Genomic DNA, 144,179 nt, shown 5'->3' on the forward strand with positions numbered 1-144,179 from the left:
TTGAAACTAGTAGCCGACAAATGTCCAGGCTGCCGATTATAGCAGCGTTATGCAGAGGTGTAGATCGCTCGTAATTGCCTTCATTTCGGTTGGCTCCATTTTATAAATGAAATTAAGTCACACTTATTTGACATGCATCGACTGCTAAATGTAAAGGCATAGAATCCCCTTCGGCGTCTATTATGGCTCCCTTTGAAACTAGTAGCCGACAAATGTCCAGGCTGCCGATTCTAGCAGAGTTATGCAGAGGTGTAGATCGCTCGTAATTGCCTTCATTTCGGTTGGCTCCATTTTATAAATGAAATTAAGTCACACTTATTTGACATGCATCGACTGCTAAATGTAAAGGCATAGAATCACCTTCGGCATCTATTCTGGCTCCTTTTGAAACTAGCAGCAGACAAATGTCCAGGCTGCCGATTATAGCAGTGTTATGCAGAGGTGTAGATCGCTCATCATTGTCTACATTTCGGTTGGCTCCATTTTATAAATGAAATTAAGTCACACTTATTTGACATGCATCGACTGCTAAATGTAAAGGCATAGAATCCCCTTCGGCGTCTATTATGGCTCCCTTTGAAACTAGTAGCCGACAAATGTCCAGGCTGCCGATTATAGCAGCGTTATGCAGAGGTGTAGATCGCTCGTAATTGCCTACATTTCGGTTGGCTCCATTTTATAAATGAAATTAAGTCACACTTATTTGACATGCATCGACTGCTAAATGTAAAGGCATAGAATCCCCTTCGGCGTCTATTATGGCTCCCTTTGAAACTAGTAGCCGACAAATGTCCAGGCTGCCGATTATAGCAGTGTTATGCAGAGGTGTAGATCGCTCATAATTGCCTACATTTCGGTTGGCTCCATTTTATAAATGAAATTAAGTCACACTTATTTGACATGCATCGACTGCTAAATGTAAAGGCATAGAATCCCCTTCGGCGTCTATTATGGCTCCCTTTGAAACTAGTAGCCGACAAATGTCCAGGCTGCCGATTATAGCAGTGTTATGCAGAGGTGTAGATCGCTCATAATTGCCTACATTTCGGTTGGCTCCATTTTATAAATGAAATTAAGTCACACTTATTTGACATGCATCGACTGCTAAATGTAAAGGCATAGAATCACCTTCGGCGTCTATTATGGCTCCCTTTGAAACTAGTAGCCGACAAATGTCCAGGCTGCCGATTATAGCAGCGTTATGCAGAGGTGTAGATCGCTCGTAATTGCCTACATTTTGGTTGGCTCCATTTTATAAATGAAATTAAGTCACACTTATTTGACATGCATCGACTGCTAAATGTAAAGGCATAGAATCACCTTCGGCATCTATTCTGGCTCCTTTTGAAACTAGTAGCAGACAAATGTCCAGGCTGCCGATTATAGCAGTGTTATGCAGAGGTGTAGATCGCTCGTAATTGCCTACATTTCGGTTGGCTCCATTTTATAAATGAAATTAAGTCACACTTATTTGACATGCATCGACTGCTAAATGTAAAGGCATAGAATCCCCTTCGGCGTCTATTATGGCTCCCTTTGAAACTAGTAGCCGACAAATGTCCAGGCTGCCGATTATAGCAGTGTTATGCAGAGGTGTAGATCTCTCGTTATTGCCTACATTTCGGTTGGCTCCATTTTATAAATGAAATTAAGTCACACTTATTTGACATGCATCGACTGCTAAATGTAAAGGCATAGAATCCCCTTCGGCGTCTATTATGGCTCCCTTTGAAACTAGTAGCCGACAAATGTCCAGGCTGCCGATTATAGCAGGGTTATGCAGAGGTGTAGATCGCTCGTAATTGCCTACATTTCGGTTGGCTCCATTTTATAAATGAAATTAAGTCACACTTATTTGACATGCATCGACTGCTAAATGTAAAGGCATAGAATCCCCTTCGGCGTCTATTATGGCTCCATTTGAAACTAGTAGCAGACAAATGTCCAGGCTGCCGATTATAGCAGTGTTATGCAGAGGTGTAGATCGCTCGTAATTGCCTACATTTCGTTTGGCTCCATTTTATAAATGAAATTAAGTCACACTTATTTGACATGCATCGACTGCTAAATGTAAAGGCATAGAATCCCCTTCGGCGTCTATTATGGCTCCCTTTGAAACTAGTAGCCGACAAATGTCCAGGCTGCCGATTATAGCAGCGTTATGCAGAGGTGTAGATCGCTCATAATTGCTTACATTTCGGTTGGCTCCATTTTATAAATGAAATTAAGTCACACTTATTTGACATGCATCGACTGCTAAATGTAAAGGCATAGAATCACCTTCGGCATCTATTCTGGCTCCATTTGAAACTAGTAGCAGACAAATGTCCAGGCTGCCGATTATAGCAGTGTTATGCAGAGGTGTAGATCGCTCGTAATTGCCTACATTTCGGTTGGCTCCATTTTATAAATGAAATTAAGTCACACTTATTTGACATGCATCGACTGCTAAATGTAAAGGCATAGAATCCCCTTCGGCGTCTATTATGGCTCCCTTTGAAACTAGTAGCCGACAAATGTCCAGGCTGCCGATTATAGCAGCGTTATGCAGAGGTGTAGATCGCTCGTAATTGCCTATATTTCGGTTGGCTCCATTTTATAAATGAAATTAAGTCACACTTATTTGACATGCATCGACTGCTAAATGTAAAGGCATAGAATCACCTTCGGCGTCTATTCTGGCTCCCTTTGAAACTAGTAGCAGACAAATGTCCAGGCTGCCGATTATAGCAGTGTTATGCAGAGGTGTAGATCGCTCATATTTGCCTACATTTCGGTTGGCTCCATTTTATAAATGAAATTAAGTCACACTTATTTGACATGCGTCGACTGCTAAATGTAAAGGCATAGAATCCCCTTCGGCGTCTATTATGGCTCCCTTTGAAACTAGTAGCCGACAAATGTCCAGGCTGCCGATTATAGCAGCGTTATGCAGAGGTGTAGATCGCTCGTAATTGCCTAAATTTCGGTTGGCTCCATTTTATAAATGAAATTAAGTCACACTTATTTGACATGCATCGACTGCTAAATGTAAAGGCATAGAATCCCCTTCGGCGTCTATTATGGCTCCATTTGAAACTAGTAGCAGACAAATGTCCAGGCTGCCGATTATAGCAGTGTTATGCAGAGGTGTAGATCGCTCATAATTGCCTACATTTCGGTTGGCTCCATTTTATAAATGAAATTAAGTCACACTTATTTGACATGCATCGACTGCTAAATGTAAAGGCATAGAATCCCCTTCGGCGTCTATTATGGCTCCCTTTGAAACTAGTAGCCGACAAATGTCCAGGCTGCCGATTATAGCAGTGTTATGCAGAGGTGTAGATCGCTCGTAATTGCCTACATTTCGGTTGGCTCCATTTTATAAATGAAATTAAGTCACACTTATTTGACATGCATCGACTGCTAAATGTAAAGGCATAGAATCCCCTTCGGCGTCTATTATGGCTCCCTTTGAAACTAGTAGCCGACAAATGTCCAGGCTGCCGATTATAGCAGCGTTATGCAGAGGTGTAGATCGCTCTTAATTGCCTACATTTCGGTTGGCTCCATTTTATAAATGAAATTAAGTCACACTTATTTGACATGCATCGACTGCTAAATGTAAAGGCATAGAATCCCCTTCGGCTTCTATTATGGCTCCCTTTGAAACTAGTAGCCGACAAATGTCCAGGCTGCCGATTATAGCAGTGTTATGCAGAGGTGTAGATCGCTCGTAATTGCCTACATTTCGGTTGGCTCCATTTTATAAATGAAATTAAGTCACACTTATTTGACATGCATCGACTGCTAAATGTAAAGGCATAGAATCACCTTCGGCATCTATTCTGGCTCCTTTTGAAACTAGCAGCAGACAAATGTCCAGGCTGCCGATTATAGCAGTGTTATGCAGAGGTGTAGATCGCTCATAATTGCCTACATTTCGGTTGGCTCCATTTTATAAATGAAATTAAGTCACACTTATTTGACATGCTTCGACTGCTAAATGTAAAGGCATAGAATCACCTTCGGCATCTATTCTGGCTCCTTTTGAAACTAGTAGCAGACAAATGTCCAGGCTGCCGATTATAGCAGTGTTATGCAGAGGTGTAGATCGCTCATAATTGTCTACATTTCGGTTGGCTCCGTTTTAAAGATGAAATACAGTCACACTTATTTGACATGCGTCGACTGCCAAATGTAAAGGCATTCTAAAAGGATCACCTTTGGCATCTATTGTGGCTCCCTTTGAAACTAGTAGCCCACAAATGTTCTGACTACCGATTTTAGCAGTGCAGTGTAAAGCTGTTTCGGAATCAGCATGGTTTATATTGCTTATGTTTCAGGATTGGCTTTATTATTTAAAAATAATTCAGTTGTACTCAATTGACCTTTAGATATTGCTATACAAAAAGGGGTGTTACCGCTGTTATCTTTTGAATCTATGACGGCTCCCTCTCCAACTAGTAGCCAACAAATGTTCAGGCTTTTAATCTCAACTGCACAATTTAAAGGTGTGCCAACAGAATACCTCATATTCAGGTTGGTTCCTTTATTTAGAAGAAATTCAGTTACACTCAATTAACCTTTAGATATTGCCATACATAAAGAGTTCATTAGAAAAGAAAAATAACCCAACTTAATTTTGAACTGTATCTTCGAAAGTACTTGCAAGTAACAAGATGTAAGAACAACTGCCTAGCAATATTTTGTAAGCTGACACGCACAAATATATATATATATATATATATATATATATATATATATATATATATATATATATATATATATATATATATATATATATATATATATATATATATATATATATATATATATATATATATATATATATATATATATATATATATATATATATATATATATATATATATATATATATATATATATATATATATATATATATATATATATATATATATATATATATATATATATATATATATATATATATATATATATATATATATATATATATATATATATATATATATATATATATATATATATATATATCTGTTATATATATATATATATTGTACATATATAAAAGTCTTATATAAAAAAATGTAAATATACATATTTTTTTTCTGGTTGAGTTTTTTATTCAGTGTGATCTTTTTTCAAACTTTTGCTGAACTTGCCATACGAGTGGCATTTCCTTCCCTCAGAGTTAATTACTCAATTTTATAAATATTTCGATTTTGCTGGAATGTGCAAAGTCATAATTTTTGTCAAATATTGTAATATATAAAGTGTAGAATCACTTTTAAAAATTTTGGGAGAGAACTTTGGCACTTAAAAACATTTTTCATTGGTCAGTCAACATTGATGTTACTTCCCCCAGCCATGTCTGTAATCTCACTGATTAGTCCACCTCTTAATATAGGGAGAATCAGAACGATATGCCGTTGAAGAGGCACCCTATATGAGCAGCGTAATTACTTCTGCTTGCTTTCATCCAACTGAGCAACTAGTAATATTCTCAAGTGGAAATGTAATATATTTATGGGATTGGTATTCAAATCGTATTCTTGCAAAAATGGAGACAAGAAGCAATCGAGAAAGCATTAGGTACGTTTTTTATATACTTTCTGTTGGATGGGGGGGATGGAGTCAGACCTACTAGAGCTAAATTGTATTTGGCTCCCTAGACAAATTTGTCAGCTCCCTCTTAGCTTAGTGCCAAAATTCAGGCTAAGAGGAAATGAATCTACTGTTAAGAAAAAACAACATAGAAATGAGTATAAAGACGATAAACGGGTTCCCCTATTATGAAACATAACTTAGTTCGTACCGTAAATTTTATGAATTGGTTGTCTAGTTTTATTTTTATCTATGCTTAAGCTTAATTTTTTTTTTTTATATATTCAGTAATTGTAACACGCCATTTCTATTTTTTAAGATTTAATTTAAAAAAGTATTTAGAGTTAAAAGTAACCTAACAATTAATGGTGCACCGTTTCTCTGGGTGCGATTTGTTTTTATGCATAAGTTATGTCTTATTTTTTACCTATAGTACTATAAAGCGCTATGCCCATTTTTTTAAGCCGATGTTTTTGTAATAAAATCATAATATCAAAAAATTAAATATAAAGATTAACCAGTAAACTTTATTGTAAAGAGGGAAGGAGGAGTGTAACGGCTACTCATGTATAAGATAATGTCAGTTAATTTTTAGAGCTACTCTCAGTTTTTTTCGTTGATTTAAAAAGGAACCATAAAACGACTGGTAAGTGTTTAGGGTTTGCAGAGCATAAAATAACCCGATTTCATTGAGAAATAGAGCAGTTTCTTACGATGGCTTTAACGGTAGCCCTAGCTATCACATCATTGAAACACAATTCTATTTCTTAGAATTGTCCATTTATTATCAGAATTATATAACATTTATTATATCCAGAATTTGACATTTATTATCAAATAAATGTCCATTTTCTCCTACAGATAGATTTACCTATAATATAATTTTTATTTGCACGTTTAACTATTGTAGAGGTTAGCCTGTTTTCAAAGGTGGTTTAAAGGCAAATCTTATTCTGATTTGATTGCCAAAACTTGATTTTGAGTAGATAAGTTATGAGTTACTAGCACCGTTGATAAGTTCAGATGATGGGAGAAGACTGTCTACAACTCTAGAACAGATGTAGAATAGATGTAGAATATTATGTAGAATAGATGTAAAATATTGATCAGTATCGCTCATCAAATCATCTATAATCAAAAGTCCACCTTTAAGATGATTTTCAAAACTATCTAACCTTTGGAAAAATTTAATATAAGGGGTATACGCTTTAATGACGTCATAAGCCTTTTGCCAGGATTTAAAGCAGTAAATAATGCATTTAGGAGGTGATGTCATAATATATGATGTCATAATAGTGATCAAACAGTTCGTGGTAACGAACTGTAAGTAAGGAGCGACCCGGCTCAATGGTAACCGAAACTCTAAAAAAAGGAATTTTGATACCAGTAGATTCATAAACAGAATTAGATTTTATGCTGATTTCAGACATATAAATTTCATCAGGTTAGTCCTAGACATTATAATTTAAGAACCTGATAATACTTGGCTTATTTTCAAAAAAAGGGGAAGACCCTCTACAATCTGTAGAACCTTAATGAAAATCACACCATCATATTGATGGTATTAGAGAACCCTGCTCTAGAGATTTCAAGCACCTATCTACAAAAATGTGGAATTTTGCATTTTTTTGCCAGAAGAAAGATCACGGATGCGTGTTTATTTTTTTTTTTTTTTTTATTTCCCCAGGGGTGGTCGTATCGATCCAGTGGTCCTAGAATGTCTTGGGAGGGCTCATTGGAACGGAAATTAAAAGTTCTAGTGACCTTTTTAATTGACCAAAAAAAAATGGAGGGCAACTAGGCCCCCTCCCACGCTCATTTTTTTTCCCAAAGTCACCCGATCAAAATTTTAAGATAGCCATTTTGTTCAGCATGGTCAAAAATATGATAAAAATGTCTATTAGGATGACTTAATCCCCCGAAGTCCCCGGGGGGAGGGCTGAAAGTTATGAACTTTACCCAATGTCAACACATAGTATTGGTTATTGGGAAGTATACAGACGTTTTCAGGGGGGATTTCTTCTGGTAGGTAGGGGGGGGGGGGTCGGGGTTATATGGGAGGATCTTTCCATGAAGGAAGTTTTCATGCGGGAAGGGACATTGCTATGAAGGGGGCGCCGGATTTCCCAGCATTATTAAAGAAAAAGATCAGAAATTAAGTAAAAAAAACAACAAGTTTTTCAACTGATTTCAACTGGTCAACTGATTGATTAAGGGGTCATTTTTAAAGAATTGGAAAAAAAAGAACTTTAGCTTAAAGAGCAAGGTATTGACAAGGGGACGAGCTCACTGATATACAAAATAAATGTTAATTAAGATACAATATCATGGATTTGTTTAATTCTTTAGTCATGTATACCTATGATTAATAGAGAAATTTGCAAATAAAATATAATATCTTTTGAAGGAATCATTTAACGAAATAAAAGTAAAATTAGTAGGAAAATTTTGCTGTAATTGTTCATGCACGGTGAGCCAAAATCAAAACCTGCATTAATTCAAAAATGTTCAAAAAGTAAATAAAAAAAAACAAGTTTTTTTTAACTGAAAGTAAGGAACAACATTAAAACTTAAAACGAACAGAAATTATTCCGTATATGAAGGGGGCTGTCCCCTCCTCAACGCCTCGCTCTTTACGCTAAAGTTTGACTTTCTCACAACTCTATTTTTCTAAACAATAAAAAACTTTAGCGTAAAGAGCGAGGCGTTGAGGAGGGGACAAACCGTTTCATATACGGAATAATTTCTGTTCGTTTTAAGTTTTAACGTCGTTCCTTACTTTCAGTCAAAAAAATTTGTTTTTTTCATTTAATGTCATAATAGAGGCGGAATTTTCAATTATTTTTGCAAAGAGCTGCGTTTTCCCTGACGTGCCTGACCGGCAAACTAACATTCTAAAAGATTACATGGACAGCTAACTCAGACCTATTAGAGCTACATTGAAATTGGCTCCTTAGACAAATTTGTCACCTTCCTCTTATTCTAGTGCCAAAATTCAGGTTAAGAAGAAATAAATCTAGTAGGGTAAATTGTACACGTTATCTTTCAATGGGGGGGGGGGGGTCCTCAGGTTGTAGTCTAAGCGTTCCTCCTATTGAGAAATATAACTTTGTTCGTACCCTAAACTTTATAATTTGAATTATAGTATTATTTTTCTCCTTGTGTCAGTTTTTGTTTATATATATATATATATATATATATATATATATATATATATATATATATATATATATATATATATATATATATATATATATATATATATATATATATATATATATATCTAGTAATTGTAACACACTAATCCTGTTTCATAAAATGAAATTAAAAAAAGGTAAAAGAATTAAAAAAAGATTAAAAAATAATTTAACGACTAGTAGTGCACCGTTTCTCTGGGTATGGTTTAAATTTCATTTTGACTATTCGTCAGTTTTGACTTACTTTTTACTAATAGTATTATAAAATACTATATCTGTTTATTAAGCCGAATTTTTTTTAAAGAAAAACATTGTATTTAAAAAGTATAAAGATTAACCTGCAAACTTGATTGTAAAGAGGAGGGGAGGAGTGTATCGGCTACTTATGTATAATACAATGTCAGATAATTTCTAGAGCCAAAACCTGTTTTTTTTCGTTGATTTAAAAATGAACCATAAAATGACTGGTAATTGTTTAGTGTCTGCAGAGCATAAAACAACTGGATTTAATTGAGAAAGTTTCCAACGATGGCTTTAATGGTAGAACCAGCGAAGAGGCTACAAGATGTTTTTTTTTAATTATTGTTATTGAAAACTAACCAGAATTTAGGGGAAGAAATTTAGCTGAAATGGTTTGTTGTGTGTCGTATTTTTGCAAGCCAATCACATTATTCCACATTTCTAGAGAGATATATAACCCGTCTTTTAAAACTGAGTTAACTAAAGCTTTGGGCGAAATAAAAATGGTTAGATAAATAAAATAATTAGAAATAAAATAATTAATAAATTTAAATATTAAATATAAGTTATAATTTAGATAATAAATTCAAAAATTAAGTATAAATTATAATTTAAACAGTTAATATGAATTCATCAAAAATAGGCCTAAATATAAATAAATAATTGATAAAATAAATATAAAATTAAATAGTAAAATGTAAAATAATTAGAATAAAATAATTAGAAATATAAGTATTTTAGGAGAAATTTCAAGACTGTATTAAGAACGAATAGTTTTTAGTAATAACATTTTTTTATGAGTAGATGCTCTGTTTTCTGTAATTGCTATCTTATGCATAAGCTTAGCAATGCATAAATTTGTCCTCCCCCTAGATTTTTTCTAGAAAAAAAAATGAAAAAAAAGTCCCTTCTTGGGTTCTGAAAAATAAATTTTGCACACCCCCCAGTATTTCCGTGAAATGGTGCGACTGTGTTTTTCATTTAATTAATTATGCACAGGTAAACAGCTGGCGGACACAGGATTCGTCCTATCGCTAGCAAGTGCGATTTAAGGTAATTTAAGGTAATAAAACAGAGACTAAATTCGCCATAATTTGACAATACTCACTAACAAGTTAAAAATAATATAAGAGTCACAAAACATGTTGTTATCATCATATTGCTATTCGACGTTGTTGACATAGCCATTATTGAGATGAACGTTGCATAAACCATGCTATTTGTTTGATAATTTTGGAAAACCCGATAGCCTTGGCACGGTTATTTAGTTAGGCATGTTATTTTGTTTCAAACAAGGGCTAACAATCATATGTAGAGGCAAATTCATTTCAGATATAGAAGGAAATTCTATCTGTTCTTAATTTATCAGTCCTTGTTCCTTGACCATATTTCACTTTTCACTCACGCATTTTTACTTAACCATATTTCGTTTAACCAATGTCACATTACTTCACATTGCAAATAAATAGAGTGGTTGATAAGTGGTATAATCATTGTTGAGTCAACTTGCCGAGTCAAATCGACAACCTCAACTGTTTAACATTTATTTGAACGCAATACGTCAAGTACAGTCAGGGGCGTTGCTCCAACATTTTTATTGGGGAGGGGGCAAGAGGGGCTCACACCAGGATTGCCACTCAGCAGGTTTTTTTGGTGCCACTTTGGGTGGCAAAATAGTGTCAATTTTGTATAAAAAGTGTCATTTCCCAAAAATTTGCCGCTCGCGACGCTGCGCGTGGCTCGCGCTCATATCAACAAGCTTTTAAAATTGAAAATATTGGCCAATCCGCTTGGGATCACCCCCCGTGGTTTCCCGCATCTTTGAATTCTCCAACATGAAATGTCGGATCTAATGCCATTTATCAATTATAAAAAAGAAATTTTTATTTTACTTAGTCGGTGCTGATTTCGGGCTTTGCGCAGCACTTCCACTCTTGTCAACTTTCCAGCCCCCCTCCTAAAAATCCGCTAAAACGCAAATGGTGCTTACTGTACAGAATGAGAACTCGTCCCATAGAGTACTTTTTTCTCTTTTTTTGCTGAGCAGTCTTTGTTCATAGCGTAAAAAAGGATCGGAAAAGGGAAAGAGGAAAAACCGTCAGTTTTTTTCTTTTGAGAAAATGGAAAAATAGAGACATCAATACGCGTCTGCATTGAGAGTTTTTCATCCAGTTTTTCCACAAAATGGACCATCTTAATTATTACAGTGCATTCAGGTGCTTGAAACTTTTCTTTTCTCCAAAAATGCTAAAGAGAAAGCTATGAACATAGAACGCACTATTGATGACCCTATGATGAACACAACTAATAGTGGTTCAGATACTAACTCTTTTAAATAATTTATTTGGCAAAAACTAGGTAAAAAACAATAAGACAGCTATATCATCTAATCTGTTTATCACAATCTGAATAGAATAAGTTTCACGAGAACTCTCGCCAGTCCCAGTAAATTTTTCTTTATGATGTCTCCAGGGACTAAGGCAGAGGAACAGTCAACTAGGATTTTAAGTATCAATATGAAAACCCCTTTATAATAAAAACAAGCAGTTAGAGCATCAGCGTGATATTCCAAATACATCAAATTTACATTTACAATAAAAAATTAGTGGGAAGGAAATAACTAAAATGAGGAAGTTCGTCCAAATTCAATTATAATGATGTAACATAAATTTAAGTAAGAAAAAAAAAGTGAAATTAGATTGTGACTTTGCTAATAATTGCGTAGGTTTTAATTTAATGGAAGTTTTGGTATTAATTTTTTTTTTAATATGATGGTTATGTATTTCTATTTATTTTTCCATTGCCAACAGGTCAACGAAAAAATATGAAAAATATGAACGGAAATATTAGAGCGCATTTTTGCGTCACTGAAGAGGTCACTAGATATTCTTGTGGGACACCAGTGAGCTCAGTGGATGTTTTTGCGTTGCTGAGTCGTTGTGTGATGTCGCAAGTGAGCTTTTCAGTCACTGGGCTTCAAGATCTCCAGTCACGGAAATCGATGAAAAGAGGCGTAAAGTTAAGCATTCATTGACCCAATGACTGGTTAACACAGTAACAGCTATTAACATAGTGGCGCAAAAATGCGCTCTTAGCTTTTTTTGCTCTTTTCCTCTTTCAATTGTAGTCGACCCTAAACTAATAAAACATAAAAATTGGATTCGGACCCACTCAAGAATTGCAAACCGCTTGACTGACTTATCGTCTATGAGCCTACAAATTATTGCAACAACGCAAAATAGTTGAACTAAACAACTGAAAACAATTGAAGGCTTCTCCACCACATTGCAGTTAAATGTCTGTCTGTCCTCTTCATTGCCAAGTATTTCGTATCGAATATCTCTGGGTGATCTTCGCTTATCAGTGATAAGAATAAGAATATAAAAATTTCTCACACACAGATTGAGACAAACACGTTTACGTTTTTCACTGCACAGAAAGATTCTTGCATCCAATAATTGCCGCACGCGGAGTGAAGATAAGAATCTTAACTGACAGAAAAAGAATATCGATGCATATCTACATTGAGTTTCCCTTCTGGTTTTTTGTCTGAAAAAATTCTTTTTTTGTAAAATGCTACTTAGCAAAAAAAAGTGCCACTTCTGCTAAAAAGTGTCCTAATAGTGTCAGGGGCCCCGAAAAGTGCCATTAAAAAAAAAGTGTCAAAAGTGACACTAAAGTGTCACCGGTGGCAACCCTGATAGTCAATGGACATGTGCTATCTTTTAACTGCAAACTTACTGCCAACTACGGCCTCTACTTTATTTTAATAAAGATAAAATTTCAAAAACTACAAACTGATCATAAATGTTAGATTATTTATTTCAAATTTACGCTCCTGAAATTTATGCGCCCGTGGCGAGTGCCCCGTCAACGCCTGTCCTCTAAAACCCCCTGTGGGGAAAGAGTGCTAGGAAACTTGCGAAAGACACAAGCCTAAATGTGTTTTAAAGATATCTAAAAAATCTGATGATTCTGTTCCGAATTTTCTCCCGTTAGTCTATGGGAAATCAAGTCTCTTTGTTGAAAGGGGTATAAGCTGATATGAGCCAAAGCTGAGGCTGGACCATTAATTGGATCACGCTTGTTAATTAATTTGGTCAAATTTGTGCTCCTCTCACTTTCTGTTAATGTGTTACTATAAGAAGATGTATATGGGAATCAAATTTCTTTTCAATACCTTCTTCTTGTTCCAAAGTCTTGCTTTTTTAAAGTTGGTTCTAAGACAAAGAAAGAAAATAAGGAGCTCTGCCCTCTATTGGTTATATTAGCCTGTTATAACCAATTATACTTACAAATCATATTTTAATAACGTTATAAAACACATCAAAGTTGAGAGCTAGACAAATCTGGTTTGTACAGAACTGGTTTAGGAACCGAAAGTTTCGCCATCTTACATCGCTGAGCCTACGGACACGCTTTTTCTGAATTAATAATTTACAGAATATGTCCTGGGACCCCATAGCTGTCCTGATCCTGGGACCCCATGTGCACGCGCTCTTCCACCTGATGGGAGGGGATGTACCAAGCGGCTAAAAAGTAAAGATAGCCCGTTCCTTCCCTATGTCTTCAGTAGGAAATAGTAACTATTAAGCATAAAGTTACTATTAAGCAAAGATGTTAAGGTACTCGGATAAATTTAAAAATATACCAAAATACATAAATAAACAACACGCTTCAACCAAACATAAATTAAGTAATGGATTCAGCTTTTTACTTTTTAGCAATGCGTTGCTGCAGACGACAGTAGTGTACTGTAAATATGTTTTAGGGTGGGCGATGGTGATTTAAATAAGCTCGAACCTCCCCCTACTAGCTTCTGTGACTAAATTACAAACGATTTGACCTATCTAGCTATAGTAGGAATAATATTATAAATAGCACTATGTCTTATTTTCTTTTTCAATGATTTCTTTTCATATTTTTCAATGAGAAAATGTTTTGTTTTCAATGATTTTGTTTTTCAGTGATTCCATTTCTGTCCTATTTGCAGATGTAGAGGGTGTATTCATATCCATTTTTGAAAGTTTTAAAACAAGAAAATCTTATCATGAACTGTTGGATTTTAGGAAGAAAAATACCCTTACCTATCAGGGGAAACAATTGACCTGAGCAAACGTGACGACACGGGAAGTATAGTACATTTTCGCAATTTGCCATTATTTAGACTCACCGATTTACTTGATGATAAGGTTTTGAAGCCGGTATATTTGTATAGATATTAAGACGAAACATATTAGGAAGTGTAATGGATCACTGAATTTTTGTGTTTTTTTATATTAAAAACGAGGTTGGATTAATTGAAAATAAATTAAGTGCTCAAAGTAAAGAACAAAGTTGAAACTTAAAACGAGCGATAGTTTTAAAGCTACATAATTGTTTCTCCAAAATATTGAGGGGGGGGCAAATGCCTCCCCTTGTGCCCTCTCTCCTTAACGACGCCTCTGAGTAAAATGGAAATCGTAGACACATTGTTAGAAAAACAGAAAAAACAATCGATATTCCGGGAGAGAGTAGAGGCTGAGGGGAAGGGATAAAACCAACTTTTATTACAAATAAAATCAATCGCAATGATCAAATACCATAACAAGTAAAAATAGTAAAAAAGTTATAAATAAAACTAAAACACAAGATAGACTAAGGGAATAAAAAAAGAAAATAACCGAATATTGGTGGGAAAGCTTTTATTAAAGAATATTTAAAGTATTGAAATTGACCTTTTATTTTCCAATAGGTATGTAGAGTTTGATCCAACAGGAACACGGTTAATCACAGCAATCTGGAATCCGACCTCGCAGAGTAGAATTTCGACAGCACAGAGTGTGGGATCACAGAGACCTACAGTTGCTGCTGAAAATATAGAAGAAAATTCGGGTCAGTTGCGGGCCCGTTATCAAGATCTGCTTTCTCGCTATGTATCTCTGAGAAGTCGCTATAGGAATTTATTCCATTGGGCTACGTCAGTAAGTGGATTTTGTGCTTTTATCCTATATTTAAGGCACATTTCATGAAGGTCTATGGTGGTTTTATTTGAAGGCCAGGTCTTATTTGTTGTTTTTTTTAAACAATTTTTTTTTGGAACGATTCCGAAACAATTAAATTTTGAGCCTGAAGAAATTTCGACGTAACAGTTCAACTCGCTTTTCAGGGACAAATATTGGAACTGTTGAGTGCTTGAATGTACAAAACAGCCAAGCAAGTTCGAGTCCAGTGGAGGGGGGACTAGGGGGTTTGCAAAAGGCTAGTCTAAGCGAAAAAAATGCAAGAAATGTCAGTCGTACGATGGACAAAATTTGTTTTCCTGTTTTTAAAAATCTACTTGCCTTAAATTCAACCTCTGTCACTTCGAAAACGAAACCTTAAAGAAAAAAAAGTCATGTACTCAAAAAATGTTTTAGTAAGTTATAATATACTTTTCTTCAATAGGATGTTAATTTTTTTAATAGTTAGAAATCTACTGACCTTAAATTGATCTCGTGTCGTCACTTTTGACTTTGAGAAAGCCTACATTTTGTTGGCTGCAAAGCCTTTAAAATTCTTTTTGCCGAATGTGGATGCTCGATTTTTGCAGGGGCCTATCTCGCCCTATCTCGTTAATTTTTTAGTTCGGATGACCAAATTGTTTAGAATTGACTGGGCGATCTTGTCATAGCTTGGATAAGTGGTCCGAATAAACGACAGAAAACTAAAAGCCGATACCTAATTTCCCAGAAATCTTATAAAAACCATTTAACTTCTCCCGTTTTGTGCCAGAGAAATGATTTTCAGATTTAATTAAACCTACATCATTAGAAAGTGTGATTCTTTTTTCGACTGAACAGAGCAGAATTGTCTTTCTAAAGTTGAGGAAAAGAATGTCCCTAAAAATGTACTAGCTACTTGCTAGGAAAAATATGAAAATTAGCTTAATGGATTTATTATTTGAACAATTTGAGTGGTTCAGGGATTCCATGTGGAGCTTGGAAAATTCGCTAATGTGCCCTATGTCTTTGAGACGGTCAACCACGGCTGAGGCTTGCAAAATGATTTCCAAGTTATAGAATGTCTTTAAGAAGATATAGAATGGCTCAAATAACCCAAATGGCTCGAATGGAAAAAAGGAAAAATCAAAATGTGAATTTTCTTCTTAGTTTTCTTTTCTTTTAATTCTTAAAACTATACTAGATTGAATTGAACCTTTCTCCCACCAACGACGTGAAATAGAACCTAAAAAGCTTAAAAAAAAGTTGTTTTGCTCAATAAAATAATTTTTAGAATGAAAGAATATAAGATTTTAAATTGGCTGTATGTCCTTCCCTTGTAGCCGTGAAATAAAACCTAAAAGGGGCAAAGAAAAGTCTTAATCACAATAAAATTGTATTTAAATATTATAAAATATAAAATCTTATTTTGAATACATTTATTTCCTTGCGGCTTTGAAGAAGAACCTACAAAAAAAAACAACAAAAAAACAAAAAAACAAAACAAAAACAGAACTGAGCTTTATGCTCAGTCTTATGCTAGATTGAGCGTTTGTGTCTCTTTGCAGCTCAAAAAAAAGTGCAAAAAAATATTTCATATGCACAACAGTAATATTGTAGATGATTTAAATATGCGTATCTTTGATTGAAACTATTTTATTTTTAACAGCGCCTAAAAATAATAGAAAATAAAAGCAAAACAATGTTAGTTGTATACTCAGCAAATTTGCTTGAATAATAGGATAATTTTATTTTTTTAATATAAATCTGCGTATCTTTGTTTAAAATTATTTTATTCTTAGTGACACCGAAAAAAAAAGAGCAAAGCAATGTTACTTGCATACAAAAAAAAAAAAAAAAAAAAAAAAAAAAAAAAAAAACTTACACTGTCCTAAAATGTTTCATATAGGTTTCACCAAGGCCGTATCCAGAGGGTGGGGGGTTTTAGGGGGCATGTTTTATGCCCCCCCCCCCAGAAAAAAAAAGTTTTTTGTACCCTCTCCCCCTCCAAAAAAACCCTGGATACGACCCTTGGTGACACCGAACTGTAAAACACTTCAAGGTGTTACAAATTCCTGTATGCTCCATTGACGTTGATTTTATCCCCGCCTCCCTATCTCTTTATATGACCTAAGGTAATAGAGACCTTAGGAGTTTTCAAACTTACATGGGACATAAGCTGTTTGCTTCTGATAACCTTTAAGGAATCAAAATAATTCTCACACGTTGTCAGAAAATATGCTTAAAGCGAGATAATTAGAGCATTATTATCACCTCAATATATGCTACGGATTGTTCTGGGTACCTAGCTGACTGACCGTATTTCAAACAGTAGACTGTACGTAAAGTGCGGTTAAATCCCACTTTCTAGGGCTATAATGAGAGAAAGGTTGAGATGGCAAGGGTACGTTCTGCGGATGAAGGATGACAGATTGGCAGAGATTTTCCTTTTCGGCAAACCGTCTAGGGCTAAGCGTAAAGCAGGTCGTCTGCGGTTGGGGTGGAAGAATGTTATAAAGAAAGATTGAAAGAAAATTGGAAATTCCTAGGAGGGTGTGAAGAGGGAGGCTTAGAAGAGATTAGGATGGAGGGGAGCGTGCGTACCTGTGTTGGCCTCAGGCGGCTTGTTGCTACGGTGAGTTAATAGCAGTAGTAGTAGTATTATCACCTCACGTAAAAAAAATGATTGAACATATTGTCAATCTATTTCATCATGATGTCACTAAATCAAGATAGTCTAATTTATAGTTTTAATAAAAAAACATTTAAATATACTCCAATTGAACTTTTCCTCCTTATATCTCTCTTTGAAAAACATCCAACCCCCCTTCTTCCAAAAAATGTTTCTTTGTGGCTTAGAAAATGAACGAAAGAAGAAGTGTACTTGAATATTTTAAACATATAACCTAGATTTTAAGTTCTTTTGCCTAAGAAAAAGAAAGAAAGAAATATTGTGTCTTAAAAATGCACGCTGCCAGAAAAAATCTTTTGACCCCCCCTCCCCCAACTATTGAATTCACTTGTTCTTATTCAATGGTCTAACGCTTTTTAAGGTTGATGACTTGGAGTCTTCTGGCCCAACTGGAAACAACGAATCTCAACCCTCGGCTAACATTGAAGATGAAGCCCCTGAATCTTCTCGACAGCCAGAAAATCCAAGACAAAGGAGATATGAAGGTAATGGTTCATGTCTGGATAGTCATGGGGCATGGACTGTATAATTTTTTTCCAAATTATTGGGGGGGGGGGCAATATTGGGGGGATTGTAGCGTTGCGAGATTTTCGCAACGCTACAATCTGAGTATGCAAAACTAGGTCTTCAGTTCAATGCTGAAAAGTTCGAAGTTGTATTCTACAATTGCAAGCAAGCGTCGCCTGGGGATATTCCTCTCGGAAATAGTAGAATTAAGCCAGTAGATCATATCACCTACCTCGGTCTTCCCATTGGTTCGTCAGTAATGCACACGCGACAACTATTAATTTCTCACATTGAGCGTAGAGTTGGGTTATCATATGCTTCTTTTGTAACTAATAAGTTACGGTTCAACAGCAATCTTCTATCGAAACTTTCTAACTCTGTCACTCTACCAAATTGTCTGTACATATGGCCGTTTTAGAAAATACTAACAAATTCTGACACGTCAAAAATTCAGTCTGTTTCCTTCCGGCTCGCAAAATATCTTTTACGTTTTCGCTCTTGGACGCGCAATTCTTATCTGATTAGAAAATTCAGCATTGCTGACCCCATTATAGCTGTGGAAAAGCAAATTCGTGCTTATAATTCCCGTTTAATGAAGTTGAATCATCCCTGGTTGTCAGTATTGGCCCATTAGTTAAGATGTTTTTGTTGTGTTTTTTTATTTATTTTTTTTTTTTATTTTTTAAGTGTTTGTTTTCGCGCTTAGTATAGCCTAATTGTTGCAGTTTTTTAAACTGACTGATTATTTAGTATTTTCGTACGGGTCCATTCTGAGCGACAATGGTTATTCTCAAATTGATTTCAATTTTTTTGTTTTTGATAATATAGTTAATACATTACTAATAATAGAGTGTTTATTAGTTATCTATTCTTTCAATCACATTTATTCAATTAACGTGTTAAACTTATACATGTTTTAACGATTTCAGTGTTTCTGTTATTTATTTGTATCGGAGAAAATGAATCATTTTTTGAGAGTAATCTGAGTTCAAGACCAGCGGGCGCAAGTGTCGTTTAACTGTTTTTACCGTTTCTTGTCATATTTAGACTAGTTAATATGATTATCTACTGTATATCTTTTTTAATTCACTTTTGATAGTTTTTTTTTTTTTTTTTTTTTTTTTTTTTTTAATACCAATTACGGCTTGATGCAATGATGTTCATATTATTTATGTTGTTCAGTATTTAGGAGCCTAAAAAAAGAAAAGAAACATGTCGCGTACCTACAGAGCAGTGCATAATTATGTTTTTCTTTCTCGTTTTGTGTAATTTGTTCTAAGTGCTGATTTAGAGCTTAGCTCCAGCGTTCGTCACTAAAAACCACATGTATAACTCCTAAGTTTATGTGTATTGTTTTTTTTTTTTTTTTGCTTATTGCTCCGTCTTTTCCTTTTTTTGTATGACGGGTTTTCCAATAAATAATAATAATATATACATATACATACTATCTTTATATGTAAGCAATAATTGTGTATATATGTTTGTTCTCGAAAACGGTTCCATATTATTTCGGGAAAATTGGCATCTTGGGATATTCTCGCATAAAAAAAAAACGGTCTAGATAGGTCAAAAGTCTGAGAAAAATTGTTAAGAGCCTTAGTTTTGGTTTTTTACAAATGGCATCATGTACTATGTTAGTACATCATATAATAATAATAATAATAACTTAATTACCCACCATCTACAAAAAGATTATAGTGGAGCGCAACAAAAAATAAAAAGGAAACCAACTTAAAAAAAAATAAAAATAAAGATACGAAACTCAAACAAATGCAGGTGAAAAACGATGTCTCATCAATCTGACTTTGAACACTGAATTGTCCCGAATGGTCGACCATTGCTTGGACAGCTCCGGAAGTCCATATTTTTCCAGTTGAGAATTCCGGTATCGCTTGGATATATAAAGTAAAAATTTTGCATACTTATAGTAGCACTTTCGGATTTTTTCACAGTCTCTCACTGTCGGCACATGGGATGCACCGGCAAGGTAGATTACATGTGGCTGGCAAACTGAACGTTAAATTGAGGCTAGAGATTTCCTGGAGTAGCGTCCGCGATTCGGCACTGCAGACCCGTAAGCACGTTTAATGGCGGTGGATGTTTGCTTGACGATGGATTGCCTGGTTTTACCGATCGTTTCTGCAATCATGATACCCAGATATCGTGGCTCAGACACTGCAGGGACTGCATGATTGCCGGGGGTCACAGATTCACTTTTAGGTGCGTTGAAGGTTAAAAAACTCGCACTTCTCTATATTGATAGAGAGCCCGATAGAAAGAAAGTCACTGTGGAGTTGACTCAGGTTATTTTGTAAGTCAGCTTTCGATCAACTGAGCAGAAGGACGTCGTCAGCGTATGCAAGGTAAGACAGGTGGGTACCGTGAAGTACAAGAGAGGGCGAGATGCGGTCCAGAATCTTGGAAATCGCATGTTTGAAAATGAGAGGACTAAGAACGCTCTCTTGCCTCACGCCTCTTTTGATTTTGGCGGTATCTGATGTTCTATCTTTCCATTCGGCAGAAACTATTGAATTTCCGTACCAGAATTTCAATGTTTTCACTATGCTCGCACTTACACCACTCAGCAGTAGAGCATTCATTGCTTGCATGTGGTTGACGCTGTCGAACGCTTTTGAAATATCTATAGTACACATATAGAGATTCTAGCATTTCTTATGACATCATATAAGTATTTTCTTATATGATGTCATGTATAGCATAAAAAAGATTATCGAGTCTCCAACGCAACAGTTATTTATATAATATAATGTCTGTTGAAAGGCCCAAAAATCAATAATTTTCAGTTAAAGTTGCTATAAATGATGAATACTTGGAACCAAAATCTGAACCATCAAGTGTGATACGTCATGAGATTCTACAACCATGACCATGAATTGTGACGGAAACAATACGGGAAAGTATAGAAGAGGCCATTACTGATGTGTTTGAAGTAATCGAAACCAATTAACGCGTCAAAAATGAAAGTGAAGAGCAAAGACACGCGGTTGACATCGATAAGGTCATCAATACCTACCATACCTTTGAAAATCAAAATATAGACATGATAAATCGTTGGATACATGTGAAATCCATATCGCCAACCCTTTGTTTTTTTTAAAGAAAGGTATGGGGCACGCGGCAGGCTTCTACATATAGATTCTCAATATCGCTTGTCTTCTAAACACAGACAATTTGAGCCTTTTCTTGATGTCGTGACGTCCAAATGGATCTTAAATTGAAAGTGCTGCCTTTGTAAGACTACATTTTTTTTATTGGACCTTTAACTTTTGTCTCGGCTTGTCTTTTGTCATTATGAAAGACATATTGCTGAACCTTTGTTTCTTTTAATTGTTCAGGTGGCGGGACAAAAACTTGTTTTTCTTCCAACGATTTATCTAGCCCAGGTTTTAATTTTACAAGGTATGGAAGGCATTGAAGACCACCTTTTTTCTTTTGATTCTTCAGGTGGTGGGACAAAAACTTCTTCTTTTGCCCTGGCTTTTCTTTTGTCATTATGAAAGACATATTGCCGAACCTTTGTTTCTTTTAATTGTTCAGGTGGTGGGACAGAAACTTCTTTTTCTTCCAACGATTTATCTAGCCCAGGTTTTAATTTTACAAGGTATGGAAGGCATTGACGTCCACCTTTGTTTCTTTTAATTGTTGAGGTGGTGGGACAAAAACTTATTCTTTTGCCATGGCTTGTCTTTTGTCATTATGAAAGACATATCGCCAAACCTTTGTTTCTTTTAATTGTTTAGGTGGTGGGACAGAAACTTCTTTTTCTCCCAACGATTTATACAGTCCATATTTTGATTTTTAAAGGTATGGCAGGTATTGACCACCTTATGGCAAAATCCAAAACCCAGTCATCATCGCTATATTTTTCAATTTGTTTGCTTCGTTACACCTCGGCTTATCTTTCGTCATTATGAAATACATATCGCCAAAGCTTTGTCTTTTTAACAAAGGTATGGTAGGCATTGATCACCTAATCCATGTCAAAATCCCAAACCCAATCATCATTGCTATCATTTTCAATTTTGACACGTTTTTATTCTTGCTGTCCAGGTTGATTTTCATTGACTCACTGCTCTTCATTTTCATTTTTGATTCCCTCACTTGTTCGGTGTCGTATGTCTTCTAACCCCGTGTGTCTTTGCTCTTCATTTTCATTTTTGACTCGTTTTAATTGTTGTTTTCTTATGTCTTAGAGACGCCAATCTCTTTGCTTTTTATTGTCATTGCTTGCACGCTTTTGGATTTCGATTACCGCAGACAATTTTTGAATGGCTTTTGTTTCAACTGTCGGGATTGGTGTTCTCACAATTGATGGTCCAGGTTGTCGAATTTCGCATCTTATCACGTTTGATAGTTCAGGTGTTAGTTCCAAAAAATCATCATTTATAGTAACTTAAACTGCAAATTTTTGTTTTTTGGGCCTTCCGGTCGATGTTATATTATATTATTTACTATCGTATTGGAGATTTAATAAACACATATATGCTTCATGTGACATCCTAATTATAAGAAAATACTTATATGATGTGATATATAGTATCATAAGAAATGTTTATATGATGTACTAACATAGTACATGGCGTCATTTGCAAAAACCGAATTTAAGGCTCTCAACGATTTTTCTCTGAATTTTGACCTATCTTGATCGTTTTTTTTTTTTATGCGAGAATATCCCAAGGTATTCTCCGGATGCGAGAATATACGAGATAGTGGCGAGTGCTGAGGCCCGGCGGTGAAACCGCCGGGCTCCCGGTACTATTATTATAAACCAGAGACTGGCTGGATCAATACAAGGTACTAGGATATATAGGTATGCTGTTATTGATTTTAAAAGTAAATATCACCATGTAGTAGCGTATAGGGTTAATTTCAAGCTTAAACTTCGGAAGTGTAACTTCCTTCTTGGAAGCTATGACGATGGTAGATTCCAAGATGAGAATTTGAGTTAAATTTTCCAGGAACAGTTGAATACCAACGTTGAGAGTTTAAAGTTTGACAATGCAGAAGATGGATGGAGTAATTTTTGTAAAATAATTTGTGAAGTTGCTGATGGTGTCTTCGGGAAGAAAGCTAGGAACGCAGCTAGGACTATTAGTGAAAATGCTATATGTTTAATAGAGAGCAGAATGGGTTTATACAATAATTATCTGAGTAATAGATCATACAAAATCACAGGAATATAAAGAAAATGGAGAAACGATTAAAATATGATCTAAGCAGGTGTGGAGAGGAGACCATATATAAAGTTGCCGAGGATCTGGAAGATGCAGCTAGACGGCATGATAGTAAAATATTGTACTGACATTTTAATAAATTGAGAGGGAGTGGTCAATCTGGACTTGTCCCAGTTAAATATAGGAACGGGGCCACAATTAGTGATAAAGAAAGGGTTAAAGAAAGATGGGAAGAATATTTTGAGAATATACTAAACCGAGATAGAGTTACAGGAAAAGATATAGAGGGAAATGAAAAAGTTTGTAATACCTTGGATGTGAAAGAAGATTTATTTTCCGAGGAAGAATCAGTGACAGTACTAAAAGGATTACAAAATAATAAGACCCCAGCTGCTGATAGTCATTCAAATTACTTTCTTAAATACGGTAGCTATAAGGTTAGAAATAAGTTATCGAAGATTGTGAATATGATTTTTGAAAAAGGGAAAGTACCTAGTGATTTCAGGAAAACCCTAATTAAACCTCTGTATAAGAAAGGTGATAAGAGTGAGTGTGGTAATTATAGGAGGTATTAGCCTGGTTTCTGTAGGTAGCAAATTACTTAGTATGATGATATTTTTCAGGCTTAGAGATGCTGTTGACAAAGTTTTAAAAGAAGAACAGTGTGGTTGTATGAAGTGTAGAGGATTTGCCGACCAAATTTTCACTCTTAGCTTAATAATTGATAAGTGTCTGAATCGTCAAACACCTTTTGTCCTCTGTTTGATAGATTTTGAGCAAGTGTTCGATTCAGCTGATAGAAGAGCTTTAGCAAAGATCTTATTCTTGTATGGTATACGAGACAAATATATTAAAGTGATTAGTACTGTGCACAAGAATAACATCGCTGCGGTTAAGGTAAGAAATAAGGTTAGTAGCTGGTTTTATATTAAGCAGGGTTGTGGTCTATCCCCATTTATATGGATCATTTGATCGACTCTGTCTTAAGGAGCACAGGAAAGGCAATGGGAGAACATGGAATCAAACGGGGAAGAAAATCTTTCCTGGACTTAGATTGTACTGGTGATTCAAGCATCCTAGATGAAAGTGTGAACAAAATGAATGAAATTTTAGAGGTTTTGTGAGTTGAAGGTGCTAGAGTAGGTTTGAAAATAGACTCTGGGTAACAGAAAGATCAATCAAATGGACAGCTTCACTTACCTTGATAATATCACACAGTTCGTGGTAACGAACTGTATAGTAAGAGCGACTCGTCTCAATAATAACCGAAACTTTAAAAAACGGAATTTTAATATCAATTGATACTTCAAAAGAATTAGATTTTTATGCCGATTTTAAATATATAAGTTTCATCAAATTTAGTCTAACCCATCAAAAGTTACGAGCCTGAGAAAATTTGCCTTATTTTCGGAAAAAAGGAAAACACTCCATAAAAGTCATAGAATCTTAACGAAAATAACACCATCATATTCAGCGTATCAGAGAACCCTACAACAGAGGTTTCAAGCTCCTATTTACAAAAAATGTGGAATTTGGTATTTTTTGCCAGAAGAAAGATCACGGATGCGTGTTTATTTGTTTGTTATTAGTGGACGCTGGGTGATGTGAAGATGTTAAAAGTAGTATAGCCAAGGCTAAGAGTTTTTTGGAAGAATAGGAAGATAAGTCTGCGAACCAAGATTCGAATATTGGAAGCTACAGTTATGACAGTGGTCAAATTTGGTTTTGAAGCATGGGCGCTCTGAAACACAGAGGAGGTTTGCTAGGTGTTATCCACAGAAATTGCTTACGGATTTGTTTGGGTACCTTACTGACTGAACGCATTTAAAACATTAGGCTGTACGAAAAGTGTGGTTGAATCCCGCTTTCTAGGGTTATAACGAGAGAAAGGTTGAGATGGTTGGGACACGTTCTGCGGATGAAGGATGACAGTTTGCCAAAGGTTGTCCTTTTCGGCCAAATGTTCAGGGCTAAACGGAAAGCAGGTCTCCTCGGTTGGGGTGGGAGGATGTCGTAAAGTAAAGATTTAAGGGAAACGGGAATTTCAGATATAAAAAAAATATCAAGTAAAAAAAAAATAACTGATTAGATTGACTTTTAAATTACTGCTCAAAGTGATTACGACATTTTTCCATTACCTTAACTTAGACCTTAGTTCCCTCTGTGCCACCAGAGGCACCCAGAAAGAGTCATTCCTCATGTGCTGTTGCCCAAATGTCTTTCCGCTGGCGATGGACTATCATGTGGATGTTTTTTAAGTTCAGCTGGCTGATGCGCTGAAACGTATTTTTCGGTCTCATCCTTCTTTACGTTTCCTCTGACTGCCACTCCAGCATCGTTTTAGGGACTCTAACTCCGCCTTACGGATGACATGTCCTAAGTGGTTCCATCTTTGCTGGCGTGATATAGTGACCTCTCTTATTGGTTACGTCGTCCCTCTAGTTGATATCCTGCAAGACAGCTATTCTTGAAAACAAGGATCCCCCTTTCCTGCTGTGTTTGTCTTTGCGTGTCTTAGTCGTCATGGCTGGGGGGGGGGGGGAAGAATGTAACAGTGGAAGTCCAGCTCTAGGCATTTCAGTCCAATGTTCAAGGTCGGTGATTCTAGCTTTCATGATGGGTGGTGAGGAGTATTGTCTGTTGCTGAAGCTACTTTCTGTTACTTTGATTGTCTTCTTAGAATATGCTATAATGTTAAATATTCAGCCCCTATCTATAAACTGTGGGGATGCCCTATTGATTTGTAAGTATGACCATAGGTGTCAATTGGTTGACTACTGCTGGTATATAGTATTAACTGTGCTCAGCCTTTTTGGGGCTTTGAGTCGCTTTTTACTTATGAGTATTGAAATCTTACAACACAGACAACTTAATCTTTGTACTTTTGCAGTTGAACTCCGAAGATAAAGAAGTGAATCAAGTTCTACCTCAAGTGATGAAGGCCCCAATCAACAGAGAGTCCGTGATACCCCAGGTACTCCCAAAATCCATTTCTATTTTTGAAGTTGTACACATGTAATCAAGGCAGTACTTTAGCGGCTCCTATTTGAGCAATAGTGTTGTTAATAATTCAGCTAAATAAGTTTCTAACTCGTGGGCTATGAAAAACAGGGATAAGTTCCCTCTGAATGGTTGACTCTTTGAATTTTTTTAGTAGGGTTAGGCAAATTATTGCTGACCCTTATAAATCATTACTGAAAACTAATACCTTTAGATTGAGGTTTCCAATATTTCTGAGGGTTCAGCCACAGATCTTGATGAGAATTAAACAGTATTTGCTTCTCATTGTCCTATGTTCTGTCGTATAAGGATCTGACATCAAGTTCTGATGTGCAGAACTGCACATCAGTCCTGATCTTTTAGAATGAAACACAAAAGTTTTCTGAATTCAAATCTATTGCGCTTATAAATGGACTCTATCCATTAGCAATTGGAAATAATGGCACCGATTATGAACAAATTCCACTGTTCAAAAATCCTTGCTGTTACTGTTCAATTCTCCCGTGTTGCAATAATGCTACATGTCCCAAGGGTCTGATATCAAGTTCTAGTGACTGAAATATTGTTGTCGCCCTATATTTTGAACTTTTTACAGGGTAGGCCTACAAATTGCTTATTTTTTTAAAATGCCTTTTGACATACTCTCTTTCTGGTGTTAAAAAAAAAAAACAAAAAAAAAAGACAAAACAAAAACATTTAAACACAAGAAAATAAGTGACGAAATATACTATAGTATTTTTTCGAATTTGCGTAGTATTGATTACTTCCAAGTAACTTTAGTGGAGGAAATTCCCCTTGTTTGCAGAAATTATCCAGCGTATTAAAAAAAAGAAAATGATACAAAAAAGGATGCATTTCTTTGTTATTATTCTTTTTTCTCAAGAAGTTTATGTTAGCCAAAAACTAAATATGTAAAAATATTTGATAAATGTAGAAAAGCGGCTTTTTGCTGCATCTGAAAGTTGTTGCGTTATATAGTATGACTTCTAGAGATGAATCTACCGCCATGACTTCCCACACCCATCACCTGGGAAGCTATTTTCAGCTTCTCAATCCCACTCCTGGAGCACAAATTGGTTGGGGAGTGATGTGTAGGAAGTTTAGGAAAAAAGCATCATTTTGGCAGTCTCATAAAAAAAATGTTTCCCTTTCCTAAATATTTAAAATGCTTTTTTTTGGTACTTTCATTAAAAATTTTGAAATGTTTTCTATTCATTTATTTATTTTCATTAAAAAATCTAAAAAATCCTTGCCCTTCCCCCTAGCATTTTCGTGAATCGGCACTTTTTTGTGACTGGAGTCCACTCCTGTCTTACTTGCAAGACTTGAACAGTTTTTTGAAAACAGTTCTTTACTTTTGGTTATTTCACTATTTAATAGCTTTTTATAAAAGTCTAGCTTTAGGCCCGTAGAGGTCTAGCTTCGCAAGAGGGGTGAACTAATATTTTATATAAAAGAATAATCATTTTACTAGGCCTTTTCGTGACGACTCCTGTCCTACTTACAATACTTGAACAGTTTTTTGAAAACGAGGCTTAACTTTTGCTGATCTTGCTATTTCATAGCTTTTATGAAAGTCGAGCTTAAGGTATATAAAAGTCAAGTTTAACAAAATGTACGGACCAATAGTATTCATAAAAAATAATCGTTTTACTAGGCCTTTTATCCAAGAATATAATCTTTTCATGGGCGTACATTATATGAATGAGCAAAAATATATTCTTTTGTTCAAAAATAATAATGATTATTTAAAATATGATTTAGAACCCTCACAAAATAGGATTTAGGACGCCCCCCCTTTCTTCAATTCGGATGTAAAAGATTTCTTTAGTTGACTTGAACTAAAGGATTTCTTTAGTTGACCTTAGTATTTCAAACTAAGCTGTTAATTCAAGTAAAGTAAATTAGCACTTTAGGCACAGGTCAGAGCCTTGGGGGACGTGTGGGGTATCAGAATTCAAAACAAGCGTAATTTTCGGCCACTATTTTGCATTTTGGCCGCGGAAGGCTATTTAAAATAATAGCAAAAGAGGGTAAACTACTACTACTTCTAACAACTCACCCCAGCACCAAGCTGCCTGAGGCCAACACAGCTACGCACGCTCGTCCTCCATCCCAATCTATTCAAAGCATCCCTTTTACACCCTCCCATGAAGTTCCCACTTCCTTTAAATCTTTCTTTATGACGTCCTCCCACCCCAGATGATGATGACCTGCTTTCCGTTTAGCCCTAGATGTTTGGCCAAAAAGGAAAATCATCGGCAATCTGTCATCCTTCATAGATAATTTTGGAGACCACACTGCTTTTCCATGACTATAAATAAAAGTTCAAATAGGGATAAAATCCTTTTAATAGACAGTGATGTAATAGAAATTCACAAAAATACCAGATATTTCGGTCACATATACAGTGACCGTCATCAGTAGTAAAACAGTAGTAAAACATCAGTAGTAAACTATTACATCACTGTCTATTAAAAGGATTTTATCCCTATTTGAACTTTTATTTGTCATCCTTCATCCACACAATGTGCCCTAGCCACTTCAACCTTTCTTTCATTAATAGCCCTAGAGAGCGATATTGAACCACATTTTTCATACAGCCTATTATTTGAAATACGGTCAGTCAGCCGGGTACCCAGAACAGTCCTTAAGCAATTTCTCTGGAAAACATCTGGCAAATCCGCTTCATCCGCTATGATTATTTGCTTGTTCTCGTTAAAGTGAAGCAGTCTGCATTTAGAAATGATAGAACTAAATATTTTAAAATCTTCTTAAGTAGTTTTCAGAATAAGTTTCCAAAATTAAGGAATTAAGTGTAGGGTCCATTTAATGGCTTTAAATTGTGTTTTTGAGTAAAACGATTATTAAATTTATTAATGGCAAAAACACAGGGATCGAATAGTGCATTCACCTTGTCCCTACATCAGTAGTGGAATCTGGTATATATTTACCAAATGAATAAAGTATATTAGAGGCATGGGGCTATCTGATCCTTTTTCGCATGCCTCGGTGGATGCAGTTTAATAAGTTCCGTTGGATATTAATAGTTGACAGGGATTTCAAAAATATAGGGATCTCAGAAATCTCAGGGATTTTAGAAATTAAGTGAGACTGAAGTTTAAATCATTCAATGAATAGATAATTACCGAAATTGAGTTTTATGACTTATAATTAATTATTTAGGTATTAATTGACTTATAATGAACATAATAAGTACTGGATCTACTAAATACAAGAGCAGAGAACACCTAAGGATTCATCTTTTTTTGTAAGAGGGTAGAAAATTCGTCAGGACATAAACAATTGGCATATTGTGTTCAAGTTTATGAATTTAAATGGTGAAAACAACGATATTTTGGGGCAAATGGGGCCTTTAAACCCCCCCCCCCCCACCCCCACCCCGTATACTTATATGCTTATTTCTGATATTAAGGCATGTACTTAAGGAAAAATAACATCGCAGCAGCAAGCCGTCTAAGGCCAGCACAGCTGACGCACGCCCATCCTTCATCCTAATCCATTCAAAGCATTTGTCTCTACACCCTCCCCCGAGTTCCCATTTCCCTTAAATCTTTCTTTACGACATCCTCCCACCTCAACCGCAGACGACCTGCTTTCTGTTTAGTCCTACACTACACAGTTGGCTGAAAAGGACTATCTTTGACAATCTGTCACCCTTCAGCTGCCGAACTTACTCTAGCCATCTCAACCTTTCTCTCATTATACCCCTAGAAAGCGGGATTGAACCACACTTTTCTTACAGCCTACTGTTTGAAATGCGGTCAGTAAGCCGGGTATCCAAAACAATCCTTAGGCAATTTCTCTGAAAAATATCTAGCAAATCTTCCTCCGTTTTTCGGAGCGCCCATCTTTCAGAACTATATTTTACCACTGTCATGACTGTAGCTTCCAATATTGTAATCTGGGTTCTAAAACTTATCTTGCTATTCTTCAAAACTGTTTTTCAAATGTGAAAAAACACCCTGAGCCTTGCCTATTCTACTTTTAACATCTTCACTGCTCCCACCATTTTTACTATTAATACTACCAAGGTACGTGAAGCTGTTTGACTTGATCGATCTTTTCGTTACCCAACGTCACCTTTTCCTCTTCACTTATTCGTAGCCTTAGTGACTATGTCTTTTTAACATTAATTTTCAAACCTATTCTAGCACCCTGAACTTTCAAAACCTCTAAAAGTTCATTAATTTTGTTCACAATTTCATCTAGGATGCTTAAATCACCAGCATAATATAAGTCCAGTAAAGTGTTTCTTCCCCATTTGATTCCATATTCTTCCATTGGATTTCCTGTGCTCCTTAAGTCTAAATCTATGAAAATGATCCATATAAATGGGGATAGAACACAACCCTGCTTTATTCCTGATGTAATTTGAAACCAGCTACTAACCTCATTTCCTACCTTAACGACAGCAGTGGTATTCTCGGACATAGCACAAATCACTTTAATGTATTTGTCTGGTATACCATACAAGGATAAGACCTTCGCCAAAGTTCTTCTATCAGCTGAATCGAACACTTAATCATAATCTATAAAACTGAGTACTAAAGGTGTTTGATGACTCAGAGATTTCTCAATTAGTAACCTAAGAATGAAAATTTGGTCGACACATCCTCTAGCCTTCCTAAAACCACACTGTTCTTCTCTTAAAACTTCGTCTACAGCATCTCTAAGTCTAAAAATTTCCATTATAATAAGTAATTTGCTACCTACAGAGATAATACCTCTATAATTACATACCTCTTAATACCTCTATAATTATCAGGAGCGAATCTACAGCATTTGCATTGGGGGGGGGGGGGGCCAGAGGGGTCAGGATCCGGATATTAAATTAGCATGGTATAAATAAAATATTTTTATCCAAATTATTGGAGGGCCAAATGCCCCCCCTGCCCCTCCCAAACGATGCCCCTGATAATTAGCACATTGACCCTTATCATATTTCTCATACAGGGGTTTAATTAGGGTTTTTCTAAAATCACTAGGTACTTTCCCTTATTCACAAACCATGTTCATTATCTTCAGTAACTTATTTATAACCTCATAGCCACCATATGCAAGAAACTCATTTACTATCGGCACCTGGGACCGTGCTTTTTTTTAATCCTTTAGTACTGTCACTAATTCTTCCTCATAAAATAAATCTTCTTTCACATCTAAGGTTTCACAAACTTTTTCCTTCTCCTCTACATCTTTCTTACAACTCTATCCTGGTTTGCCGCATTCTCATAATGCTATGCCCATCTCTCTTTAACTCTTTCCTTATTACCAATTGTGGCTTCGTTCCTGTCTTTAACCGGTTCAAGTCAGATTTTATAAAAGTACAGCTGGGATAGAGTTATAGAGTTATAAGAAAGATATAGAAGAGAATGAGAAAGTTTTTAAACCTTGGATGTGAAGGGAGATTTATTTTGTGAGGAGGAATTAGTGACAGTACTAAAAAGATTCAAAAATAATAAGGTCCAGGTGATGATAGCGTGGTAAATGAGTTTCTTAAATATGTTAGTTATGAGGCTAGAAATATATTATTCGTTGGCGCTTCACTGAAAACTATGTGTGTCTTGAACAGTCTTTGAAAGTACAAATAAAATCAAACTGGATAGTTTTAATATTTAATATTTCTAAATTAAAAATTTAGATATCTTTCGCGATGTGTAGGTTTTCTTTTTCAAGAATAGCAAATTTTTATCTCATTTAATTAAAAAATATCCAGAAATGGTAGCCTGAAACCATTTTTACTTCTTCTTCTTCTGGCCGTGGTCCCGTCTGTTTTCTTCATCTTGAGATTTCTTTCTCTTTGTTTTTGTCATGGCTGACAAGTTCTGTTTTAGATCTTGCAGTATTTTTTTTATTATATTATAATAGCTGCTACCATTACAATTTTCTCCCTGCCCCCTCATCCCTCAATAGGCTCAGATATAGCCCAGTGGTACTTTGAAGGGGTACTCACTTTCAGAAAACACGCAGACCTGATGGCCCATGCCACTCGTGCCTTAAGTAAGCCAAATATGTTGGAAACTGTGCCAAGTATGGCAAATGTCAAGCATGGCAGAAACTGTGCAAAGCATGGCAGAACTGTGTGACCCGCATGGGTCCCTGAGGTGTACACGAGTTGGTGGATAGTGAGCGTTGGACGCCGAAAAGTTGGAAAAGGTGGTGGAAATGGACATATACAAAAATTTGTCAATTTTTGCGGTTTGTATCAATTTTTGCGACAATTAGTTCATAATATCAATTTGTGGAAAAAAAAATCGGCAACTTTTGTAGGACACTGGGTGCTTATCATAACTTTTGGCATGGGCGTACGTAGCTTCTTCTCTAGGGGGGGGGGCAGCTGATTATTTGAGGAAGGGCGGGAGGCTGAAGTTATATTGGCAGTTCACAAAACCTTACATTGCCAGCAAGTTCTATCATACCTATGAAATCTTTATTAATAAGTAAGCACCAAAAATAATAAATCATCAATAAGATTCAGCATTAATCAATCTTCTTGGATTAAAACTTAATCTTTCCAAGACATTATGGATAATTGCCTCTTGTTTGACTTTTATTCTGTCATTTTAGCAGTTTATTTCCTGCTTTTTCAACCATCTATCTTTCATCAACTGCTTTTTAGCTATCTACCTTTTTTCAACTACTTTTTCAACCATTTGCTTTTTCAGCCATATCTAGTGTATATTTGATGTTCTGGGGGGGGGGCGGGTGCCCCCCACAGCCCCCCTTCCGTACGGCCATGACTTTTGGCACTTGTTTCTCGTCAACCACAGGTCATTATGCTAACTTGTAGACAAAAAAAAAAACAGCAAATTTTAATATTGTCTAGGATTACATCCAGATATTGGGGGCGTGTGGTACCTAGACAGAAGTGCGACGATATGCCAGATTAAAAAAAAACAAAAAAAACGGTGAATTTGGATATAAATTGTAGGTTTCTATTCTGTCAGCTGTCTCCTCTGTTATATAGAAAAAATACCTTTTCATATCTTGAACTGTCCATTGATGTAAATAAATGCTCAAAACTGTTGCACACTACATTTAAAAACTGGTTGTCATCTGTCATTATAACTCTTGTATCAACAGTAAGTGAACAGATTCTTAAAAGAATCAAACTAGAGGGTGCCTTGCGATAGCGCAGTGGACAAGGCTATATTTAAGATTTCGTGGTTCAATCCCGTATGTCGCAAGGAAAGGAATTTCGTGTGATTGATGTATATAATTTTTTGTTGTTGTTCGAATGTCGTTTTTTACACAAATTAATTAAAAAAACTTTTTCCACAAAATAGGTTTTTCAAAGAAAAGTAAAGAACTCCATTACACCAAAAATGAGCAAAAAATAAAATCAAATAATCTACCAAGCGTGAAACTACCACAAATCAGTATCGATAAATAAATGAAAACCAAAACCAGCAGAAATTACAATATATAATCGAGTCAAACTAAAAACAAGCAGGAATTAACATGAGTCGGGCAGACAATCCCTATGCCTTCTCAAGGCCAGAACATAATTTGCACTTTACTGAAAAAATATAAATGTTTTTACTTTCATAACTTTAGTAAATCAAATAATATTAACATTTTGATTGATAAATATCAGTATATGTATATTAAACTGACAATGCACATTCATTTGTTTTTTTTTCAGTAAAGTGCAAATTATGTTCTGGCCTTGGGAAGGCATAGGGGTTTTAAGCCCAACTTTTGTTAATTTCTGCTCGTTTTGAGGTTGACTTGGTTATTTATTGTAATTTTGGTTTGTTTTGGGCTTCATTTATTTATCGATGCTGATTTGTGGTAGTTTCGCGCTTAGTAGATTATTTGATTTTATTTTTGCTCATCTTTGGTTTAATGGAGTTCTTTACTTTTCTTTAAAAAACTTATTTTGTGGAAAAAGTTTTTTTTTATTAATTTCTGTTCGTTTTATATTGTCTATCCTTTCATATTTTTTACGATTTTAATCAGGTTATGGCTATTGGAATCCAGGGATAGTGTCGCGAGGAAGACCACAAGGAAGAAGTACAAGACCGAGGAATCCAAGGGCATCTGAACTGGATCGAAATATTCAAATTCAAAGACAGTTGGAATCCCTTCGTCAAAGCCAAAGATCAATTGAGTAAGTTAGAATTGGCTCTTGATTGACTCGTAAAACCGTGCTTTTATATAGCTGCGTTTCTAATATCTCTTTCTGCTTTCTCTTTCTGCTATCTCTTTCTGATTTCTGGTTTCTCTACTATCTCTTTCTCTTTTTGCGTTTCTACTATAACTTTGTTAAAAGTTGATGTCTTGTTTGATGTGATTTATTAAAAAAGCTTGAAAGTTAAAAAAGGTTGTTTCCTAACACAAAATAGTTCACGCATAGTCGGATGGGGGGGGGTTTGTTGGAAGGTTTGATGGTGGGTGAAGGGGTGTTTTATAGGTCTTTAATGAAGACCGCTTCCTTTTCGAAATAAATTCTTGTACACGTGATGCATAACGCACTGAGTAAAAGTCAAAACGATTCTATCAAATCCATATTCTGGATATTAATCTATGGACTACAAATTCTTTTCTATGCGCTGGAAACTTACGCCCTCTGTCCTCGGGCCATGGGGACCCAAATCCATAAGAAAAAATTGGCAACAAATATTGGTTCATCCAAGAATGAGGCCTGAAAAGTCCATTTCCTAAAAATATATCGTCATCCTAGTCGTTTCAAAAAGCAGCTAGGGCAGTGTCGATACTTAAATGTTTCCATAATCTAACCCCTTCCTTTGAACCTTCTTCACCAGCTTTTATGATGTCATCATTGCTTATTTTCTTTGCTATTGGTTATTTGCCCTGGCTCTTTCAGTTGGTATCGCCTGCCCTAGATCTTCTTTGATGATCACCTGGATATTTCTGGATAAGTTCAGAGGCAACGCTCCTGGGTTTTGCGGTAAAGAGCCATAACTTCATTCTATTCTTTTTATTTATCATTTTCCCCAGAGCCTCTTATATCAAATATACCTTTATGTCAAAGGCATTGTTTGCATATATTTTGCCTTCATATGGACGGGTGGTAATGAAAACTTTGGTGGAGTGGGCTTGTTTAATTGAAAATTGAAGGTTTTAGTACGCTCTTTATGAGTTAAAAGTGACTGGAGGGCAACTGGCGCCCCTTTCTTGCACTTTTTTTCTAACCACTTCCCCCCTAGAACCCCACCAAAGACATTTTATAAAAACTCTGAGATACCTATTGTGTTCAAAATAGTCAAAACACCCAGTAAATATGGCTCTGGGGGTGACATGACCCCACTGACCCTGAGGCAAGGGTCGTAAATAGTGTAAATTAGGAAATGTTTAAGCATATGTTTTGCATTGAAAAAGGAAGCTTGTGTAATATCTTGGGAATCGCAAAATGTATTTAGTTGAAACTTCCAGGGAATATTAAGGGGGGTGCTGAACTGAATCAAATTATGCCATGCGCCTCCATGTTGTTAAAAGGTCATATTTGCAGTATTTCAGGATCAGCTAAGTGTATTAAGTTGAAATTATGAATAATGTTGAGGGGGATGTTGTAATTAATTAAAATCTACTGTGTTCATCCTGGCTGTCAAAAGGGCATATCTTCAATAGCCCTGGACGAGCTAATGGCATAACGTTGAAACTTTCTGGGGATATTAAGGGGAATGTTGAGCTAAATCCAAAGACACTATGTGCATCCATGTTGTCAAAAGGTCGTATCTATAATATCTCAAGAATGCCTGAGGGTATCAAGTTAAAGCTTTCAGGGGATATTGAAATAATTCAGAATGCACTATGTGCATCTAGGTTGCCAAAAGACAGTATCTACAATATGTATGGATCGGATAAGGGTATTAGGTTGAAACTTTAAGGGGATATTGAACGACTTCATGGCGCACTATGTACATCCTGGTTGAGAAAAGGACGTATCTTGAATATCTCAGGAACGACTAAGGGTATCACATTGGAACTTTCAGGGAATACTAAGGGGGATTTTAAGCCAAATCAAAAGGGACTGTGTGCATATAGATTGCCAAAAGGCATTATATGCAATATGTCGGGAACGGTTAAAGTTGCAACCTTCAGGAAGTGTTGAGGAGGATATTGAACTAAATTAAAAGACGCAATAGGCGTCAGGTTATAAAAACGTTTATCTGCAATATATCAGGAAGAGCTAAGAGACTTATTGAGTTTAAACTCTCAGTAAAATTTTAAGAGGGATTTTGAACTCAATCAAAAGACGTTGTGTGCATCCAGGTTGCCAGAGTGACATTTTTTCGCACCACACCAAGCATACACTTACGTAAATGTCACAAAAAAAAGAGTTCAAGAAATAAAGAGAGCTGAGTGATTCCTCTGCAGGGGCGGATACAGAACTAATGTTTTGAGGAGGCAGCAGTAAAAATGATGCTTCCCCATCGGTTTTTCCCCTCCTCCGACCCTGTATTCAGTGCATTTCACTACCTTCTGGGTGGGGTTTGTGCCCTAATAACTATCCCCTGGATCCGTCACTGTCTCTAATGCATGCATTCATTCTTTATTCTATATTTATTCATCCATAATTGTTTGAATATTCTTCCAGGAGGATTCTTTCGAGTACATTATGTATAAATTGCTGTTGAATCAAAACCTCAGTTTAAAAACCGTCCGAAACCTTGATTTCAAATTGAACGAAATTTATGCAATAATCATGTTGAATACAATCAGAGCCAACGCTCACAATACTCTATGTTACTTAAAAATTTAAATTAGGATGTGATGTTGAATGTTGAATACAATCAGAGCCAATCAGCTCACAATTGTGATGTTGAATACAATCAGAGCCAACGCTCACAATACTCTATGTTACTTAAAAATTTAAATTAGGATGTGATGTTGAATGTTGAATACAATCAGAGCCAATCAGCTCACAATTGTGATGTTGAATACAATCAGAGCCAACGCTCACAATACTCTATGTTACTTAAAAATTTAAATTAGGATGTGATGTTGAATGTTGAATACAATCAGAGCCAATCAGCTCACAATTGTGATGTTGAATACAATCAGAGCCAACGCTCACAATACTCTATGTTACTTAAAAATTTAAATTAGGATGTGATGTAGCAATTATTAAGTAAAAATACAAAAGTAACAAATGATAAAACGTGGGCAATCAAAATTAACTAATTAATTAAAAAAAAAGATATATATAAAGATGACAGATACTGGTTTAGATGAAAAAATTCTAAAAGGAAAACTTGAAACACGCAGTAATTACTGCAAAAAATAGAAAAAAAAGAAAGAAAGAAATTACAACCTTGTTGAGGCTATCATGCCATGTGCGCTATAGTGTAAATCATTTAAAATAAAAAAAATTTCTTAAATACAATCTTGAATTGCTGATATATCCAGGAATTAATACAATTGAATATTAAGCAATTATTTCATTTTTATTATTTTTCCAGTAATCTTGATTATAACAGTGACTCTATTTTTGTTTTTGGTGGATGTTGGGAAAAATTGAACCCCGCTGTTCAAAATACATATAGTTATCAATAAAATAAAAATGATGCAATAGCCTCTGGAAAATTTAGAGACAGGGGGGGGGTGTCGTAACCCTGTTCCTCTTTGTAGTAATTTCTGTTTGGTGTATGTTCGACATTTATTTATTTATCTACACAAGTATCTGTTATCTTAATGCTTGATGTAATCTTTATTTCAATTGCTGATCGTTTTGGGTTACATTTATTCTTTGGTAGTAATTTAGGATATTTTACGTTTGATTTATTATAGGAGTCTATTTTTGCTCATTTTAAGCTTTAATATTGCTAATAGAGCTATTGGTCTGCAAGTTCATGGTAAGAAAACTGAATTTCTGGTTTTCAACTCAACGATCTTTGGTAGTAATTTAGGCTATTTTACGTTTGATTTATTATAGGAGTCTATTTTTGCTCATTTTAAGCTTTAATATTGCTAATAGAGCTATTGGTCTGCAAGTTAATGGTAAGAAAACTGAATTTCTGGTTTTCAACTCAACGAAACGGGATGCACCAGAACCAACTGTTTCAGTAGATAGCGCTACTATTGCACCGTCTTCGTCGCTTAAATACTTAGGTCTTCTGTACGGTCGAGATAAGAAAGCAAGTAGAATTCTTTGCCTTGACACCCTTATGTCAAACCTACGAATTAGCTATGCTAAACTATCCCCCCTGAAGTATTCATACAATCGGCAAATTCCGGCGAGGCTATATAGAGGGGTGGCACTCCCACATATTCTTTACCTGTCCCCTGTATGGGAATGGTTTACGGAAACAAAGCGACTAAAGGCTAGATCTTCGTTCTGCAAATATTTAAAATTTCTGTTACGAGTACCGCTGTTCGAGAGAAATACATTTCTCTTGGACAAGTATCTTATTCCAGAGCCTCGTGAAGTTGTGGTAATGCAGGAAACCAATGCTAGAAAAGGTGCACTGGAGCACCTTTACGATTTCCTTCTGTTGCATGTCATGTACGAGCTGTTAATGTATATAGTGTATATAATCTAATAGTTTATTTTTTAAGTAATGTTTTTTTTTTGTTTTTCCCTTACTCCGCCATGTTTTTGTTTTATTGGTGGGCTAAAATAAACTATCTATCTATCTATCTTTATTTTTCTTTGAAAGACTTCTTTTTGGTACGCTGTGTTTAAATTAATCTCCAATGTAGATTGGCAAATTCATCGGATATGCCACGAAAAATTGAGTGGCTGATTACCAAATTTGAATTCTGAGCCCTATTTGACTCTGTTTGGACCTAAATTAATCTTCTGCAGTACAAAACGTCTGAAAATGGTACTTTGCCTTTTTTTTTTATCCTTTTCTTTAGTTAATAAAGGCGTTAGATATTTCATTTTCAGAAAACCCCCTCTCTCGATATTTTACGACCATTGGTTTGGTACGATCATCCCTAGGGGAGAAAAGAAAAGGAGCCCTCATCCCCCTCGCGTTTTCGGAAGACAAAAAGAAAACGTCGCTTTTTTATCACTACTTTCTTTAATCTTTAATAAAATTAAAATAACAAGCAAAGAAAACGAATGTAAAATGTATCTAATGAAATTTTAAAACTTCAATATTATCGGCCCTTATATCCATTAAGATGGTGCAATTTTGGTCCCCAACTCTATTAATAGATGGAAGTACTGGTTCTATTCAACTAAACGTGGGAAGCATGAACTAGCACCCACTTCGGGGTACGGAATAAAAATGACAGTTTTGTGAACATTTTGAAGACATAATATGTCATGCGCACGTTGCCGTGGCAGTCTCATAGCGCCTGACTAATAGTAAAATAATTAAGTTTCAATAAGAAGGAAATCGTAATTTAAAGATTTAAACTGGTTTTCACATATCAGATTCGGTATACATATTTTTATATTTGAATGTTCTTTTTAACTCTTGTCCAGATCCTACTTCCTTAGTTTACATTCACAGTTTTGTCAGAAATGCTGTCTCGTGGTCTACCAATGTTGCCTTAAAACCCATAATATCTAAGTCCTTAGCGGTTAAACTTACGACGGAATGTGGTCGTGCCTAGAAAACGATTATCAACTTTAATATTCGGAAAAAGTATTTTTTTTTCTTGTAAGAAATATTTTTCAAGCCCCGTTTCCCGAAAAATATGTATTAAACATCAGTTCTCTATTTGAAAATGTTTGCTAGTTCTCTAGGGTGATCGTAAAAAAAAAAAGTTATCAACACCGAAATCTTTTCTAACGAAGAAGTGGGTACCAGTAAGGTGACTTTTTTTGTTCCTCTTCTTGTTTGGATTATTATGGAGAAGCTTTTACATAATTGTACCAACGGATTCAAATCCCTGGCAAAATGGCGGGCTACTTCAGCTGTGATCGACCTCTGGGTTCCATATTACCATAGAGAGATCAATCTCGCTGCAGCCCCACCGGATACAGTAAGTCAGTTAAGGTTTTATGTTAGTTTAGGTTGGCTTTTAGGCCTTTTAGGTGATCTAGGCCAGGTTACCGGCATTATTAATATGTCTTATGTAATTATTCAGTTGAGTGTATAATCTATTCAGTGGGTGGCAGGGATAATAGTAAGTCAAACACGTGAGTTATTGGAATGCTCCTGTCCAATTCTCCCCGTAAGCCAGGGAGAATTAGAATGTGACAAAAGATCGTGGCAAGCTGTAATTCCACAACCAAAGAGGAAATTCTTAAAACAAATAAAAATTTGTGATTGTTGAGAGGATGCATCCTGATGAACGAAATGTACAAAAACTGAATAGTGCAGGAGTCTGTGCAAAATGTATCCAATGATCCCAGTTTTCTTTCTGAGAAGCAGTTCTTATTGAAAATTTCAATCGAATCGTTCAACTTTACTTGCTATTTACTAGATCTGCCATGACCCGAATAAAGGGTTGCTGCGTGAAAAATCGGTATAATACCTAGCGATTTAAATTCGGATATTAAATTAAAAATAAATATGTTGACTCTTTAAATATTCTTATATTTAAAGAAGTACTACTTCTTAAATCGACAAAATTCCTATTTTGGATTAGCTGCTTTTACAAAACATTTTCGTATTCTGAATTCTCACTTTTTCTTTTCTTTTCAGGAACTCAATGCGCACAGTTATATACAAGACTATAAGAACTCGACTTCTTTTGTTTCAAGTAATGTGCACTAGATTAGAGGGACAGCTAACTGTTGTAAGACAAATGTCTGAAGGTAATCCTCTTGTGTTATATCTACTCTCTTTAAGCGAACAATAACTGTGTATGTATTTTTGTATCTATGTATTTTTTCTCGAAAACGGCTCTTTATTACTGGCAAACCAACATTTTCTGACCTGAAAAAAAAAACGATCTAAATACGTCACGAGTTTGGGAAATTTCGTTTAGAGGCTTAATTTTGGAAAACATTTTTCATGTGAATGGCACCTAGTTCATATGCATTTAAAGAGTAACTAGCGTCGTTTTCCCCCATGGGTCGTGGTATCAGTTTTGATATCTATAATGGATAGATACGTCATGACGAAAGAACCTGAACAGCAAAAGCAAAAGGTCTGGAACAAGTGGGTGAGGTAATGATTAACGAAAATGAAGCACAATGAAATCTGCTGTTAGAAGATATTTGGCAACGACTATCACAAGGAATCAATTTTGAAATTGGTCAGAACGACATCTGCTTTTAGAAGACAAGCGAAAGTGAGAATCACATCAAATAACAAACGACAATGACTTGGAACGAAATACTTCGGTCGTAAGAGAAGCAACAGCGAGTGCATAAAGTGAAAAACAGAAAGAAACTCAAAATGTTCTTTTTTTGGGTGGGGGAGGGGACTGAAATGCAATTTTTTTTTCATTTTTCATGGAGAAGAATTTTCAGCCAAATAATGTCAATTGTGATGCCCCTCCTCCCTTCCAAACAACTACAGCTAAAAATATGAATTTAACCCTCTATTTTACATTTAAAATTTTTCAGTAAAAAGAGGAAAGCTTTCAAATCATCGGCAACCAAACTGTATGCTTCGTGAAAATATAACACTTTATTTGAAGGGAGACTAGGTAGCAAGTACTCCACATATTGTATATTGTTTTGAAAAACTGTTCACTTTTTAAGAACCTCTGTCCCTATGCCTACCCATGTGCCTTCCCAAGGCCAGAACAAAATTTGCACTTTACTGAAAAACATATAAATGTTTTTACTTTTATAACTTTAATAAATCAAATAATATTAATATTTTGATTACTAACTATCAGTGTATGTAAATTAAACTGACAATGAACATTCATTTGTATTTTTTTCGGTAAATTGCAAATTTTGTTCTGGCCTTGGGAAGGCATAGGGGTTTTGAGCCTAATTTATGTTAATTTCTGCTCGTTTTGAGTTTGACTCGGTTATTTATTGTAATTTCTGTTCGTTTTGGGTTTCATTTATTTACCAATGATTATTTATGGGATTTTCACGCTTGGTAGATTATTTGATTTTATTTTTGCTCATTTTTTGTTAAATAGAGTTCTTTACTTTTCTTTGAAAAACTTATTTTGTGGAATTTTTTTTTTTAAATTAATTTCTGTTTGTTTTATATTGACATAGTCTTTTCAGGGAAAATGAAAATAATACTTTAAATCTTTTTGTTGGCCTACTATTTGTATGCTGGAGAAAAATTTTCAGCAATGTTTAACAACATAGACCCTTTTAAAAATCTGGAAAACAAATAGTAGTGTTTAATTTAGTTTCATACCTCCTCTAGCTGACCTGAAATGGAAAACTTGATACCATTCGCAAAAAAATCTGTTTACTTTCTTTGATAGCTTGGATACACTTACGCTATTTTGACTCGGTTAGAGTCCAAGAGCAGATGTAACCCTGAATGTTTAAAAATAATACCCTCAGTCGTTGTTAGGATACTGTTGAGATGACTTATTGGAAGTTAATCTTTAAACAGAGCAATTTGAGTGAATCTTAAAGCAACATTTTGTTTTTAAACATAATGGGCTAATGGGAGGGTGGGCGTGGGAGGGGGATTAGTTGCCCTCCAATCACTTTTTACTATTAAAAAGGACATCAACCATTCATATTTTCAATCAAATGAGCCCCTTTCGAAATTCCTATGACAACTCCTTTTATACGAAGTGCCCTGGTCTAAAAAAAAACAAAAAAAAAAAAACATAATACCCACATCGATCTTTAATATAAAAATGTCAAAACTTCCAATCACTTTTGACTATTAAAAAGGGCACTAGGCCTTTCGATTTCCAATCGAATGAGCCCTTTTTGAAATGACAGCGCTTTCTATAAACACCTTATATGCCACCAGGGCATAAATTAAGCCCTAACCCTAAGGGCTAACCCTAACCCTAACCTCTAAGACCTAAATTTCAGAACTTTCAACTACGTTAAACAAAATGGCTGTCTCAAAATTTTGATTGGATGTGTTGGGGGAAATAATGGGCGTGAGAGGGGTGTTAGTCGCTATCCAACCACTTTCAACTATTAAAAATGGCACTAGCCCTTTAAATTTCCAATCAAATGAGCCCTTTTGAAGTTTCTATGACAGCGCTTACAATAAAAACCTTATATGCCCCCAGGGCAATACTTACAACCCTTGCACCGAGGGCTGGGGAGGGGGGTGGTATTCATTCTCAAACACCTAATTTCCGAAACTTTCTACTACGTTGAACAAAATGGCTATCGGAAAATTTCGATTGGATGTGTTTGGAGGAATGATGGGCGTGAGAGGAGGGTTAGTTACCCTCGAATCACTTTTGACTATTAAAAAGGGCACTAGCCTTCCCAAATTCCAATTGAATGAGCCCCTTTTGAAGTTTTACGACAACTCTGTCTATAAAAACCTTATATGCCCCCAGGGCATAACTTACAACCTTTGCCCTGGGGGGTTTTGAGGGATTTATCATCCTTAAATACATAATTTCCAGAAGTTTCAACTACATTGAACAAAATGGCTATCTGTAAACTTTGATGGAATGTTTTTGGGGAAATCGTGGGTGTGAGAGGGGGGTTATATACTCTTCACTCACTTTCGACTATTAAAAAGTGCAATTTCAATTTCCAATCAAATGAGCCCTTTTTGAAATGTCTACAACAACTTTCTATATAAACCTTATATGCCCCCAGGGCGTAACTTACAACCCTTGTACTAAGGATTATCAGCAATAAGGATCCCAATCTGGCAAAGATTCCCACAAATGCACTTATTAGATACAGGAGAACAAATTGTCAAAACCCCGATATCTGGAGACAAAACTAAGACTAGATACGGGAGACTAACCATGATTAAAAAAACGAGAGTCTAGGTTCTTTAATTGGTAATCTTTCCATAATTAAGGTTCTTTCCTTAAAGAACCTTATTTGGTTCTTTAATTCATCTGTAATATCCCTTTATTACGGGAAAAGTTTTTGGACTAAATCTGCAGCATGGGTCTTGCGGATGTTACTTCTCTTTTAGTTGCGGAAATATTTGTTCCGTATAACGTAAAACGTTCAACGCTCTTTAATTCATCTGTAATATCCCTTTATTACGAGAAAAGTTTTTGGACTAAATCTGCAGCATGGGTCTTGCGGATGTTACTTCTCTTTTAGTTGCGGAAATATTTGTTCCGTATAACGTAAAAGATTAAAGTCATACAAGGCTCTGAGGGGGTTTTCATCCTAAAAGACCTAATTTCAAGAACTTTAAACTACTTTGAACAAAATGGATATCTCAAAATTTTGATTGAATGTGTTTGGGAAAATGGTGGGCGTGAGAGGGACGTTTGTCACTATCCAATCACTTTTAACTATTAAAAAAGGCACTAGCCTTTTCAATTTTCAATTGAATGAGCCCTTTTGAAGTTTCTACGACAACGCTTTCAATAAAAACTTTATATGCCCCCAGGGCATAACTTACAACCCTTGTCCTGAGGCCTATGGGGGAGAGGGGTTGTCATCCTTAAAGACGTAATTTCCAATACTTTCAACTACGTTGAATAAAATGGCTGTGTCTAAAAATTTTGATTGGATGTGTTTGGGAAAAAGATGGGCATGAGAGGGGGGTTAGTTGCCATCAAATTACTTTCGACTATTAAAAAGGGCACTAGCCCTTTGAACTTCCAATTGAATGAGCCCTTTTTCAAGTTTCTACCACAAAGATTTAAATTAAAACTTTATATGCCCCCAGGGCATAATTTATAACCCTTGCCCTGAAGACTGTGGGGGGGGGGATTGTCCTGCTCAAAGGTATAATTCCCTGAACTTTAAACTGCGTTGAACAAAATGGCTACCTCAAAGTTTTGATTGAATGTGTTCGGGGAAATGGTGGCTGTGGAAGGGGTGTTAGTTGCCTTCAAATCACTTTCGACTATTAAAAAGGGCACTAGCCATTCCAATTTCCAATCGAATGAGCCATTTTCGAAGTTTCTACGACAACGCGTTCTATAAAAACCTTATATGCCCCGAGGGAATTACTTAAAACCTTGCCCTGAGGGCTGTGGGGGGCGTTGTTATCCTGAAACACCTAATATCCAGAATTTAAAACTACGTTGAATAAAATGTTCATCTCGAAATTTGGATTGAATGTGTTTGGGGAAAAGGTGGGCGTGAGAGGGGGGTTAGTTGCCTTCCAATCGCTTTCGACTATTAAAAAGGGCACTAGCCCTTTGAATTCCAATCAAATGAGCCTTTTTTGAAGTTTCTACGACAACGCCTTCTATAAAAAACATTACATGCCCCTAGGGCATAACTTACAACCTTTCCCCTGATTGCTGTGGGGGAGTGTCCTCCTCAAAAACATAATTTTTGTCTGGAAATCAACTACGCTGAACGAAATGGCTATCTCAAAATTTTGATCGGATATGTTTCGGGAAATGGTGGGCGTGGAAGGGTGTTAATTGCCTTCCAATCACTTTCGACTGTTAAAAACTGCACACGCTAATCCAATTTTCAATTGAATGAACCTTTTTCGAAGTTTTTACGACAACTTCTTCGATACGAAGTGCCCTGGTCTAAAGGAAAAAAAAATAACACATAATACATTTTGCCAACATTCTTCTTGTATGCCTCCAGGGTATAACTTAAAAGCCTTGCCCTGAGGGTTTTAGCGGAGTGTCCTCCTCAAAAACATATTTTCTATCTGGAAATCAACTACGCTGAACAATATGGCTGTCTCAAAATTTTTATTGGATGTGTTTGGGGGAATGATGGGCTTGGGGGGGCAGTTGCCCTCCAATCACTTTCGACTATTAAAAAGGGCACTAGCCACTCCAATTTCCAATCGAATGAGCCCTTTTAGAAGTTTCTACGACAACTCCTTCGATACGAAGTGCCCTGGTATGAAAAAACATTATGACAACATCGTTCTTTACTTACTCAGCGCGATCGCGCTGCCTATGATTTACTTAGTTTTGTTCTATGTGATTTGACTTAGTTTTGTCCTATATTGGTAGTGGTGGATGTAGAGCGGGTAGGGAGTGCCTGCTGACTCGGGTACTGTTTACCTTTTTTCAGTTTTCACTTACGTCTGTATAAACCTGCGGAGCAAAAAAAAAAAAAAAAAAAAAAAAAAAAAAAAAAAAAAAAAAAAAAAAAGCGATCATAATAATGGCTATATGCACTTCGAAACTGCAGATTTCGAAAATCCTAATAATTTAAACCTTTTTGGAAAATAAAGAAGATAAAATGAATTTTAAATAGGTCTATGGAATATGTTCTGGGAGTAACATAAAAATCCATCTCAGCCCGGTGAAGTATAAGTTTTTATCCAAGAGAAAATTTGCATTATTTCCTGTAGTTCCATATTAAAAAGTATTGTTTATTTTCAATGCTTATGACGCATTTGACGCAATGTGAGGTTTTTATTTGTAAGTCAATCACATTATTTTTTGTATGTTAGAAAGGGGATGCTAATAGCCCCATCTTTTTAATATTTGATTTGTTTTTTTCGTGGTCTTGTGTGACATTTACGGCCAATACAAGGACTTAAACTTAATTTCATTTTAATTGGCTCTCCTGTGTTAAATTTTGAGCCAATAAAAAGAGCCGAAATCACAATATTTTTTACACGTTGTCCCTTTTATAGAAAAATAAAATATGGTTGTAATATAACGTTTATCAATATTTCAGATTCTTCAGCAAATGATAGAAATTGGGATGCTCCCCAACGAAGGCAGTATGAAGCGGTATTTAGTTCTGCTATGCGTTGCAGATTCGTAAGTTTTATGTCCCTGTTATTTTTAACTTATATTTAAGAACAACTTTTACTACAAAAGAAGTTTTTCAAAGAAAATAAAGGCTTTCATTATACCAAAGCCGAACAGAAATATTTATAAAGATTAATTCAAGTGTATCAATAATCACTATCACTATCATATAATCACTGTCATTCTATCACACAATCACCTAATCACTATCAATAAATAAACGAAACACAAAAAGAACAGAAATAAAAAAAAATAATACTCGAGTCAAGCTTTAAATGAACAGAAACTGTTCAGTCCTACAGACAGGAGTAGGGCTAGCGCCTTCTACGCCTTCTAATGACCAGAACGTCATTTGTGCTTTACTAAAAATAATTTTTATTTGAAACTGTGCGTATTATTTGTCATAGCATCAGCAAAAATAGAAAGAAAATTGCCATAATGACCAAAACTGCTGAAAAAAAACTAATGAATGTGACAGCTTAATATAAAAATCTGAAAGCCTCAGCAATTCTGGATTTCTTAACGTTATAAAAGAGAAAACGTTTAAACTGTATTTGTTTTCAGTGAAGCGCACATGAAGTTTTGGTCTTTAGAAAGCAGAGCAGTACTGTGAAGTATTATCATGCAAACAATGTCTTCATGTTGATTCTGATTCCCCCTCAGAATACCTTGAAAGTTTCAACTTAAAACCTTAAGCCGTTCCTCGGATATTTCCGATACGAACTTCAAGCTAATTGAATATCACAGAAAAAATAATTCTTAACATAAATTTTCTTGTTATAGTCAATTTATCTCTTCTATTTGAATTCCGTACTTATTATATTTAATTATTTTTCTTTTACAGTCCCTTTGCTTCTAATGTATAATAGTTTTGATTGCGTAGTAAAACTTCCAGGTACATCGATCGGCAATATTTGAAGGAAACTATTAAGTTACAATAGTTAATACTATTTTATTTCTGACGTCCAGAAGTTACTACAAATTATATTGATATTATCCCCCTCTCTAAACTTCCTTCCCCCCTGAAGGCTTAGTTGTCATTTATGCTTAAATGAAATCAGGTTTAACAAAAAGAAAGAAAGGGAGAAAAAACAGACAAATCAACATACTAGTCAAGTTTCATGAAAAAATGTTTCCACAATAATTTAATTTAATTAATAATTTAATTTAATTTTGCTATATCAAAAAGATTCTTCTTTTTGTCGTTTTTTTTTCACAGTTAAAAAAAGTTTGGAAGAATTGGAAGACAAGTCTGCAAACCAAGATTAGAATATTAGAAGCTACAGCGATGATAGTGGTCAAATATGGCTCTGAAGCATGGGCGCTCCGAAAGCGGATGAAGATTTGCTAGATGTTTTCCAGAGAAACTGGCAAAGGATTGTTCTGGGTACCCGGCTGACTAACCGTATTTCAAACAGTAGGCTATACGAAAAATGTGGTTCAATCCCGCTTTCTAGGGTTATAATGAAAGAAAGGTTGAGATGGCTAGGGCACGTTGTGCGGATGAAGGATGACAGATTGCCGAAGGTTGTCCTTTTTAGCCCACCATCTGAGGCTAAACGGAGATCGGGTCGTCCTCGTCTGGGGTGGGAGGATGTCACAAAGAAATATTTAAATGAAATGGGAACTTCCTGGGAGGGTTTAAAAAGGGAGGCTTTGAATAGATTGGGATGGAGGAGGAGCGTGCGTAGCTGTGTTGGCCTCAGGCGGCTTGGTGCTACGGTGAGTTGTCAGTAGTAGTAGTAGTAGTATTTGTCGAGTGGAGGTGACCATTAGAAATATTTTAGGGTCATTTATCTGTCTTATGTTTAGGGCAATGAAGGTCAAATGTCTTCATTCGTAGTTATTTGTGTTCGTTATCTTATAATAGCTAGTTTATGTTCGTTTAATTTTTTCGTAGAATAAAATATGTTTATTCAGCACAATAGCTATAAGCCAACATAAGTAAGTTAAAATTGACAAAAGTGAATTAAATACTGGAAAAATCTACAAAAAAACAACAACAAGAAAAATCAAATAAGTACTATAGCAAGATCAAAGCAAAAAGGATAACGCCAAGAAATATGACTAGTGGTTAAAATAAAGAACAAAACAGAACAGGAAGTAATTAGTACATTTTTCTGTTTCCCAAGTAAAATCCCTTTAAATAAAAATGTACTTAAATTCCTTTTCCTTTTAATCTTCATTCTTTTTTCTTTTCATTCTACCTTTTCTTGCAGTATTGTTTTTTTTTTTTAGTATTTTTCTTTCTTTATTTTTTTTATTCTTTTCAGTCTAGTATGGTATTTGGTTTCCAAGTTATGTTGGTAGGGAGAAACAATGTTACTTTGAATGACTGTTGGTATTTCAGCCCGAAAGTCATCTTAATACAAAGTAGGGATTGGCGTTGTTTCTGTTTTTGGCCAACGCAGAAATGGCAAAAACGGCAATTAAAAAAAAGGAACAGAAATAGTGAAAAAAAACGGAAGTTTGATTGTGTTATTCTGTTTTTATCTTGAAAAACAGAGATTTAAGTTTACACTGAAAAAACGGTCGTTTTAATAGATATTTCTGCCTATTCAGTTTATTCAGTTAGGGAATAACGGTCGTTTTAATAGATATTTCTGTTTATTCAGTTTATTCAGTTAGAAAAAAACTGTAGTTTTAATAGATATCTCTTTTTATTCAGTTTCTTTAGGTTTACGAGGGTAAAGGGAAAATTTAATGATATGAATTAATAAAAAAACAAAAAATACATAAAGAATTCTTTAACTAAAATTTATGACTTAGAAATATTTGAACCACAAGCGACTCTGCAGTCATTCACAAGCACTGCTTTTGTGTAAAGTACCCGGTAATTCTAAATACGCTCTCACTGAAGTTGAAGTTAGCACTGAAGTTGAAGGCACTGCGAGATGCGTTCATGCAATTTTATTTAACTCCAAGTGAGCGTAAAAGTAGTCATTCTAAAATCATGGTGGATCAGAATTATTTTTTCTGATCTTCATTTCTTGCTGAAGAAGACAGGAACTCTCTCCTCATATGCCTTAGTTGCTTCTAGTCGGGCAATGCTTATATTGTTAATATTTTGCCTCGAAGAGTTCATCCGTAGCACAGTCGTGTCGAAAAACTTTATAAACAAGCCATCTTTTTGATCAAGAGTTCTTTGGTGATCCATTTTGGTCATTCCCTGCCGTAATAGGAGTTCTGTTGAATTTGAGCGTGTTCTTCTGTACTACTCTGCTTGGAAATGAAGTGATGTAGAGGCGAGGAGACGGACTGATGATCTGACTCTGTGTCCATACGGCTTTTATATATATATATATATATATATATATATATATATATATATATATATATATATATATATATATATATATATATATATATATATATATATATATATATATATATATATATATATATATATATACATATTATATATATATATATATATATATAATATATATATATAAATTATTGGGTCCAGAAAGTTTCAAACTTGCCAAAAAATACCTCCTTAGCTGAAAAGCTAATATTTTCCTTCAGACCATATTGACTCTGCCATAAAACTAGTATCTTGAGTCTGACGAAACCAGTATAATCCCTTAATCATCGGCATAACTTTGCTTGCTGAAACATAGTGATACTCCCTAGCTATCAAAGTTGCGCGTTAAACAGATAAAGAACCTCAATTACAGTCTCCACGGTGGAACACTCATCACAGTGAAGTTCGAGCTTTCTAATTTTAGTGTCATGAAGGTCCCGGCTGGAAAAGTTGCGCAGTAGCTGTTCTGAGTTCTTTATTTAACAATAAAAATCATAAACAAAAAACTTCAACAAAATCTCCCCCATAAGGCTCCATGGCCGGGAAAGAACAGGGGAGAAACAAAAATACCAACACAAAAAAATATAAACAAAATCCAAAAAAGACCAGTCGCCCATCTCCGTAATTTCCACAATGACAAGCTAGGCAGGGGGTAGCGCATGATTTCACCAACTCAATTAAATATCCAACTCAATCCAAAGACATCAACTCCAAGGGAAACCGGAAAAAAAAACTTATTTATTAGCTAGAAATTCTCTAACATAATCTTTGAACATACCAAATGAGTGGCAGCTTCGTGCAGACTCAGGGAGCGTGTTCCAAATCCTGTTGCAAGTTGTCAGAAGGTTGAAGTCAGACCTCACTGATGGAGTATGAATAATCTGTAAATTTCTGGAAGTGCAGAGATGGTAAGTCGATTGATCAGACACAAAAGATATGTTAGCCGCATGGAGCCGCAGGAAGATGGCCGTGCAACTGTAAAAAAATGAAAGAAGAACAAGAAAGAAAATAGAGAGATTTCAAATCAAGCAAGGGTTTAAGTGAAGATCGGTTAGTTTCCTTAATAAGAGTCCTTGCTTTATCATAAAGTTTTGAAAGTGGCATCAGAGACGAGCGAAAACTTTATATCCAAATATCAGTAGAATATGAAACATAAGACTGGACTAAGCTGTAGAACAAGATTCTAAGAATCGACCCTGGAAATATGTGTTTGAGCTTTCTAAGGACTCCAAGACTCCTGGAGACTTTTATTTTAGTCAGGTCAATATGATGCTTGAAGGAAAGATTTTCGTCAAGCAAGATGCCTAGGAATCGAACATTACATTTATCGGATACATTACATTTCTATCATGGTAATACTGCTGTTCCATCGAACATTCATGTCCTTTGTTATGGATGGACCGAGATTCTTGTCTTGCAGATAGCTTCAACAAAGTCATCGGATTTGGAAGATACTTTCAAGATCAACCAGCATTCAATCCGAATTCGTATTTTACGAGTGCTGCTCCCATCGTCAACGCTTTTCTACAAACGCCTCTTTGTCAGGGTATTGAGTTCTTATTATCACTGTCAAGGTCTATGTCTTTTAAATCCGAGCCTTGAGAAGGGAAGGTCCAAGGTAGTTGGATTTCCGATTCCGCTTTCTTTATTTTTCTAATTGTTAGTTGCAAATCCTCGTTTTACCATCGTTTTGAGGCAATCAGAGTTTTTTTTTTTAGACTGTTTCGTCATGTCATTTATTTATTATTTTAGAGTGTAACATCAATAGTGACATACCTTGCCAACCTAGCCAATCAATTAGAAGAAGAAAATGAGGCTAGTACACCTACAGCTTTTCTAAACGAGATGACTTCTGGTCAAAGACATCCAGGCCATGAGTTCATTGCGAGAAGAGAACGTCCTCGCACACAAGATCTCTTAGACCAGGGGCTTACTGCGAGAAGACAGTCATCAATCAATTCTTTGACCAGTCCATTGGAAGAAGTAAGCAATGCTAGTACACCAATAGATTTTCATCATGAGAATCAATATGAGTTGAACCGAGAATTCATGGGAAGGGGCCGAGACTACTCGTGGCCAGAACGACACCGCAGACAAGCTGCTTTGGACCGAGCCGCTGTGAGAAGAAGAGAACAACGGCACCGCGACTACCAAGGTTAGTTATGATTGTCATTTTTTTTCCACCTTATGCTCAACAGCACCTTATGCCCAAACCCAACAGTTTCATTTGAGATTTATTTTTTCCATGTAGAGGAATGCTGTGTTAAGTTGTTGAGGTATTTATTGATATTGTCAAGTCGACTTTCCGCTTTGGATTTTGATATAATAGGGAAAATTTAAAGAAACGAGAAATTTTCAGAAATCTATCTAGACAAACTTTTTAGTTCATCATACTATTTTTTTTCAGACAAAGATTTGTTTTTATGGTAACCTAATTTAAGGCTAAACCATAAGTTAACTTAGTTATTTTTTATGGTTATAGAAAATTGTTTAAATTTTATTTTTGTTTGACGATATTTAAATAAACTTAGGTTGTGTTTTTCGTGTTTTAACGGATTCAGCGTAGAATTTACCTCATGTTTTATACATTTGCTTGTCAAGCAAGGGTTATCATAGGATTTGAAAGTATCTTCAGCAAGATGTAGCTGAAAACAAGCCATTGATTTCATTTAATTATTTAAAGTAGATTGCAGTTCCCGCTTTTTTGGTTTCAATTTCTTTTGCTTTCTTTTCAGCATTATTGTTATTATTTGTTTGGTTTTAAATGGATATTGTTATTTTCTGATTTTTATCATTTATCTTTTTTAATAGTTTGTTCTTTGTGTCTCGTATTTTATCCCTTTTCCTTTTATCTTCATCATGGAGATACGGAAAGCCTCCCCCCCCCCCCCCAAAAAAAAACGTTAATCAATGGAAAAAATCGACTGTTCCCTTCTTTATTTTATTCCTGACCAATAATGGTAAGACCGGTAATGAGCGGTTAGCTCCTGTGCGGGCTCTAATTTGAAAGAAATGCCAAATAGCTAAGTTAGATAATATCCATGTCTCTTCGCTTTGTTGGCAGATAATGCCTTATCTACTATTATTTGGAAAAAATTACGTTTTCTAAAGAGTTAAAGAGGCTGAGTCACAAGTTCGAACCTTAAAACGTACAGGGATTAGAAGGTACAGTTGGGGGGCTGCCGCCCCCCAAACCTCCCGCTTTCGCAGCCTTTAAATAAAAAAAAAAATTTTTAACTGAAAGTAAGGAGCGACATTAAAAATTAAAACGAACAGAAATTATTCCGTATATGAAAGGGGCTGTGCCCTCCTCAACGCCTCGCTCTTTACGCTAAAGTTTTTTATTGTTTTAAAAAAAGAGTTGTGAGAAAGTCAAACTTTAGCGTAAAGAGCGAGGCGTTGAGGAGGGCACAGCCCCTTTCATATACGGCATAATTTCTGTTCGTTTTAAGTTTTAATGTCGCTCCTTACTTTCAGTTTAAAATTTTTTTTTTATTTAAAGGCTGCGAAAGCGGGGGTTTTGGGGGCGGCAGCCCCCCAACTGTACCTTCTAATCCCTGTAAGTTTCAAGGTTCGAACTTGTGACTCAGCCTCTTTAACGCTTTAGAAAACGTAGTTTTTTTCAAATAATTTCTGCACGTTTTGTACAGTTTATTACTTATTATTGCTTGACTAACTGTTAGATGATTGTGTATTATTCTTTTCTTTCTCGACAGGGTGTTTTAAGGGTCGACCTTGTAACTCAGCCTCTTCAACTCTTTAGAAAACGAAATCTGTTTCAAATAATTTAAAAAAGAAACTGAGTCTCTTTTTTAAACTTTAAATTCAGTATATAAAAAATTTCCTCTGACGGTGAATCGAACCCGGGTCTTCTGCCTGACAGTCAGGAGTATCGACCGCTGTACTAAAGAGACACAATGGTAATTGTTTTTTAGTAAGTGGAATCTATTTTTGACGCAAGCAAATATCCACAAAACTTGATATTTGGTTTTTGGAAAACAGGGAAGGAGTGATCAGATTGAGCTGAAATTTCGAGGATAAGCTCCCAGGCCCAAGGAAAGCTTATCCTCTAAATTTCAGCCCGATCAGACAACGTTAAAGGGGGGCTATAGTGGGAAAAATTAACATGGGCTCTTATAGGAAAACGAGGTTTTTCGTAAATGTAAATTCGGGGGATAATTTTTTCGGTCTAAAAATATCAAAAGGCCCTAACAGGTCAAATGCTTATTCGAATGAGTTCCCAGTCATCCAGATCAGTTGCAAGCCGGGGCTTGTAGGCGTGGCTAAGAAGAAAAAAAAATTTTGAACTTTAAGTGGTTATATTTGGTTTTTGGAATACAGGGATGGGGAGATCGGATTGAGCTGAAATTTGGAGGATGAGCGCCCGGGACCTAGGAAATCTTCAACCCAATTGGACACCGTGACCGGGGGGCTGTGGTTGGAGGTTTGACACGTCCAGCTAACTTTTACCCATGCAAATACCGTCGGAGGGGGGGTGAAATTTTGCCAGTTGCTTAATTTAAGCTTGGGCTACATAATGCGATTGCTGCTGTCTCTCTGCGACCGCTAGGACTGGAAATCGCTTAACATTGTGGTGGGTCGCCTCTTTATAGAGGCACAAGTGTGCCTCCTTGACAATTGTTGTCAACAGTAGTCCGAGTTCAAATTTGACAGCAAAAATAAAAAGTTAGTCTATTTACGACTTGAATGTTTTGCTCACTGAAAGTTGAAACAAGCGAGATATAAAAACGGTAAATAGTCGCCTGAAAACAACGCCTGAAAACAAAGTCGGAGTTAATTTACCTGACTTTTGTCTGCATGCAGACGGCCTAGAGTTCTTCGTGGCTCTGCTGCTCCAGATGGATTAACGTGCTATTACCAGTATGGCTTTGCCAATTTCGGTGTTACCAATTCCTAGAAGGTTCTGTAGGATCATCGTCCACCTGGTCTGAGGTCTGGTCCTTGGGCGATCCCTGGTGATGGAGGGAGCTGTAGACTATTGGGGATAGTGGGGGGAGGGGTAAATCATCTTTACACCCGTCTGGCAATTTGAGTTGAGAAGCGCTCGTGAAAAGTATAGGAGAGAAGTCTTTGTTTGGCAACAAAATAAATGCTTTCAATTCGATAAAATGTTTTTCTGACTTACGCCTATTACGAACAAGAAGATGATCTTTTTTTCAATGGCTGTATCTTTTTCCACCAATCCTTATGTAACTGCTAGGTTTAGGAGAAGCTTCATTTCCTTTGTCAGTGAACATCTCGACAAATGCATTATTTTTTCCCCATCCCCTCCCCTGAGATTTTCTCTAATTTTTTGGGGGTTTTGACTAACATGAATGTTTTGTTTTCGCTGTTTTGGTCTACCTTATATTCTTTTGTTTTTTGCTGTATTCGTAAATGTGACACACATTTTATGTGTCTTTTTTTTTATTTTGTTGTTGACACATTATGTGTGTCTTTTTTTTAGACACATTATATTTTTTTTTTTTATTTTTTTTTTTTGGGCACATTATATTTTTCTTTTTTTTATATTTTTTCTTTCTTTAGACACATTATATGCGTCTAAATTTGACGCATTATATGGGTCAAATTTAGTATGTTGTTGTGTATCAAATACGAAAGGTTGAAGTACAAACTCACCTGATTGTAGCTTTTGATATTTGTTTTCAGATAGTGCTACCTTATAAGTAACACTTACCTAATCTAGTTCCAACGGATTTATTAAAAATACAGATTTTTGTCATCTTATTGCTCAAGTTACCACTGCGCTAATACTACAACGAACCCAAGGATAATATGTATGTTCCACGGTAAAATGCTTTCGCCCCTCTGAAAATTCCTCAAATAACTGGGCCATCTTGTACCTTATCGTACTGTCATTATTATTCGTATTCGTTTAATCAAATAGCTTTCGTAGCAAACAAAAAGGAACGCTAAATTATGCTATTTTTACAGTCATTAAAAAAAAAATATCACTTATTTAATACACTAACAAAATATGGTACGAAGGAATTTGCAAATCTGTTCGTTCGGCACTTGACGGGTTGTAGTCTGTTCTGATGCCTGGTGAGTTTGGGGGTCGGTGCGGTTGGAGGAAGAATTGAGTGAAGAAGCGAAGAAGAAGACTGTAGAATAAACAAGATTATTATCAAGAAAATCGAAATATATTTTCTTGATTATTATCGCTTCTAATCAGTAGTTGTACCAAACCTATCCTGCTCAAGTCATCCTCAGGGCTATACTGTGGTGTTTATCCTTCCCATAGTATAGTGCAGACGGTTTGATATCATCTATTTTCCCTTCTTATTTTAGTTTTATATTTGTGTTTAAAGATTTTTCCAATAGGCAATGTTCAGAAGTCCTCCAAAAAAAAACGTCCCCCCAGATCCCAAATCAAATTCCATAGTTAAAGATACCCATCCTGGCTGGTCAAGCACATTATCTGAAAGTTCTAATGATGGCTCCGATTCGGAGAATAGGACAATGATAACTGTAGGTCCTAATGCAACCATAAATGATGATAATGGGTTTCAAGAGGTCCTCTCTAGAAGCTCTAAAAAAGGAAAAAAATCTCCCCAATTAACAGCAGTTCCCCTCTCCCTGCCCAAGATCCGCCCTCCAAAAACTTACGAATTTACCTTAAAATTACTCCCACTACCCCCTTTGAAATAAAATTGATCACTGCAATAAGAGTTGCAATTTTTAAATTGCTAAAATCAATGTTCTCTCTTAACATTAACCGTGATGGATCTCTGCTTATAGCTGTAGAAGATCAGAAATCAGCAGATACAATAATTAACCTTAAATCCCTTCTGAATATCCCAATTATTGCATCTAATTGGAACCCAAAACACTCACCAACAAAAATTGTAGTTTATAATGTTCCCCCAGAGATATCTACTCAGGAGTTAAAAGAAGGCCTCTCAGATAGGGCTGGAAACACAATCCCAGTTGAGGATGTTACCCAACTTGGAAAACCTAACTCTACTGGCCTAAAAACTAGTAGATCCTTCTTATTCACACTAAAGGATAAAATTGATATCCCAGAAAAATTATTCCTATTTGGGCAAATCAAACCACACAAGGAATACAAACCTAAGCCTATTCAGTGTCAGAAGTGTTTCAAACTGGGACACACGACAAACAAATGCAATGAAATTCTCCAAGAGTGTAGTAATTGTAAATCTTTCCATCCTAAAGAGCTGACAACTTGCAAAAACACCCAGCCTACATGCATCATTTGCAAAGGTCCATATGAATCTACAAATAAATCATTATGCCCTGCATACAAGAAAAGAGCTCTAACACTCCAAATATCAACAGAGAAGGCCATCCCATACCCCTTTGCAGCAATGGAAGCAAATGCTGCCCAACAATACCAAATAAAGCCTGTAATGAAACCAACCAAAACCCCCAAGTCAAATGCCCCAAATGCTTCAAGCACCCCATATAAAACAACATCTTCTAAGCCCCCTAGCTCAAATCCCTATCAGAAGGAATCACCAAGCCAGCAAGCCTTGTTTTCCGGTGAGATGAGGCCAGCCTGGCCCTCCCTCCCAAGAAGAAACAAACCAGAAACACTACCTGGAATCAATCCCTTAACCAACAAACAGGATGCACTACCAAAAATGCAATCCCCAAATATATGCTTATTCATTCTAAACTGTAATGCAGTTCAGGCCATGAACATACATCAACTACAGAAACCAAAAATTATTGCAGAATTGGCAAAAATCTACATCCCAGATGATATGCTCATTCAAGCAAAAAAAGATCTTGCTTTACTTTTAACAAAGCTGAACATGGATACACAGTCATATGAAGAAAAAATCAACAACACAACATTTATCAATACTCCAATGGAACGTAAGATCACTCACAGATAATGAGCTAAATGAACTAATATCATTTATGAATAATAATTCCATTAATATTGCTTGCCTCCAGGAAACTCATTTAACCCAAAATCAACAAATTAAGTCTCTGGGATACACTATCCTGAGAAAGGATAGATCTTCAGAGAGAAAAGGAGGTGGTGTAGCTTTATTAGTTAATAATAATATAAAATTTTATGGCATCAATTTTCCAGATTTTGAAAATGATGTTGATGTAATTGGTATAAGTGTTTGGCTGAATAATTTAAAAACCTACATAATAAGCTTTTATAACCCTAATGGCCAAACTTCAGATGCCAAGGATTTCTTTAATTATATAAATAATTCTAATATGTTAAAAAACATCATTATTTGTGGTGATTTCAATGCCCACAGCCTTTTGTGGGGGAATAAACCAGCAAATAAAGCTGGTAAATTTATTGAGCATATGATTTCAAATAATAATTAATTAGCTGTTGCTACCCCTACAAACCTAAATACATATTTTAACCCCAAAAGTGCCAAATTCTCCACAATTGACCTACAAATTGTGTCTTTAAATTTTTTGAACAAAATTTACATAAATAAAATTGATAGTCTGTGTACAGACCACTTTGCTATAGTTTGCTCCCTAAATGAACCTGCTGAAACTTCTTCTCATACCTCCAAATATATCAACACTAAAGCAAATTGGTCTATTTTCCAAAATAAGCTAAATGATGAAATTACAAGTTTCACCCAAAGTTCATGCATTTCTAACGCAACAGTTGACACACATGCTGAAGCCTTGATATCTTTACTAATAAATACAGCTAATCATGCTATCCCCAGGACAACACCTAAGAAAACATTCCCTAAACAAATTCCTAAAGCATGGTGGACAAATGAGTGCCTAAATAAATGGAAGATAAAAAAGGCAGCTCGGACAGAATTCAAAAAAAAACCAACACCTACTACATATTTAAAAAAATTACAAGAATAATCTAATCTAAAAAGGACTATAATAGATGCTAAAAATAAATACTGGAATAATTTTGCAAATAATCTCTCCAGAGAAACGCATGAGCCAATAATACATAAAGTCATAAGCCACATCTGTGGGAAAAAGACTTCTCCCAACCCACTCCTGTATTAGCTTATACATAATAATACCCATTATGACAATGATTTTGAAAAGGCTAACCTATTTGCAACTCTTTTTGTTAATAAGCTAACGTCAAACAATCAAAGCAATCTGTCCACAATTCCTATGAACCCTAGTTACCAACCACGCCCAGGATCCGAGTACATAACTAATCCATTTTCAATCCAGGAATTGAATAATGCAATACATCATATTAGGTCCAAAACTAGCAGCAGCTATGACAATATACACCCTACATGGATAAAGAATCTCACACCTTCATACAAACAAGAACTGCTAAATTGTTATAATCACGCTTGGGCATCCTCTAGGTTCCCCAATATATGGAAATGTTCGTCCCTCCTACCAATCCTAAAGAAAAATAAACCAAAAGATAACCCTGAGTCTTATAGGCCCATAATGATTACACCTGTGATGGGGAAAATAATGGAGAAAATGATTTATCACAGACTCCTCTGGTTTGTTGAGAAAAATAACATGATCCCACACACTCAAACTGGATTCAGGAAATACCACTCCTCAACAGATGCTTTCATTTTGCTAACAAATGCAATAAATGAATCTTTCTCAAAAAATAATATCCTAGTGGCAGCTTTCCTTGATTTTGAAGGAGCATATGACAATGTGAACCACCAAATCCTTTTAAATAAACTTGCAAACCTTGGAGTACCTCCCAAGCTAGTATCCTTTATTAAATCCTTCATATAAGTGCGAAGTTTCATTGTTTGTGTTGGTTAAGCCTCTTCACCCCAAAAGACAATATCCAAAGGCCTAGCTCAGGGAGCAGTCCTCAGTTGCCTCCTATTTGCCCTATATCTCTGGGACATGAACCTACCCCACACGAATCTACAATATGCTGATGATCTGGTGCTATGGTCATCTGGCAACACCTTTCAGATAGCACAGTCAAATCTGCAAAAGTCACTTTTCCAGTTTGAAAAATTCTCTCAACATTCAGATTTACCCATTGCACCCACCAAGTCAAAAATAATCCAATTTCACAGGAAGCGAAACCATGTTAATGCAAAACTAACTCTAAATAAAACAACTATTCCAGAGGATAATAATATTAATTACCTAGGTCTCATGCTTGACCAAAAACTTAATTTCCACCTCCACATTTCAAACACAATAAAAAAATGTTATAGAAAAGCAAATATACTAAAAAGACTTCTTTCCACACCCTGGGGTTGTAAGGAGAAAACCTTACTCCAGTTTTATAAATCACATATAAGACCCCATATTGACTATGGGCTCATTGTCTATGGTGCATGTGCAAAGACCCAGATGCAAAAAATTGAAACAACACAAAATGATATAATACGTCTCATATTTGGTCTTAGGAAACCCACAAGCACCAAGTTTCTGCTTCTGGAGAGTGGATTAACAACAATAAGGGAGAGACGTAGCTTTCTCTTGATAAAACATCTTACAAAAATTGAATCAAATAGCTCACACACATTACATAATTGGTTAAGAAATCCAGCCATGTATAGAGGTATTGCAGATGAGTATGCCAATATTCAAAAGAAGTTCCCTGTACCAGCAAAGTCTATTGCACCTACTTTCCCCCAATCCCCTCCATGGAATTGGTCATTTCCCATAATAAATACTGAATTTTCAAAATGGAATAAAGATTTAACCCCCATTGCTTTTGTTCAGAAAAAATTTGCAGAACTTAATACAATTACCTATAAAAATCACTTCCAAATATTTGTTGATGGGTCAAAAATGAATAAGAAGATAGGAAGTGGTGCATTCCTTTCTCACCTGAACATTGCAATGGGCGAGAGATTATTTAATAATTTATCTATAATGTCTGCTGAGTTAAATGCCATAATCATGGCATTAGAACACCTTAAGCAAAACCAATCTTTGATTGAAAATTCGAATAATATTATCATTTATTCCGACTCTTTATCAAGCCTTGAGTTGCTGGCCTCAGCTCCTCAATATAAGTTGGACATTGACACTTATCATTGTCTCAGTATTATTGATAATCTTGCTTCAAGTGGCATAAAAACTTACTTTCAGTACATTCCTAGCCACTCTGGCATAAGTGGTAATCATCAGGTTGATGAAATAGCAAAAAATTCTATAAATATTGACCAGCCAAGTGGGAGACCAATCCCAATTAGAGATATTTACCGATGGAGGCTATCAGATATTAATTTTAATCAGATTAATCCTCTCTTTTCCCCCTTTCCCACTAAGAATTTTTCTAAAATTTATCATAGAATTCGTTCTGGAACAAATGGACTAAATTTCCTTGCATTCTCATATAAGCTTTCTAATTCAAGTGGTTCAATTCCCCTGTCCCCTCTTTGCAGGCATTGTAATATGAATAATGAAACAATTGACCATTGCCTATTTGAATGTAATATGCTGACGTCTGCACAACATACCTTGCTTTCTAAACTGTTAAAATACTTCAAACACCACAAAATCCCACTATCAGCCAAGAGCCTAGCCAACTATACCTGCACACAGAGTATAGAAATCGACATCTATCATCTTATATTTGAACTCCTAGAGTCGAAAGATCTGCTGAAAGATATCTGAATATATCTAATAAATATGAGGCAATCAAGCCAGTAGCTCTGTAGCCCACAGAGTGAAGCAAAAGGAAAAGGGCTAAATAGTGTTACTGAAAAGCCCGCCTGCTGTTAAATAGAAGAAGAAGAAGTGACACTAATGAAAACTTGAGCGGTCCAATTTCGATTGCTTGTACCATCACATTTGTTCTCAACTTCAAAGCAGAACTACTCGTATTTAAGCGCTAGTAACGCTATCTAAGGTTCCCAATCGTGTTCTTACTCTCTTTCAATTAGTTCTGATTGACCTTGCTGCTTGCACTGATTGATTATTCATAATGTGCCCTTGCTCCAGGTGTTACTCAGGTTTTTTATTGAAATGAATTTTGTTTTAATTTTAACTGGATTTTCACGTTCAGTGAATTCTTGGCTAGGAGACATCCTTTCAAACTTCACTTTTTTTGTTCAATTTCAAAACGACTTGCCTTTATAACGTTTGCCTTTATAACGTTTATAACGTCTTTATAGCGTGTATTGCCTTTATAACGTTTATAACGTCTTTGCAAAAAAGTGGCAGACTATGTGGGGAAATTGAGTAGAAGAACGTGAAAGTTCTAAAGAATAAAGCAAAAAGTCAAAGAAACCTGGAAATAAAAGGTACATTAAAACAACATTTAACGAAATTATATTTATCTATTATGTATTATCGGTTAAAAACGTTTAATAGAAGTTGCAAAACAATGTGTCGTATATTGCTCCTATTTTAGATTGGGAATGTTCCACCAAAGTTTCTATTTTTTTTAAGCATTAAATTGTAATTGTTGTTCTGAAATTTGTCGAACCTTTCCTAGAATTCATGCAATGCAAAAAAAAACTTTCAATGCTTGTGAATTAAAAAAACTAGAAATATGAAATATAACTAAAAAGATATGTGATATATTTCTATAATTTTATATTCATTAATGTCTATTCATTTTATAAAAAAAAAACAAAAAAAAACTAGAATTATGATAACTTTTATTAGTGCGCAGGGCTGGCGGTTAGGTGGATGTGTCTCAGAAGCATTATTTTTGATCAGGATTTGGTTTTTATAAAAGTTGTAAAACTGCATCATAGGTTAATGTGCTTTTATTATGGCCGTGGTTTAGAGTTAAAGAAATGAGTTTCGGTTCAAGTAGAAGAAGTTGTGCGAATCATTCCGATGTGTATTCCTACATATGAGGAGAATTTACTTTTAAAGAAAACAGTAAACCTATTATTAACTTTGTAAAGAAATCATATCTTTGGTATTTTGGTGCGAACTTGGTGAGCACAAAACTTTTTCCAACTGATATCTAGGTTTTAACTTTTTGGTGAATTTTTAGCATTTTCATTGTTGCCACCGCCGCCTCCACCCTCCTTGCCTCCCTTTAACAGCATTTTGGAGCACTCTGAACCTCAAAGGAGGAGTTTCAACAGCTTTTCTGAGAATACAGTCCATATGCATGATCTACCAGAAATTCGCCGCAGCTTAAGAGAGTACTCCGAAAGTCAACGAGGAAGCTCTCACAGCTCTTCTGATCAAACTCAACTGCAAAGGCTGCTTCAAAGTCGTCGCCGATTAAGAGAGAGCATGAATGAAGCTCGTCGCTCGTATCGTAGGGCTCGCAGGGATGAGGATCGTCGTCTTAACAACAGAATAGAGCCTAATGTAAGTACTCTGTATTCATGGGCCGTTTTAGGGGAGGGACAGAGGGAGCACTTTCCCCCGACGCAGAAATTTAGGGGTGCAAAATTTCAGATAAATAATCTAATGGTTATAATGATTTTGTAATTTTAGAAACTATCAATAAAGTAGAGTGCATAGTTAATGAACGAAAATAATTAATAAACTATTAATTAATAAAATAAAAATAAATTAAAATTCAAAAATAATTGGATAATAATAGTTAAAATGTTTAATAAAAACCAAATAATTAACTGGGAATTATATTTGACAGGGGAAGGGGGGCACTAATCAAAATTTTGCCCCGGTTGCAAGAGAGGCCAGAACCGCCAAAGTCTGTTTTGTAACCGGATGTCTTTGTTTGTGGTATCGACTGGGGTAATGGTAAAATTCTGATAAAAAGTTCTATAAATTCGGGTAAAATTTTGTATTAAATTTTAGCCTATCTTTATGTTTCCGTACATAAGCTTCTTAATGTACACGTTTTAGGCTTAGAAGGGTAGTCGGGTCAATCGACCTTCTTCTAAAAAGGCTAATGAGATAAGAACGGTAGAAATCGTCTCAATTTAGTTTTGGTTTTGCATATCCAAAACTATGATTTATTGAGATAGGCCTCTTCTCATTTGTATTTTTTGAAAAGATAATTTCTGCCAGAAAGCTTAAAAAAAGAGAACAATTGAATCAGATTCAGTTGTAAAGGGTATTTGAGTTATTTTTGAAATCAGGTAGAAAATTTTACTGCTAAAATATTTTTTCCATTAAACCGAAGAAGATAAACCGAAGAAAGAGTAATTTTCACTGAAAGGGCACAATAGTTTTGTTAATGTAAATTTTGTTAAACTAGCATTTACCTTATATATTAGCCTAGCTTTGACTTTTCTATAATCAGTTAAAGTTGTTTTAATAAAGGGATCTCCGTACTTTCAAAAATTTTTGACTGGACTAACAAAGAAAAACTGTAATATTTAATCCAAATTCACGTTTTTATATTGGAATTTTTGTGTTTCTGATGGTAGTAGTTTTTAGTTTCTTTAGGTATCATTATGTATGGCCTTTTCGTCCTTAATCTTAGCCTAACGTGCAAAGTTAGGGGTATTAATATGCCACGGATTAACTGATCAGCACAAAACTTTTGTTGAGAAATAAAATGAATGTTTTTGAGGACTCTAATCATGTAAATAATCTTTGTCCATCATATAATATGTCATGTAATGATTATAATTATTCATATAATAATTATAATTGTATCAATTGAATCATAATTATTATTCATATAATAATTATAATTGTATCATAGTCCACGGTAATTATAATCGTATTAATTGTATCATAATTATAATGTAATAATTATAATTGTATCATAGTCCACGATATTTATAATCATATCAATTGTATCATAATTATAATTTAATAATTATAATTGTATCATAGTCCCCGCAATAGTGTCAACTTATTTGGCAGCGATTTGTCATCCATGCATTATTCTTTTGTTTTTTTCTTTTTTATCAAACTTCCGATTTACAACGGATGGTCGTGGAAACTGTGGGAGAAGGCCTATTCAGTTGCAAATTAAAAGTTACAGGAGCCACTTTAAGGCTTGAACCCTGGCAACCTCCTATCTTATGTGCCTCGGAGGACCCCCTCAGCCTCGTATGGATTTAGAACAAAGTTTCAGGATGGCTATTTTAATCAGGACTGTCAGAATATCCAAAAAAGCTGCCTCTGGGGTACCTGATACTTGTAGTTCCCTGAATAAGGGTCCAAAATTATGTAAAATAGAGGTTTACTAGATGTATTTTAATTGAAAGATGAACATGCTAGACCCCGTATATACAGTCCGTTTTTCACAAGTACTCTTTAACTTTCACCAAAAAGGGTTTTAAGGGTTCCTGGGATCGCTGGTTGCAAATCTCATGTTTATACTTCCATAAAAAAATAAATAAATAAATTATAATAATAATAAAAAGGTAAGCCAACATATGTTGTACGAGTAAATACGTATTGTATTTTGCAAAACTGGTACTTGCTGATTTCTGAGTTTGCTAATTGTAGATTAATTCTAGTTAAAATGAAAACACGTTTAGTACGTATTTCACTGCTGGAGTATATTTTAGAACTTATCGAGAAATGTTAGTCTGGATAATTTGAGACTCAAAGTATGACAGTGGGCCTGTGCCTCCTCCAGCAGCTCCAAATTTGCTTGCATAGACATATTGTAAATATTTTGACTCCTTATAATTTAGAGATTATTTTATATGACCCTAAATTATTAAATTCTAACCATTAAAAGTCATTAAAATTGCTGTATGACCGTCTTTTGTATGACCCTAAAATGCTGTATGACCCTAAGTTATTAAATGCTAACAATTAAAAGACGTTAAAATTGCTGTATGACCCTAAAATGATGTATGACCCTAAATTATTAAAAGCTAACAATTAAAAGTCATTAAAATTGCTGTATGACCGTCTTTTGTATGACCCTTAATTATTAAATGCTAACAATTAACCGTCATTAAAATTGCTGTATGACCGTATGGTGTATGGTGCTGTCTGGTGCGGTCCGGTGTATGGTGCAGTCATTAGAATTGCTGTATGGTGTGTCTTTAAACAAAAACATACCACATGCATATCTCACTGATGACACTTGATTTGTACTAATGTTGGTATTAAAGGGTTTTCATGCGTGTTGGTTACAAATCTAAGGCTAATTCTGCGATAAAGAAGTAGAATATCAGAGCACATGAGGTACATGTTTCACAAATAACGCTTTATTTTAGCACAACTTTGTATTTAGTGATTACCAAATTTGTTGATAGAACTATCATTTGCACAGGACACAACTACTGGGTGCCGCAAAAATATTGCCAGTATAGGGTGCCAGTATAGTGCCAAGGGGACTAGTTGCCCTCAAATCACTTTCGACTATTAAAAAGGGCATCAGCCCTTTCTATTTTCAATGGAATGAAAATATTTTATAGGGTTAGTTTAATTGTTACTAGTAGGGCTTATTTTGGTAGTAAAATTTAATTAAGGAATTATGAACTTGTTTATTGATTTTTTTAAAAACAGATTTTTTTATTTATTTTTTTTTATATTAAAAACAGACACAGTGTTTATAAATTTTTTAAGGATGTGCATTTATAACTTGAAGCGAACATTAATTCCTATGAAGAAATAAAACATAAAACGGACAGAAATGAAACAAAATTTTGACTAAACATTATTTGCTTTAATTCATGTAATTTTCTCAGTATATCAAGAGGCTATAAAATAGAGCTTATTAAGTCGTTTATTGTCAATACCATAAAAACTAGATGGAACATGGGTGTTTGCTCGGGAGAGGGACAGACCGGCCCCTTGTACGGGTAGGGAGATTTCTTGAATAACGGGTAGAGGAGTACTCTGAAAGTACGGGTAGGGAGATTGATTTATTTTGATGTTTCTACAAGGATAAAAGAAAAAATGACAGTTTTTATTCATAAATTAAATAAAAAAACAAGTTTTTTTAACTGAAAGTAAGGAGCAACATTAAAACTTAAAACGAAGAGAAATTATTCCGTATATGAAAGGGGCTGTCCTTTCTTCAACGCCTCGCTCTTTACGCTAAAGTTTGACTCTGTCTCACGGCTTTGTTTTTTAAAACAATAAAAACTTTAGCGTAAAGAGCGAGGCGTTGAGAAGGGGACAGCCCCTTTCATATACGGAATAATTTTATGTTCGTTTTAAGTTTTAATGTTGCTCCTTACTTTCAGTTAAAAAACTTGTTTTTCTAAATTTAATTTTTGAACGTTTTTGAAATTAATGCAGGTTTTGATTTTGGCTCACCGTACACGAATAATTAAAACCAAATTTGCGTACTAATTTTACTTTTATTTGATTAAATGGCTTTCTCGAAAGTTGTTTAATTTTATTTACGAACGTTTTTATTATTAATAAATATACGTAACTTACGAATTAACATACGTAACGAACTTCTATATTCATATACTTTTAATACGTATATTAGGGGGTTCGCCCCCTAGTCAATACCTCGCTCTTTACGTTAAAGTTCGAATTTTGTTCCGATTCTTTAAAAATGACCCCTTAATCACAAAGGCCGTTTATTATAATAAATAGCTCTTATGAAAGTACTAAAAAATCTTTGGCTTAAAGAGCGAGGTATTGACTAGGGGGCGAACCCAATCATATACGTAGTAATTTCTGTTCGTTTTAAGTTTCATGTTGCTCCTTACTTTCAGTTGAAAAACTTGTTTTTTTTAAAATTGAATTTCTGATCTTTTTTTAAATAATGCTGGGAAATCCGGCGCCCCGTTCATAGCAATGTCCCTTCGCCCATGAAAACTTCCTCCAAGGAAGGATCCTCCCACATACCCCCCGACCCCCCCCCCCTCCCACTACCAAAAAAAATCCACCCTTAAAACGTCTGTATACTTCCCAATAACCAATGCCATATGTAAACATTGGGTAAAGTTCATAACTTTCGGCCCTCTCCACGGGGACTTTGGGGTTTAAGTTATCTTAAAAGACCTAGTTATTATATTTTCGACCATGCTGAACAAAATGACTATCTAAAAATTTTGATCGGGTGACTTTGGGAAAAAAATGAGCTTTGGAGGGTGCCTAGTTGCCCTCCATTTTTGGTCACTTAAAAAGGGCACTAGAACTTTCAATTTCCGTTTGAATGAGCCCTCCCACGATATTCTAGGGCCACTGGGTCGATACGATCTCCCCTGAAAAAAAAAACAACAAAAAACAAAAAACCGATAAATTCGCATCCCTGACCTTTCTTGTGGCAAAAAATACAAAATTCCACATTTTTGCAGATAGGAGCTTGAAACCTCTACATTACGGTTTTCTGATATGCTAAATCTGACGGTGTGATTTTCATTAAGGTTCTATAACTTTTAGGGTTTTTTCCCCCTTTTTCGAAAATAAGGCATATTTTCTCAGGCGCGTTACTTTTGATGGGTAAGACTAAACTTGATGAAACTTATATATTTGATATAAGCATTAAAATCTGATCCTTTTGATGTATCTAATGGTATCAAAACTCCGTTTTTTAGAGTTCGGTTACTATTGAGCCGGGTCGCTCCTTATTTACAGTTTGTTACCACGAACTGTTTGACAAAATCGAGCAAAAGAAAACGTGTTGAAAAGTTACCTGCTAATTGCTATGTTAGAATTAAAATCTGTATTGTCTTTGTCATTTCTATGCTGTGTTCGTTTTATGTGGATAATTGATTTGACAACAATGCCACTCAATCTTTAGTTGAAGAAAATTCGAAAATGATTTGGCCGGTTGAATAGATTTAATTGTTTTCAGGAAACAGGAGACAACAGAGAAGCATTCAGACCTGATGAGGAAACGGTCAACCGCGATGGAGCTTCTACAGAGGAGCATCAGGAAACCCAATCAGAATCACGTAAATATATTTACTTCTAGAAAATAAAACCTTTTGTTGACTGGAGGAGGTGAAGAGGGGGGAGGGGGCGAATCTTTAATTTATGATGATCTTTAGTTTTTGAGGGTATGCCTTCTATTCAAAAATTCTGTCTCTCTTTCGTGTGTGGGGTAGATCAACCCCGGAAGCCTTAGTGATCAAAGAATTTTTAATTATGACGAGGCTTGATTTTTAGCTCTTAAGAGAAGGAATGGCATGGGGTTACTAGCTAAATACTCACCTCACCCTCTCTACTGTCTATTTTCAGAATTTCAGGAAACTAAGTGAAGTTGCTTATTTTCCTATTGAAATACAGACTTTAACCCCTATTGCAATGAGATGCATCGAATGCCCACCACCTCTCGTATGCCTACACCATCGTATGCCCACCACCTCTCGTATGCCCAGACTATCGCCTCCCCACCACCTCTCGTATGCCCACACCATCGTATGCCCACCACCTTTCGTATGCCTACACCATCGTATGCCCACCACCTCTCGTATGCCCACCACCTCTCGTATGCCCACCACCTCTTGTATGCATACACCATCGTATGCCCACCACATCCCGTATGCCCACACCATCGTATGCCCACCACCTCTCGTATGCCTACACCATCGTATGCCCACACCATCGCATGCCCACCACCTCTCGTATGCCCACACCATCGTATGCCCACCACGCAATGAAATGCCCACCACCTCTTGTACATGATGTTTGTTTAAATTCAAAAGGTGTTGCCAGTTTCCTCTAGATCAATCCTCTTCACCTCTAACCTCCCAAAACGTTTGTTTTTAGTTTTCTTACATTATTTTTGAGTCTTTTTTCAAATTTCTCTTTGTGTTTAAGTTTATTTTCAGGCTCTTGAGAATACAGGTTTATACCATCACCTGAAAATATTTCAGATATCACATCTTACATTTTTTGCTTAGAAGTCAGTTTAACAAGCTCCATACCAAAAAATACTTAAATTCACTATACATAATATAAAATTATATAATGTATATAAAATATATATAAAATTCACTATACTCAGAACCACAAGAAAAAGAAAAAAAGATCTGGAAGATTTTCTTCACAGGTTTAGTAGTAAACTAGGTACTTGCGTGTTATAGCGATCATACCAAAGAAGTGACGTTAGGTTAATCATAATGAAATGTACATAAAACATGATGAAAATGTAGTAATTTAGTTACAAAGTTATGGAAACTACAACAGAGAATTATGGAAGGCAGGCCGCCCAGAACGATTATATTAAATACCTAACCAACTCTATATATTAAATACTTAATTAAAATATACCTTTATAGTAGTTTATCTCACTGAGACTAAGTTAATTATCTCTGAATGCAGACCGAGAAACCGGTTTTACTCAGATCATGAGCAACAGTGTGGTTGTTATAACACGTAAGAACCGTAAACTATAATACAAAACACGGCATGAGTCTTTTTTTTCGTTGCTTGTTTTAGAGAATTAATCGACTTTGCAACGTAGCCGCTTGGTTGTTCCTTCCTATTTGGGTCTTTGGCGCTAAGCTTCGAGCTTTTCTCCCCTATGCCTCTTGGGGAAATGGGACTTCCAGTGCGCTTAAGACCCGAGAGCGAAATTGTCCTGCTGCACGAAAACTTATTCTGAAGATACGCAATTTGATATTTTGAACGCTTCTTTAGGACGCTCCATAGTCCAAACTAGCAAAATTGTATCAGATAAAGTTTTCTTCGTCTATTTATGGTAGCAAAAATAAATAAGCAAGATTTGATAATATCGCTCTCAAGAAAAGAACTGACGTGTCAATTAGAATAAAGCCAAATTTTCTGGTACTAAGCAACATAAGGTAGTACAGATACCCCGCAGAAATTAGTCAAAAGAGCCAAAAAATTATAATGAATGACAAAAGATATCCAAAACTTCGCTTGTCGGCATATTTTCCTAAATTGCTGCCAAATTGTTTTTAAGATATTTATATTATTATAAACATAATTATAGTACTAACAATAATTAGCAAATGAGAAACCCAATTGCAAATATTGGAAAGTTTAAATATTCCAGTATGACCTATAGGTTCATGTATATATGATTAGTTGCCTAAAGAGGTCGAAGAAACATGTTGCCTAAGAGATTAAGATGTTTTTTGAAAATGATATGTTATGATCTAGGTCATGTAACTCAAATGGCCAGTTTAGCTATGAACTAAAACTCTTACTTTACGGTAGAAACCAATGAATATGACAGTTTAGTAGAAGAAATGGTTTGAATTTTGGCCTTAGGGATAATGGGACATTAGAGTTATTAGGATTATAGGATATGAGGGAGTAGGATATAGGGAACAATGAACTAAATAATTAAATTCTTAAAGATAAAGCGTTTCAATTTGGGATCCCTTGTACACTTAATTCTACATTTCGATAATATTATGCTCTCTATTAGGGAATGGCAACATTTTATTAGTCTAGGGCTTCGTATAGAGCTCAAATGAATTATCAGTCTTGTTTTTCTCTTCACGTGGAAGTTACCTATGTTGATGTCCGCTTTAAGGGACAAGTTCACTGGCAATAGCTAAGTAAAAATTGGCACTGATTAGTTCCTTATCTTTTCACTGAAGATGAAGTAGGAATTACGGATTATTATGAGAAAGACTAAAGGACAAGTATTAGGAATTACGAGTAAAATATGTTGCAATAATATTTATCCTATGATTTGAAAACTCGATCTTACTTACTTAGTTCCTCCCCCGTCGGCTGCCGCATAAGGTGGCAACGATTCCTGCATGACGACCTCTGAAGAGCCTACGGCCACAGGCCTTCCAAGCACATTGCCACCAGTGTGGCGTCCTTCTCTCGGCATCCGACAAGCGTCGCTTTCTGCCGTCCATGCCATCTAATGTCTAGGGGAACTATCTTGATATTACAATATTACTTATTTAAAAGAGCAAGACCACTTAAAAATAAATCGGGATTGGTTGTATCAGGCTCAGATGCAGTTTGAATAATGCGAGTTTAGCGTAGGATTCTCTCGACAGAAGAGACAGCCACGTTGAGGAAATAAAAGCGAAAATAAAAAATTCTAGGACCAGTAGTTGTTCCCGAATGTTTTATACGAGAGCTCTATGGCCCCCGATTGGGGGAAAAAAATTAAGGGAAAATAAGGGAAGAAAACCATGCAAAGCGACCATACACGACTTATTTCTAATCAACTCGACAGATGAGTAAGACTTCATACAAGCCTTCAACAGAAATGTGTTTCAGGAAAAATAGAACTTAAATAAAATTTTATCCGAAACAGACGAAAACTGAATACTTGAGAAGCCCAAGGACGTCGAAACAACACGAGATAAATTGCAGCCAGTTAACAGAGGGAAGATGTAAATATTGTTTGGCCAAGACCTCTCTTCAGCCGTCCTCAGTGCTGGAAAAAGAATAGAAAATATAGTTAAAACCGCAAAATACACTATAGAAGGAGACACCTTAAAAAAATAATCTAAAACCAGAATTAAAAGCTTTATTCGCTTCTTCTTTTAATTGCTCTTTTTTCGCTGGCTGTGGTACACCTTATTTTTCTTTACTTTTCCCGCGTTTTTATTTCGTTAATCCGCACAAAAAATATTTTTTACTGCCTTTCCTCTAAGGACTGTAGTCAAATTAGAACACAAAAACCACGAATGCGTAAAAACCTTAATTCTTAGCTGGATGAACAGAAAAAATAACTTATGCTAGAATTTTGGTGAATTTCGAGAAACAGTTTTGGTAGATTTGTGGTAAAAACTAGAAATTGGAAATATCTGTATCCGAAACAGAACCAATTCAAATATTCATCAACAAGACCGCATCTTTTCGATGCCTTTTTCAAAAGATTGTTGTATAATTAGTGTTGTATTATACCCAAGACTAGCGTAAAAGCCTGCATTCTCATTTTAATAAACGGTAAAAACACTTCCTGGACTTTTGTAAATTTTTAACAACAATTTTGGTATATTTGTGGCAAAACGATCTTAAAAGATGAACTGTATCTGAAACAGAAGCAAACCAATATTTACCCACACAAAGATGCAATTTTTTCTACCTTTTTCTTCGCGAATGTAGTAAAATTAGCAAATCAAAATGCACTAATCTTAATGCTCAAAACTAACCTAAAAGCCTTCAGTTTTAATTTAGCGAACAGAAAGAAACCCTGCCTTAACTTTTGGTAAATTTGAACAGCCATTTTGGCAAGTTTATGCCAAACATATTTTTTTTTTTTTTTTTAAAGAAAATTTAAGAAAAGGAAAAAATGAAAATCCGACCGCCAAAGTAAAATTTAACTCGTATTGTAACATAACTCTGGTATATTAAGAAACCTCAATTCTTAGTTTAATGAGCAAAAATAGACTCGTCTTAGAGTTTAGTTTAATTTGAAACACCAATTTTGGTAAATTTATGGTAAAACTGCAACTTCTGTTTTTACCATAATACAAATCTATAGAATTAAATCCTGTTGCTAAAGCAAAATTTAACTAATATACCTAGCTTTGATATATAAAACAATTTTTCGCACTTAGTTTAATGAACAGAGAAACACTCATTCTGGAGTTGCGGTAAATTTTGATCAGGGATTTTGGCAACTTTGTAATATAGATGCAACTTTTTTTACCATAACGGATATTTTACAAAATTAAATCTGGCCTCAGAAGCAAAATTCAGCTCTTATTATAATCAAGCTTTAATATAACAAAATATCTCATTCTTAGTTTACTAAACAGACAAAACACTTGCTAGAGTTTAATAGAGCTAAAGTTTAAAAAATATAACTTTTTTTTTAATTAAATCTGGCTTCAAAAGCAAAATTCGACTCATATTATAACGCAGCTTTAATGTACAAAAAACCTTCGTTCTGGATTTGATGAACAGAAAGAAACTGATCCTAGAGTCTTGGTTAATTTTGAACTGCGATTTTGGTAATTTTGTGACAAAGTATTTTTTTTTTTTTTTTACCATAGCATATATTCTACAAAATGAATTCCGGCTGTCCAATCAAAATTTGACTAATATTGTAAACTAGCTTTAATATATTATGGTAGTGCTACAGACTTCATTTTTCTTAATTTCTAGCACTACCCTTAGCAGTGAGACAAGCGATCGAAAGGGGTATATCAAGAGTACTAAGAACTTTCGAAGAATGCTTATCTGCTGTTTTTCAGCTGGATGAAGTTCATCGTCTGAATTCTACCATTTCCCTAGATAACATTTTTGACATGATTGATACTCTTCAGACATTAGTGTTAGACTTCGTTGAGTGCAATGGAAGATCTTCTAATGCTCTTCCAGAGGTAAGAACTGCTTAATTATGTTAAGAAATTGCTCTGCTCTTGCATGCGATAGGGGAACAAATGACCCAAATTGGTGAATCAAGTTATATATGTATTATGAGTTAAATTATTCATGCTTAGTTGATTAATGATATCTCTTACATAAAAGACTCTGACTTTTACTCCGTTCTGCCTCTTATTTCTATTGCTTTCATACTGGCTAATTTCACGTTTCCAGTTGGCATTTTCCGGAAAACTCTGAAGTATATCAACCAATGAAATTACCGAAAATACTTTTCTCACAGTTTCATTGGTTGATTTACTTTCTAGCGTGTCCGTTAAACACCACACCCTCCTTAGTAACGTAAAATTACTTTCGATTTAAGGATTGTTTTAACAGACCAATTCACATTTCCCGTTAAGTAGTTTAAGTTTAAGTGAAATACTTCTCAATTTAGTCTTTCGCGTGAAAATTGAAATTCATTGTTTGCAATAATCTCGTGCAAGATATTAGTTTCGAACGTAGACCTCTAATACTTTAAACGTCATTCTTCTCCTTCTTGTCTACACATTCTTTCTTTCGCGTTGCCATACAGTAGGTTAAATATGTAAAATCTATAATGGATTAGCTAAAAATAATCCAGCAATCAAAGCAGGCTCAAATTTCAAAATTTTGCGCATTTTTTTGTTCTTGCTGATTTCAAACTTAACTTAGTTTTTTTTTTTATATCTAGCTTACATTTTCTTATTACCATTTTATTTTAGCACATTTTAATTTAATCTATTTTTATTGGTTTATTTACTTTTAATTATACAGCAAGGTTGATTTCAACCAAAATTGCGAGGATGTTCAACAAAACTTTTTGTGCAGCCCAGACAACTCGAGGTCTGAAACCATTTGCCATATGAAATTTTTACAGATTGCTATTGAGTCCACCATTTTGTATGCAATACCTGTATGGGTGTCTGCGCTGAATAAAAAGAATATTGTGATAAAGCTTGTTTGTGTTCTGAGAATTTCTGTGGGTTTTATCCTCAAAGCCTTTCAGTCCGTAAAAATGGAGTTATAAAGGCTTTCGCAAGACGCCTTCCCATCGATCTTAAAGCCTAAGAGATAGCACAACTATCTCCTGACAGTAGAACCGTCAAAAAGACAGTAGAACCGTCAAAAAGACAGTAGAACCGTCAAAAAGACAGCAGAACCGTCAAAAAGACAGTAGAACCGTCAAAAAGACAGTAGAACCGTCACAAAGACAGTAGAACCGTCAAAAAGACAGTAGAACCGTCAAAATTTATTCACTACATTTTTACAAGAGATTCTTTATATCCATTTTGAGGGAGGAAACAATTTACTCCATAATATCTCTTTATTTTAAGATTTTTTTTTTAGACTAAGCGTTAAAACAGGTTCTAAGGTCTGGTAGCCCTTATTTATTTATACCTAAGGAAAGGAAGACCTTGATTATTTGCCTCTTTTAGAAAAAGAGGTTTTGCAAAAACCTATGTATGAAGTAGTTTGAGTTGTTCTCACAAGCTAATAAGCTCTAAAGCCTTCGTATATTAGGTTGGGAAGAAATTCCTTCCCTAGTTTTCTGGCGGAAAATCCTACTAATTGGCCTCATTGCGGTGGAGAGGGGAAACGGCACTATTGTTTTAAGAACACCCTAGACGATGAATCATTTTGAACAAAAGCCTCCGTCAATCAATTGATTAGAGCATGATTGACCGTCTAGGAACCGATTGAGTCTTTCAAACTTTCTATCAGTCACCATTAACGCTTGACTGAAGTGTTAAAGAGGTTCCTAGACGGTGAATCATGCTTTAATCAATCGATTGACGGAACCTTTTGATCAAAATGATTGACCGTCAAGGTGTCCTTTAGGCTTACACGTAGAAGGTGCCAGTAAGCTGGGGACTTGCTGGTAAAACAAATTCCCATGAAACGTCAATGACTGTGACAAATTTTAATATTCCAGATAATGCTAGGGCGTCAATGTTAGGTGACGCGCTCTCTTTAGGGAAGGTGACGGGAGTCAAAAATTTACGAGATAGTAAAATCCCCAGGTAGTAAAATCCATGTGAAAATTGGATAATGGAATGTTCGATCAATAAAAGCTGAAGCAACCAAGTTAATGGTTGCGAATGAGACGCAGAAGTATGGAATTGACTTTCTATGTTTCTCTGAAACTTGGATCTCTGATTGTGGTGCATCGAATGTTAGAAGCCTAACAAATGAGCCATATTACTCAGGAGTAAATGGCAATTTGCATGGAGTTGGATTTCTTTTTTCTGTTGCGGCAAATCGTGCCCTTATTGCGTGAGAACCAGTATCTCCAAGAGCTGCTAGAGCAAAGACTAACCTAGAGAAAGACTAACCTTAATGTCATTGCTGCATATGCCCGACCTTTAATGGAACTGATAAAGCAAAGTCTATTTTTTGTGACGACCTGAAAAGACATCTGGCGCAAGTTCCGTCCCGAGAATTCATTCGTAAAACGATGTTCCAGTACAAAAAAGCCATATGATTACTTGGTACTCCAATGATGGAGTTACTAAGGCCCAGATAGATTATATACTTGCCATGCCTAGATTTAAAAGCTCTGTCCTGGATTTCCGATGATATCTTGGTGCTGGAACAGGCTCTAGATCTGGTTCAGTTCATAAACTGATAATCACTAGAATTTGACTTCGGTTATCCACTAAGTATAGAAGCAATTTACCCCCCTCCCCTCAGAAACCAAGGTGTAAAAACCCCAGAAACCATGGCTGTATTCCGCCTGGCCTTGAGAACCAGGTTCAACCTCATCTCCACATCTAGTAATGAACAAAACCCCAAGGTGCTTCTCGGTGTATGTGTAGAGAGAGAATGGAAGCAGTTTACTGCAACAATGCAGAAGTTAACGAGACAAGGCCGTGGTGGATAAAAACCAAAAGGAAATACTGGATCAGCAAAAAACCCCACCAAGTATCAAGTTAGCTTACAAGTATCCGGCATAGTGCTCTCATACAGAGCGTAGGAAGCGAAGAGCAGAGGTTAAAAAATCATCCAGAATAGACTGGCGAAACTAGTGGACGGAAATGGCAAATTTCATGGAGACAGCGTCGAAGACATACAACACTCGAAAGATCTACCAATTGTTAAATCTCGTTACCGGGAGGAAGCAACAGGTCTCTGAGACTATCCGCTTGAAGGATGGGTAGACCATAAAGGATCTAGCTACGATAATATCAATACAGAATGGATATTTAATAGAAATCCTAGAATTCCTAAGGATTTTTTTCTTATTTTCTAGCTCATCCCATCACCCGCACATAACCCCAAGCCTCCCTCCAGGAATCCTCCGAGCACCTTATGTAGTCTGTCTTGAACCCCCCTATATTGATGAGATAAGAAAAGCCATTCGGTCACTGAAAAAGCACAAGTCTCCTGGTAAAGACGGTGTACCTCCAGCACTATATAAAGCTGGCGATGAGATTGTCGCAGCTCGACTCAAACCGCTGTTTGACAAAATTTGGACAAAAAGAATTTTCCAATTTTCAAAAAAAGAATTTTCCAAAAAAAGAATTTCCAAAAATAGGATTTTCCGAATGATTGGAAAGTTTCAGTCCTCCCTTCTCTCTTCAAAAAAGGTGACAAGTCAGAGTCTAAGATTTGCCGTGGCATCGCTCTTGCAATCATTGCGGCAAAATTGTTTCCCACTCTTCTTTTGAATGGGAAGTTCCAGATCCAGAGGTCAGTGACAACTTAAGTATCATTAGTAACTCGGTTCCTGAAGTCAAATCAGGGAAGAATTCTGTGGCCTGCCGATTTCACTTGGCCAACAAGTGTATAAAAAAGAGCGATTGTACCTTTTTTCACCCTTGTATGTCCTTTTTAATTACTGGTCACAGTAACGACAATTATTGCTCACTTCTCCATTCCAAACTCTGACATGAATTTTAAAGCGGCCTATGTTTTGAAACTAAGTGCATGTTATTACATTTGAAAAGCAGTGATTATTATGCTATAGCCAGGCGTAGTAAATGTTTAATATGAAAATAGTTACAAGTTCTCATACCCACAAGCGGAGCCCCCTTCATTCGATTAGTAAAAGTAGCTCACCAGCGCATACTCTTCCATTTTTATCACAAATCTACCCTGCTCACTAAAAAAACTTCCACCTTTACCACCCAGCAAAAAAACTCCATTTCCCCAGCAAAATCCCTTCCCTCTTAACGCTCCAGTTAACCCCTCCCAAGTTGATAACCCCTCCCTAGTTGATCCCCCTGAAAATACTACCGTCTTATATCCCTCCCAAATATTATCAGACAAGAGTAACCCAGGTTTAAAAGATCTGGCCCCTTTCTCCCAAACCCCCCTTACTCCAACCCACCCATGAGTCCCTACTTCTCCATATCAAAGTCTCATATCACCAGCCCCAAGAGTTATAGTCTCTACCCCCAAACTTATTAATAAATGCTAAAAATCCATCCCTTAACCCCCAGCCCCAAATTGAAAAAATATCTCGGTATGCTAATCGGTTCAAGTTTCCTAAGTTCCTACTTACCAATGCCGAGAGCCTAAACTTCGAAAAATCAACCGTACTTGAGGGTATTATCACTGAAATTGAGAATAATAATGTCATAGCTGTAACAGAGGTTCAGGCACAAAACCCTGAATTTCTTAAAATAAAAAATGACTCCCAGTTCATTAAGCTTCGCCCTTCCGACCACCCTCTCAGAAAAAAAGGGAGAGATACTTTGTTCTTCGCTCAAAATAACCTTCAGTCGAAACTCATTTCCACTCCTAACCTCTCCGAATATAATGAAATCCTCTGACTTAGTCTAAGACCAAAGGTTCTCCCCCGTCCTTTTAATATAACAGCAACAACAGTTTTTTATTATTCCCCAAACCAAAATATCGACCAAAAACGTAAATTTATGCAGAAATTCCAGACTAGTGCTAAATTTTTTTTTATCTAAGCATCCAAATGCTGGTATTTTGTTTTAGTAGGTGATGGAAATGACCTAAAGATGGACTCTATTTGTGCCTGTCTTAATATTAGAAAGATAGTTAAAATTCTGACAACAAGAGGAGATACGTCCCTTGATGTCATCTGTTCTAATATGGATAAGTTTTACATTCCTTCCCAAGCCCTGCCTCCACTAGGTGGTAGTTACCATTACTGTCTCCTTTTATCCCCTTCCTCGTCTTTCCTACACTCGTTCAAAACCACAAGCGGATCTTACCGTCCCCTCAGTGATTTGGGTCTTTTTTCGTTTTCAAAAATCGAAAATATTCATTTTTTCAAAAATCGAAAATATTCAAAAAAGAGCCCTGAGGATTATTTATAAAGAAGACAAGGTCCCATATTCCTACCTCCTTAAAACTTTAAAACTTGATACCCTCGAGTCAAGAAGAAAAAATTTGTGCCTCCGTTTTGGAAAGTCAGCACAAATAAACCCCTGTACTGAAAACCTCTTTCCTAGTCCCCACTCACCCATAAGAAATCGCCACCCCCGTAAAATATCCCAACACATCCCCATTTTTTCTCCCGTACCCTTTTCCACCTTACGTTATAAAAAAAAAACTTTTATTCCTTTTTATACAAATAAAACCAACCAAAACCATGACCCGTAAGTTTGCCAAAAAGTTAAATTGTTTTGTATATATTATTTTTTTATTTTTGAAAATTTCGTTATTTTATTTGTTATTCTTTTTATCCTTTTATATTATGACCTATCCTCTCCGAATATGACCTAACCTCTCCGAATATGATATGACATCTATTATGACCTATAAAATATTTATAGTAATGAGGTTATGACCTATATTTATGACTTTTGTATTTTGTATTTTCTGCATTTTCTGACTGTTACCTGTTGTGTTTTGTTACAGTGGTAACTATTTGTTGTTATTGTATTATTTTGTTATTGTATTTTTTTTAAACTAAGAAATGCGAATTCGGCCCACTAGGGTTTGTGATAGTCTTTTTGCCAATAAATATCTACCTATCTGTCTATCTATCTAAAACCTATTCTTCTGAAAAGGTTTAAACAGGCCGAGAAGAGAGAATGAGGAAAGAGCAAGCTGGTTTTCAAACCGGGGGTTCTTGTACCGAGCAAATTTTTATCCTTAGGCTGCTTTTTCAGCAATTTCATAGATATTGCTTGTCGTCGATTCTTATCGTCGTCGACTTTGTAGCAACCTTTGATTCATTTATTCGAGGAGCTCTCAGGCGAGAATGCCCTCGCACTTCGTAGAGCTTTTGAAAACTGTACTATGAGGACACGCAGTTGAAGAAACGAGCTTATGGTAAAGACTTTGATAACTTCACTGTGGATTCAGGGGTAAAGCAAAGTGACATCCTATCATCCATCCTTTTCTATTACGTAACTGATTGGATTATGGAAAGAGTTGTGAGGAAACGCGAAGGTGCGGTGGTTGGAAAAGGTGTTGAACTCACTGACCTGGATTATGCTGATGATATTGCCCTCGCAGAGGATGATCCACTGAAAGCCCAAACGGTGTTGAATAAAGTTGCCTGTTGCTCTGCCAGGGTCGGATTAAGAATTACTCTAACAAAGACCAAAGTGACGTGTGCAAATTCTCGGAACCCCCTTTATATCCCTGGATGGCAGCATTCAGCAAGTTCGAGAATTCCAGTACCTTAGATCTCTTGTCGATTCAGAAGGGGGTGGGGGTCTGGCCATGGAACTGAAAGGCGTATTTGGCTAGCCTCTGTCGGTTTTGCTCAGCTCATTAAATTACTATAGAAACGCAGAAGCATTACTAAAAAAACTACAGCCTACGAGATAATCGTCGGAAGCACTCTCCTATATGGGCGTCAAACGTGAATTGTCAAAGCTCAAAATAGTACATTTAGATGTTTTTGGCTACAATTGTCTCCGTATGATTCTACGTGTCCAACGCCATGAATGAATATCCACAATGAGATCCGTCAGCGCTGTGAAAATCATACCCAGTTTGGAAATTGTAAAGAGAAAACGGCTCGTGTGGCTAGGCCAGTGTCTAAGGCGCGAAGATGCATTTCAAAGTTTGTTCGAATTATATTGCTGAAATCATGGATGCCGGGCAAGGCGGAGCAGCGTCTAGTTCCCGTCAAAAGTATAGAAAGCAATTAACTACTAAGCTCTGGACATTTCAGATTTTTAATGACCATTCTGATCCTCTTCAAATTTTAGTATCTTCTCCTAATTATGGACCAACACAAATTTTCACTGATCGTTTTAAATTGAGTTTATTTTTATTAAGAATTTAAGTGTAAACTTTCTGAAAATAAAAGAATTGAAATGTAAATAACATTACAAGAGTTCTCGTTTCTGACATATTTGATATTTATGTTATTTGGTATGCTAAAGAAGCTGGACACGCAGTTTGGCAGAACAATAGTGTTGGGTAGTGTGTTAAGTCTTCTCTTTTTTCATCTCTCTTCTTTTTACCTTTTCTCCTTTATCTATCTCTTTTTGTAAATTTTTCCGGTGTCTTCTTTCCTATCCCTTCGTGCTATTTGTTTTTCTTTCGGATTTCTGATATTCTCTTTTCTATTTTGTTGTTTAGATTGGAAAATATTCGTTACACGTTTAGTTAATTAAAAAAACTACCATTTATTCATTTCTAAAGATTCACATTTTATTGTCTAGAAAGGTGGACTTCTACCACCATTGTGGAGACTGTAGAGCCTTTGACCCGGGGTATTTTCATGTTTTTTTTGTTTATATAAGTCGAAGAGCCTTAGTCTCTGACTTCAACCAAATTTTAATTATTTTTATTAATGTATATAGCAATTACTTTTGTAATGACACTTATTCATGTCCGTTACTTATTTAAATGTCTATGTATTATTATTTATTTATATATTTACTTTTTATAATCCAGGAAAGTCGACTTCAACCACATTTGCGAGAATTGCAGAACCTGGGACTCAGAGCTTTGCGTATTTTTGTCGATACAACTAGGAGAACCTTGGTTCAAGATATTCCAGATATAAACAGCACTAGCAATAATGCAACGACTGGGAGTGCTGTTTCCTTCAGACAGGAATTTCATGATTTATTTGAACAAGTTCAGGAATTTGTTTTGAGGGTAGGTCAAAGAAGAGGAGTGGACTTGACCTCTCATGTTGCTAGAAGTACGAGGCATGCACCACATTCAACAACGGGAGCAGTAGTAGCTGATCAAATGCACATTAATGGACTTGGGAGGAATATTAATGTGGAACCTTCCTTAATGGGAAATACATCTTCAAGCAACTTTAATGAAACCACTGCACGAAGAAACGAGATTCTTCGTGGTGACCGAACTTCAAACTTTGCTGACAGGATTCAAAGCTTGCTTCAAAGACTCACTGCAGTGAACGAGAGGATTGATCAAAATTTAATTGGAGATCCCAGAGGAAATCGCAGAACAGATACTGGGACAAGGAGACGTGAAAATTATTTAGATAATTCTAGATTTGTTGATAGTAGAAATAATCTCCTGGAACGCAACAATATCTCAGACTTGGCAACTCAATATTATAACTCTATTGATGCTATAAGCAGACTTAGAAATAGAATTCGTGATTATTTAGAAAATAGAACAGAGAACACTGTAACCAGAAGTGAACTAGCAAGCGAAACTAGAGCTCATTTAGCAGCGTACTTTTCTGAAAGATTCCGTGCCCAGCGACAGAGATTCATCAACATTTTCAGAAATCAAAATGAACCTACTGAAACTGAGACAACACAAAACTCAACAGAGGTGACTGGAACAAGAAATGATAACGAACGACCTTTACAAATTCCGAGTGAAGAATCGCTAATTCGTCAAGTGGATGCTGCCCGAGACCGACCAGTGGCACCTAGATCAGGAACTGACTATGGAACTTTTTCAGAGATGCTTCGCAGTGAAGAAGTACCCGTTCTTGAACTTGAACCTATTCAACTTTTACCACAAGACCTTTCAGAAAACAATGGTGGTAGTAGTAACAGTTCTCCTGATATAGATTCTTCTAATAGAACAGTTACAATTACCCATCTGGCTCGTCAGCCGAGAGAGAGGTATATACCATATGTCCCTAGAAGATTAACGGATAATGGGATATTTTCATCTATACTTCGAAGTGAAGAAACGTCTGTACTTGAAGTCGAATCTATTCACCGTATACCGCAAGATCTATCAGAAAACACTCATGGTAGTAGCAATAGTTCCACTGAAATAGCTTCTGCTAGTGGATCAACTCGTTTAGATCAGCTATTAGGTCGTGAGGCCCGTGTATCCAGAGAGAGGTACCGACCATATGTACCTAGAAGAAGAACTGATAATGGGATATTTTCAGAAATACTTCGAAGTGAAGAAACGCCTGTACTTGAAGTTGAACCTCTTGAAGTTTCACTTGAAGACCTATCAGAAAATACTCTTGGTAATGGTATTAGTTCCTCTGGGATTTCTTCAGCTGGTAGTTCAGACTTGGCAATCAGACTTGGCAATCAGGCCCCTCAATTGAGAGAGAGTACAGCTAGTAGAAATCAGTCTGATTCTGCTCAAGCTGAGGCAACTCAAAATCCAACAGATTTACCGATAAGAAGGATTGATAACGCGCGTCCCCAACAAATAGTACCAAGTGAAGAATCGGTTTCTCGTGAGAATGATCTTGCCCAACGCTTCCGAGAACGTTATGGATCCCCTCATAGTTATGGATCTCGCCTTCCTCGAGAAAGAGTTTTTGCTGGCATTTCAATTGCAAGTAGTGATCCTGGTATTTCTAGTTTATCTGCAACAGAAAATGCTTTGGTATCAGAATTACCTGCTGCTGCTGAGGAATCTTCGCTCTATGGCAGTGGACATCTAAATCCTGCACCTCTGCTTAACCATTCTCAGGTATGAATGCTTTTTTCACGTCAGGTCTCCTTATTTTTTCTTATTATTCTTGCTAAGCCTCATTTTTTCTTATTATTCTGTGTTCAAAGTTAACGGTGGTATGCCTCCCATGTATTATTATTGTTTCTTCTCCGCTACTTTGTAGGGAAAGGGTGGTCATAGAAATTGAGAGTGGGCTCGTTCTGTTAGAAGTTGAAAGCTCTATTTCTGTTTTTGAGGATTGAAGGTTGTTAGAGGGTATCCCAGTCTTGATTTTTTTTTTGTTGCCACCGGGTATCCCCAGAACTCTCCATTGCATCATATCCAAATTCTCTGATAATGATTTGTCACAGAATAGATGACGATTCCAGTAAATACGCCTTCGCAGAATACTCCTGGCCCTTAGAGGCCAACATATATATATATATATATATATATATATATATATATATATATATATATATATATATATATATATATATATATATATATATATATATATATATATATATATATATATATATATATATATATATATATATATATATATATATATATATATATATATATATATATATATATATATATATATATATATAAATATATATATATATATATATATATATATATATATATATATATATATATATATATATATATATATATATATATATATATATATATATAAACGAAACACTTTCTGTATGGTCTGACAGTACATATGGAAGTTTCTTGGTCAAGGGAAACTAAAAATTATTTTTGTTGTGGCTTTGGGTCACCCAGAAAGGCACCAAAGAACTTCTTCTCCAAGCAGCTTTAAACTTGTATATTTTGTCGTTGTTCCTAGGACCCCCGCCGAAAAAAAAAAAAAAACGACTCAATCCAACAGGGACTCGAAAAAGGGTTAAAAAGCTATTTTTGAAAGGGCTGAAACTTCCGTTTGTATGTCAATGGACCAAGAGAGCAAATTTCGGTTCCCCCGAGTTTTGGGCCCAAAAAGGACAGTGAAAACTTTTTGTTACCGGTCAAATGCAATCATATCTGCAAGTTCCTTAGCCAAGGGTAATTTTCTTTGGGACTTTCCTGTCGGCATGAAATTCTTAGGCCATTCGCTAGAGGGGAACCCAATACATAAGAATAAAAAAAAAAAATAATGGCTCTCCCTTTATAGGGGCTTGAGAAAGGGCCAACTAACTCTTTTCCGAAGGATTTGAAACCTTATATCTTAAGTGTCTTGTTCAAGGAGATCCTAATTCACCAAAAAAAGTTTCGAGACAGGGCCCCCCAAAGAATGGGACCAAAAACATTTTTTCCAATCGACTGGAAATATTGTAAATATTCGCGAATACTTGGTTCAAGGGAACCACATGTATAAAGGACTTACCTAAATTTAATTCCTTGGGCCAAAGCAACCGCATATACAAAGGACTTACCTAAACTTAAGTCCTTGTGGCAAAGTATCTACATGACAAATGAAACTAATAAATAAGGGTTTCACCCAAAGAGTTCGAAATGGGCAAAAAAAAAATTTCCCAGAACTTCTCTAAGTCAACATTCAGAAGTCCCTGGACCAACAAGACCCTAAGGCGGACAAATATTTTTAGGTTTTTAAAACAAGCGCCCCTGAAAATAGGACCCAAAATGGGTGAACAAATATTTTTCTTTTTTTATAATTAGCTTTATGCTTGAGAAGTGCTTTTAGAATGATTGACAAGTGCTAGAAATATCAGAGATACTATGGTATATTGAAAGCATACAATAAGACATTATTAAGATTCCTAAATATTTATGTAAAAAAAAGAAAGCAGGAAAATATATACTTATATTTTTTTTTGTTTCAGCGGAATGAAAATGAAGCAACAAGAAGACGCGAGTTGCGTATAAATTTGCCGCCTAGACCTCTTGTTCGTCAAAATGCTATGTCAAATGTTTTATTAGATGGTAAGTTTACTTTCTATCGTATTTTATGCAAGTCAAGCAAGCTGCTTATTTCTGTAATCGTTTTAAACAAATTGTGCGATCCTAAATTATTTGTATTTGCTGGTCGTCAGGGTCATATTGCAGGGACAGGAGGTGGCAAGAGACTTGACAACATGCACACACAACACCACACGCATCCGTCTCGAAGACTGAAGGCATTTTAAGTACAGCCCTATCGCATCAAGTATATCTGGAGATTGGGAAGCCGTCTGCTGATTGGATCGTTCTACTACAAATATATAAATAAATTGTAGTAGAAATGAAGCAGCTGCTTACACCCCCCCCCCCCAATCGTGGGTCCCATGTGCTTATCTCGAATTCATCTGATCAAATGATGCCGTCGAGAGAGTTGAAGAAATTTGGCTCCTCAGAATTCCTTCTTGTTGGCCTTTCTTGGAGCACCTGCTTCCCTCTTGCGCTAGAAATTAGAATATGCCTTCATTTTATAGATTCAAACTGAAATGGCACCCTCTTGCTTGTCTTTGAAACTAGAAGATTATTTTATGAGTGAATACTGGCTGAGGTTCAGTGAGACTCTGAGACTATATTACATGGTATAAAAACTATTTTGTAAATTTCATTTTAAGTTTCACTCATTTTATCGTCTTTGCAATTCAATAAAAATTAGTTTTCTCTATTGTTTTTGGGTCGGTAATTATTGTCACCAAGCATGCGCAAACACGGGAATTTATTTCGAGAAGAGAAAAGGCCAGGTTTGAACAACTTGTGCAAGTCGGCGCTTGAGCATAATGACTATTTAAATATCAGCTTTAAATATTAAATATTATATTTAAATATTAACTTTAATATATTTAAATATTAACTTTAAATATTAAATATTAACATTGTTATATATTAAATATGTAACAATGTAAGAATCTGTTCCTTTGCCGATCACTAGGCTAATTCTTTTCTAGTATTTCATTGCTTCTAATTGTTTTATTAATTGTTTATTAATATGTTAATTGTTTTATTTTGCAGATTTTGTCCTACCGGGAAATAGTCAATTTTTTATTTGTCAATTAACACCACAGACATTTCGTGTACAGTGTTGGGACTTCAAGACTTCGCTTCCTGATCTAACGCAAAGTAAGCCTCATGTCTTCGCAATATTGAATCCCATAAATGTTTGATTATTATTATCTATCTATATTTCTCAATTATTATCAGGTATTGATCGCCTTATTTGTGGGACCTCGTAGTTCTTTTTAGTTTCATAGCTTTTAATTAGATAATATTAGGCAAATTTTTGTTTTTGATGACCAGCTTGGTTGCAGCACTGTAAAATTTTTCAGTAAAAAATTTTTTGGTTAAATTTCTGTTCCTTTATTCTTTCTTTTTTTGTGTGTAATTTAACTAGAGCTCACTAACCCGGTGACCTCTAGTGAAATTACCGTACAAGCAAATCCTTGCAAGCTGTTTGTGTAGAAATTGAATTCATTCAAGAAAGTTAAAATAACATCAAAAGGTTTAAAATAAAAGCTTTGTTTAGTAAGTATTTTATCTTGTTAAGTATTTTAAGCATATAAGTATTCTATTAGGCATTAAGGATTGTATTCAGTATTCTATTAATTTTTCTATTTCATCATTGTTAAGTATTCTATTAAAAAGGATTCTTTAGGGTAGTAAAATATTATATTTGTTGCCATTGGCGATATCCTTCAGGAAATCAGCCTTCTTTTAAGGTGAAAAAAAAACACAAAAAAACAAAACATTTCAACTGAAAACAAAAATGGATATTCAAAACCGTTGAAAACAAAATGATTTGTTTGAATGTCCTTCACGGTACCATCCTTATTTAAAAAATGAAAACAAGAATATTTGAAATGAAAACTTTGCGGTATGAACCTTCTTTAAAAAAGGGGGAAAATTGAAATACAACTAAAAAGAATGGACGAAAACATTGAAAATAAAAATTGTTTTGTGCTATATATCTTTCACAATATCAGCAATTTATAAATTTATAGATTTATAAATTTATAAATCTATAAAAAAATTTATAGGACAACAAAAAAGGATGTTCGAAAAGATTAAAAAGAGTAGTCGTTTTAGTCGAATGTCATTCACGATATCACTCTTCTATAATAAAAGAAAAAGAAGAAGAATCAAATCAAAGCAAAAACAAATTAAAAACGATAGATTAAAATTTCTGTTGGATCATTAAGTACGTATATAGCTCAGCAAGTTATCGTTTGAGTAATCAAATACTGTGGTTTTCCAGTAATTACTTGCAATTGATTAATAGTTTTAATGGAATGATTCATCAATCGATATAAGAATATACATTGGCGTAAGGAAGTAGAAGAATAAAATAAATAATATGAATAAAATAAAACAGATATATTATATATATGCTACTACTAACAACTTTCTGCAGCATCAAATTGTTTGAGGCCAACACATCCGTGCACGTTCCTACCCCACCCGAATCTGTTTAAAGTTTCACTCTGTAGCCGCTCCCAAGAATTTTCAATTTGCTTTAAATCCTTCCTTACGACCTCTTCCCACTTCGTTTGGGGAGTGGGACTGTGGGTCCACTTCACACTTAGTTTGGGGAGTGGGTCCAATTCCCACTTTTTGTTTGGCCCTAGATGGATGGGCAAACAAACAGATGGATGGCCACTTTTTGTTTGTCCCTTGTTTACGACCTCTTCCCACCTTGTTTGGGGAGTGGGTCCACTTCCCACTTTTTGTTTGGCCCTAGATGGATGGCCAAACAAACAGATGGATGGCCACTTTTTGTTTGGCACTTGTTTACGACCTCTTCCCACCTTGTTTGGGGAGCGGGTCCACTTCCCACTTTTTTTTAGCCCTTTTTTGAAAAAAAAAAACATAATTTTTTTTGTACAGCTTGTTGTTAGCCATATGGTCTGTCTAGCGGGTACTCAAAGCTTTCCGTAGATAATTCCTCTGGAAAACATCTGACAAATTCTCCTCCCTCTTCCAAAGTGCCCACGTTTCAAAACCATACTTGACCACTGACATCACTACAGCTTCCAATATCCTATTCTTGGTTCACAGACTTATCTTCCTATTACTTCCAATTTTTTAAGACTTTGAAAAACCACTCTGGATCTTGGCTATTCTAATTTTTACATCTTCACTACACCCACTATCATTACTAATAATGCTATCCAGTTAAATAAAGCTATCCTTTTGCTCCATCTTCTTGTTACCCAACATCATCTCTTCACCATCAATCATTCCTAGTCTAAGCGACTTAGTCTTCTGTAAATAAATTTCAAAATGATTCTCTCCCATGAACTCTCAAAAACTCCAAAAATTTCTTCATTTTGCTTTCATTTGTATCTAGAACGCTCAAATAATCTACGTAGTCTTAAGTCTAGGAGAGTTTTACTTTCCCATTTGCTTCCAAGCTCTCCCATAGCCTTAGTAATATTCCTTAAGACAAAGTCTATCAAAATGATTCATATAATTGGAGATAGAACACAGCTCTGCTTAACCCGTGGCAAAATACCAAACCAGCTCCTCATTTCCTCCCTTAACAGCACCAATATTGTTGTCGTATATAGCGCCCATAACTTTAACCTGTCGTATATAGCCGTGGCAAACCCGTGGCAAAATACCAAACCAGCTCCTCATTTCCTCCCTTAACAGCACCAATATTGTTGTCGTATATAGCGCCCATAACTTTAACCTGTCGTATATAGCCGTGGCAAACCCGTGGCAAAATACCAAACCAGCTCCTCATTTCCTCCCTTAACAGCACCAATATTGTTGTCGTATATAGCGCCCATAACTTTAACCTGTCGTATATAGCCGTGGCAAACCCGTGGCAAAATACCAAACCAGCTCCTCATTTCCTCCCTTAACAGCACCAATATTGTTGTCGTATATAGCGCCCATAACTTTAACCTGTCGTATATAGCCGTGGCAAACCCGTGGCAAAATACCAAACCAGCTCCTCATTTCCTCCCTTAACAGCACCAATATTGTTGTCGTATATAGCGCCCATAACTTTAACCTGTCGTATATAGCCGTGGCAAACCCGTGGCAAAATACCAAACCAGCTCCTCATTTCCTCCCTTAACAGCACCAATATTGTTGTCGTATATAGCGCCCATAACTTTATATTTATAACTTTATAACAATATATTTATCTGATATACTATACGAGGATAAGAGCTTCCCTAGAGCTGTTCTATTGGCTTAATTTAACCACTGTTCATAATCTATAAAAACTAAGGATTAAAGGGGTCTGATTATTCAGGCACTTCTCAATTATTAATCAAATAGGGAAAATTTGGTCGACGCATCCTCTCCTCAACCTAAAATCAAACTGTTCTTCTCTTAAAACTTCATCTACAGCATCTCTAAGTCTAAAAAGTATAATCATACTAAGTAATTTGCTTCCTGCAGAAACCCTTCTAAAGTCTCTATATTACCGCACTCACGCTTATCACCTTTCTCATAAAATGGTTTAATTAAAGTTTTCCCAAAATCACTAGGTACTTCCCTTTTTCAAAAGTCGTATTATATTAACATTTTGTATATATAATAAATAAATAAGAAGCTTTGAACTGTGGGATCAGACCATGTATATCGCACGGCTTATTGTTTGATATGCTTTGCTTAAGCGAATGCCTAAAACTATTAAATTTTTTGGGAAATATTTAACGTATCTGTCTCAACTTTTCCCTTGGCCCACATCTCAAAACCGTAATTGGCAACTGCCATAGACCAGAATTTTAGTATCCTAATCCCTTAGTATCCCATAAAAAACATACTATAACTAGTGGTATTCTAATGCTTGCTAGACGCCAAAACACTGTGAAGAGGAATTCTTTTTAACCCTTTCTCTTATATCTTTCTTCTTTTTAAATTTATTCATTGTTAAAAATTACTTTTTTTTACGGTGAATAGGTTTTTTTTACGGTGTAGAGATAGGAAAAACAGTGTAGAGGAATTTTTTTCAACATTATCTGTTATATTTTTCTTCTTCTTAAATTTATTAATTGTTAAAAATGACCTTTTTTTTACGGTTTATTGGTTTTTTTTTTACGGTGAAGAGAGAGGAAACACGGTGAAGGGGAATTTTTTTCAACCCTATCTGTTATATTTTTCTTCTTCTTAAATTTATTCATTGTTAAAAATGACTTGGACCGTGCACAGCTTTGCGAACCGTGTCTGCCTAAACATAGAGTAGCTTGTGGTGAAGTGAAGGTGTGTTAACTTTTGAGCAAATCCTTAGTTTATATTTTTGTGGCTTTGGTGATACTGCTGAAAAAAGGGAGGAAAATTTAGTTTGATCGCATGCATTGCATCTGTCATGTTTGTGATAAATTAATTTGTTTTAATAACCAGTCGGCTTTACCAAATGCAGAGTAACTTATCATTTCTTGGATAGGTAATACTAGTTGTTCAGTTTCATAAATCATAACATAAGGATGTGGGTGCCAGATGTTCCCTACTGAAATAAACCACTTGAAAGAAATTGACATATGTATTTTAATTTTGCCTCAAAGTGGGATGATTTTCTAGTGGGGTATTAGCAGTCAAAATCTTTGGTAAAGGAGCAATTGACAGGACTTTTTTATTTTCAGTTTTTTCAGCTTTTAAGGGGAAAATAATTTTATGGGTGACCTCCTCAACCATGCGAGACAGGAGAGGAAGACGTGGTCTCTTCCAACCCTTTTATGCCTTGTGATGAGGAGAATAAAAAAGGGGAGGAAGGAGTAGTGTTTTGTGATCGTTTAATGCAGGAATTCAGATAAGACGAGATCTACCCTCTTCGATTTGTGTATGTCCTCTACAATTTCAATGGTACGGATTCCTTCCGTGTGACGTCATTCATACAAAAAAGGCTTTTCCAAAATTATGACTGTAAATATATTTTCTCAAAGTCGCTACCAATCTATATGAGTTTTCCAGGCCAGAAAATGTTAGCGTGTCAACTTTTAGAAAAAACTAGTGAGCCGTTTTCGAGAAAAAATATAGCCATATTGTATTTATTGTACTTTTATATTGTATTTTATAGCCATTTTATATATTGTGTTTCTGTGATTTTATATTTCATGTTTATATTTTACTATTTTGAATAACCGACTTACTAACCGTATTTCAAACAGTAGGCTGTACGAAAAGTGTGGTTCAAGCCCACTTTCAAGGGCTATAATGCAGGAGTGTAATTTGCTATGGGACAGGGGGCAACGGCCCCCTCCAGACCCAAGTTTGCCCCCCCCCCCAGGTGAAATTTAGTTTATGTAAAAATCGTGTCAAAATTAAGATAAGCCTGCATAATTCAAGTACCCATAGAAACAGGTCAGTTTTCTTTAGTATATCTTTGCCTTTATGGTAATATATGACTCGTTTTCAGTTTTCACTGTCATTTTCAATCGATTGGAGAAAATTGGCTCTAATTTTGCCACACCCTCCCAGGATTTTGACGAAATTACGCCACTGATATTATGATTGAAAAATTTAGATGGCCAGGGCACGTTTTGCGGATGAAGGATGACAGATTGCCAAAGATTGTCCTTTTTGGCCAACTTTTTACGTCTAAACGGAAAGAATATTGTCCTTGGTTGGGGTGGGACCATGTCGCAAGGAAAGATTTAAGTGAAATAGGAACTTCCTCGGAGGGTGTAAAGAGGGGGGCTTTGAATAGATTGGGATGGAGGAGGAGCGTGTGTAGCTGTGTTGGCCTCAGGTCGCCTGGTATTGTGGTCAGTTGTTAGTAATATAGTATAGCGCAATCACAACATTAAAAGAAAAGCAGATACGATGGGTTAGTTTGTTTTTCGGCTTTTATCTGTTCCATCGAAACAAGGTATATCTCTTAATTTTTTCAATTAATAGCAAACTTTAATCAATTGGATTACCTCATTATCTTTTTGTGGGGAAAAGAAGCTTAGTTTTTTCTAAAACAAAATGCTGAAAGACTCAGCACCTCTGAGCATGCCCTAGAAATATATTCAGCCCCAAATGGTAGTGGCTATTTTAAAAGGTGAACTACTCTTTTCGGGCAGATGACTGTCGGCTCCTTAAATTAACAGAATCCGTCTCTCAGCATAAAAAATGTTAAGAAAAGAATATACCAGAGATATATCAATAATTCAACCATTGAAATGAAACAAATTACCACGTTTTTCCAATAGTCACAAAAGGTATTATTAATTTCTACGTTGTCTTTGTACTGACAGTATAAAAACCTTGTTTTTCTTCTAAATAATTATTTTAAGTTTTACGACGGGTGCACATAGATGGCTTTGGTACCTACATTAGTTAGTTGTATTTGACACTAAAAGTAGCCGAAAATCTAACTAAGGGCTTTAAGATGGCCACAAGAGATTATTCACCATACCCACCTCCTCCCATTACCTAGAAATCTCATAAATTTAGGTGAGCTTCTGAGTAATTCCAGATCTTTGTAAATAAAACGCATTTTTAAGTTTTCATATAAGACGATTTAATTTGCTGTTTTTTTCCTTTAAGCTTACTCATCATTCATTTTCTTTAAGCTTACTCTACTTATCAGTGATTTTTTTTTCAATATAAATGTGATTGACAGGTAAATGAAGGATAATATTTAGTCAGATATTTTTTTTTATTTGTGCGAGTCACGTTTTTTGAAAGAACTTTGCTCCCGCCTTTGTTTTTTTTAGAGATAAACTCAAAAACAATTCTTGGCCGTTTTTTCTTTCCTTTTTTTTTTTTATCAAAATCTTTTTATTATAGGTGAACATAATGTTATTGTGCCTAACTGCAAAGTGCACTGTGATAGCTGGATAGAAATATCTAAAAAATGGGACTTTCTAGTTGCTGTTTACCCAAAGACGACAGGGCTCTTTGGGGCCTCTATTGGTATGTAATGGCCTTTTTTCTTTCTTAGAATATGGTTAGAGATTTCCATGAAAAGTTCATAAAATAGCTCTTAATAGACATTTCAGAGTGAACTCCAATTTTTGCAACGAAATTATAGAAATTACAAAACAATACATTTTTATGTTTCAAATGTGTACCATGAAAGGCCTCATATATCATTAAATAACAAAAAAAATGCTCTCCAAAAAGTCGTAAGTCGTAGTTTCAATAGTGAAGTACCTTATAAGAGGAACAAATGCTTATAACCAAAATTTATTTTAATGAAAGAGTTAAAATATTAAACGACAAAAATACTAAAATTTTTATCCTCAGCTGAAAATTAGCGTCCTCAGAAATCTTGTCAAATCTAAATTGGCTTATTAAAAGAAGCCTTCCACAAAACAGATCGGTTTTATTTTAGTATACCTTTCCCTTTATTGTATTGTACCTTTGCCTTTATTTATTATTGCATATTGAAAAAAGCAAAGAAATTTTATGCTAATTATGCGGAATAAAATTAATATTAATTAGAATCTAGTAAGCACCTACTGTTAAGTATGGTGAAAACCTTACTTAAATAAAATCAGTTCTAATTAATAATATAAATTAATTATAAATAATATAATATTATAAATTTTAATTTAAATTAAAATATATTATAATTAATAATTTAAATAATTTAATCATAAAAAATTATTATAAATAATAATTTAAAGCTATGTAATGAAAGTGATGACATTATAAATAATAAAAATGCCTATAAGACATTATAAACAATAAAGCGGAAATAAAAGTGAAAATTAATAATGAACGTGCTAAACAGTAGTTTTGCGCAAAAACATTATTTTCATTTTGAACCCAAGGTATCTATTTAATGAATTTAATAATAATTCTTAGGTATCAATTTTGGTATTGTTTTATGATTTCAAGGAAGTTAGAATTTTTAGGTTATGCACTACTTTCGCATAAGACTTGACTGGAATTTCATTTTTGCTGGTTTTTATATTTCTATTTATTAACTTTATGGAAATTAGCTGGTATTAACTTTATGGAAAGGAAGCCGAACTTCATAAGAGGGGCTGTAAAGAGTGAAGCTTTAACTACACTGGTGGAAGGAGGAATATTTTAGAATAGTATCGATACTTTCGATACATAAATTTTCATATTTCTCTCATTCTCTTCACACAAAGGAATTTGTTTTCCTTTTCCTCTAGAATTGAAAAAAAATGAGATAGATCATCACCAATCAGCAAAAAGGGCTACTAAGCTACTAAGGGCTACTAAGAAAAAATGAGATAGATCATCACCAATCAGCAAAAAGGGCTACTAAGCTACTAAGGGCTACTAAGAAAAAATGAGATAGATCATCACCAATCAGCAAAAAGGGCTACCAAGCTACTAAGGGCTACTAAGAAAAAATGAGATAGATCATCACCAATCAGCAAAAAGGGCTACTAAGAAGCGGAATTCAGAATCACCGTAATATCGATTTTAACCATTGTACGAAATGCTTGCACTCATGTCCGGTTGCGTTTGAGATGCGGTCATATTCCCCCCCTTTCTGTTTTTTGGCACAACAACCATTTAAAGACGCGTAAATACCCCGGAAGGTGGGAGTACTTTCTTAGAGTAGAGAATGTACTGAAGAAAAAAACAATTATCTATGATATTGGGTTTTGCGACTGAAATAGTCTTTGCAATTTGAAAGGGGATTCGTTTCTTGAGAGAAAGCCTTTTAATTAGATCAATATATCACTGGAATATTAGGTTCAGTCCGTCAGTAATTTTTGCTATATATTTTCTTTTTGTTTCGTTTCATTTTTTTTCTTGAAATCTATACTTTTTAAAAATAAATAAAAGTCGTTCCTAATAATTTTTGAAAAGGGAACCTAGTAATTTTGTTAAAACTTAAATCAGACACCTTTGTAAGAAAGGTGAAAAGAGCAAGTAAGGTAACTGGTAATCACAGAGGCATTAGATTGATTTCTGCTTTAAGAAAATTACTTGGAATGATGATGCTGATTAGACTGAGAGAGGCTGTTGATGAAACTGTAAGAGAAGAATTATGCGGTTTCAGGAAACGGAGATGTGTCGCGTCAAATTTTCGCTCTTAGGTTAATAATTGAGAATGTTTGAATTATCTGACCTCTTTAGTCCTCAGTTGTATATATTGTGAAATGGCATTTGATTCAGCTGATAGAAAAACTTTATTGAAGGTGCTATTCTTGCATTGTCTGCCAGTTAAGTGCATCAAAGTGTTTAGTGCTATTCATGGGATTAATGTCGCTGCGATTAAGGTTTGAAGTGAGTTTAGTGGTTGATTCAGGTTGGAATTAGGAGTTAAACAGTGCAGCATATTAGCCCCCCCCCCAGCCCTTAAATGAGTTGTATTGACTGATTTCGTCCCAAAGAAAACAGCAAAGGCTATGGGAGAATTTGGAGGTAAAATCTCTTAGACTCGAACTGTGTGGATGGTTTGAGCGTCCTGGTTGAAATATTAGGAAAATGAATGTATTTTGAAGGTTTTGAGAGTTCAGGGTGCAAGAGTAGGTTTGAAAGTTAGGGCTAAAAGGACTAAATCGCTTCGATCAAGCATATAGCTTCTCTTACCATGGCACTATTAATAGTAAATAATGTAATAATGAAGCGATTATAAAGATGTAAATAAATAATAGCCAAAGCGTCCAAAGTTTTGGAAGGATAAGAAGATAAGTTTGTGTACCAAAATTAGAATATTAGAAGCCGCAATAATGACAATGATCAAGTATGGTTCTGAAAAACGCAGAGATATTGATTTATATTTATCCTGTAAACTTTTGTGTTTTAGGACGAATAAAATCATTGTCTCATTTAATGCAACCCTCCTAAGAGGGTTTAAAGTTTTAAACTTATTTGTGTTATTTCTTTGTCTTAACACCCGTGTTTCACGGTTCGAAATAAGACCTCTCAGCCTCTCACTTCAAGAGGCTGAGACAAATTCGGTAAATATTTTCCAAAGGGATTGTCTAAGGACAATTTTAGGGTCTTGTTTGACTTAATCAAACAATAAATTTTACGGTAAATACGGTTTGATTCCACATTGTGGGGCTATAATGAAATAAAGGTGAAGACGGCTAGACTATTTTACATGATTAAGGATTAATGATTGCCCACGATTGGGCTTTTTGACTGTCTATTGAAAGCAGCTCGCTCCCAATTGGCGTGGGAAGAGGTCTTAAGGAAGGACTTAAAGGAGATTAAAACTTCATTAAATTAGGTGAAGAGTGAAACTTTAATAAACTGAGGTGGGAGCGGTGCATGCGGAGCCTTGTTAGCCCCATACGCCTTGGTTAGCCCCAAGTTGTTAGCTCTATGTGCCTTGGTTAGTCCCAAGTTTTTAGCCCCATGCACCTTGGTTAGCCCCAAGTTGTTAGACCCATGTGCCTTGGTTAGCCCCAAGTTGATAGCCCCATGTGCCTTGGTTAGCCCCAAGTTGTTAGCCCCATTCTCCTTGGTTAGCCCCAAGTTGTTAGCCCCATGCGCCTTGGCTGGCCCCGAGTTGTTAGCTTCATGTGCCTTGCTTAGCCCCAAGTTGTTAGCCCCATTCTCCTTGGTTAGCCCTAAGTTGTTAGACCCATGCGCCTTGGTTAGCTCCAAGCTGTTAGCCCCATGCGACTTGGCTGTCCCCGAGTTGTTAGCCCCATGCGCCCTGGTTAGCCTCAAGTTGTTAGCCCCATGCGTCTTGGTTAGCCCCAAGTTGTTCGAACCATGTGCCTTGGTTAGCCCCAAGTTGTTAGCCCCATGTGCCTTGGTTAACCCCAAGTTAGCCCCATGCGCCTTGGTTAGCCCCATGCGCCATGGTTAGCCCCAATTTGTTAGGCCCATGCGCCAGTAAATTGTTATTAAAGATAGTAATAGGTCGAGCGACTCATGAAGTATGTTCGTAGTAAAAGTAAAAAAGATAATTGCCTAGTCAGTATATCATTGAATTTGCGGCGATTGTGAATTTCGCTTTGAAAAATCCGCAACAGGGACTTTTTGAGCATGACTCGAAAATGAACGGCACTTCTGCTATGGGATGGTTTCATCTAAAGTCGTATCAGCGTTTCAATGCTTTAATAACCAAGAAATGGCGTTGTTACTTTACTATAAATTTCTTGAACTGTAACTTTAATCGACTAAATCAACTTGGCTTCTGAACGTTTCAAATATATCATGTTTCTTCAATGTAAAAAGACCATGTACTTTTTTTGTCATTTCAAAGTTTCTACCATTTCATGGTCTTATTCCATGTTTTTTCTTTTAGTTGTTCTTGTTTTATTTTGGTTTCTTTTCTTTTTGTAATTCATTACTGCACTTTTCTTATTGTTTATAGCAGGTTTAAACTAAGTTATTATTTTTGTTTAGTCTACCCCTCTTTTTTTCTTCCAAGTCTTTTGCATCTTGATCGCTTTAGTGTCTCTATGTTCTGCTTTTGTTAAATTCAAAATTAATAAATAAATTGATGAAAATCTCTCGTACATCAAGAAATAAGAGATGACATTGTTATTGTGTGATGTACTGAATTCAAGCTTTCAAGGGTCAACTTACCATTGTTGTTGCTGATTTAGGTTTTTCTGAATCTTTTTTCGTCAAGAATCATTTTCAGGATTTGAGTAGTCTAGGTTCTTTATTGTGCTGTATATTGTGCATAGACTTTTTGTGGTCTTTATGTGTGCTCTTTATTATGCTGTTGAGTGTTTTCATACAATTTCAAGCTTCTGGCTTCAAGCCCCTAATAATTTAGTTTTGCTTTGAGAACAGCCAAAAACAAGCAACTTTAATTTATTTAATTATTTATTTATTTAATTTTTAATTAGTTTAAAAATCGAGTCCCGAATTTATGTGCTTCACAAACATAGTAGGCGCTGATTAGATGTGTTATTAAAAACGAACAAAAATTAGTGATGGCATCCAGACGACCTAAAACTGGATGTTATTTTTGTAATGGAATACTTATTATAAAATGTTTTTAGGGTGATATATTCTCTTGCCTTTTTTGTTTTGCTGGCCCTAATATTCATACCCATTATAGGAGTGCACAGCCTGGAAAGCCACAACCTTGGCCAACTTCTCTGGATCACGTCTATAGGCGAGTCAGTTGCTTCGTTGAGTTTATCGCCATCTAGCAGATACCTTCTGGTTGGTATCCCTGGATCCCGCCTTTGGAATACAGAAAGCAACAGCCGACAGACAATGGCCAAAGTTTTTCGACTGGACCCTGATGCCAAAGTGTAAGTGATGTCTGTAAAATGTTTTGACTTACGAACGCTCTTACTTACTCTTGCCGTGTAATGTATCGCTAAAAGAAAGTCCAGTGACGATTTGAATTCCGAGACAGAGACCTAGGAGGGACCCTAAGTTCCACCAAATAGAAATATTGGCCGGTAGGGGTAGATCTACTAGAGTGGAACTAAAAATTTTGAGGGTATGTTGTGTCTTACGTAAAGCGGGTCCGATACTTCCCCTCTAGGAAGAGTTACAAAAATGTCTTAAAAGGGGTCTCTATTGTTGAACTTAAATCATAAGGTATTTAAGTGCAATAATACTTTTAAGACAGGGGTTCAAACTCAATCTTTTGAAGGGTCAGGTTTTTGTTTAAGAAAATAGTCTATGTGTATGATGTATGCTTTTAATAGAAGAGCTATTTAGTTACGATTAATGTGTGAACCAAATCTAGAAGAAATTATGATATATTAAGTTAGTTTTATGTTTCGGCTATTTTATTGATGTTTGACATCTAAGCGGGGTTGTATGGTTTTTGGTAATAGGACGGAGGCGCTTTTTCGACTCCAGAGAAGTAACTTGCAAAATAAACATTCAAATTATTAGCTTAGAATCTGATAGAATTAGAAGGTCGGCTAAAAAAAAAATTCCCATGTTTATTTATTGAATACATAGCGATGAGAGATAAATTTTTGAGAGAAAACAACACTCACATCACCTTTCAACAACCATTAATAAAACCCGCTGGGTTGTACATGACGTTTGTTTCCGTCCTCATAACCTACTACAATGTATATTCATACCTTACTTAGAAAAAAATTACAAAATTGTAAAACAAATAAAAAGATAAATAATTTTTTTTTTAATCTAAATCACTAACAACTTCTTAGAAGGTAGCGTTTCAGTCTGCTCTTGAACTGTCTAAAAATATCTGCTAACCTTATACCCATGGCCGTATTCAGGAGAGGGGGAGGGTTATTGGGTTTGAAGCCTTCTTCACCCCCCCCCCCCCAAAAAAAAGGTCCGACTCATAAAAATGTTACAAAATGCATATAAACAAATTTTTCATGCGCTTTTTAATGTTTTTTTTTTGTACTTAACATATCTAAAATAAATATCTAAACTTAAATTTTTAACATTAAAAACTTGATTTTTTAATACGCCATTCAGTCAAATTTTATTTCCTTAAACTTAAGATGTACCAACTGTTCTAAAAGTCATAAAATTTGTCTTCGAAACTTAATAGATCGATAGATAGATAGCTAAAGCTCGTAAAACTTACCAATTCGTCTAGGGCTTGATTAGTTTTTTGAATCACAATTTTAACAAGACGCTGTTTACTTTAAACAGGGGCGGATCCCTGGGGGGACCCTGCCCCACTGATTTTTTCTGAATCCCTTATTCCGTTTTTTATATACTTTTTTTTTATATAAACTTGTCAGTTTGGTTAGTTGTTGGTGCCATTTTCACATTGTGCCCCCCCCCCCCCCTTCCAAGATTTTGTTCTAGATCCGCCTTAGACTGTAAACACAGTGTCTTCGGCAAAGTACGTAATTAATGCACGGGGGATAGAAAAACGCTTGGCTTTACTTGTGTTATTAGTGTATAATCCATCAAACTATTCCGCTGCATTAGTTTTCCATATTAAAAAAAAAATAAATAAATAAACGCATCCGTGACAATCCTTCTGGTAAAAAATACAAAGTCTACATTACTGTAGATAATACCTTGAAACCACTACAGCCTGGTTATATGATATACTGAATCTGGTGGTGTGATTTTCATCAAGATTGCTTAATTTTTTGGTTTTGTTTCCCTCACTTTCCCGAAAATCAGGCAACTTTTCTGAGGCGTAATATTACACGTAATTATTAGGCGTAATATTACGCGTTTCTGAGGCGTAACTTTTGTAATATTAAACTTTATGAATTAATAGATTTGGAATCAGCATAAAAAGCAAATTCCTTTGATCTATCAATTGTTATCAAAATTCTGTTTTTTGGAGTTTCGGTTACTATTGGGCCGAGTTGCTTTTTTCTTATAGTTCATTAACACAAACTGTTTGATTAATCTGATTTTCATATTTTTTACAGTCAGTTTGATCTTGAAATATATGATATTAAAATTCTATAATATACACTTTATATTTTTTAACATCAAAGTACTTGACTTTGTTGGAATTAGCATATTGAAAACGTGTATTCTTTTGGTATTTAACCACAAAAATATTGTCACCAGTACGCATATGCAATACGAATTTGGTGAATCTTATAGAAATGCCAAAGTTTAAAACTTTTCACTGTTTTTTTTTTTTTTTTTTAAATTCAAAATCTCTATTAAGATTATAGCTACCAGAAAGCAAGCATTTGCATTAGAAGATTTTTTTGAAAAAAAAATTGCCATATCTATCTGTTAATTAATTAAATGTGTCATATTTAATTTATTATATTTTATTAATTTATAGATTTGAACTTAATAATTGTCGCATATTGAGGTGAACTTCACATTTAGAACAGCGCACTGATGTTTTTCGATTAGTTGGAACATACTTGTAATTTCTGGTCTTTTTTTGGTTTTATTTCTTTATTCAGAATAATATCTGTTCATAATGTTTACATGCAGTGCTTGCTTTCCATGCAAGCTTTGGAATGTTCCGACTTCGGAACTTCGGAATGTTCCGACTGTTCTAACTTCGGAATGTTCCGAAGTTAACTTAACTTTGTTTTCCCAATTTAATTTTTGCTTGCTTATTTTTAATTATGTTTAATTATTCAAATATTTTTAAATATTTTTTTTTTATATATTTTAAATTTTTTTTTTATAATATTTTTAAATATTAAATTATTTTTAAATATTTTTAATTATCTCACTTTTTGATATACAAAACTTTTCTTTCTTCCTTTCTTTAATGCTGTCGAGTAGATGGCGTTCTTGTGTTACCTTACACCATCTTTCCGATTTCACGGTTATAGGCTTATCCTCCATCTACACTCCGTCTTCACTTCAGAACAGAACTGTTTAAATTATGGCCTTGTTATCCATTTTTTAAGTTTTGTGTTTTATTATGTTTTATTTTTTATGTTTTTTTATCATAAAGAGACCCCTTTTCGTTTACATGGTTCGTTTGGGATTCAATCTCTCGTTTTTTTCAGGGAGGAAAAGGATGGCAAGTCCGAAATCAGGTCTCTTGAACTCGTGCGAACGATAGTCAGGGACCCGGAAAATTCAGGAGGCCAATGGACCCTGAACAGCATTCAATGGAGCCCACATGCATCAACTGGTTGGATAGTGTGCACTAATAGGGGTCATGTAAAAGTGATTTCCTAGAAAAATTTGTTTAGATTTTTTTCTTTTTTACATCTTCAAGAGTGTTTTCTAAGCTAGAGCTATCTAACAATCAAATTCATTGTAGGCAATGCCCTTGGATCAGCAGCAAAGCTTAGGTTTAGTATTTTCTAGCAATATTTATTTCATTTCCTTTTAACCTTAGTTTATTTTCGTTTTAATCTTTTCATTTAGTGATATTTTTGCAGTTTTTGTGTTTGTCACCCCTTAAGCCTTAGGGAGATGGTTTTGAAATTTCAGCCCCCTATCGCCCCACATCCATCTCATTTATTACAAATAGTTTGGCTCATAAGTGGATCTACACTGAAACATAATATTATTTAATAAGGTCCTAATATAAGGTACTAAAAGAAACTGAATATAATAAACCTCCCGTGCTCCCTAGTGATAATTTTTCTTACACTTATGCCCCCCCCCCCCCTCCCTTCCGTTTTGAGAACCTAAAAAAACTAATTTTATAATGTATAAATATTGTTTTATAGTCTGCTTTCTTAGCAAATTTGTAAGCTCTACTTGCGCTTTGAGCTATTTTGCTCTAAGTACCGACTCCTGGTTATCAAAATGTATTATTTATATATTACTAATCTTGGGTAATGCACATAAAATACCATATTTTTTTTATTCAAAAAGTTCGTAAATAGCGATCCCAAAATAACTAGCTACAAGCGAAAAAACTGCCTTATTTTTTAAAATACTTTCCAGCGCTAGGCTTATTATGACTGCTCGGTGTGCCGCTATTCGCTTTTTACCCTTTTTGATCACTAGATTTCAGATTTGATCACTTATGGCTTTCCTCCATTTTAGGAGCCTAAGAGAATTAACTTATAACCTAAATATTGTTTTCCAGTCGGCTTTCCGAGCAAATTTTTAAGCTCCGCTTGTGCGACGAGCTATTTTGCTCGAAATAATCTCCTGATTATCAAAATGTATTATGTATATTTTACGAATTTTGGATATAGCACATAAAATACCACATTTATAAATTCAAAAACTTCGTAAATATTGAGACAAAAATAACTAATTACAACTAGTTACAACTAGTTTCGGGTGGTGTTTCACCCAAGAATTTTTTCGGGGGTGGAGGGGGGGGGGTACACAAAAAACTAAAAAAAAACGCTTAAAAAACTTGTTTATATCCAGTTCTGTAACGTTTTTACGATTCCGACAAACATTTTAGGAGGGGGGGGGGTCAAATAAGAAACTTCCTGCAATAAAAAAATTCTTTCAGTAACTCCTCACGGAATATTTCCTGTGGAATATCAGAGCAAATTCAAAATTGACACAAAATTAGTTTATATCCATTTTTGTTAAATATACCTAGTTATATACCTAGTTACAAAAATATACCTAGTTACAAAAATAACTAGTTACAACTAAAAATGACTATTTTTCAAATAATACACTTTGCAGCGCCAGGGGTGTTATGAGCGGCCAGTATGCCGGTATTCACTTTTTACCCTTTTTCATTCCCTATATGCATATGTTGAGCCTTTGCTTAAAACATTTCACCGATGGCTTTGATATTATAACGTCCTCATTAAGCTGATTCCAGATAGATCTTCAGCACCTAACTGGGCTGCTTTTCATGTACTCTTGCCTAGGCATTTCCTCCGTTATGTCATACAGATTGGTCTCGTATTTTGGCTTTTTGTTTTTTCTCTCAGAGAAAAACTTGAGTTTCCTCTCATATCAGTTTCCTATGCTCGTTGGCGGTCATTTCGCGAGATAAAAAATTGGAAAAATATGACTTGCAATAGCTGAAAAATAGGGACCTGCCACGTGCTGATAAGAAATGATTTAAAACTAAAACAAAAATTGATCAACTGAGAAAACCACTAACCAAGGGCAATTAAATCCGAAGCGTATTGGTCGTATTGGCTTTGGTAGACACTTTTACCAAAGCGACGGCATCGATGGGTAGACGAAATTAGTGTCGAGAAATGAAAGAATTCCAGGTTTGCTCAAAGCTCGATCTGGGACCTAAGTAGGGGAGGTGCCTTAGGGCTGCACAACTCGTGACGAGGCTTCTCTGTATCATTTTGTCGATTCAGTTTGTCGATTCTTTTTCTTTCAAAGGCCTTAGCTCTGAGCAGTGGTCCCAAAAGTCGTTAGTCGAAATATGTGATATTCATTGCTCGGCGAAATTTTCATCAAGTCAATGTTGAAAGCATTTCAAAGGAATCCTACAGTCAGGGAGAGGCATAAGGGAGGGAGCTTAGGGGTCCTCAACCTGTAAAAAACGTGTATCTCGAAGTGGCCTGTCAGGACTCCTCTTGAGGAGTCCTGACATGCATGTTTTTCGAGTCTCTTTCGTTTAATAGCCTCAGCTCCGAGCAGAGGTTCTACATGTCATTAGTCAAAATATGTGATATTCCTTACGTACTTGGCGAATTTTTCATCAAGCGAATATCGAAAGCATTGTATTTACAAAAGTATTTTCTAGAAGTAAAAGAAATCGTAACATGTTTATCGATCCTCTTTTTTTCGAAATCCTCAACTCCGGGTAAAGGTTCCAGTTGCTGTTAGTTGAAAATCGAAATACCTTTTTTTTTTCAATTTATTGGCAAAAATTAGATACTCTATGTTCTTGTTTAATAAGATACAAGCCGTGCCAGAAAAGAAATAAAATAGTGTTTAAAACTTTGCCTATATTAACTGCATCCTTAATTCATGAGAGTTGAAAAAATCTCTGGGTGTAAATACGAAACCCAGGGTATTATTTTGAATTGTGTTTTAACCTAGGTAAACAAGCAAAAAAGGTTAAAACATATAGAATTCGGAACTGTGGGAGGGAAGATACTCATTGATATCCACTAGATGATATACCCTCTGAAGTGAAGCTGTTCATCAAGTTTTGTCCTTAATTTTTTTTTTTTTTTTTTTTACCATCTGTTAGATCAATTTTGAAATTATTTTGAGGGTATTGTTGATTCTATTTCTGTTGTATGAGTATTGCTTCTACTATTTTCTATTATATTATTTATATTTTGATCACTATATTACATTGCAATGCAATCCGACCTTCCAAAATCAAAACATCTCGTATAAAAACGAGTTTATAATTAAAGGTAAAATATAGTATTCGCCCCATCGTACCAATTGATTATGTCTACAGAACCCCTATATATCTCCTTTTGTATTTATTTCTGTTTAAAATTCAGTGTTTGTTATTAGTTGCAATTCAGTGTTGATAGTATGCAACCTTGGAAATTTAAACTGTAGAACACATGTTCAAATATGTGTTTCGAAGCATGTGTTTTGCAGGGAATTTGATTTTGTGCGACAGAATGCCACAAGTATCAGCCTCGTGACCGGCCTCGTTTTTCGAAAACTTTTTCCGGCCGGCCTCGAAAAAATCAGCCTCGTTTTTCGAAAAGTCAAAAAACCAATTTTTTTGTCGTTCGTCTGGAAAGGATAAATATTTTTGTAAACACTTGGTTTTTAAAATATTGGATGAGGCAGAATCAGATTTCTCTCCCTTACTTCCTTTTGGGAGCAATCTCGATGCAAATTTCATTTCAATTTCAAGATATTAAAATCAAGGATGCGGCCTTGATCTTATTTCATTGTAAAACTATTTAGGCTTTTTTGTTTCATTCATAATGCGGTATATCTTTTTAATATTCTTGCAGGAATAACTATGAAATGATGCTTTTGATATTGGAATTATGTCTCTTTGCATCTTAAATGGCTGAAAAAACCTATCTTGTATAAATAGTTGATCTTTAATTAGAGTTGAAAAAGTTGCCCTACAATTTTCAGTTTGTCACACTCGGCTTAAGTTTAGGTAACATCACCCCTGTGAACCCACAATCACATAAAACTATCTTTAATTTGTTAAATATATTAATAATCACTCAAAACAATTTTTTGTTTTGCTAATATTTCTCTATCTCTCAAAATTTTAGGCTGAAATTGCTATTAACTTTCGTAATATGTATACAATTTAAAGTTCAAGAATACCATCCTTTTCTGGGAAACATTCTAGAAGGAATACAAGTTAATGATATATAAATCTGATTGGAAATTTTATTTTCGCTAAAAAGTCATTCAACATAATATAAATACCCAATAAACCCAATACCCGTATATACCCAATATAAATTAACTCATTACTCTTCATTGTTTTCATCATCTGCGCTTAAGCACTGATATGACTTTAAATATAAACTTTATAAATATAAATTTATATATTTTAATATATAAATTTATAAATTCTGTCAATATAAATATATACATTTTTTGAGGGCCAAATTGCGGAGCTAAAAAACTCAAATTATTATTTGAACCCAGGGTAGAAGAAATATAAAGTTAAATTGGTGAGAAAAGAAATTAGTATAAAACCTAAAAACTTCAGTGATCATACATAGAAAGGGTTTAAATACAATAAAATGGAAATATAATACAATGACAAAAGCTTTAGTAAGACAGCGCAAAAATATTCACTAACAAAAGCCTAAAAATGTTTTGACTTCATAGCTAAAAGCCTTTTTCCACAGAAAAAAGGGAAAAACTAGATTAATAAGCTAAAACATTCAAGAAAATAACATATAGACACTGATTATTGATCACAGATTTCTTACTTCAATATTTTTTCAAACCTCAAAAGCTATCCGATTGGATGATTATGGCTTCCTAAAGGTTGTCAATATCCAGTGAAATTGAGCAGACAGAGCGTAATACAATCCAATCCAAGCGCGGGCGGAGCGTTGTCCAATCCATGACATTGCGACGGCGGTCTAGTTTTGTTTGATAGCCAGTGTAATTCAGGAAAACGTCGGCCCATGTATTTTGCTAGGAGTGAAATATCTGGTGAAACCGATAGATAATCTGTCAACCTATAGATAATCAGATAATCTATGGTATGGAGATAAAAAAAAAGCCACAAAAGAAAAAGGAAAAAAAAAACTTAGGTTGACAAACTATATCTGCTGTTTTGAAAAAGTTCTGAAACAACCCCGATTTGATAAAAATCCTATCCATTGAAACTGGGGTTTAATAAAGTATCGCGTTGGGCGGATCAGAGTTACAATAAAGAGGCTAGTTACATAAAACAAATTTAACAATTCAGTAGAAAAATGGAAATTGAATTCCAAGTTTTCAACTCTAAATAGCGATCAGTTCACCACTACCACTACAGGTTGTTATTTGATGATTTAATGCTTCTGAGATTATTGTCAAAAAACTGTTTGCTAAGATTTTATCAAAGGAGGGATAACAGGTCAATAGACATGCAATTACCCTTTTATCCTCCTGATCTACATTCTCCTTCAGATTTTCCCTTTCAGAACAGCTTAGTAAACTGGTTTTTGGCAACTACCTCAGAAATGTGAAAGTGTTAGATGTAACCGTTAAGTCCGACAATGATGAGCTGTTTGTACAAGTAGATTTTATAATAAATGTATGGAAAATAATTCTGATATCAAAAGTTGAAATGCTGTTAGTGTAATTCTTTTAATGTTGATTTGATTGTACAGATCCTAAGCTAACTTAATTTTATTTCTGGCTAATACTTGCTCGTAAAGTTGATCAAAAGTGATTAAGGGTAATTAAGGAAAATTTGTGGAACTTAAAACACCTCGGACAGTGGTGATAAAATCTTATTCTTTGAAATTGATCACGTGTACCCATATATATTTTCATAAAACGTGAAAAAAAATCGCGAATTCAATTTTAGATGAAAAACACTTCTATATGCAGTAATGCAGTTTTTTGGTAGTAACGAGTGCCAAATAAAAAAAAGATACACGTGTGAAAAAATCGGCAAAAAATAAGCTAGAAGCATATAGCCCCAAACAGCTAAAAAGATGCGATTTTTCTCTGAATGTATAGTTGTCTGTGGCGATCAGCAGATTGTCAATGTTTGTAAGCGTTGTCAAATTAAACTGTTTTTTTTTATTGTTTGTTTAGTCGCTTCAACTTGGCAACACTGACAAAAATGTGATACTCCCCTAACCTCATAATTTTGAAGCAACAAAAGGAAATATTGCAGTTTTCAGGTAGAAATGGACCTAAAACTGGTTCAGCGACAAAATACCGTTATTTTAATGTCCTTAGTACTTTAAGAACCTTTTGATTGGTCGACTGATAACCATGATCTAATTCCCCTTCTAATTTGTTTGCCAAGGTCTATGATGATAATAATTTGTATTGCACCTTTTGTTTGGGAGTGTTGATTAATTAATTTAGGCATTAGAACCCATCACGTCATTAGAAGTTTCGATTTCTTAAGTTGGTGTAAATGTAGTGTCAGTTAGATATTTAGATTGTTAGGTTGTTAGCATAGTTTATGATTGTTAGGTGCAAATGCGGCTTAAGGGATAATATTGAAATAGTGAAATTGTATGTAGTTGATAAATAAAATTGTTATGAATAGTTGTCTAATTGTTTAACCTGCTTAGAATTGGAATGGAGCAGTGTTTGTTCTCTTTTATTCTCAAAGTTTTTCATTTTAATTTTGCATTGAAGCCATTAACAAAACACAATATCTTTGTTGAGTGCAGTTGTGAATGACAGGATAATGTTGAAATACTAAAATTGTAATTCTTTTATAAAAAAAAAAAATTGTTAGGAAGAGTTAGCCATTTTTTTAACTTACCAAAAATCTGAATGAAGCTGTTTTCTTTACTTATGTACCGAATTTTTTATTTTTAGGGACACTTTTTTTCTTGTGAGCTTTTTCTTTAAACAAGGCCATTTCTTTAAAATTCACTCGCCAGTGAGCCTGTGGGAGGATAAACATAAAATAGTATTGTCAACTATTTTGTAAGGACAAAAAAAGTCATTTTGCTCCCTCCCCAAGTATAAAATTCTTAGTCCCCCCCCCCCCGCATAACCTTTTCGGGAAAGTCAAAACTGGAACCCTCAGCCGTGAGAGAATTAGGATAAGTTCAGTGGCTTCATCTCCCTAAAATCAGGGAGGTAAGGTTCAATATTTTTTATTTAAATCTAAGGGTGGGGGAGGGGCAGGAAGCTACAAGTAAGAAAGATGTTTCAATAAGAATACCAAAAAGGGTATTTTTTTAAATCTCGGGAGGCTTTGCACATCTAGCTCCCAGGGGCAATGACTATCCTGGGGAGCAAGAAACAATTAAAATAATATATTAAAAACGAAAAATAAGACGTATCCCCAGTTCAAATCTCTGTAAAAACAAAGTTCCTGGTAGTAATTGCCCTCCTTCCCCTCCACCTATGAAAAATGTATAGGGAGGCCATTTTCTGCGTTTTTTTTTCAATTTTATCAACGAAAAAGCCAAAAAGGGCATTTTTCAATGAAAAATACGAAAATACCAAAGAAAGATATATTTCAAAATCAAGGGTGTAAAGCCCCCCCCCAATTGACGCTACTAGATAGACTCATAAAAATATAAAATTCGTCAACTTCTGATTAAACCTAGCTATATTCAATCTCCATTATGAGCTACCGAAGCGTGCCCTCGTGAACAAACAACAAAGAGAAAAAATTACATGCCATTGAGTGTTGGCAACATACTGGCGCTTCAAGTTAGTTTTGTTTATCTTCAGAGACCCTTCAGCCACCCTCTTGTATAAAAACCCGCGATAGTTTCCAGGTGGCGATTGATTTGGAGTTATCGACTTCACCAGTTATGTGAAGTAAGACATTGAAGCTTTTATCCCAACGCAGTACATAAAATAAAGTAACGAATAAACCAGGTTTCAGGTCAGTGGGATTTACAAGTATATTATATTGCAAATATCTTGTTTACAAAGCATCAGAGAATCCTTAGCACGAAAAAAAATATCTTGAATGTTTTGCTTGCATAAACAAGAATATAAAACAAATTTTTTTTTATATTAAACACATCGCGGACTTTGAAAAAAATTGCGAACATATAAAGTAGATAAAATTAAGCTTATGAGTAGAAGGGAAACTGCGAAAAAGTAAAAAATTGCCAAATAATATATCGAGCTGCTCTTGAGTTAAAATCAACAGCGTGACAATAGTCAGGATTGATTATTTCGGCTACAGATCTTTCATTAAACTCTGTGATATGACAACCTTGTATCGTGTTTTCTGTAACCTTGGCAAAAATGGGGTTTTGAGATAATATCCTCGATAATTGATATCTATTTATATTGTGTACTATTGTTATGTCGTCCCCATCTCTACTCGTGATTAAAATAATTGATCTTGGTGTAAAAAGTAAATACTAGGAAATGCCCGCTACCAGGGTCGTTATCCCGCTTAATCCCCCCCCCCCCTGAAATATTTCTATCCTGAATATTTGCAGGATAGGAGATAGGCCTATCCTGCAAAGACGATTACAAATGTTGAGCCTAAAGCTCAAATGATTAGATTGGCTGGCTGGATGCTATCCACTGGTACTATTCCACTGCCACTGTGTCTAGTGGCAGTAAGAAGAGGAGCAAATAAACAGATAAAGCAGGGGAATAGTAAAGGCTTTGAAATTAGTGCCTTTATAAGTTATGATCACGTATAGAGGATGTATTGAAAGCTGCTTTACTTGTAACCGGTCGTAAAAATGTAGGCAAGAAAGCATATTTATGACTAGAGAAATTCCACAGAAGGTAAGCCTTTTCTTCATTTTTTTGGTAGATCTCCCGACCACCCTGAGCAAAAATCCTTGATATGACCCAGACATTCACCAAGAAAGTTACAACGGGGTCTGCAGATATGATTTCAAAAGTTGAGCCTAAATCTCAGGCAATTTGAATGGTTGGCTGAACAACATCTCTGGCAAGTCATTGGGCAGAAATATCGAGACGAATTCTCTTCGACCTGTTGATAAGGGCTGAAAATTTCCACCGGCTATAGTCATCAATTCTTTATATTGTCACAATGTATTATTGTAATATTTTTTTTTATCAGATTTTATAATTAGTAACCCAAAAGTCGCGTGAGATGCTTCTTTTTGATAAAAAGAATGCTGTGTAGAATTTTTTAAAGTTGATTTTCTATCTAATTTGCATTTAAAATTTATAAATTCTTGCAAAAAAAAAAAAAAAAAAAAAAAAAAAAATTGTGCTTTACCTTAGACAGAAGATTTAAAAAAAAAAATATAGTTTTTCCGATATTGCTCTCGACAAACGAGGCTTTGACTGTTATTTTTCCTCTTCCTGACTTAGCACGCCACTGGACGGTATCACAGATATGACAAGAGAAGCTTCAAACCTTCACCTTATGTTCTCACGTATGTTTAACTTGATGCCACAATTTCGATCAAGATCGCACTTCTTTTTAGGGATATTTCGCTCTTTGGTTAACTAAGGTGAATTTTCTTGTGCTACGAACATTTAATGGGTAACTTCAAACTGAACAGAATCAGAATCATTTATTAACATAAAAGGTTTTGTAGTCAGGGTTTAAATCCCAACTAAATCGCGCTATTATTTACAAAGTGAACAAAGACACAAAAAAATTAATACACATGTCACTTATTGTAGACAGAAACATAAAAAGGCACAAACGAATTGCTGAAGCGATAGTGCGACATTTGGGCTGGGCTAGCCTTGTTGCTTTTGATCTTGTAGTTACTTTTTTTGTCAGCATTGGGGGTAATATATTTCTGTGTTTATCACTTGTCAGAAGAAACTGGCCAAATTTAAAGATAAGTTGAAAACGGCGATCGTGGAGTGACGGCAAATTTAGTTGAGACAGTGCTGATTCGTAATCGGTGTACTGATCAGACAGTATGGCCTTCACCGCTCTTTTTTGGACTGATTCGAGTACTTCGCTCATATAGGCAGTGTACTGAACCTGTGGACCCCAGACAGGGCACGCATACTCTAATATCGGGCGAATATATGTCAGGTTAGGCTGTTTTCAGTTGCGGCACTGAAAAACCAAATCTTCGCATCAGTAAAAGGGTACGCATGGCACAGTTCGCCTTTTTCACTACCTCTTGGACGTGGAGGCTAAACGAACAGTCAACGCTGAACGTAACACCGAGAATAACTGCCGACGATACGCTCTGGTATGGTGGAGGGGGGCACTGAAAATCCCTTTTGAGAGGGTTAAATCGAAGAATTTTGGTTTTCGTTTTGTTGATTTGGACGCTGTTTTCAGAACACTGGTCTCTAAAATTTTTGATAAATGATTCACTGAACTGGGGAACGGTTTGAGACTTCTCAATGAGGTATTTTAAGAGGGCGGAAAGGTCATCTACGAATTTGAACCGTTCGTCAAAATCGGCAAGGACGAAATTGATCACTTCCAAGAACAACAAGGCAGCGAGTTTAGTGCCTTGTGGGACACCACACGTAAGCTCAGACCATTCCGAATCAGTATCACCCGGGTAGAGACCATATACACTCTGTAGTCGGTCGCGTACGAAATCTATTATTAATAAGAGGATATGTCTGCAAGCTCCCATAACCTTCAGATTGTTCACTGCAGTATAATGGCGTATCAAGTCGAAGGCTTTTCTATAGTCGGCTAGAAGGAGATCTACAATTGTGCCTCCTTGGTCAAGCCATTCAACAATAAGGTGATACAGACGCACAAGATAAACAGTTGTACTACTACCTTTCAAGCACCCGTATTGGTATGGATCAAGAGAGCCCTGGATTTGTGACATAAGTTTACGATATATAAATGATTTCGCTACCTTAGAGACGTTCGGAACTATCGAAATTGGGCGGAGTTGGTCGCAAGATTTCGGGTTTTTCACTTTTGGAATGATGCGCACATAAGCTTTCTTCAAAACACTGGGGAACACTTGTTCGCGAAAACACTGGTTAATAATAGAGCTGAGTGACTTTGCGAGAAAGATGGAGAACTCGCGTAACAACTTGACAGGGAGTTCACCAGGGTAAGACGCACAGTTTACTTTCAGTTTCTGAAGTTCCTTAAAGACGGCATATTCAGATACTTCACATATCTCATCAGTCCCGGTGTCAGCAATGATACTCTCAATTTCTGAGTTTGTGATTGATGGGTATGTGGTGCATATGCCGGTGAAAAATTTGTTCACTTCAGTAGCTGATGTCAGTGTGCCGTCATCTTTGAGTAGTCTCAGGTCCTTTGGCGTTGATTTCCCTGCAAGGGTTTGACCGAGGAGTGCCATTTGTGAGGTTCAGTGTGCAGTAATGGCGTTATTTTCTCTTTTACATACTGTCTTTGGGCTAGTCTGTTTAACTTCACAATTCTGTTACGCAAACTGGCTGCAGCCGCTTGATTTCCAGCTTTGTGGAGACTACAGCGAGTTTTTATCATCTGCATGAGTTTGCGGGTGATCCATGGTTTGTCAGTGTCACAAACTGTAATAACTTTTATTGGAAAAAAAAAATCGTGGAACTTTTCCAACAGAAACCTGTTCAGCTTGCTGACTTTGACATTAATGCTCGCCTCTGCACAAATGTTCTCAAAATCGTAAGTACCAATCCAGCGACCGAATTGAGCTATTGAAGACATTGTGATGGGCCGAATTATGGTTTTTGTTCGTTTCGGTCGTGGGATACTTGCTTGTGCTTCCCAGAAAATTATAAAATGGTCAGAATTCTGAAGGAGACCTAGAGATCGGGGAGCGTTATAAAGATCTGCCAAGTTCGTAAAGATCATGTCAAGAGTACTGCCACTTTGGTGAGTTGGAATGTTCACCACTTGTTTCATATCCAAAACGTTTGAGACCCAATGACGATTGGTCTGATTGAAATCGCCAGCAATCACAAACGCAGGGGAAGCGTACTTGTGGCGCATTCTGTCGACGAACACTTGTATGTGCTCAATAAGTTCTTTTCTGTTCCCAGCGCTTTCTGGATAGTACACTGACGCAACTATTAAGCAGGAGAATCTTCGTGACAGATGCGCCGGTCTGCACTCCACCCACAGAATCTCATGGCTCGAATCATTGGGGCTACTTAACAGTTTTGATGGTAGGTCGTCACATATATAAAGTCCTACGCCACCTCCGCGACGGTCAATGCCTCGGTCACGTCGAGTGTTGAGGTAGTTTCTGTAACCTTTAATCCGTGCAGTCTCCTCAGTAATGTCCCAACACTCGCTGATAATTGCAATGGGTACGTTATTCTGCTTAATTAACACCTCCAGCTCGTCCATTTTATTGTTCAAAGATCGAGCGTTACACATTAGCATATTCGGAAGTTTGTATTTTGCTGAGAATCGCTCCGGACACAAATTTGGAGGAGTATATTCTGAAGCACTGCAGTTAACATTCTCTATAAACCAGGGAACAAGTAGGGGTGGAGTATCGTGAGGAGGAGCGCAACGGATTACGACTAGGTTACTCGTCCTCGTCAACCAGTCATTTGTTTATTTTCGGCGGGAGATATGCACCGAGATTCTCATTTGGCTTTTCCTTTTTCCTCCTCGTTTGCCACGGTGGGTTCGCTTATTCAAGAAGTCTGATAAGCGAGAGCACTGTGGTGGCTCTAAGTAGCGAGCTATCTCAGTGCGCACTGGTGGTTTCTTTAAGAGTCCAATAGTCCAAGTAAGTGTAATCCAATAGATTACACTTACTTGGAACCAGCACAAAGTGACAACTCTGTTGGTTTTGATTTTATTCATAGACTCGCTCTTTACTCTTGTAGTTTAGCCGAACTATGAAGAAACAAAATCCCACTGCAAACCTTCTTCAGTGGAAAAAATTTTAAGACGGAGGGAAAACATTTTATAGACAACGAAACCGAATTGCATTGCATTACGTCTGAAGGTAAAAGTGTACATGGAATGAATATGCATGCGTATACAGTAGGGGGGGGGGGTCAGCCTGCTCCCTACGCCCTCAAAATAATATCCTGTATTTATATGACTTAAAGTTTCCAGCAATTTTAGTTAGGTTTACAATGAAAGATGAAATTCTAGAAATTAGGTTAATCGATCGTGGAGACGGTTGTTTTAAACAGTCCGAAGATTTTCATATCCCTTAAATTATTATTTTTCTTGTCGGTACGCATTCTTTTCAAAGCTCAAACGATTTTATCTGATAGAATACTGCAATAATATATTAATTACCTGTTAAAAGTGTGAACATGTAGAGCTATTAAAAAGCACACAATAAAACTAATTACTAGCACAACAAATACATCAAAAACGAAATTTGGCTGAAAACTATCCAGTGCCATTCAGAATCAAATGCAGTTTCTGAGTCATTTGGAATTCATTCATTTTTTAAAGATCAGGGTCTGTGATTAAAAGATGACCAGAGTTCAGGCTTGCTTCACGGCATTCCTAAACTTCTGAACTTTACAATACAATTATCCAATGTAATAGATGGTTTTGTATGTTTGAGGAAACGAAGCCAAATAAAACTTGGCCTCTTATGCTAGCTTATGAAAGGAACTTACTGCTACCATTTGGGTGTGTCAAATTTTCCTTCTTCTCCATAAATATTTCAGAACTGAGAAACGGTGAGCAAATCCATTGCTTGTTGCTCCTTGGATATGAGAGAAATGAAAGAAAATTTTAAAACATAACGATAACTTAAAAATCTTTTTTTGATTTTGAATGCAAAGTTTATCTTGCGAGAAAGATCACTTGAAATCCCTCCTGAAAGTTCCTGACCCCTGCAAGCATGCACAAAGACCCATAAAAAAAGATTATCTTTACATCCCTCTTAGCATTTCCTGAAACCTTCAACTTTATACTCTACCACTCTTGAGATATTGAAAATACACCCTTTTAACAACCTGGATCGTACTCTGAAAATCATTCAGTGCCATTCAGAATCAAATGCAGTTTTTGATTTTCTGAATAAGCCACTTAAGTCTCATTACCAAATATCCGTAGGTTCAATTAAATAAATAACACACAGGACTTGCAAAACTTTACATTTTAGTAAATTGGCTATTTCTTACTGTGAATAAAATTTGAGATGAGAATTAATTGAACATGATTTAGCGTATTTCATGTAGAGTAGCTAACCCTATTACAGTTTTATTGGGAGTGTAGCCAGGGGCAGGGACTTACAGCTCCCTTTTTTCATTGATTAGGAGAATATAAAGAATAAACAGTAGCTAAAGGCAAATTAGTTCTCATAAATCTTGTGAAAATCTCATAAACATCTCTTAAAAATCTCATAAACCCCCTAATTTTCGCAATCGAATTCTTCCCCCTAATATTTCGTAAATCTGACCCTTTCCCCTAATATTCTTCATGCACCTGTACATTTCTTATACTTTAGATAAAGACTGTCGGTGAATAAAAATAATTAAAAAATCTTATTGCTCTCCACGGCGGAAAAAACTTCTCATTTTCTTGCTCATTTTCATGCTCCATTTATAGAATAGCTTTAATTTTGTGTGATATCATCTTTTGCCTCTATTCTGAAAACTTTTTCAGTAAATATGTTTCTCATAAAGCCCCTATTATTTCCCATATCTGTTTGACGGTAAACTTTTGCAATAGTAAAGTTTTTAGTAGGTTTCCCCTTCTAGCTGACACTTTTGATTGTCTAATCAAAAGAATATCCAATTTATAAAGGGTCATTCTAGGCCATTTTAGAAAACGATGGAGATTAGAAGTATTTTTTCTCCGGTTTTGGAGAGGTGGTGGTTGTAAGAAAAGGAGCAAATAAATAGATAAAACAGAAGATGATGTAAAGGGTTTGTAATTAGTGGCTATAAATTTGGCTATATTATCACGTGTAGAAGATGTCTTAAAAGTTGCTTTACCGAGCAGGAAATCCCTGGAGAGTCAGTGAAGAGCTCAGGGGGGTGGTTCAAAGCCTCCGAACACTCAATAATGAGCACTCAAGACTGATTATGGAATCATTTAAAGGCTTATTTGACGAAACAAAGTAAAAATATGGAAATGCTTAACGGTGAAAAAAAGGTTTTAGTTCAGACGTTCAGACTGATGACTTAAAAAGATCCTGAATATATTGGCCTCACATCCTGAAACCTTAATCAAGGAAACAAGAAACTAGAATGAAAAAACCTCAAATTCTTGATCTCCAAGGGGAGATCCAGGGTCGGAAGAGTACGGGGGCTACCAATTGAGACCTTGGAGGAAGTATTCACACACCGTCCTAAGCAAGCTGCGAGGAAAGTCCTACGCGACATCTACCGATTGCCTAGCTCGATTGGTATGATGGCTGACGCAGCGGAGCCCCAAAGTTACTGGGAACCCTTGGTCAAGAAACGTCAGAGCTTACAAAGTAGATGGCCTAAGCAAGCAGAGGTGGCAGAAAAGAAAGAAGTGCTTTGACGTGTCTAAACTCAAATGTCAAGAAATCAAAGCTGATTTCAAGTTGAAGCAAGACTTAGTTTGCTTCTTCATTTATCATGAGCCATATTCCTTACCTATGTGCGCCATAAGTAAGGGGCACATAGGTCATGTCTCCTAACCCTGAGAGATGATTTCTCGGAGCTCCTAGCGACTCTAGTTCGAAACATATGAATTTTTCTATCAAAATTTCAATACGATATTTGTCTTTCAGCGTTGTAACGTTTCATGTCGCAATTTTCTTATAATTTAAATCGTTGGAATTGCTGTTGCCTCGAGTTATGCAATGAATCACACGAGTGCAGGCCAGAGGATAATAATTTCTCTCTACAAGAAGCATTTTAGCCGGCTTAGCACCGGAAAGCAAGAAGTCCACGGAACCTTTAGTTCATTCAAGGGCTTTATCAAGCCTGGACCGATCTTGGTCACTACATGATTTTCAATACTTGCCGATGAACTCCTATCAGCAAGCGTTGATATCTTGCACAAGGAATTTCAAGCTGAATACCCCCGACTCATTATGCATTCATGCCTTCAAATATTATACTACTATGGTGAGGCAACCCGCAATTTATGGCATGGTTACGAAGAGGTCATTCAGCCTAAAATAAACTCATCGAAACAAATAAAATACTGAATAATTATTTATTAATAAAACTACAGTACAATGCTGTGTTGTTTACTAGGAATGCCTTCGAGTCCTGAACTACGGTGGTTACCTACAGTTGACTTGACTAAAATCATGTCAACTGTAGTTCCGACAGTTCCTACGACAGGGTCTGAACATTGGACGTTTGGTTTTTAGTCACTATGGCACTTGTCAGATTGTCTGTCAGAATCTTTAGAGGAAGTTAAATGTAGTCCTTTTAAATACCCTGGAACCACCTAAGAGCATGCATAAGGAATGACTGGAGGCTCGTCCTAGGTGCTCTGAGTGCCTCTGACAGCACAAGTTGAACTAAGGTCTAAGGTAAGATCACCTTTTCAAGAATTCTAGAATCCATAAGTTAAGAAAAGTCAATTTAAGCTGAACTCAACTCGTACTCAAATAGAGTCTGGTGTAACACGATCAGAGTAGCTGCGACTACAGATGTTAAAACACTTGCAGTTGACTGTAGGTCTTCTATAGTCAGCTAAGGATTGAGGTCCGGACACACTCTAGGCTACAATCTCCTCGGTGTACGCCACCTTCCAAGGCTATCCCTAAAGCCTCCAGTCTTTCGTATCTAGCCTCGTGTTATTCTGAGTGAAAGTGATAAGAAGCAGATTAGAAAGCTGCTTTTCGGTTACGAGAAGTTATTCTTGAGTCTTCTGATATGATCCCATAACACCGCATTGAAACTGTATTCTAGAGTCCTCGACCCAATTGTGCATCTTGATAATTTTGTATGTAAAACTGTTGTCGAAAGAGGTTTGGTACCCTTGGAGTGGCTTACTTTCTTGAAAAGTCAGGTTTATTTGTTTTTAGTTTGTACATATTTGCTCCTGTGTTTGTATGTGCATCTTTTTTCCTTGTTTTTTCTTTTTGTCATGCTCCATCGTCATGCCTTTTGTTTTTGGTGGGCTATATATAAAATACATTCAGTCATTCATTCATCAATCAGTGCTGCAATTACATCATCATAATGTTTATAATAAATTTATTAGTCACATCCCTACATTTTTGCCGGGAGGCCAATGGATGTAGACTCCCTGGGGAAACAAGAAAAAGTTAAAAAAAACATCAAAAGAGGGCAATAATCCTATCTAATCACCATTTAAAATATCTTAGTGGTACTTGATCCCCCCCGCCCCCTCATCCCTGCATCCCCTCCTCCCTTTCCTGAAAGTGCTCTTGCCACCAAAAAGAGTTTTATTTGAATTATTGTTACTTAAAAATGTCTCACTCCATTCAAAAGCGAAAGAAGATTTTCAATTACCAGTTTTCTCTTTTCTGAAGCTAAGGCTTTTTTTGCTGTTCCACAATAATTTGTTTCCATTATGATATGAATTATTGTTCAACAATAAAATAATTTTCTGTTCCAGCAAGCTATAAGGAATATTTAACATTTTTCTAGTCTATAGCTGCAAATAACCCTATTTGGTTAATTCCATTGGGAAATCAGTAGAAACTCGACCTCAATTGAGGTAGGAAATAACCTAAATGATTAGAGGTAATTTATCTAAATAAAATAGCCAAGGTGTTGCGAGAGAAGAAGTAGAGGAAAATGTTACAAATGAAGCTATGAATTATTGGTTTATTTCAATGAAATGGAAATATTTATTATTAGATTATTATTGAATTTATAAGCAATAATACTGTTGAACCACAAAGCTATTTTATGTCAAAAATTGCTAGAAATTTCAAAATTTAAACCATTTGCGGGAACTACATTGACACCAGTTTACAATTTTTTGTTGGGGGTGAGAAGGGGCGGGATCTAAGTTCAAAACCTAGGGGAGGGCAGGGGTTTATTTTTCGATTTTGTAAAATGAAACCACCAAAATAAGGAATTTTACATGAAAATACAAAAAAGGGTATTTTTCGAAATCTAGGGGAGAAGAAAAAAGAAATTCTAGTGATGATACCCCTCCCTAGCTCCTCCTCCCAATTTGTATCACTGGGGTACTGAGAGTTATCAGATTTATTATATTTCGTAATTTCAAATTGTTTATAGGTAAGCCGTGAAGCCGTGAAGCCTGTAATAATAAAAAAAAGGTAAAAGTCACTGAAGGTTCTAGGCCTGGGCAGGGGGATATCCCCTGCTCCAGTTTTTCTGACATTTGATATTAAGATCCTTTTATTTTATATTTTTACATTCATGGGGTATATACTGCCCCCCTCCCAAGATTGTGAGCCTTAAAACCGCTACTGGTAAGAATCTCACGTATCCTGCTGCTTTGGTTTATTCATGATTTAGTTTTTTGGATTTTTCAGAAGTTTAAGAAGCTATTATTGCTCAGAATTGTTGGGATACAACCCCTCAGTGAGCCCTTGTATTCAAATTATATTCTTTTTCACGAACATCGGTGCATTCAAATTCAAATTTGTGGCAATTATTCTCCTTCATCATTTTCCGTTTATTCTTCTCCTTTATAATTGTTTCCTGAATCAGCGTATGTACAAATTGTATTTAACAGTATTTAGATGTTTTTCATTTGGGTTTTGTAGAGTGTTTTTTCTTATATCCTTCCTGCTTTTATTTAAGTCCTTGTTTTTTTTTCTGTTGATAAAGTCTTCCGGATGTGAAGAAAAAAAAAGTGTTTTTTACTATTGCTGGAATAAAATTCACTTTCTTATCAAAAATTTACGTATTTTTCAAAATTTTCCTTTCGTGTTAATGGTAAAAGGAGAGGAAAAATGGTCGAAAAAATACAACTAGGAATTGGAAAATTTCTGGTTGTCAATTTTCATTTGGCTTCTGCGTGTTTATGCCCTCACCATCGTCTTAACCAGTATTTTCGTTTATTGTGTATTTTCTTTGTATGTGTATATGTGTTTTTAATGTGTATATGTATCTTTCTCCTGCGTTTTTTTGCATTGTTACTTGGTTTTTATGCGACTATTTGTGTGGCTTATAAATGAATTAATTAGTATCTTAAGTGGCGTCAAGAACTTTTGATGGTAAACGGAAAAGAAAAATGGTCTAAAAAATCAACATGATTTTCATTTGGCTTCAGTGCGTTTATGTCTTCTTCATCATCTTATCCAGTATGTTCATTTATTGCGTATTTTTTTTGTGTATCTGCACATGTGTTTTTTTGTGTATTTTGATTTTCCCCAGCTTCCTATTTTTGCATTGTTACTTCATCTTTATGCGACTATTTGTGTGGCTTATAAATAAATTAATTAATATCTTGAGTGGGTGCAAAACTCTTTGATGGTAAACGGAAAAGAAAAATGGTCTAAGAAATCAACATGATTTTCATTTGGCTTCTGTGCGTTTATGTCTTCTTCATCGTCTTATCCAGTATGTTCATTTATTGCGTATTTTTTTGTGTGTATGTGTACATTTGTTTTAGCTTCCTATTTTTGCATTGTTACTTCATCTTTATGCCACTGTTTGTGTGGCTTATAAATAAATTAATTAATATCTTGAGTGGGTGCAAAACTCTTTGATCATAAGAGGTTGCGACTGGTACCTCTTGTCACCAACCAGTCTCTTAGTAATTCTTGTACGATTTCTTTAAAATTTACAGCATCTCTTATGATTTGATCTTGGCCTTTAAATCTTTCGGTTTCAAATAACCCACTGCCGTGTAGCCAAATAAGCAATTTGGTTAATTATTTTAGTATATTGCTTTGTACTGCATTATCTTAATCATGTCAGATGATTAGTGAATCTTTTTATTTAATTTCCAGCCAAGCGTATCAACATTCTTTGACGTTCTTTTGTTTGCGCTGAAAGCAATCACATAGGGAGAGGATAATTGGTCCCAAAGCTGGTTATCCCTAGGGATAAAAGTTCCCCATTTGTCTTCATTTTTACCTAAGAATCGCAAGTTCCGGACCAAAAGCTCAAAGAGATACTGTCAGCCTTAATTTTTATAAACGAACAGGGTTAAGCTTTTTAGTATATTTTTTGGATAAAGATTTTCCGGACTCCTAGTGATTTTGTTTTGCAATATCACCTTAATTTAAAATTGGATCAAAGTTTTTAAGAGCCATTTTTTTCAAAATTGTTGGAGGGTCTATCTAGTGTGTCTTCTGTGTCAACTTGACCCACGGAGCCCCATGAGCAAAGCTCCTAAATTAGGAAGAATTTCCCTTCTTTAAAGATAATTCTTATCACTGGCAGAGCAATAGTGCTGCCTAAGTAAAGAGCAAAAACACTTCAATATTTTATTTACTCGTTTCTTTTTCTCATGCCACTTCGTATAGACGGTGGTGTCGTCAAAAATTTGGTGGGGACTCATTCGATTGGAAGTTGAAAGTTCTAGAGTCCTATTTAAGAGTCAAAAGTGATTGGAGCCCAACCGGTCCTTTTCCCTCACCCTGTTTAGCTCACCTCAGTAGGAAGCTATCATGAGCTCCCACGAGTACAAGATTCAGCCAATCAGAGGGCTAGATTCCAACGAGTACAAAACCACACCCTCTTTCTAGACCAATCAGGGAACTTGGAAATACGGCGAGTACAAGACCAATGACCCCTTTTTTCAAGGTCGATTTATTTGTTGTTTTCAAGTGTATTGTCTCCGGAGTGAAGTTTGCACATTTGCATTAACGGGGGGGGGGGGGGCGGGGGGGAGATGTATTGATCCACGAAGGGGAGAGGATTTCCGAGAAATTGATTGCGTAATCGAAGGGGAAGTAAATTTCTGAGAAATTGATTACATAATCTCCTGGGCCTATATAATTTATGCATGGTCTTATGGTTTTTGTCACTGAGAATGAAAAAACAAGATTTTTCTCAGTTTGATGTATTTTCAGGGTTTATTAATGTCTAATGGGGTTAAGATCGATTGATTTGTTGTTGTTGTTTGGCAAGGTGTAATGACACGAGGGATGATTTACATTATCAGTGTCGAATGTATTGATCTAGGGGAAGATAATTTCCGAGAACTTGATTTACATAACCGGTGGGGAGAATGTTTTGATCCAGAAATGGGAAACAGGAAGTACATGCCTCCTTCTAAGCCAATCAGAGAGTCGGTTACATCTAATTCTAATCCAATCAGAGAGTTGCTTACATATGGTTTACCATTACATCACAATTCGCCCTTGAGATTTCGTTTATAACGGACATGCGTTGTGATTAAACATTCAGGAAGTTCCAGGACATAATGGATAAAACATCGAATATTATTGGTGAGCTAGAAGCCTTGGCTACAGCGATTTACAATGTGAATTCTGTTTAGTCAATTTTCATTCTTTATTTTCAAATAAAATTATTTTACATAGTAGTCCCTCCAGTAAATTCAGGGTATATCCCCCCCCCACACACACACAATACAAACTCCACTATATATTGTTTTTACTCGCTAGAAAGCTTAAAATATGTTCTTTTTTACCATGTAAACCCCATCCTCCCTTCCCCATCCTCCCTCCCCTCCTGTTTATGACTTTAATTCTTCCCTTGGAAATAACTCTGTTTTTGAACTCTCCCTTTGACAGGCAACTTCCATTAACTCTTAGCTATTAAGCCACCCGCTAACTTGGCATAAACATTCCCGCAATGATTTAATTAGCTGTCACCCTTTTAAAACACATCCGCTTTTCTCAATCCTTTACGTTAACGGTTTAACCAAAGGGATTCACAGATCAAAAAGGATTGTTTTCCCCGTCAAATTAAAACAGTTTCAAGCAAAAGAGATTGCAATAATTAAGCTAGGCCTACGCAACCTGTATGGAAGAGTGAAACGAGTTATTCCCCAAATTAATGCTAAAAAATATTTTTAGGACATTATGTAGAACGGAGGAAGGGGGGATTATGTGAAAGGGAGAGGGGGGATGCTAACAGCCCTTTAGAGTGCATATTTTTTAGATACATCTTGAAATGTCTCGCCGGAAAACGAGAGCCTTTATTCCTTTTTTCTAGCTTTCTTTCGATAAAGTTTCTTTTATATTCCCAGGAGAAAGCGTGTAAACTATGTTTTTTTAACTTTGATATACAATGCTAGAAAGCAAAGTCTTTAGCAGTTGCATGAAGACTATATTAAGTGCAAATTGAATAACATTTACATCTAAGATCTTAAATTTAGGCCTATAAGCTGCTGGGTTAACAATCTTTTTCTATTTTAAAGCCTATAGACTGGAACATTTAAAAAAAATTTCTAAATACTAAAAAAAGAAACATTTATTTCTATCCTAAGTCTACAAACTAGTGATTGTCAATATTTATTCTTTCACAAGTTGTGTATTTAATTTTTTCTCAACATGGTAAAAATAGGAGCTTTTCTGACTGTCGCAAATTTTACCTTTTGCTTTGCTTTTTTGGCTTAGGGGAGGGGACTTCATTGTGATAAATGCCTTCTAGACAAAATTATGGCTAGGTTAGGTTAGGGGTACTAATTTTTATTCTGTGAAAAAGGGGAAAATTATTTCAATACTAACTTTTTTCTCTTCTTTTTAAGGACATCTATGAGGAATGTGCGCCTCCACCTTGAAAGAGAGCAAGGGGGGTGAGGCAGCCCCATCAGTGCCAGCCCCTATGCAGTCTGGGCAAAAGCCAAAAAGAGAATGGGGTATAAGGATGGAGAACCCTGCTGCCTAATCGGTGCAAGCCCGCAACATCGCCGACCCGTCCGCCCTCAATCATACGTTGCCTGGGTCTTCAAAAGCTACCCCACCTACACAAGGTCAAGAGGTGGTCCTCCAGCATGCTTCGCCAGGGTCTTCAGGCACTCAACTGCAGCCAGGATATAAAAATGTGAGCATTTTTATCTAACTTATAGAAATATCTAAAGAAACCCATTTTTTATCGCTGTAAAAGTGTGTGTCAGAGATATTAAAAATGTTATTTTCTCTATAATCCCCCACCCCATTTTTTTAAATTTCTCTGCTCCCCCCTCCGCCCAAGATATCTAAATATACTGTAATTTTTTTTTGCTTGTCCAAGAAACCACTCTTTTTTTAATCTTTTCTATTGTCTATGCCCACTGTCGACATCTTCGGTATTTTTCAACCTCATTTTAATATTTTTAACCAATTTATGGTTTACTAATAGAAATAGATTCTTTTTATCTCAAAATGCTAGTTTCCGCTAGAATATTATATTTTTAAGGGGCCCTTTCAACAAGCGATTCATTTCATCAGTCAGTCAAAGCGTGTCAGAGATATTAAAAGAAATTGTTCCCCCTTTTTAAATCAGGTCAATTATCGTATACAGGGGGGCGGCAGCTGCGGCGGCCGGGAAGCGCCACGGGGCTCGCTACGGTGGGCCGGGACAAAGGGCCGCGGGCCCACTGCGGTGGGCGTGGGGGTCGGAGGGGGGTATTAAATAGTGGAATTTATGTGGAAATTACTCTGCCTTGCACACACACATTGAAAATTGTTTGTGTTATAAACTGCTTTTATTTAAACACAATTCTCTATCGGAAAGAGTTAGGCTATCAAGTAAATACCGTGTTTTTTTTTCAAAGCAGATATAGAGTATTAATATGAATTATTTTTGAGGATTTTTTTGAACAAAATCAAAACCTTCTATGTCATCTTTTAGATTGTATTAACCTGGAACTTTCGGGATATATATATATATAGAGTAGAGAACTAAATAATACTGCTAAGCACGTTTTTAAATAATAATCCAATTTTTCAAAATAGGGGTGATTTAGAAACTTCGAAAATAAGCTATTTTTCTTTTATAGGTTGTTCTGCTTCCATATTCGCCATCTTCCTCCTGTTCGTCAGTTGGAGAAGGAGAAGAGGTGCCTTTGGAGCTCTACAACAATGAAATGTCACAGCAAGGTATAATTTATGCAATACGGTTTAACACTAATTATTTTTTAAGTTGTTCTTTTAATGTTGATAATAGCACAGTTGAGCAGGCGGATTTGCCTTTGCTAAGTCCAAAAACACTACAGCTTTTGGAGGATTTTACCTGGGAATTAACAGGGAACCCTCCCCCCACTGATTACATACTTCCACTTCAAACAAATGAAGTGGCTTCCCATAGCCCTATTATTGAACAATGTGGGGGAGGGGGTGGTGATAATCATACACAAGAGGAGGAGGAGGAGGGGGGTAATATTCAATTTAAGACATTCCCTGAGTTTCAACTCACAAAAACAATTTTAAATGCGATAGTTGTCTACACTGCAACCTTTGGAGACCCATTTAATTCGCTTTTGTGTGGTGATTTTGTGTTTGACCCTGTAGAAATGGTTCATGAATATGTAGATAGAATTCGTGCACTGCTAGAAAATCAAATTCAATTGTGGGGAGGGGGTAGGGATTCAATTAAGGTTTCTATTGTTTTAAAGGTGTTTAATTTAAATGAGGGAAAAAGTGAGGTTTACCATCATTATGTACACACCGAGATGCGAGTGGTCTATCAAAATTTAGAGAATTTTGAGGGTGTTTTTTCCGAGCGGATAGGTCATATTTTTACGAATCTCGAGAATTATAACGAAAATGGGAGCGGGTCTGTAGTTCTATATGTTGAAAATTTATGCGTTAATATTTGTAAATTTAAAAAAGATTTTATTTTAAGAGGGGAGGGGCGCAGGTGGGCCAAGGGCAATAGTTTTAAAATATAATCCTGATCTAGCTAGGTTGTCGAGGTGTCAGTCGAATCTGTTTTGAAACAGGTCAAAAAATTTTCAAGTACGCTTTCCTCATATCGGCATTTCAGCCTCTAGCAGATGATGCTACCAAGACGAATTTAGACGATTGGGCTGTACATGGGAAGGAGGGGTCCGATTTTCCCATTGTAGACTTTTCTTGTTTAGAGGCAAAATACCCAGTAACGCTCAGGTCTATTGATATTTTTGAAAAGGCCAATGCCCATTTAAATATCGGCGTTACTGTGGTTCAGTATGAAACTGACTTTGAAGATGGGGTTCGTTCAAAAAAGAACGGGATGGTGTTCCAAGTAAGAGGTCCGTCGATTGAATTGGTCAAACACTGGGTATGGTTGTTGTACAGACCACCTAGTGACCTAACCAATTCAATTGGCCATTTCAATCCGATTAAAGACATTAGTAGAGTTCTGGGGGGGGGGTAAGACTAGGGGGACACGTTTCTACTGTCCAAGATGCCTGTCTCGATCTTGGACAGAATTGAAGTTGCAAAATCATATGAAACATTGTAGACGGCTTGGCTACCAATCAGTGGAAACGGTTTCAGGGGATTGGGCCATATTACGTTTAAAAAATTTCCAAAACATCCTCCTCCAGAGCAATAAAATCTCGTTTGATTGTGAAGCGAAGCTAGCGGAAGTGAATGATCCTCGATATCAAAACCGAATCAAAGAACATCAGGCTATTGCAGTCTCCTACGTCCACACGCAAACAGACAGTTTTAACACTATGCAGTTGTTAGAAATAGTTGAAACACTGGATGAGGGGGAGGGTATGGTCAACGCACTGACTAAATTAATTGGCACAGCTAATGGCGCTATTTCTCGTTTGAGAAATACGCATTACCCAATGTTGCTGTCTGCAGAGGATCGTCTCGCGATTAAAAATCAAAAAATATGTTGGGTTTGTAAGGGGAAGTTTGAAGAGGGGGATAAGGGGACTAAAGGGAAAAGAGGGGGGACGGGGAAAGTCAGAGACCAAAATCACTTGTGGCAGGAAATACCCTCTGGGGGTAGTAATTTTAGAGGGGTAGCGCATCAATCGTGTAACATAAGCGTTAGCCAGCATTTTTTTACTCCAGTTTTTATTCACAATTCAAATTATGATTTAAAGTTTATTTTACAGGCACTGGCACGTATGCACAGGGAGGGAGGGGGAGTAGATAGTCCATGGGTAAATAATTCATTTACCTATAACATCATTTCCAAATCGGCGGAGATGTAGGTGCTTCTCGAGTTTAAATTGCAGGTAGTAAATAGTGAGAATACATGCTGGAATATAATCTGGTGTTTAGATTCCCTTAGTTTTTTTCCAAGACATTGAGTCAATTGATTCAAGTGCAGAAAAGTGAAAATTTTGATAGTTTTCCTTTGCTTAAAAAGCACTTTCCAGACAGTGAAATGTATGACCTATTGACCTGTAAAGGTGTATATGCATACGACTATTACTGTTCTGGTGCTCGCTTAAGCGAGGAGAAACTACCTCCGATTGAAGCTTTCTATAATTCACTCACCAACAGTGAATGCACAGCCGAGGAATATGAATTTGCCAAAAAGGTGTGGTCTAAGGGGAATTGTAAAAATGGGTGGTATTATTGTAGACTGTAATTGGCCAGTGACGTTTTAACTCTGTTAGACATAGTCTGCAAGAACACAGACCAAATTTATTCAGAGTTCGGAATAGATATAGGCTATTATTTTTCCACACCACATTTGGTGATGGACTTGATTTTAAAAATTAGTAGGGAGGAAATAGGCTTAATCACCGACGTGGATCAACACCTTTTTGCATAAGAATCAATGTGGGGTGGGTATGTTTGTCATGGGGATTGTGTCTTGACAACTGATCCAAGCAGACAAAACAGCAACACCTGTGCAAAGTCAAACGCAGTGTTCTTGGACATAAACTCATTGTATCCCTCGGAAATGTTTCACTACTCTTTGCCGTGTGGGACCTATCAATCGCTTGAGAATCCTCGCGAGGTCCCGACATTACCACTTTCGAGGACAATGGGCCACAAGGATTGTTCTTTGAAATTGACGGGCATATTCTATTGGCACTTCATAATTCAGTCAGAGATTTTGTTTTTCCATGTATCAGTCAACCAGTGAGCAGGGATTCACTGAGCCCCTACAATCGATTATTGGTTGAGGATATGGGAATACATTGGACCCCATCTAGGCAAAAACTGATTGCAGATCTGGACCCTAAGAAGAATATCTTTGTTCACCATGCGCTTTTGCAGTGGATGGTGAACAATGGCTTCAAGATCATTAAAATACATAGGGTCCTGCAATTCAGTTAGAAACCCTATTTAAAGACGTTTATCGACACATTTGTTGATAAACGCTCTCGGGCAAGCAGTAAAGTAGAGAAGGAAATGTACAAACTCATTCTAAATTCAGCGTTTGGCAAAATGTGTGAAAGCGTACGCAACAGATCTCGCTGCAACGTCATGACTAACCCTCGAGATTGTACACGGACCTTTGTTAATCTCAACTCTCCCTCGTTCAGGAACAGAGATACCGGCACGGCTTATCTACAAATGAAAAAGAGAAATGTGGTACTGACCAAGAATATGGCGGGATGTATTTAATGGTTACAAATTTCAAATAGCTTAGGCTTTCATTTTTTTACAATATGTGTAAGGTACAATAGCAAAGGGAGGGGGAGATTCACGTTTATTATGAGAATACAGATTCTTTGCTGCTAAAGGCAAAAACCGAGGATTTATTTGGGGATTTAGAAAAGCGGGAGCACATCAGCTCGCAGATGGATTTCACCAACTGGAATCCGTCCCTCTACCCCGAGTTGGTGAAACGTCAAGCCCCCAATCAACTACTAATGTAAAAATCAGAGACGGGGAGTGATTTGATTTCCAGGGGGGTTCCTGGGTCCTAAAGTTTATTGCGTGGAAACTCATAATGGGGATGTAAAGCAGGCGTGTAAAGGGGTGCCTACACATTTTGTAAAGAGCAATTTCAACATGAGCGTGTACAGAGACTGTGTAGAAAGTAGCCTAGTGCCGAGAGCACAAGTGCTTGCAATTCGCTCTTTACAGTATAGAAATTATACTGTAAGAGTGGAAAAGAATGCAATGTCATGTATATCCGACAAAGTCTTTGAGCTCGAGAATTGTGTAAGTGTACTGCCCCACGGCCACTACCGTATTTCAGACCGGGTTGAATGCATAGATTATCGCAATCAACTTGGTCTGAATAAATTAACCTGAGTTTGACTCCAACCCAACCTAACCTTTCATAAATTAACTAACACAACCTAACATAAACCTTTCATGAATTAACCTCACCTTAACCTGTAGCAGCAGCAGTGACCACGACTATTGTATACAGCGCCCCGGGGGGTGGGGGGTCCTGCCCGCGGCCGGCCTTCAGTCCCACGGCTCCTGGGGGGGTTGAGGGGTCCCGCCCCCGGCCGGCTTTTTGCCCCGCGGCCCCGGGAGATGGGGGTTCCCGCCCACGGCCGACTTTTGGCCCCGCGACTCCCCGGAGGTTGTTGTTGTTGTTGTTCTTGATGAACAAAAGTGTTTTGATAATAAATGTTGTTGTTGTTCATGTTTGAACAGAAGTGGCATTTTTTTTATCTTAATAATGTTTGAACAAGTGTCATTTTTTATGTTGTTCTTGTTGAACAAATAGTGTTTTTATGTCGAATAAATGAATGAAATATTATTTTTGTTGTTCTTGTTAACGTACTAGATAGATCTATGGGGAAATTAGTAGTACTTATTCATTGGACACGTATGATTTACAGTTAGTTGTAGTCCGACTTTTGTCAACAGCAGCAGCAGCAGCAGCAGCATCTATCAATTTAAAACACCGTTCAGATCGTTTCTGTGTGGTCCCTCAATGTCGGGGAAAACAAAACTTTTAGCTAAAATAATTCCAAATTGTCATAAAATGTTTTTGGAAAAACAAAAGAAAATTTATTATTGCTATAGTATTTGGCATGAGTCCTATGATCAAATAAAAGCTATTGCCACAACCATACCAATACAATTCATAAAGGGACTTGATGTTTTCAATAGTATAGAACCAAACTTGTGGCTGATTATTGATGATTTGGCTGAATCTATTGAACAGTTCTCACAGGAAATGCTACAGCTGTTCACCGTTCGCTCTCATCATGAAAAGATTTCCATAACCCTAGTTCTACACAATCTGTTTCATCAGAGGAAATGTATGAGAACCCTTGCTTTGAATTGCACCATCTATATTATCTACCGAGTTGTTCGTGATTCTAGCTCGCTAAAAACTCTCAATAAGCAAATATATCCAGGCGCCCCTAAATTTCTGCTGTCAGCATACACTCAGGCGACAAATAAGCCCTACGGCTATATTTTGCTAGACCTTAATCAGAGCCTACGCGAGGATCTACGTGTAGTCACCGACATTTTCGACAATGAAATTACAGTATATCTTCCAGTGAACAGTAGAAAATGCTATTAGTTGCCATTCTGACACTGAAGAAACTACACAAACAACGGCATTTATTTTCCGTTTTAGGCACTTCAAAACCTCCACTCAGGAAGGCCGTACTAAAACATGGTGTTGACAATGACTTCATTTATCTAATATCTGAAGTTTGTTTCAATTTAACTGAGGGCAATGCACACTTGTCAGAAGGTGTTAGACAACAGACAAAGTAACATCGTTCGACTGTACTTGCCTTGGCTCGCAAAAACAAAGGAAATTTTCTTAAAAGAAAACGTCTCCTTCAAGCGAGTGGTAGCTTTTTTTTACACTTTTACTTCCTATAATTGCAGGACTTTTAAGCAGTTTTCTCTATAGAATGCCTAAAACCTATAAATTGACGCCATTTGAACTTGTCCTCTCGGCCGTTAAACATTTTGAAGGCGATCTAAGCAAATTCATTAATGATGAGAATATTGCCGATGACAAAAAACTGCTTTTGCTTCAAGATGCATTGCGAAGTTTGGACAAACATACACCTTATCGTGAGAGACCAACTGTTAGCGTCGCCGTCACATAACCATCCAAACGGGAATCACCTCCTCAAAATTCTGCAGCAGCAGCAGTGCAATCAAAGGAGAAGAAATTGAACTCAATTGTATCGAAAATTTTAAACCTATTGCCAGTCACCCATCGAGAACAGAGTAAAAGAGTATTACCATATCTCATGTTGGAAACTGGAGGTGATGATCATCAAGTTCAAGTCGACAGCACAGGGAAACGAATTATAATTCAGGGAAAAAGTTATAATCTAGTTGATTTAATTTGTGATATGGTGACGAATCTTAAAGGAGATTTATCATTTTTAAATAATTTATACATCTCTTTAAGAGCACCAAACTTCCATAAAATCCTCACTGGTAATACGACAATTCTAAAAAAAACCATGAGAATACAGTCCTTCAATAGCACCAACACCATTTAAAAAAGAAGAAGGCTAAATATTTGAAAACACTAGCAGCGGTAGCAGTAGTTATTTTTTAACACCTGTGGCAGCTTGTCTAAAGCGAAGACGGATTGATTCACCCTCCAGTTTGAAAAAGGGGAGTGGACATTACACTACGTGTTTGCGTTCAAAATTGTTGAAGTTCTGAAACATGTCTATGAATATATTGGTGAAGCGGGAAGTTTAAGTTCCCCCAAAACGCTTTCTAAAGTTGTCTCTGACAGCACATTAAAAAAAGAAAAAGAGTATCTACAGAATGAACCGAGTTACATACTGCATCGGAATCACAGGCTTCTTGGAAAACAATATCGACAAACTAAAGCCTTTTTCCCTCTGCATATAGTGCAAACTGATCTTTTAACTTTATACGCAATTCAACGACGTCACAATGCACCCTACAAATATATTCTAGTGGCAATCAGTGTCTTTAGTCGCTATGCCTATGCCATTCCTTTACGGTCAAAGAGAGGTGTTGAAGTTGCTCAGACCATTGAAAGTATTCTTGAACAGGATTGCTATAGAAAAATTCAATCGGATCGTGGTAGCGAATTTGTTAATCCCCATATGCAAAAGGTTCTATTGAAATATAATATAACACTTTATCATAGTCGCAGCCTGATAAAGGCTGCATTGGCTGAACGATTGATAAGAATGATTCGTCTATTAATTTCAAGATATTGTACACTGAAAAATACATCTGCTTTTATTCAGGATTTAGATAAAATCATGCGGATATACAACCATCGACCCCATCGATCTCTGTCCAACTCAAGCCCTTGGGAAGTTCATTGCAGTGAAAATACAGTTGATGCTTTTCTAAAGCAATATTCCAATGGTGAAAAAGAAAAAAAAATGTGAAGAAGAAGAAGAAATTCAATGTTGGTGATACTGTTTGAATTAATAGAACGTCTAATATTTTTGAAAAGGGGAATTATTTATGGGGCACTGAACTTTTTAAAGTGTCCAAAATCCTAGACACCGAACCCACGATATATTAACTTTAAGAAACCAGGGATGATGAAATTTTCGGTGTTTTTTATGAATATGAACTGCGAAAAGTTAGAAACACTTGTGAAATTTATCAAATTGAAAAGATATTAAAGAGTCGTACTCGTAGGGGCCACAGACAGTTGCTTGTTCGCTGGCTAGGATACAACTCTGATTTTGATTCTTGGGTCAGTGCTGAAGATAATAACAATGCCCAATGATTTCTATGTGACTTTCATGTCCAATGTTTGTGATCCTCTCTACAATGACCTGAATAGAACAAATGATTTTTGGACGAAACTCTCCCCAACCATCAAATTAAACGGAAAGTATGAAGTGGCTCTTGTCGACTGTATTCTCAAAAATACCTACGACATCCTGAGAAAAGATCGTAAATATGAAATAAAAATTAGAACCTATGATTGACCGCCACCCCTCAGGTGATCAAAAACAAAATCAAAAGATCAATTGGATAGATTATCCATATATTGAATTACCCTATGAGGAACTCACCTGTATGAATGATTTATGTCGTTCTATTAATAAAAGAATTACCGCTCGTAAAAAAGGAGCTTTTCATTTTAACTATTCAAAGGAGGAAGTCAAGATCTACATTAGTTCACCTATTGCCAATGAAAAGGTTATTCTCAATGATAATCTAAAGGACGTTCTTGGCTTTAAGCTCAATATAATCAATGGAAAAACTGCTGGAACCACTAATTTTATTTTTGCTGACTACCCGCCTGCTCTTTCCACGGACACTTGTATATTTCTCTACGCTTCATTTGTGGAAACATCCCGGGTTGGTGATTCAAATGTTCCCCTCCTACGAGTTCTTGAACGAAAAACCAATCGAGAAAAAATTCACCACTACCATATAAAACATCTTCAGGATATTCCTGTAAACACTTCCTATTTGGAACTCTGTCAGTTAACAATAGGAACTGAATTAGGTGAACCCATAACAAGATCAAAAGGTGTGGCTGTGATTACATGCCTGTTTCATCCCATCGTTCAACAACAAGATGTCTAATAGAAAAGTGGTATTCATTTGTCCTGATATTGACTGCTATGTTAATACTCGTGGTTCAAGACAACAGGGCAATGGAATGGAGTATTTCAAAGGTCGCTCGTCAATGTCTGGCTATGGTCTTGGCAGTAGGTTTGCTAAGATGTTTCGCTCTTCACTACCTCCGGCTAGAAAATATCTTGTACTAGCTGCAACAGATTTTGCATCCTCTACATTATACGATTGGGACTTTGGCAAGGATTTTAAAAAAAGTGCTACGGAAAATCTTATGTCCAGTGAGCGAACCGTAGGCGAGAGATTAAAACAAAATGGTAAAGGTTTAAAAAGGTCGAGAAACAATGCATCACTCATCAGTCTCTACTCAGATCAGAAACGAAAGACATCACCCTTGTAAAAGAAAAGAAGGAAAAAGCCGGCACGGACTGTAAACAGTAGAAGAAGAAACCCCAGGAAGAGAATTGATAGATCGAAACTAGATTTCTTTTCCTAAGATGTCCTACCTGCCGCATAAGGATTCTCAACCTTCAATCACCGCCTCATTGAATCTATTCAATGCTGAAAATGTTGATGTGAGTGTCAAGCATGGATACTACGAACAATTTTATCCTCAACAACCCCTCTCCGATAATATCCACTTTCAAATTTATTCCAATGAAGACTACTTTATGGACATGTCTTTGACATTTATAGATTTACAAATGAAAATCCGGAAATCCGATAATATATTACCAATTCTTGCCGATGGAATAGCCTATGAAAATTGTATATTACATAATTTATTTCGTCAAATCAGTGTCTACATCAATGGCAAGCTGGTGAGCCCAAGCTACAATCTCTCAAATTATACAAGTTACATACAATTCACGCTGATGACACCCAATTCCTACAAGGATTTTAGAGGCACCTCCAGTGGATATGAATATATTACTAATACTGATAGTACAGATGCACTTAAAAATGCTACAACTAGTGAATAGCATCTAGTTGGAAAAATATATCATGAAATATTTAATATACCCCAGTGGCTACCACCCAATGTTAAAGTGGATATAAAATTAACGCTTGCACCATCCAATTTCATATTGAGAAAAGAACTTGCTGCCAATCCTGATGTAAGTCTCTCCGTCACCTCGGCAATACTTCATCTACAGAAACAACGAGTTATGAGTTCTGTTGCTTTGGAAGTGGAAACATTGAGAGCCAGTGGAAATAATATTAAACTACTTGTTCCTCATACAATCACCAATCAACGTCATATTGCCATGGGGTCAAGCACCTTCACCGACTCAGCCTTTATCAATGGCGAAATTCCGTCAAAGCTCACTTTGGCATTTGTAAAAAGCTCTAGTGCAATAGGTTCATGGACTGGATGTCCACATAAATTTGAAATGTTTGGACTTTCATCTCTTGTCTGCAAAGTAAACGGTATCCCACTCTACAATCTATGTTTTGATAAATCCTATAGAACATTGTATGAGTTGACGATGCAAACCCTAGATCATGATTCGCAACTATTTGAAAATGGTATAACCGAAGAAATGTTTGCTAAAACACATGGTATCATTGTGCTAGATTTGTCTGGCACGCAGGATATGAGTATAGTACATACGGGGAGTGTGCGTTTAGAGTGTACATTTGCCAACCCATTGGCTGAGAGTATTGCACTAATCTCACTAAATCGATATGAAACATATTGGAAAATCACTCCCGAAGGCAGTGTTCTACTAGACTTAGCACCATGAACACCAGTCAAATAATCAATGTATTTAATATGAATACCTACAGGTCCCAGTACAAATCCTATTTTGTGCCCTCGGACTTTCTTGGAAAAATTCAAAGTGTCAACAATACCTTAATTATTGTTAATAGCAGTCCGTCGACTGTGCTGACGGGTCATTGGCTGTGCATCTTTCAAACAATGAAGACGATTGAATATTTTGATCCTCTTGGTCTACCCTATACATTCTACACACCCAAATTAGCAACTATATTGAGAGCAATGGGAAAACTATTATTCAAAATCGGAAGAGAGTGCAGGATCTGACGACTAAAAGCTGTGGCTTCCATGCACTACTATATTTTGTGTTCCGATGTCGCGGCTATACTTATAAGCAGTTTCTCAACATTTATGTTGACAATCCACGTCTGAACGACTTTCTAGTGGAAAATATCCTCTCAGACCTGTATAATATTGATTTTTAGTGCCCTAAGCGTAGAGTGCTTAAAAAATGTATGTGAATTTGTTTATTAATAAAATGTATAAGTATACAAATATACCTTTAAATCTTCACTTTAGATTTCTTCTTCTTCGGTGTATAGGCAACTTCTCAGAACCACTAATGTCGGTAAATTTTTTGGATGCACTGTGTATTGATCTTGATTGGCTGCAAAGTCAGGGTAATAATTTCTACAGTATAATGTAACTTCACTCTTGTCATATCTCTTTGTATAGTCAATGATACTATTTGCATTCATATTATGAAGTTCCCGAGTTTTAATCGGTCTATTTGAAGCAATATCACATACAGTGTTTTCGAATGGTGAATCACATTCTGTAACTACCAAATAAAAATCACTTGGTTTATAGTCATAACAGGCAGTGTCGTCACAGCGATGACGTAGAAACCAAATTGTCTTGTCACCCCAACAGTTGAATCGTAGACCAGATTCTTCCTCCCAGAATAATTTAAATCCACGACGATACCAATCTCGTAGAAATAAACTAAAATCACGTTTGGGATTCTTTCGAATAATAGCGGGGTAAGTATTCTCCCACTGATCACATTTGTCATAGTGACAATTGGAGCACAGATGTCCTCTAGGGTAAGAGTCACAAATCTCTTCAAGACATGAATTACATCCTTTAATTTGTAGTGCATAGCCTCTATGTAATTTACAAGGATTACATAATTTACACTTTTCATTATAGTCATCAATAATTGTACAATTCTCACATTTAGTCCAACTGCCAAGAGTGTACATGCATAGTGGACATGTATAGAACATTTTTAGGTTTGCGATATCAACTCTCTCTCACAGCTAAAACGAAACTGATCGTCCTCGCTCGATAAATTTAGGGTGGAGGAATGGAAGAGGAGTAATTCTGTGACGTCAACTCTTTCGAATCGTAGGGGAGCCATCTACATTGAATATATGGCAATGTTTTCAAAAGTATATCCACGATATTATTCTGCTTTGTTCCAATTAATATATCAATAAATTGAGTATAAGCATTTAAGCCAAATCGACAAAGTTTCATACAATAGTCCAATGGGGGAGGGGGACTCAGTTTTTATTACATTTTCAAGTGTTCCCCGAGAGAAAATCCCGCGTTGAAGAGATATCTCTAGAAAATCATCATCTAAAATCAAATGTTTTTCCATAAACACCAGATTCGATCTAATTCTCTCTCTCTCAAATTTATTCATTTTTCAATCCTATCACTCTGACTGCTGACTCTAGACTGACCATGAATCTTTATCCTAACTTTCTAACAACAAAAAGAAAGGGAACAGTTTTGATTTCGAAGCAATTTTATTGGATAATTACAACAATAATAGTAAGCATGTACAATTAGCGATACTGTTTATTGTCTTCAATATGCTTCACTAATGCACTTAAAGCACATTGAAGTCTATTCACATGAACTATATCAACTTTTGCAGCGAAACATAATTGATCCTCCATTTTAAATTTGCTCAAGAATATTACATATCTTGCATATACTTCATCCCATTCCAAACAAAGCCTTGATCCTCTCGTGATTTCCACCGCAATGTTTGGTGCTCTTGTATTATTGCTACCAACTCCACTATCAACTTCTAATGGGGTAAACATTCCACTCATCATCAGCACAAATATATCCAAATGAGTAAAGTCAAACTGCTCTCACTCCTTTGAATTCAATTCACAGACTAATAAAAACTATAGCAAAAATCCTTTCCTTATATTCTCTGCAATCCTCTCCCGCTAATATTTACGGCCCTCTGATTAGCTTAGAAGGAGACATGTGATTTGTTTCCCGTTATCGGATCAATAAAATTCCCCCTTCGATTACGCAATGAATTTCTCGGAAATCCTCTCCCCTTCGATTACGCAATCATTTTCTCGGAAATCCTATACCCATATATGGTGCCCCCCTCGGAGTCATTAGGTTAGGTTAGGCTACGCAATCAATTTCTCGCAAATGCTCTCCCCTTCAATTACGCAATCATTTTCTCGGAAATCCTATGCCCATATATGGTGCCCCCCTCGGAGTCATTAGGTTAGGCTAGGTTACGCAATCAATTTCTCGGAAATCCTCTCCCCTTCGATTACGCAATCATTTTCTCGGAAATCTATTTCCCCTAGGGAGTCTATGCCCATATATGGAGCCCCCCTGTATCAATTGGGTAATCCCTACTCACCTCTCCCCAAAGACATTCGATCGAAACTTTGAGACCACCATTGTGTTCAAAATAGTTGAAAGATTTAGTGATTAAGGCTCGGGGGATGACGTGGCACCCCGCAACCCTTCGAGCCAGGGCTCTAAGCTATGCAAGTTGCCCATTGTTTATATATATGTTTTGTTATTAAGGAAGGGGAGGGGGTATGTTGGATACTGTTTTCCCAAGACGACTATAGGTATTAAATTGAAACTTTGAGAAATCTTGAGGGAGATGATGAACTAAATCCAAACACACTATGGAGATGGAGGTTGTCTAAAAGGTGGATAAGAAATTTCTCAGTAATGGCTGATGGTTCGTTTACACATTGCGGAAATCAATGCTGAAATCCGTCCGTTTCTGTTCGAACTATGGCTAAAATAACGTTGCGTTTTAAGGCAAAAATTTCAAATTATTGCAACAGCGTGACCTAGAGTCAAAGGGGTTAAAGGACTTATTGGTAGCCATATGGTGGGTATCCCCTATAGCTATCATCCAAACATCAAAAAGGGTATTATGTTCTTACACTCTTCTGAAAGCTGTTGAGCAATAAAGACCCAAATGACACCGTTTTTCTTAGTTTTCTTATAGCATAGGTGCACAGGATCATACAAGTTGGGCTAGCCTTGAACCAAAGTTATAAGATCGTGTAGTTTTGATAATCCATACTCATGGTTTTATTCATTTAAAAACCTTGCCAAGATTCCGTCCTGATTTGACCAAAACGTTGCGGAAAGCTATAGATTTTTTTCTAGCCTGAAAATGAACGAAATTTCCGCACGGATTGCTAAATCCGCATGAATTTCCGCAATGTGTAAACAAACCATGAGGGTACTAAGTTGAAACTGATGTGACCGTGACTACTTGCAACTACTGCTACTACTGCTGATATTACTACTACTGCTTCTATTATTGCGACTTCAACTACAACTTCTTGCAAATGCAACTATTTGTGACAGCTACTTCTACTACTGCGACTGCAACTGCTGCTACTCAGGACTTGGACCACTTACCACAGTGACTGCTAATACTTGCTATTGTCAATATGACTTCTTGTGGATGTGACTACGATAACTTATGACTGCATCTATGACTACGACTTTGAGTAATTGCAACTGCGATGGTAGCTACTTGGGACTTTGACTATGACCACCTATAGTTATGGCTACTTATGACTTCCACTACTTGACTGTGACCGTGACTTCTGTTGCTGCGCCTTTTAGCACTACCATCGCTGCTACTACTACGATTTCAACTGCAATTGTGAACGACATTGCTGCTTGCACTGTTGCTACTACCACTTCTACAAATTTTGAGCTAAATCAACAGAGTAGTCCATCCAGGCTGTCAAATGGGCATAGATGTAATTTCTCAAGAACAGAATAAAGTATTAAATTGAAACTTACAGGGAAATTTAGGGGGATGCAAAAATGAATCAAAAGACCCTTAGTGCACCCAGACTGTTGAAAAACATCTGTGAGTATCCCAGGAAATTGTAAAGGTATTACGTTGGAAGTTTCAGAACATTTCGTTGGTGATGTTGGACTAAACGAAAAGACACTATGCACATCCATGGCTAGGAAACAGGCATATCTATGACATCTCAGGAACGCATAAAGGTAATAAGTTGAATTTGTCAGAGCATGGTTAAGAGGAATTGCATTAATCAAACTGTTCATATACGTTTTCGAAATGGCTCATCTACAATACCTCAGGGAAAGCCAAGGTTATTAAGTTGAAACTTTCAGGGTATGTTGCGGGGGCTGTCGAACTAAATTAAAATACACTATTTGTATCCAAGGCTGTCATAAGGATATATCTAAAAAAAATGTCAGTAATAACTAAGGAAATTAAATAGGAAGTTCTGGGCATATTGAGGGGAATGGTCGATTAATTTTTTTCTATGGTCATGGTTATAACATCATGGGGTTCAAACTTGCTTCAATCTTATTGAGGCCCAAACATTATGCAGATTTTTAATCTATTTAAATGAATAATGTACCCCGTACCCACCCATTCGAAGTTCTATTGTACAACTTTTACTAAATTTTGTTGAAAAATTTTCTCCAAAATATCAATAGCAGGCCAACAAATAGACTCGAAAAAGTCAATAATATTAATCAATAACAAAACTTGGGCAATCAAGAACGAAAAATAAATTAATTTAAGAAAACTTTATGAAAAAGAACTTTTGCAAAGAAATTTGAAGAGCCATTTTCAAACTTAAGTCGAGCAGAGATAAAGACCTATAGTAGCTCTATCTCAAAACGACCGGAAATTACTATCAAAGAGTAAATGAAACCCAAAATGAACAGAAATCTGTAATGAGTAACTGCTTCAGACAGGAAGATAACCTCTACTGATATAGATGAATAAATAAATCTTAAGACAAATATATATTTAAACGAATAATCAAGTCACATTTAAAGCAAACAAAAATGACTACAAAAAGGAGTTTTTCTTTCTCCAATGCCCCTCCCCCCAACCGCTAAATCTCTAAAAGGTAATTACGTCATGTGCGCCTTACTGAAAGCCAAATATATTTTTAAGACTTTTTTTTGTATATATAAAATTTAAAATAAAAATCTGTTAAACAACATCTTGATTCTTGAACTGCTGAGATTTCCAAGAAATAATATCATTATATGCTAGATGTTCAAACTATTTATTTTCATCAATCCTTTTCAGTGATATTGATTATTATAGTGATTTTATTTATTTGAAATTTTCGTCGATGTGAGAAATCGTCAAAATCGGGCATGTTGGTTACTGAATGAATATCTTAAGAAAATAAAAACAATGATTTTTGAAGGTCTTGGAGGCCATGATTCTTGGAGGCCACCAACACACATACAGTTACTTGTTTACCCCCTATATATGATTATTTGTGTTTTTATTCATTAAATCTTCTCATTATTTTTGTTCATTAATTCAGTTCTAATTATTTTTGCCTTCACCCCCGAAGGCAAAAACAAATCACCATTTTTTGAAAAAAGAAAATCGTGGTAAAAAACTTCAGCAAACCCGATACGTCAATATTTATAAACCCCAAATAGGATAGTGGAATTTACGTCTAGTAACTGGTAGTAAATAATGTTTTATCAGACGCTAACACTATGTAAGCCCTCAATATGTTTATATTGCAATATGTTTATCAATATATTGCCCTCAATATGTAAGCCTCGCGCAATAAGGTTACCTGGAATTGAATCAACATTTTACACATGGAAAGTAATGATTCAGAGTTAATGGATAGAACCCAACCAAAATTAAAGAAAAACATAACTTTTATAAAGTTAAGACGTGTATCAACCTGTCTTCTATGCAATCTTCTAACCCTGAGAAATAGGAAAGAAGATGAAATTGGAGCTAGAAAACCTCTTTTTGGGGCATAAGTTATGGTCAAAGTTTATTCCTTAATGTTTAATGTTCCTATTCCGAATTTTTTCCAAGATGGTGAAAAGCACATGAAAGCAGAGTCAGAAATAAGACTTTTACACAGGTCTCCAAATACGCAAGGAGAACTGGGTGGATACATGGTAGAATTTTATATGAGAGCAGAGGGTTATTTTTGCTATCTTGGAAAGTAGCTACGTTATGTGAATAAATCTTTCAGGAATATTTTCAGAGCCTAAACATGCACTCGGATGGTCTTTTAAAGCATCTACCTCCCCCTTCCCCCTCCAAGGCGCACTGATCTTTGATGAACTTGCACAAGCTTTATTTTATAGCAGTGAGCTTTCAATAAAAACCTTATATGCCCCCATGGTATAACTTACATCCCTTACCCTGAGGGCTGTTGGGGGAGTGACATCCTCAAAGATGCAATTTCCGGACCTTTCAACTACTTTGAACAAAATGGCTATCTCAAAATTTTGACTGGATATGTCTGAATAAATGGTGGGCGTGGAAGGGGTGTTATTTGCCTTCCAATCACTTTCAACTATTAAAAAGGACACTAGCCATTTGAATTTCCAATCGAACGAGCGTTTTTTGAAGTTGCTACGGCAACGCTTTCTATAGGAACCTAATATGCCCCCAGGGCATAACTTACAACCCTTGCCCTGAGGACTGTGGGGGGAGTGTTCTCCTCAAAAACATAATTTGTATTTGGAAATCAACTATGCTGAGCAAAATGCCTATCCCAAAATTTTGATTGGATGTGTTTCTAGAAATGGTAGGCATGGAAGGGGTGTTCGTTGCCTTCCGATCACTTTCGACTATTAAAAAGGGCACAAGCCACTCCAATTTCCAATCAAATGAGCCCTTTTTGAAGTTTCTACGACAACTCTTTCGATACGAAAAAAATAAATAAAATAATACATTGTGCCAACATCGTTCTTTACTTAGGCAGCGCTATTGCGCTGCCTTGATTTAATGGTCATAAAAAAAGGAATCGCACTTGCTAGATAGGATTTGGGGTCAGGAAAAAGGAATAGCAATTGCTGATAGGATTTGTCACTGGAAAAAAGGAATTTCAGGTTCTACATAGGGATTCCTTGTCGGCAATGACCAAAGGAGTTCTACTGCTGCTAGTGCTACTACTGTTACTACAGCTATTGCTACTACACAAGCTAAGGGTGTTAAGGTGAGGCTTTAATGAAATATATTTGCGGAATGCCAAATTAAAAACAAACTATGAACATGTAGAATATCAAAAGGGTGACAAACCAATATCAGAATAACGGCTGACATTTTTAAGTTAGACATTTCAGGGTAAGTTGTTGGAAATTTTGAACTAGCCAGAAGACACTATGTGTATACTTTTAATGCTACTCCATCGGTTACTGTAACTCACGACACTAAAAGCATTAAGTTGAAACCTTTAGGGAACATTTAGGGGGAGTTTCAACTAAACGAAAAAATTATATGCATGCAGGTATTAAAAGGGTATATAAACAATATCATGGACAGCGATGCTCTATCATAGCTAGTAATATCATTACTATTTGAAGGGGCTGATTTGATTGAAAATTAGAAGTTCTAGTACTTCTTTTAAGAGTCAAAAGTGATTGGAGGGTAATCAGCCTTACTCTTTAGCCCATATTTTCCAATCAAAATTTTAAGACAGCAATTTTGCTTAGTTTTTGCTGAACGGTCTAGTAACTATACCTCTAGAGTTATTTTGTACATCAACTTCCACAGTTAGGCAATTTGCCCGTTATGCTTAAAACCTAGATTTTGCTTTAAAATTAAATCAAAACGCTCTGTGTGAATGATGGTTGATACTAAGAAATCTCAGCAATATCCCAAGAAAAACTGAGGGTATTAACTTTGACTTTTGACTTTGACTTTATTCAATATAAACACATAAATAAAACACAACTCCAGGG

The 144,179-nt window shown here is 35.9% G+C and overlaps 2 protein-coding genes across 2 annotated transcripts in view; one reads left to right on the forward strand and one right to left on the reverse strand.

Annotated features, from left to right (window-relative positions):
* LOC148948954 (uncharacterized) overlaps nucleotides 1–4,518 on the reverse strand; it is a 6,908-nt gene extending 2,390 nt beyond the window's left edge. Inside the window, exons 1-5 of the mRNA XM_089094547.1 lie at nucleotides 4,407–4,518; nucleotides 1,129–1,230; nucleotides 361–462; nucleotides 133–270; nucleotides 1–78 (exon numbers count right to left, since the gene is read on the reverse strand). The exon at nucleotides 1–78 is cut by the window's left edge and continues 50 nt beyond it. Coding sequence (XP_088950673.1) covers nucleotides 1–78; nucleotides 133–270; nucleotides 361–462; nucleotides 1,129–1,230; nucleotides 4,407–4,518 — 532 coding nt within the window. The remainder of the gene's footprint in view (nucleotides 79–132; nucleotides 271–360; nucleotides 463–1,128; nucleotides 1,231–4,406) is intronic.
* A 22,841-nt stretch (nucleotides 4,519–27,359) lies between these two features.
* LOC148948955 (uncharacterized) lies at nucleotides 27,360–103,635 on the forward strand. Its single transcript, XM_089095068.1, has 15 exons — nucleotides 27,360–27,471; nucleotides 32,270–32,431; nucleotides 34,364–34,514; nucleotides 40,975–41,087; nucleotides 46,983–47,068; nucleotides 52,119–52,521; nucleotides 63,283–63,608; nucleotides 68,947–69,046; nucleotides 74,151–74,368; nucleotides 82,227–84,209; nucleotides 86,030–86,129; nucleotides 87,150–87,257; nucleotides 93,867–93,992; nucleotides 99,046–99,244; nucleotides 102,389–103,635. The coding sequence occupies exons 1-15, from the start codon at nucleotides 27,360–27,362 to the stop codon at nucleotides 102,561–102,563; spliced, it is 4,362 nt and encodes a 1,453-aa protein (XP_088951194.1). The 3' UTR covers nucleotides 102,564–103,635.
* The last annotated feature ends 40,544 nt before the right edge of the window (nucleotides 103,636–144,179 follow it).

Source organism: Artemia sp. Qi Xiang Cuo, chromosome 9 (genome assembly GCF_049724085.1).
Source record: "Artemia sp. Qi Xiang Cuo chromosome 9, ASM4972408v1, whole genome shotgun sequence".
Lineage (NCBI taxonomy): Eukaryota > Metazoa > Arthropoda > Branchiopoda > Anostraca > Artemiidae > Artemia > Artemia sp. Qi Xiang Cuo.

Excerpts from the sequence above, each read along its gene's own strand:
- LOC148948955 (XM_089095068.1), top strand. The coding sequence starts at position 27,360 with ATGACTTCTAGAGATGAATCTACCGCCATGACTTCCCACACCCATCAC. Across the intron at positions 32,432-34,363 it reads TATGTTGGAAACTGTGCCAA|GTTATGGCTATTGGAATCCA; the intron begins GTATGGCAAATG and ends GATTTTAATCAG. Across the intron at positions 63,609-68,946 it reads ACAACAGAATAGAGCCTAAT|GAAACAGGAGACAACAGAGA; the intron begins GTAAGTACTCTG and ends AATTGTTTTCAG.